The 144,179-nt window shown below is 41.3% G+C and overlaps 1 protein-coding gene and 1 pseudogene across 1 annotated transcript; both read left to right on the forward strand.

Annotated features, from left to right (window-relative positions):
• The first annotated feature begins 3,509 nt into the window (after positions 1 to 3,509).
• Positions 3,510 to 82,878, forward strand: SLC28A3 (solute carrier family 28 member 3). Its single transcript, XM_061612341.1, has 18 exons — positions 3,510 to 3,676; positions 16,768 to 16,860; positions 19,192 to 19,274; positions 22,021 to 22,112; positions 29,590 to 29,779; positions 32,661 to 32,805; positions 36,962 to 37,075; positions 40,260 to 40,337; positions 48,652 to 48,732; positions 57,760 to 57,840; positions 61,844 to 61,969; positions 65,491 to 65,621; positions 67,796 to 67,964; positions 69,789 to 69,986; positions 75,995 to 76,076; positions 78,107 to 78,205; positions 79,652 to 79,754; positions 80,838 to 82,878. The coding sequence occupies exons 1-18, from the start codon at positions 3,617 to 3,619 to the stop codon at positions 80,956 to 80,958; spliced, it is 2,046 nt and encodes a 681-aa protein (XP_061468325.1). The 5' UTR covers positions 3,510 to 3,616; the 3' UTR covers positions 80,959 to 82,878.
• A 45,560-nt stretch (positions 82,879 to 128,438) lies between these two features.
• Positions 128,439 to 128,588, forward strand: LOC133375949 (U1 spliceosomal RNA; annotated as a pseudogene).
• Positions 128,589 to 144,179: the final 15,591 nt, after the last annotated feature.

The following is a 144,179-nucleotide window of genomic DNA, read 5'->3' on the forward strand; positions in this document are numbered from 1 at the left end:
AGGTCCCAGGTACCCAGCCAGCTGTGACTAATTTCCATCACCTGTCCCTCTTTGGAGGGATACATAAGCCGGCTGGCTGAGGTGGCCTGGCAGACCCAGTGCCTGCAGGGAGAAGGAGAACATCGCCACCCAAGGAAGGAGAGCCTGCTGTTGTTGCTGCTGCTGTTGGAACACCACCTCCACCACCCTTCCCAGTGGAACTGCTGCCTGGCAGACGTGCCTCCTGCAGGACCAGGTCCCAGGTACCCAGCCAGCTGTGACTAATTTCCATCACCTGTCCCTCTTTGGAGGGATACATAAGCCGGCTGGCTGAGGTGGCCTGGGAGACCCAGTGCCTGCAGGAAGAAGGAGAACATCGCCACCCAGGGAAGGAGAGCCTGCTGTTGCTGCTGCTGCTGCTGTTGGAACACCACCTCCACCACCCTTCCCAGTGGGACTGCTGCCTGGCAGACATGCCTCCTGCAGGACCAGGTCCCAGGTACCCAGCCAGCTGTGACTAATTTCCATCACCTGTCCCTCTTTGGAGGGATACATAAGCCGGCTGGCTGAGGTGGCCTGGGAGACCCAGTGCCTGCAGGAAGAAGGAGAACATCGCCACCCAGGGAAGGAGAGCCTGCTGTTGCTGCTGCTGCTGTTGGAACACCACCTCCACCACCCTTCCCAGTGGGACTGCTGCCTGGCAGATGTGCCTCCTGCAGGACCAGGTCCCAGGTACCCAGCCAGCTGTGACTAATTTCCATCACCTGTCCCTCTTTGGAGGGATACATAAGCCGGCTGGCTGAGGTGGCCTGGGAGACCCAGTGCCTGCAGGAAGAAGGAGAACATCGCCACCCAGGGAAGGAGAGCCTGCTGTTGCTGCTGCTGCTGTTGGAACACCACCTCCACCACCCTTCCCAGTGGGACTGCTGCCTGGCAGATGTGCCTCCTGCAGGACCAGGTCCCAGGTACCCAGCCAGCTGTGACTAATTTCCATCACCTGTCCCTCTTTGGAGGGATACATAAGCCGGCTGGCTGAGGTGGCCTGGGTTTTTGTCTTTTGTTTTGTTTTTGTTTTCTTTTGGGTTTCATTGGTTTTAGCTATGGGTGGGTTCGGTTTTGTTTTATATTGTAGTTCTTGGGTTTTTATGTAGTTTGTATCTTGTATTTTACTTTATCTTGTACGCCGCCTAGAGTGGCCGCTTGTGCGGCCAGATAGGCGGCCTAGAAATAAAATTTATTATTTATTATTATTATATTATTACGAGTAATTGGGAGCACGCCTTGCACCAACAAAGGAACAGCTGAGAGCCCACTTTAAGCTCCCTGTAGTTCCTTGCAGCCCTTCCCTTACCTGCCCCACACTTGATGTCAGGTATGTGACATAACTTGATGTCAGGCTTGTGGTGGGTGTGCCAAAAATGTTTAAAAAAAACTCTCCCCAAAGTGTCCTCGCAGTTCCCCACCCCTTCTCCATGCAAAAGAATAAATGGGCACAAATCTGATGTCGGAAGTACCAATATTGAAAAAGCAGTGGGGAAACATTTCAACCTTCCAGGTCACTCTGTAACTGACCTTAAGGTGGCCATACTAGAACATAGGGACTTCAAAGGGAAGCTGCAATGAGGAACTGCTGAATTACAGTTTATTAAGAATTTTAATGTACTTACTTGTGGAGTGAATCAGCACAAGGGATTTTTATCACACTGCATCTGTTAATTGGCTTACCAATGCCAGGCTGTCTGTGGTTATTCTCACAGCTGTCTTTTGTGAATGGCCAATGTTAATAATTGTGTAAGAATATCACTGTCTGTACTTTTCTCCCTGACTTTTCCTTCTCTGTTTACAATCTTTTCCCCAACCCTGCTTATATATACAGTAGGGCCCCGCTTACCGGCGTTCCGTTTTCCGGCATTCTGCTGATGCAGCAGCTTTCAATGAGGGGAAATTCCCCGTTTTAAGGCCGTTTTTGCGCTTTTGCGACATTTTCACACGACGCACCCCATTATTTTCAATGGGTTTCGTTTTATGGCGATTTCCACTTTACGGCAGCAGTCCGGAATGGAACCTGCCGTATAAGTGGGGCCCGCCTGTACCTGTAACTCAGAATAACATTTCATGCATCTGATGAAGTGGACTGTAGTCCATGAAAGTTTATGCCATAATGAATTTGGTAGCGTTTAAAGTGCCACAAGATTCTTTGGTGTTAATAAAAATACTAAAGGATCCATATCACATTTGAGAGGTTTTAATGTGCTCTGTAATTTTATTTTCACAGTCTTTAGTATTGAGCAAGTTTCCTTGAAGTTTAGAGGATGCAAGATATATTGTAAATATTAAGCATTTTTAAATTCCAATGGAGGCAATCCTGTGCAAGTTTTCCCAGGAGTAAGTTCCATTGAACTCAATGGGACTGGCTCCTAATTGTGCTGGTTTATATAGGTTCACAATATATGGTGATGCAAGTGCACAATTAATTGCTTACATCCCATTTATTTCAATAGGACTAAAGTATGCTCCTTCCATCTCTGTTTTCAATGCAGTACCTGTGGTTCCACAATCTGTCGGTCTTCTACATGCACATGGAAGTGACAACTAAAGCCACACATGATACAAACTGCATTGTGTGCAGTGGGCAGACACTAACACTGAAATGAATGGGAAACCTCTATTTGTATGAAACTCCAAGAGGATGCATAATAGAGCCCCACATACACCTACAGACCTTCTTGGGTATTAAAATCAATGGGAGGGGGGCTGTTGGTAATTCCACCACCCTCAGAGTTTCCAGGGCTGGTGGCCTGGGAGAGAGCATTCTCTGTGTCATCCCCTAAGCTGCAGAACTCCCTCCCCACAGAGGTGTGTCTACTACCTTTCTTATGTAATTTTTGTTATATGCTTTACTCTGACCTTGAGATACACATTTTAGGACCCACCCTGTTATCTTCACAGTAATTTGTTTTAACTTGTTTTAACATTATATTTTTAAATAGTTGTAGCCTCCTCTGGTTCCTCATGGTGAAGGGCACATTAAAAATATTAATATTAATAGTACTAGTACTAGTACTACTACTACTAAATAATAATAATAAAAATTCACCCCAATCCAGTGACTCTAGTGCATATCTGCATTAACTGCTGTCATACACACATAAGTGACTCCGAAACAGAAATCCAGGTCTTTAATTTCTTTCGATATATAATCACGAATTCCCCTTTCATTTCAAGGGCAGCAACATGAAAATCTGAAAATACTCTCGACTCCCAAAGCTCTAGAATGGAAGGTTTCACAGGGATCTACATCCTTCACTGTAAGAGAGATGATCATTTAACAAACGTGAACACCTTCTGAATGGTTCAAAGCTCTGTGTTAATCATCCTCTCTTTAAAAAATTTCACAAGCTTGGATTTTTACATTAGTTTGTGTGAGAGAGTGACTCCTCAGAGTCACAGGAGGTGGAGCAATGAATTCAGCAAAAGAGCCTGGGAGTGGTTGCATTCAGGTAAACTTCACGCAGAAGGAAGAGCAACTGTACACACAATTTAACTTGATGTTGTTGCTGGCTGCATGGGGCCACAGCTTTGAAAAGAAGGGCTTCTAAAACACAAAACAAAACACTTGTTCTACCTAAAGAAACAGATGGCTGTACAGGAAGTAAACGGCACTTTTTCCAGTAGCTACAGGAACCCTGCATTTGAGGTAAGCTTAAAAGGCTTTTATTCTGTGGAAGGCTAAAATGCCGCAAAATTGTTCTATGGGAGACAGATTATCTGCTCTTAACAGGCAAAAGATTTTTCATTCGTTGATACACCTGCCAAAATATAGCCTGCCAATGGAAATAGCTCTTGCCCAGAAGACTGAACACAAGTGGGGTATTGTGAACAGAGGTTCCTGTTTATTATTTATTTATCTATTTTTAAAACTTATATACCGCCCAACTAACAATAGCTCTCTGGGCGGTGAACATGTTACTGTTTCCTTGGTCATTTACTGTGTCAAAATAGCAGAACAATTATTCGCATTCTTTTCTTTTTTAAAACTTTGGAGAACAATTAGTTGTGCTCACAGACTTTAGACTCTGTTATGCTTTTACCATTACCTTTTGTGGGCTGGAATTGTGCTTAGCAGATTATTTTGTCAGTGATTGTTGTTTTAGCTGTGTGGTCACTTTGGTAGTACAGTGCTAGACTAGGGACATGGGAGACAAGGGATCAAATCCCCACTCAGCCATGAACTATGAATGACTACAGATGGGCTGGTCACCATCTTTCAGCCTAACCTACCTCATAGGGTTCTTGTGAGGATAAAATGGGGACAGGGAGGAAAGAACCATGTGCTCCCTTCAGTCCCCTCTATCTCGCCCTCATAACTCTCCCAGTTTTGCACCTCTAATGTTTTTGCCTGGGTGAAATGTGTTCCTAAACTCTGATAGTGCTTTTTGCTTGTCTGGATGGAGGACAGAGAGGTGTGTGTGTTCACAAAGGTAAAATTCACATCAGTTGCTCTTCCCACTTTTGCCTCTGATCCCACCCATCACTGGATTGCTGCCCTTGGAAAATTGCCTAGAAGGGAATGCAGTGCTTCGACGGAAAAAGTTTCCCCACCCCTGTTGTGTTAGATTACAACCTGAAATGTCATTTCGGGGATAGGAAGACAGTGGTTTTCCTTCCCCTTTTCTCCTCCTAGAATCTACTCTGTCAGAGAATAAGCCAGGCTGGACTAGGAGAAAAGAGACGTTGGAAACTGCTAATGTGCTATGCTGATAAAAAGCATCTGGTGTTCTTTAAACAAGCAATCAGTATAATGGACAGACAGACAAAGTACAACAATTCATAACAGAGAGACAAAAATACAAATGGATGCATAGCATCTTGGAATTTATCATTCCCTAACACAAGAGATAGAATCCACTTTTAAATTAATCCACCAGTACTTACTTCCCATTGATTCCTCAAAAATAAGTTATATTTGACATAATATGACATTTAAAAAAATCTAAAATAGGGGAAGTATTCTCTTTTTTTCTGATAGACTGCAATACACATCTTGGCACAGTCTTCTTCCCCTCCATACCTACATGTGCCAGTGTGGTTTGGTTGTTAGAGTGCAAGACTAGAACCTGAGAGATCAGGGTTCATATCTACACTCAGCCATAAAGCTCACTGAGTGACCTTGAGCCAGTCACTGTGTCTCAGCCTAGCCTACCTCACAAGGTTGTTTTGAAGATAAAATGAGGTGCAAGAGAACCATGAGTTCTTTGGAAGAAAGGTAGGATATGAATGAAATAATAAAAAATACATAATAAATAATTGTGTTCACTGCAAGTCCTTCCCTGTTCTAAATCAGTCTCTAGCACTATATTCTTTAACGGTGCAATCCAACTCATATTTCCACTGAGTTGGAGGCATATTTATGCAGCGCTCCCCCCCCCCAGCTGAGCTGGAAGGCTCCTGCTGCCGCCGTGCTCCACTGCGCTCTGCCAACAGAAGTCCCCCATGCTGCCGGGGGTCCACTGGAGACAGACAACCCAGTGGACGGAGAGCTGTCGGAAGTTCTGGGGCAGTGGTAGGGGAGAAACTGCAGGGGGACTTATGTGACTTCCAAGTCCCCCTCAGAGTGCTCCCCTGGTCCCAATCTCATAATAATTCCATTGGTTAATAGGCCAGCACAGTAAAAAAAATATAATGGTGGCCTATGGGGACACCTTACTCCGCGGTAGGCCTGTTCGTGGCAGCTGGCTCTTCCTGTTCAGCTCCTGTGCACAGCTCCCGACAGAGAGGGCGCTCAGCCGGGCCAATATCTCCTGAGTGGTAAATGGATGCTTCGGAGCTTTCTATCAACTCCTCTTCCACCAGCACCCCCTCTGCTGGCTTCCCATCATTTGGATTGCTCTGCCCGTAACATAGTAAGATCACTTTAAGGTCAGTTAGTAAGGAATAGCCTGCGATTTCTCTGATTAGTTCAATAATTGCTCTCCAAAATTAGTTAATAAATGGGCATGTTCAGGAAATATGAAGAATATCTATATGGAAATTTTATTTATTTATTATTATTTATTATTTTATTTATACCCCGCCCTTCCTTCCAGCAGGAGAAAAATAAAAGAAAAAATATTTCAGAGCAGATGTTGTCAAGGATGTAAGATAATGGTAATTCCCCTGCCCCCTCAAAAAAAGAACACATCACTAAAACAAAATATAACTAGATGCAACTCTGAAAAATGAGATAATACTGACTTGAAGGACTAAATGAAACAGGTGTGCTTTAGAATTGCTTTTTTTAAAAAACAAGCAAGCGAACAAATAAATCAGCTATGAGGGGCTCTCACTTTGATTGGAGCAGTAGTGCTAGAGCAAGTGTGTTAAGTCTTCCTCCCAAACATTTTTCTTAAAGTTGACAATGAGGACATTGAACTTGTCAAGGATTATCAATACCTTGGCACAGTCACTAACCAAAATGGAGAGAATAGTCAAGAAATCAGAAGAAGGCTAGGACTGGGGAGGGCAGCTATGAGAGAACTAGAAAAGGTCCTCAAATGCAAAGATGTATCACTGAACACTAAAGTCAGGATCATTCAGACCATGGTATTCCCGATCTCTATATATGGATGTGAAAGTTGGACAGTGGAAAAAAGCGGGTAAGAGAAAAATCAACTCATTTGAAATGTGGTATTGGAGGAGAGCTTTGTGCATACCATGGACTGCGAAAAAGACAAATAATTGGGTGTTAGAACAAATTAAACCAGAACTGTCACTAGAAGCTAAAATGATGAAACTCAGGTTATCATACTTTGGACACATCATGAGAAGACATGATTCCCTAGAAAAGACAATAATGCTGGGAAAAACAGAAGGGAGTAGAACAAGAGGAAGGCCAAACAAGAGATGGATTGATTCCATAAAGGAAGCCACAGACCTGAACTTACAAGATCTTAACAGGGTAGTTCATGACAGATGCTCTTGGAGGTCACTGATTCATAAGGTCGCCATGAGTAGTGGGCAACTTGAAGGCATATAACAACAACAACAACAACAAAACATAACTATACCCAAGAGCTATCAGTCCTACCCAGCAGTGACTGGTGCCCATTGCAGCTGATTGGGTGGAAGGCAGGAAAACTAACAGTAATTTATTTATTTATTTAATTCATTCATTTATATCCTATCTTTTTCCCAGAACTGGGGCGCAAGGTGGCTTACAAAAATTAAAAGGAATACAGTTTAAAACATATAAATAAAACATAGAAGTTAATTAAAATATAATTTAACTACTTAAAGCCATTTAAAACATTGTAATTACAAAGTCACAGCATATAATTAAGCAAAAACAGCACCCTATTCCTTGCAGTCAGTTCCTAAAAGCCTGTTGACACAGAGAAATCTTCACCTGCCAACAGAAGGACAGCAGGCTCTTTGGAAGGCCTGATGGGCTTTTGGGAACTGACTGCAAGGGCTATTAAATAGGGTGCTGTTTTTGCTTAATTATATGCTTTTTTTTTAATTGCTATGTTTTAAATGGTTGTAATTGTATAGTTAATTATATTTTAATTAACCTCTGTGTTTTATTTAGGTAGGTAGAGCCAAAGCCAATGAGAGGCAGAGCCAACTAATTCTCATTTTGCCCCCATCGATCTCTCTGCTGAGTTCTACAAGGGCAAGACTGAGGCTAAGGAGGAGGAAGCTGACAGCCAGAGTCAAGTCACCCCCCCTGGACGGGTTGTAAATAAGAAGGCAGGGAGGTTGGGGCTAACTCAGGGCAGGCTGATGTTGGTGGGGAACTGCCCCATTGCCCTAATGGATCTGCCTCCAATGCACCCCCCTGAAATGGAATGAACACAGGATCCTATTGTACCTGTATTCTTTCCAATACAGGCTGTGTCAGGGGAGCGGGAAGAGATAGCAGACTGAGAAAATGGGAAGGGGGAAGGTTAAATATCCATCCTCCAGTGCCAGAGATCAGCGCTGGGGTTCCTTAAGCTACTTTAAAGTTTTAAAACATTGAAAGAGCCTATTGCAGACCTCCCATATCCTGACTGGTTTGGATCAAAGTTTCACACTTCAGTTCTCAGAGATGAACAAAGAGTTTAATTATTAAACTTAAACGAAGAGCATCAATCAGTGGTAAAGTAAATCCATTCTAGTTCATTGTCCTAGAAAGTAAATAAGAGAATTTTCAGCACATATCAAGAGCTCAGACATAGCTACCTGTTTCCTAATGGTCAAAAGGTCGTATGAGTAGCCCTTTCTAGGGCTTCATATGAACATGCATTAGGAGGAGTGGCCTTACAGTTGCAGTCTTCTCCCATTCCCTTTCTATATGTGTTCATTATAAGTCCTTACAATGCTTGGAAACATTTTTTCTGACACCATCCTTCCCTATATTTCCGATGTACAGGCTGTGACAGCCATAGTTTTTGTAGCCAAAACAGCACTGAACATGGACAAGAAGTGTCGGCAGACTGCACTTGAGAGATGGCAATACGGGGGGGGGGGGATACAGGAAAAAAATGTTTAGGAGGAATAAACCAAAGGGGAGGGTCAATGATGACTGGGCATGCTCAGTGGCCATGGAATGCTGACTAACAGTTGGGATCAGGGAATGGATGGAAAACACAGCATGAAAGGAACTGAATGCGGCATCGTATTGTGGAAGAGGGCATGGTTCACTGACTGGAACAATACACAGGAATGCTCCACATTAGGGATGGGGGAGAAATTGGACTCTGTGCACATTTAAAGACCAATTTATCAAATTCACCCTTTCTGAAACAATGTGCAAACCGAAACACAGCCATCCTTCTAAACTCACACTTATCCGAATTTTGTGATACAGTTCTCCAATGAAGCAATGTTTCAAATGTATATATTAAGGGAAACTGTGCACAAAATGAATACACTGGTGAAAGTAACATACAAAAATGCATTCTGTTAGGATAAATTGCTTGCAAAAATGTGTACATTAGTCAAAACCACCTACAAAAATGTGTTTATTAGGAGAAATTCGCACTAAAATGCTGAAGAATTTTCATGAGGATTTTTGTTAAAATATGTAACTTGCTGCAGAAATGTAGAGAGCTGAATTTAAGACTGGAAAAATGAGAAACAGAGAAAACCAAAATTGACAGATCCATCCCTACTCTACATTGCAGTGTTTTGCTGTAGATGGCATTTGTGTAAAAATATTAGACATTGTTCTCACATTGTTCCTTCAAATCTCCCTTGAAACAAATCCAGTTGCTTCATCCTCTCTGGATAAGCCCTCTAAACAGTTGTGCCTAGGCTCAAAGTTAACAGGCTTACCACATCTGTATCCCACAGGGTTGCCAACTTTTGAAGTGATCCTTGTAGCAGACTCTTTTTAACAGACGTTTGAGCGGCAACAATTAGCAAGTAGGAATGTTTTAGCTCCAAGCCATGAAAAGCTTCACCCACTCATTTCTGCACAGCAAACCTCTCTTAAAGGTACAAGTGCATGACAGGCTGTTTGTAGTCTTACACACACACACAAACACACACACAGCTATAGACCTAAACAGTAGTGGGCAGCTGATAGTAGGAGATGCTCAGGTTGCATCTGAGTTCTCCCTCTCTGCTCTGAAACTGTGGGAAGACCTACAGCAGTGGGGGTGAAAGGGGAAGGGAGGAGCCTGCAGCTAGGGAAAATGGGAACAACCATAATGCCCCAATAGAACTGGAGATTTGGGGGCAGGAGCATCCCACAGCAATAATATGTGCCAGATGGAAGCAGCCCCAGTTATTTTATGTATGTCACTTTGGAGATCTTTCTGGATCAAACGGCAGAGTAGAAATCAAATTAACAAGGGGGAGCTGCAACAAAATATTGCTATTCAGGGTTCCACCCAGCCTGCCTCACCCTTTTCCACCACACCATTTCCACACACACCCAGTTTTCCAAAAACAACCCTCAATAGACACAGCATTCTGTGGTCACTGAGAATGCTCAGTCCTCATTGGGCTGTTTGGGTCCACCACCACCTCTCAGGGTTTTTCCCCCTAACGTTTTCATGTACTTCTGAAAACCGTTCTGGTTATGTAAGGATCGACACTTGGAGAATAAGTTCACACTTACTATATACTGGTAATACATTTTTCCATGGTGTTACACACTTGATTCTCATGTCCTCTAAGTCATCTCTCACAAAACAGGTTTTGCAGGCTCTTGGAGCATTAGAGAAACCATGGTTAGGTGAGCTGACATGACCAGAAACAAAGCTCCATCATGCTATTTTCAGCACTCTGAAGACTGGCGCCTATCTGTCCAGCCATACCGTTGGACATGGAAGATGGTGACAGGCCTAGCAGAACTTTCCCTGATGGCTAAGCAGAGATTTGAATGTTCCGCTGGGCAGGGTCTCCTGCACAAGTTCTCCAATCATTTCAAGTGGGGCTTAGAAGGGAGAATGTCCCGGTAGATTTTGCTCTTGTGATATAATAATATTCATTGGGTTTTGTTTTTAAATAATTCTTTGCTATAAGCCCCCTCAACACACAGAATTGACACAGGAAGGTGGGAGATAAATATTTCGGAACATAGGAACACAGGAAGCTGCCCTAAACTGAGTCAGACCATTGGTCCATCTAGCTCAGTACTGTCTACACTGACTGGAAGCAACTCTCCAGGATTCCAGATGGGATTCGCTCCTAGCCCTACCTGGAGATGCCGGAGATTGAATCTGGGACCTTCTGCATGCAAGACTCTTCTACTGAGTTAACCCTGGTTGTTATTTTGTTAAAGAAACTAGCTTACCTAATACCATGCAGGAAGCTCATAGCTGATCTCAACAGGGTTTTTTTTAATGACCTCATGCTTAGTCACTGTGCTCTATTGTGAGGAACTGTGGCTTCTTTCACAACTGTGTCTTTCCCATCAGCATTTGTGCAATTCAAATCTCTTGAGGAAATACATGTTCATCAGGTTCAAACTCTGAATCCAAACCAGGACTGCCCATGTAACAAATCCCGAACAAACATCAACCTTCTGAATAGTAACACTTCACAACATCATAAGCAAATAGTGGTATCTGACTAAGTCAGGAATAGGGAAAATGTTTTACAGCCAGAGAGCTGCATTTCCTTCTGGACATTTGGGGGGGGGAGAGAAATGCCAGTGGTGGGTGGAGCCAGAGGCAAAAGTGGGCAAAGCAATTAAAGTGAATGTTACCTTTGTAGAGTAGACTACTTTCTATACACACTCATATACCCCTTTCTATCCAGGAAAGCAAGAAGTATTATCACAGTTCCAGGTTGTATTTTAGCCAGCAAAATCAGGGTGCAAAACAGAGCCGTTTCCCACCTCTCAAAGTGGCCTGTGGGGGATGTTGCTCCCAAACTTGATCTAGAGTCAGAAACTAGCAAACCTTCTGCCAATATTGTATCTTCAAGCACTGTACATTTAAACCAGGGCTTGGGAACCTGTGGCCCACAAAATGTTGTTAAGACTCCAACTCCCATCATCTGCCCCAGCCAGCATGGGGTTGTAATCCAGCAACATCTGGGGAGCCACAGGTTTCATTCCTCATTTAAACAGTACAGTCTAAGGAATGTAAATCATCACTGTGTCTCTTTCCCTATTTGCAAGCTTCCACAATAGCATTTAGCAAACATGTCTGTTTATTTTACCCTATGATTATTTAGACCATGGAACTTTACATTATCAAGCCATTTACCTCTGCATTCACTTTGTCTTTTCTCTTTGTGATTACATCACCTGTTGACATAGTCATTTACTTGGGGCAGTGAAGTTAAAACTAATACACTATTTCAGTAATGTTTGATTCCTGCCAGATCAAACTTGTTTAACAGCTTAGATAGAAGGAACAAATTGTCCTCACAATTCTAAACCACTAGACCACTCACTTGCAGCACAATCCTATCCCCACTTACTTGGGATTAAGCACCATTGAACAAACTTCTGAGTAAACATGCATAGTAGCAGAGCTTGGAAAAGTTACTTTTTTGAACTACAACTCCCATCAGCCCCAGCCAGCATGGCCACTGGATTAGGCTGATGGGAGTTGTAGTTCAAAAAAGTAACTTTTCCAAGCTCTGCATAGTAGTGCACTATTAAATTGACTTAATAGTAATTCCCTTCTCCTAGGCATTCTGAAAACTGTAATTCCCTTTTTCTAGGGGTCCCTGGGAACTGTAAGTCTGAGAGGTGGAGGGGGGAATCTTTAAGTGATAATAGTCAGCAACTTTACTAAACTACAATTCCCAACACTTCAGGGGGGACTATGATCATTAAACCAACATAAGTTTGTAAATTTGGCTTTTTAGTTTGCCTTCCATCAATACTGCACTGTTATGATGAATTCATTTCCTGATGTAGTATAACGGACAGTAACTCTGTAGGCTCAGCTAACTCCCTGAGCTTTTTACACATGTTGATTCAGGGTAAGAATGGGCATGCATCATGGTGACAAATTCCAATCTGATCCTATATAACTTCATTAGAATGTGTATAGAGCATCCACATACCCATGCAAATGTTCACACAGAGCGGTCTCTGGAGACTTTCTTTTTTTTTTTTTTTTTTTCAATAATTTTTATTCAGATTTTCATAAAACATACAAGACGAAATCATAAAACATTCAAAGACAAAAAACAAAATCAAAAATAGTTAAACAAAAAAAAAAAAAAGAAAAAAAAAATAAAAAATAAAGAGTAAAATATTGACTTCCCATTTGTCAAAGATCAAATCAGTTATAAGTCTATAATATATAACAATCCTGTCTCTTAAGTCATATTATAAAATCACTTTCCTCCAGTAGTTATCTTACTTAATCATCAAATCTCATAAACATTACTTTATTCTTTCCACAAAAAGTCAAAGAGAGGTTTCAATTCTTTAAGAAATATATCTATCAATTTTTTTTTTCCAGATAAGCATATCGATTAATCCATCTCATTACTAATTATGATAATCTTATTGTCATAACCATAGTCAAAATAAACATTTCAATTAATCCATCACATCAGAATCTGTTAGGTTCAGTAATTTCAGTAGCCATTGTTCTATTATCCCTATTAGTTCCATTTTCCATCTTCCATCTTCAGTAGTCTTGTTAAGTCCAGTAATTTCAGTATCCAATCTTCCATTATCAGTATTCCATAATAATCTTGCTGTCAAAGCCATAGTCATATAGTAAGAGTCTGATGGGAATTACCTCTATCCCAAATATTTTCTTGCCATCCATTCTGAATAGGTTGCTGAAATACTGCTGTAAAATCATATCTCTGTTCTTTTTTTCAAAATACACTGGGTCATCTCTTGAAAGTTTTTCCATTGTCACATGGCTGCAGTTAATTCCATAGATTTTCTCTATATTGGGCTCCATCACATCATTCCAGTCCAGAAGATTATCCATGCCATTGATAACTTTATCTCTAGAATCTTCATTAATTTCTTCAGAGATAACATTGAGTTCCAAACAATAGATTTTATTTCTAAAGTCCATAGACTCCAAATCTTGTTCCTGTTCCACGTTTGTTCCAATCTCCGGGATCTCCTCTCTCACAGGGACCCCTGTTCCAGTCTCCAGGGTCTCCTCTCTCACAGGGACCCCTGTTCCAGTCTCCAGGGTCTCCTCTCTCACAAGGACCCCTATGTCTTTAATCTCCTGTGTCTCCAAACAATAGATTTTGTTTCTAAAGTCCATAGACTCCAAATCTTTTTCCTGTTCCACGTTTGTTCCAATCTCCGGGGTCTCCTCTCTCACAGGGACCCCTTCCAGGGTCACCTCTCTCACAGGGACCCCTATATCTTTAATCTCCTGCTTCATTTTACTCAATTCAATTTTCAGCTCCTTACAACCCTGTCGCAGGTTTTGTTTCGTTATCTCAATCTCATCCATTATTTTCTGAAACATAGTTATTTCCAGATTCTCAGCCACTTTCTTAATTGCCATTTTAAAAGAAAAATATAGGAAAACCACTTCTTATTTCAGCAACAATTGGGTTAATACTCCAAACTTGGTGACATCACAGTATAAACAGAGCAGACAGCCTTATCTCTCCATGCTTAAGTAAACAAAATGCAGTTCCCAGGATCGAAACAATTAATGGCGGTCGTCAGGAAACAGATTCGTCAAAATAAAATAGACCAAAAAGAGAGTAGTCTCAGACAATATAATATTCTTCAAAATAAAAATCTGGAATAGAAATCCCTCTTCTGTGTATATCTTTAGAATGCAAATCCAGGACAGCTTTTTGCAACAAAAACAGAGATAAGCTATTAATTAGTGAGTAGCAGAGAGAAGTTATGGCTCCCCAGTGAGATGTCAAAAACCGATCAATCTGGCAAATCTCTTTTAAACAGCAACAATTTAAGTCAAGTAAAAGAAAAATATAGAAAGAAGGGTGCTTGCCTGTTAGTGCGTTCTCTCTTAGAAGATAAGATGAACGTTCGCTTTATCAGATAGAGCTTGATGTTGAAAATCCGTCCCACCTTCGTCGGCTGGACCTCGTCCCATAAATTAATGAGATCTGGTCGTCCCAACAAAAATAGGCTTTGAGGTTAATCTCTTCGTTTCTCCCTACCCGGGAGAAGTTTAATCAGTCAAAAAAAAAAAAAATCTGACTGATATATCTGAATAAGCTTCTTTTGAGGCAGGAGCCCGTCTCAAAAGCAGGCACAGGCTAAGTCACCCTTCCCGGAAGTCCTGGAGACTTTCTAGACATGTAGACAAAGACATGTAGGTCAGAGGTGGAGATGGTTGCCCCAGCGCAGCACCAATTGAATCTGAAGGAGCATCGCTAAAGGGCTTTGACTTGCTCCCTCCATCTTCTGTGTCCTGCCCGAGCAGGATGATAACAGCATGCGTTAGCACCAATTCAGGTACCACTCTAGGAAAACCAAGATCACAAAACATCCGATGTTCATACCTATGAACCTTGGGTGACCCCACCCCACTCCACCCTTTTCAGCATATCTGTCCACAGGACTGGTGATTTATAATTCTCTTACAACATGCATTTGACATAAGCAGTTTCTTTCATCTGGGTGGAGTCTGTCTACGTTAAGAGGCTTAATTGTTTTATTTTCATTTCCTGAATGCCTCTTCAGGACAGTAGATTATTCAGAAGTCATCCCTGCTCTGGGATGCAAATAAGGTATTAACTTGAATGAAAAGGGATTTACATCTAGCATAGCAGTGAAGCCATACTTAGAATAATGTTGTCAGCAATGGATGGGGACAAGAAAACAGTGCTTCTTCGATGGGCTTGGATCTGGAACAGAAACCTTAACAATGTCAGTCACAGAGGGATTCCAAAGAAGCACCAGAGAATCTAAACATTACCTGGCTATGTATCTCTTAAGGAACAGGATCCTTCATTGTGGAGTAGAGTGATCAAACACAAAAGAGGACAAGGCTCCTATACTTTGAATAATTGTGTAGCACTGAACATTTTGGCTGGCACAACTCATCATCCAGATAGAATGAATTGCACCATCTCCTGAAACTGTCTCTTTTATATGAGGAGCATTATCTAACTTTGCTTTTTTCTAGTCACCCAGTTGCAGCCTTCAGCAACCTGGTGCCCTCCAGATGTTTTGGACTATAATTCCCATCAGCCTCACAAAGCACCCAAACCATCTGTAGGGTGCCAGGTTGGCAAAGGCTGTCCTATTGCAAAAGAAGGCATCCTTCCAAATTTGCTGGTTCCCCAAAGGGGATTAGCAGGGATGGGGAACCTGCAGATCTCCAGGTGTTGTTGGACTACTGCTCCCATCATCCTTAACTATTGGCCATGCTGGCTGGGGCTCTTGGGGGTTGGAGGCAAACAACACATTTCCTATTCCTCCAATTAAAAAAGGGTGTTTAGATTAAATTAGTTTTTTGGGGGACAATTGGCATCCTAGAATCTAAACCCTGGTTATGGGACTACTAGGTATAGTGGTTAAGGTGCTGGACTAAGACCGGGGAGATCAGAGTTCAAATCCCCACACAGCCATGAAGCTCACTCAGTGACCTTGGGCCAGTCACTGCCTCTCAGCCTCAGAGGGAGGCAATGGTAAACCCCCTCTGAATACCATTTACCATGAAAACCCTATTCATAGGGTCGCCATAAGCTGGAATCGACTTGAAGGCAATCCATCTCTATTTTTCAATAAAACTTTGAGTTGGGTCATTTTGGTCATAGGGAATCTGAACCAGACTAGAATTGAATATTGTGAATTCACTACCTGAGTACTGTACTGTGAATCCATTCTGCAACACTCACTTTATCCATTAAGTGCCTCGCATGTTTCCTATAATGCTAACTGCTAACCTGAATTCACAATCACCCATTTCAGATGGTCAAGCTGTGTAAATGAAGGATGAGTAGCAGGGTGTGGACCATGTTCATGCCCTATGCCCTAGAAGAGTTCATTTGAAAGTTGGAATAACAGAGTATCCACCTGTAGACCTCCACATGAATGTTGACATTTGGAAACAAGCCAGGGCTCTCTGTTGCAAACTCACACCATCTCTCTCCATGCACAGTTAGTCAATACAGTTAGTCAATACAGTTAGTCAATACAGACTGAGGTTGCATATATACATGCTTACCTGGGAGTAGGCCCCACTGAACTCAGGTAGACAGGTATAGGATTTCACTGTAAGCTAATGTGTGAAAGTGGCTACTGTCTGTCTTTCATTCTGCTGCCTTCTTATTAAGGTATTGTAGTGTGGCTGCCACCACTGTTGTTGTCCACTGTGCTGAAAAAGGTGGATATTGACTTCTAATTTAAACTCATCCTCTGTTTTCAATTGCTGTGCCTTTTAGGATGATGTTGAAAGTGAGGTTCCAAACAAGAAAAATGATACAGCATTAAGAAACAGGAACTCAGAAAGAGACAATATCCTCCATCTTAACCAGGTAAGAGGTACTTTTCTCACTAGATAACTGCAAGCAGTTCTGAATCTGAGACAGTACCAAACTAAAAGCCAAAGTACACTTCCCCTAGCACCCTTCCCCAAGCTGGTTGTTGCACTCCAACTTCCATCAGTCTCAGCCAGCATGGCCAATTCTCAGGGATGATTGGAGTTTTAGTCTGGTAACATTTAGAGGACACCAGATTGGGGAAAGCTGCATTAAAAAAGCATCAGGGGGGAGAATGGGATCATGGGCAGAGTGAAGTGTAACCATTTCCCCATGCCCCACAGTTCTGACAAAGATCACACACACCTGCAGCTTCCCTCTTGAAATTAATGGAGGGGGGATTTTCATTGAGACTATGGTGCAGGGGAAGCCTCTTCCTGCGGTCCAGATTTTGATCGTCCTCTCTGCTCACTTTTAAAAATTATTATTATACAAAAAGAATACATTAAAGGTTATGATAATTTTAATATAAACTGCAGCTTGGCCCTAAAACTACAATCCTATGCAGTATTAAGATAGCTTAAGTCTATATATTTCAACAGAGGAAGGTGCATCGGGCTGGGCTGTGAGTAAAGATGGAAAAGAATGTCATTTGTCCCACATTTTTAAGCAATCAGACCTAATGTGCACCTCCCAGACTAATATGTAGACTCTTCCAATTTTGCATTTAGCCAAATTTTGTGATTCTGTTCTCAGCTAAAAAACAATAACAAAATGCATCAAAAGTGTATTTTAGGCTAAAACATGTTTAGAAATGCATACATTGAGATAAATGGTATTTAAATACTTTAACATGGATTTCAAAAAAATATTCAAACATTAATGCAGAAAAAGACTTATGAATACGTGCCAAATTGACATGGACTGAAAATAGACTGAGCCAAATATCCCTATCTCCAGGGTTGCAAACTTATTCACACTTTATTGCGAGTAAGTTGCTCTGCCTGCACTCAGCATGTTTCTGATCAGAACTTCCTATAGTGTGGAATAAAATTATGAATTGGCAGATCATGGATATAATACTTAATGGCAATGCCTAGGATTGTGGCAGCTATATTTATAGCCATGGAGAACATGAGAATTGCTGCTTAATAGAATTCTGATCTGCTGATTCACACATTACACTTCTGTGTGAGAGTGTGTAGCTAGGAAATGACTGACCTGCTGAATAAAAACTATACTTTATGAACAGGCCCAAAAAATTTAGGTACCTTCACTTGCCAAGTCTGAATTTCTTAAGCACCTCCATCTCACACAACCCGGGCTTCCAGTATGGCTACCATTAGGTTTGTTTTTTAACAGATTTTGTGCTGTTAACAAGCACAGATAACAAGTACAGCTTTCCCTGCATAAAGGTGCAGTTTGGAAGGGCTGCATGCAGCTATTAAAGGCACATGGTGCCCTCCAGATATATTTATATTTAGTTTTACATGTATATCCCACATTTCTCCAAGGAGCTCAAGGCGGCATACACACATAGTTCTCCCCTCCCAATTTTATTCCCACAACAACCCTATGAGGTAGATTAGGCTGAGATACATTGACTGGCCCAAGGTCACCCAGTGAGCTTCGTGGCTGAACAAGGATCTGAACCTTGGTCAACCATGTCCCCAACCATGTCCCAGTCCAACACTCCAAACTCTATACCACACTGGTTCTCACATAGCTGCTGTTGGACTCCCATCATCCCTAGCCAGCATGGTCAAAAGTCAGGGATGATGGATGCTGTAGTCCAACAATATCTGCAGGGTACATATTGGCTACCCCTGCTTTAGATGTTTTCCATCAGAGCCTATACTGACACATCACAAAGTCAGAGAGTGTTGTTTACATCTTTAATTCTAATATGCTAGATTTTAAAAAAATAATATAAGAATAGTTGGGAGAGGCAAACTGGATCAGGACTGAGGCACTGAAAGGACATTTAAGGCTTTGCCTCCACCATGATCCTAATCTGAATTGAGAAGGGGCCACGCTAGCTATTTATTAATTTTAATCAAGCATGCCCGGCCTAAAGACATGGATAATTTCACACCTAATCTGACCTTCTCTCTCTCTCTCTCTCTCTCTCTCTCTCTCTCTCTCTCTCTCTCTCTCTCTCACACACACACACACACACACACACACACACACACACACACCTTATTCAGATGGTCTGGGCAAAGTGAAATGACAATGCTCCCATTCTGGTTAGGAGCCTGTTGCAGATGAAAGCCTCATTCCCCCCTATATCTGGCCTTCGAAATGTGATGCAAGGAACAACAGATGACAATAACATTTTTCAAGATTTTTTTCTTTGTTTCTTTCTTTGCCACTCAATCCCTGCAGCACGATACAAACATCAGCATTGAGGGTGTTCAGCAAGTGGACAAACATGAATCTGGAGAACACAAGAGGCCTGGGTGTAAAGGGTAAACATTTTGTTTTGAATTCACCACCTACTGTTTTCCTCTTCAAGTGAAATGTTAGCATACAGCTGCATTCTGACTGTCAAACTGGTACTCCACACCATAATTTCAAAGCTTCATTGCTCTAACTGATGCGCAGAAGCCTATTCCAGAGCTCATCACTTGATTTTGAAGTATATCAATGTTATCTTTCCATTCCTCTAAAGTAATACAGAAGAGCGTGTACAGGATTGCCCCATTTTATTCTGACAAAACCTGGGGAGATTGTTCACTTTGAGAGACAATGACTTGCCCAAATCCACAGAATGAATTTCATGGCAGAACTTCCAACACTCCCGCCACTACATTATGCAGGATGTCATAGATCAGGGTTGGGGAACTTCAGGCCTGGGAGGCAAATATGGCCCTTCGGGCCTCTCTACCCAGCCCTTGGGACTCTTCCCAGGCCTTGCCACTCTCCAGATTACACCTTCTCTCTAGGCCACACCCACCCACCCAACCCTGCTCCGCACCCTCCTTGAGTTCTTTTGCCTGACTAGAATGTGACCTTGAATTGTGCTAATGCCTCTTGCCTGCCCGGATGGAGAGATCTGTGTGCATATACCTGACTTTTGCATGGCTAGAATGTAGCCAACTGTACAAAGGTAAGAATCACATCTCTTGCTCTACCCACTTTTGTCTCCGGCCACTCCCACTTTTACATGTGGCCCCACCTACCACTGGCATGTGGCTCCTGGAAGGTTAGTGAATGTGGCCCTTTGGCTGAAAGAGGTTCCACACCCACATTACAGATGAACATATCACAAACGTTGATAAAATTAAACACTAGATTGTCACTTGGTAAAAGTAAGCAGCAGATTATCACATTGTCTAAACTTGGTACTATGAAGATGATAAGAAAAGCCCTGTTGGTTGACACTTAAGGCCTGTCTAGTCCAGCATCCTGTTTCTGTATGGCCTGTAGTGGCCATACAAATGCCTATGGGAAACCCATAAGCAGAACATGATGTCTTTTAATCTTTTTTTAGTTTATTGCTGTTTTAATTGTTTTTGTTAAATGTTTTTAATGAAAGTAATTAATTTTAATGTCTCTTGTAAACTGCTTAGAGGTTTTCTTGCAATCAAGCAGTATATCAATTTTGTTAACTAAAATAAATAAATAAAAATGAGGACAATAGCCCTGTCCCACTCTTATTCTCTAGTGATGGGTATTCAGAGACATGGTGCCTTTGCTCCTGGATTTAACCATCATGACTAGGAGTCATTGATAGACGTATCCTCCATGAATGTGGCTAATCCCCTTTTAAAATCATACACGTTGGTGGGAATCCCTACATCCTGTGGCAGTGAATGCCATACTTTAACGATGTACCATGTGAAGAAATACTTCTTTTAGTCTGTCCTGACTCTCCAACCATTCAGCATCTTTGGATGACCCTAGGTTCTATGATGAGAGAGAGAAATGCATCTTTCTCTCCACCTTCTCCATATTGTATATAAGTTTGTACTCGTCCATCATGTTCCCCCCTTACTAATCTTTTTTTAAAAAATTAGCAGCACTGAACTAGAAAAAAAATATAGGTGGGGCAGGACAGGCACCAGCAGGGGGCCCTGTCAGGGCACAGGGGCTTAAAACTGAACCCAATACTAACTTTTGCCCATTTTTGCAATTAATGATTGTCCTTGGTGGTATATTTTCTTTTGTACATAGACAAGCATATAACTATAACTATAAAAAGTGCTGGCATTTTTTTAAATAAAAAGGTAATAGACTAAACTTATCATCAGTGCCCCCCCCTTTGACTTAAAGCAATATTAGTAATTATTCTAATTTTGGAGAGAGTGATTTCTCAAAGATAAAGATGACTAATATCTTTATCTGACTTCCAACATGCATCCTCTCTAAAGATCTGGAATAGTTCTACAGAATTAACTGGGACTACCCCAGAGAAGATGCTTTATAAATTCCATTTAAAGTTTATTAGCTAGCTGAATGCCTCATATGTTTCTGGAATTTCCCTGTGTGCTCTTCAATTAATTTATACATGGTGCAGATTGTTAAATCATCATAAAAGAGGTCTTGAACTTAAGACAAAATAATTGTTTTTCTATTTTAGTTTTACTGCCATGCACCATGAAGCAGACCAACAACATACAGGTCTTTTTTATTTATTTATTAGATTTATATCCCACCCTTCCTCCCAGTAGGAGCCCAGGGCGGCACAGTGTCTTTTGTGCTCTACATTTATTTCCCCCTGTTTTATAGCCTGATCCACAAACTAGCTGAAGGGAATGTCTAAGGGTTGCCCTCTTGTCAGAGGATGCTATGCTCATCTGCTATGCTCATCTGTGTTCAGGTGGGAATTTCTGCAATAGGGAGCCTCGGCAACGCAGAACCTTCATCTTCCCTGCTGTCCCTGAGTTTTGGGTGTGGGTGGGCTTCCCAGCGCTACCAGCAGCCATTTTCAAGGGTGCAGCTTTTATTATTCCTCTTTGACAGCTGTCCTGATACTCACTGGGGTTTTGACAGAAATGGGTCTCAAGTTCTGGGACCAGTCTGCTTGAGGGAAGACCCACTTCATTTTGGAGGAGAAGGTCTGACTACCTCAAAAGGAGCCTGCTTCTGTTTGGTATTTGGACTTTATCCAAAGCATGCCCTAATGCGAAGTATTGTTCTTTTAAAATTACTTGTCTGGTGGTATTCACTTTTGTTTGCATTCACCCACCCTCTTTGCTTTTGTCATTCTAGGTGTCTTGAAAAGAAATATGATGTGGTCTCTCAGTTTTGCAGGAAACATAAAACTAGAATTCGATATGTGATTTATGGAATACTAATAGCAGGTATTTATCAGATATTACAGAAAATGGATGCAGTTCGCCAACTAAACAATATTTACAAAAACGCATATATGAGGGGAAAGTGTACATAAAAATGAATATAAGAGTGAAAATAACATGCAAAAATGTAATAACAAGAAGTGGCTTGCAAAAAAATGTGTACCTTTGTTAAAACTGCTTACTAAAATGTGTTTATTAGGAGAAATTCTCACTAAAATGTTGGAGAATTTTCATGAGGATTTTTTTTAAAAAATGCAAATTGCTGCAGAAACGGAGAGAACTGAATTTAAGATTGGAAAAATGAAAAAACAGAGAATTGAAATTGACAGATCTTTCCATCCCTACTGAGAATTAAACATGCCCATTATGTGAAGAGGCTCCATGTATACAAAGTTGCAGCTGGGCCATACCTCTGGCCTTGCCCCAAAGCTGTGGGGCTCCTTGACATTGACCCCCTCCAATGCCCACATATACACACCTGCATAGGTCAAACATGTATATGTTGACCTCTACATGGGCCAAAGAGGAGACCTGTCAAGCCTGCGGGCTGAAGGTTCTGGACTGCTGCTCTACACGCATAGGCTTCACCTGTGCAGACATCTATACTCCATGCAGGAGGCAGGGCTGGGGAAGGCACATAACATCAGGGAGAATCTAGCCCCACTGCCCTTTTGCACATGTAGAGCTTAACATGATTCACTACATGAAGGGGGTGTGAGTTGTTACAGTCTGTGGAATTACTGAGAATCCAGCAGGAAATTCTATATTTTATTGGCTCTGAGATTCTAGTATGGTGCATTTCCTACAAGGGTAAGAGTCATTTGGAGTGTGTGGCTGCAAGAGTATCTCAGGCACCTAATAGATGATGAACCGTGACATCTGTATGACAAGTTCCGCAAATACCACAATCTGCATACTGTTACCTGCATTTTCTAATAATCCTCCTAGATAGATAGATAAATAGATAGATAGATAGATAGATAGATAGATAGATAGATAGATAGATAGATAGATAGATAGATAGATAGATAGATAGATAGATAGATAGATAGATAGATAGATAGTGTGGGGGTGTAGGTTAAAACCGGTCAAGTTGCTCTTGGGGCTCCAGACATCCCTTGTATTTCAGGGATAGGAACCTATGGCCCTCCAAATGCTGTTGGCCTCTGAGTCCCATCAGCTCAGGTTTGTACAGCCAATAGTCAGGGACAATCACTTTTGGAGGGCCACAGGATCCCTATTCCTGATGCATATGGCATGGTTTTCTCCTTCTACGGCTAATGCCTGGGGCAGAACTCCATGGCTATCTGTAAAAAAGGGCCCATGTCACAGTGGTTCATTCACTGACTTTTCTAGGGTTGCCTAGTACTGGGCTACATGGACCAATGGTTTGACTCAGAATAAGGCAGCTACCTAGGTTTCTATGCACCTCTCACCAGAAGCAGGTTCATGTTCATCTGATAATTCAGTTAAATGAATGAAAAAGGTAATATCAAATGAGAGGACTAATGAGAACCTGAGTTTTAAATGAAAATAACAGCCAACATTCAAAAACAACAATAAAATTTTAGCAAGTGTTTTTAAATTGCTTTTTGAAAAATGTGTTTTTAAATTTGCATATTTGTTTTTAATGTTTTTTAATTGTTGTAAACCGCCCAGAGAGCTTTGTCTATGGGGCGGTATACAAATGCAATAAATAAATAAATAAATAGGAAAAGCCACAGGAAAAATCAGACCAAAACCAGTCAGGTGACAACCCCTCAAATGTTAATTTTTTTTTCATATGGAAACTCCAGTTGTAGAAGCCACCAGCCATGGCATTTCTGCCTTTGGGGAAGGGTCATAGCTCAGTGGTAGAGCACCTTCTTTGCATGCAGAGATTCCAGTTACCACCAGTAAGGGCTGGGAATGTCTCCTGTCTGAAACTCTGGAGAGCCAATGTCAGTCTGAGTAGACAACACTGAGCTAGAAGGACCAATAGGCTTTACTCAGTATAAGAAAGTGTTCGTATGTTAAGGAACCAGCTAAGTTGACTGGAAGCACAGTTGGTTTGTATTATTTTAATCCAACATGGAACCAGAGTCAATTACATGATGGCTAAATGAAATTATAATCACTAATAGGCAAAAAAAACCTTTGCAGTTTAAGAACGTACCTATACCCAACAGATATTTCTATCAAACTTTTAAAAGGAGGGAAATTGGGCAGCTATAGTGAATGTACCAGGGGAGCAGGAGACCTGACCTCCTCTCTGAGATATTGTACTGCCCTACAAATTTGTAAAAATGCAAACACAATTTGGGTTGGTTTTTCACAGTCCAATCCACTTCTTCTGTAGCTTGGAAGCAGGCCCTCCCTTAGCATGTGCGGGGCCCGGGGTAAAAGCATAGTTGCCTCCCCACATTCTTTCTCTCTCTATATATATCCTTTCCTCCAGGCAGTGGCGGAGGCTTTGTATTTGGGCTGCTAGGAGCTTGCGGCTGCGGCTCCCTTTTTTGCAGCCTTTGTTGGAGGCGGAGGCGGCTTTGTATTTTTTGGCTGTGGCTCCCTTTTTTGCAGCCTTTGTTGTAGATTCTCTTAGCGTTTCTCACTGTGAGGTTTTATCCTTCCCGGCTCGCTACCGCAGCCGTCAGGAGACCGCTGCTGCACCTCTTCCTCCCGGCTTGTTTCTACGCTCCCCTCAGCTCGCTACTGCGGCCGTGAGGAGGACACGGCTGCTGCTTTTATATGCAGATGGCCAAGCACAGGGGGGGGCAAAGCGTGGGGCCCGGGGCAACTGCCCTGCTTCCCAGTGCCTAGGGGCGGCTCTGCTTGGAAGAATTTGGTAACATGTACCTCTGAGCATATAGTGAGTTGTGGCAACACCTGCAATCAGCCCAAGTAACAGAAACAAGACATTGATTACAGAAGCCAAAGTCAGTCCTTTCCAATGAAATAAAGGGGATGGGAAGGGGATAGGAACAGGCAGAGAGGGGCAAAGGAAGGGGGAGGGAAGGGGCAAAAGGGAGTGGATAGGAGGAAGGAGGAAGGAGGAGGAGGAGGGGAGGACAGGTTTGATATGCTTTTTGAGTTCAGTGGGATTTACTCCTGTACAATCATGCTTAGGATAGGTGAAACTGACTTGGGGAGAGGCAGGTAGGAGAGGGAGGGGAGGAGATTGGGTGGATGGGCACTGGGCTGAGGGAAAGCCCCTTTCCTTTCCAAAAAGAAAACATTGTGAGCAGTATCATTGTTTTTCAAAGTTTCCCCACCTTTTTATTCTACAGCAGGCACATGTAGCCTCCCACCCAAATTTAAACCAAAGCTGTTCCTGGCCACATCCACACAAAACCTTCATGTCACTTTAGACAGTCATGGCTTCTCCCAAAGAATCCTGGGAAGTGTGGTTAGTGAAGGGTACTGAGAGTTGCTAGGAGATGCTCTTTTCCCCTCACACAGCTTCAATCAGAGCGACTGACTGTTAAACCACTCTGGCCACTGGAGCTCGGTCAGGGGAACTCTCAGCACCCTTCACAAACTACACTTCCCAGGATTCTTTGGGGAAAGCCATGACTGTCTAAAGTGAAATAAAAGTCTGGTGTGGGTGTGGTCCCCTGATTAGCCAAGCCAAACAGCCGCGAGTCTGGCTTTTAGAACACTGACAGTTGGTTCTTACTGAGCATACCCAATTTTATAATAGACTTCAATGTTAAATTTCTTAAATTAATTAAAAATCAACCATGCATTTTTTTAACTTTTGAAGTGCATAAGATGAAGAAGAGTATGGGGCAAGGTGAGTAATAGGATTACAGATACATGGCAGATTTTTAATGAATTTCAAAAAATTATGAGCCCCCTGACAAAAAAGTCCAACAGGGGTCTGGAATTTTTTCCTCTTGCTTTACACTTTGAACTCTCGATTCTCTCTGACTGTTGTGTGTAATGCCATGAAAACTTACAGAGCTGTTAAGCAAGCGTTTCTGAGTTCAGGACTGTAGGTTTTGTATGGTTTTGTTCTGAAATGTGCTTATGGGAAGCAGCAGAATGCCATGGGGGTGTTTTCAATTTAACATTGCAGAAATCAAAAAATCCATGCTGGCTATAGTATACAGCCACTCTTGTGGCTGTATAATTTGAGACAATGAGCCAGCTTCTTTTGAACATTCCTTTTTGCAAAATATTTCCTGGAGGATGTATTTCAAAATACATATTAGTATTGCTACTTGTAAAAGGAAGTTGTTAAAGCTGTTTATTCTGTTCCTACCTTTTCATTTTGAATCACTGTGGCGGCTTCTCCTGCCTCAATCCTTAATGAAAACACAATGAAGACAGAATAGCAAAAACATGTAAGCACTTGATGTATTAATCTCACATTACCCTACATGTAGGCACTTGCTGTACAATGCAAAAGAAACCACACTTTATTTTTAGCAAAGAGCTAATATATAAAGATTTGGTTGCCCCAGACACATAATCAAGATTGGGCTGTATCAGGTTATTTGCACAAAGCAGGCTTTTGTGCATCGTCCATTACACATAGAAAAATATCTGAAAACGTCTCTCCCAAGAAATTGTTCCCTTTCATGATCACTTCTGTTGTGGTCTGGAGGACGTGGGCACTTGTGTTCAAGGAAAACACACAGACTTTAAGCCTATCAAATGGAAGCCAATTCTGTCTAGCATGATCACAAGCAGAATAAAAACTGTTTTTTGCTGTCATTATTTTTTTGTCATTTTCTTTCATTACACTCAACAATTGGTTTGTATCCAATGTTACTCCTACATAGAGTAGAACCATTGAAATTAATGGCATGACTAACATATCCATCCATCCATCCATCCATCCATCCATCCCAGGGCGGCAAACAGAAGCGCTAAAAACACTTTAAAACATCATAAAAACAGACCTTAAAATATATTAAAACAAAACAATGTTAAAATACTTTTTAAAAAAAGTTTTAAAAATATATTTTAAAAAAGGGTTAAAAACATTATTTAAAAAAATATTAACAAGCAATTCTAACACAGGCGCAGACTGGGATAGGTCTCAACTTAAAAGGCTTGTTGAAAGAGGAAAGTCTTCAAAAGGCGCTGAAAAGATAGCAGAGATGGTGCCTGCCTAATATTCAAAGGGAGGGAATTCCACAGGGTAGGTGCTGCCACACTAAAGGTCTGTTTCCTATGTTGTGCAGAATGGACCTCCTGATAAGATGGTATCTGCAGGAGGCCCTCACCTGCAGAGCGCAGTGATCGACTGGGTATATAAGGGGTAAGATAGTCCTTCAGGTATTCTGGTCCCAAGCTGTATAGGGCTTTGTATACCAAAACTAGAACCTTGAACTTGGCCCGGTAGCAAATGGGCAGCCAGTGCAATTCTTTCAGCAGCGGGGTGACATGTTGGCGATAACATGCCCCAGTGAGCAGTCTCGCCACCGCATTTTGCACCAGCTGCAGCTTCCAGACCAACCTCAAGAGCAGCCCCACATAGAGCACATTACAGTAATCCAGCCTGGAGGTTACCAGTGTGTAAACAGTGATCAGGCTATCCTGGTCCAGAAATGGCTGCAGCTGTCTCACCAGCTGAAGCTGGTAAAAAGCACTCCTAGCCACGGAGGTCACCTGGGCCTCTAGCAACAACAATGGATCCAGGAGCATCCCCAGACTATGGACCTGCTCTTTCAGAGGGAGTACGAGTCCATCCAAAGCAGGCAACTGACCAATTATCCGAACTCGGGAACCACCAGCCCACAGTGCCTCTGTTTTGCTAGGATTCAGACTCAGTTTATTGGCCCTCATCCAGCCCACCACTGAGTCCAGACAGTGGTCCAGGGCTTGAACGGCCTCTCCTGATTCAGATGTTACGGAGAAATAGAGCTGGGTATCATCAGCATACTGCTGACACCTCACCCCAAAGCTCCTGATGACGGCTCCCAAGGGCTTCATATAGATGTTAAACAGCATGGGGACAAGATGGTGTGGCACAGCTGCCAGGGGGCCAAAAGACAGTCACCCAATGCTATTCTTTGAGAGTGACCCTGAAGATAGGATTGGAACCACTGTAAAACAGTGCCTCCAATACCCATCTCACCAAGTCGGCCCAGAAGGATACCATGGTCAATTGTAGCAAAAGCCACTGAGAGATCAAGGAAGAATAACAGGATCGCACTCCCCCTGTCCTTCTCCAGATAAAGGTCATCCATCGGGGCAGCCAAGGCCAATTCAGTGAACTTAGGTTCATTAAGTCCAGTGGGTCTACTCTGAGTAGGACACCACCCTATCTTGAGCCATAATCCAGGTTATGGTCAACAGGTAGCTGGACCTAGACTGGCCAGGGATCATTGTAATGATTCCTGATAGTCTGCAGTGCTTGCATTTCCACCATAGCCATTATCTTCTCCTGCCAAGATTGTCCTCTACGCCCACCAAACCAGTCACATGTCTAGGGTGCTCATGTGTCTTGCTTTATGGAGGACAGTCCTCTGTTTTAAAAGGCTGTCCAGTCCGAGTCTGGGTTTAAAGATAAAGAACTATAAAAAGGGAAAATGGGGAATCTCAAAGTTGCCCATCAGCAGTTGGCACCTGGATAGCGGACTGAGCAAGCACACAGGGCAACTGGTCACAGTCTTCCTTACTATGGTGAGATGTGTTGTATGTTTATTTACATTACAGTAATTATTTCAAAATTTGCATTTATACATGTAAATCAGCATGTGCAATGTGTTATCTGTTGTCCTCTTTTTTGATGTATTTTTTCATGTATGTGGTGATGTGAAAAGGTGTGGTGATGTGGAGGACTCCCAGCTTCTCCTCTCTGATCAGCAACAGATAATTTTAAACACACACAAACAGACACACATATATAAATTAATACATGTAAAATGAGCGAGTCACTTTCTTTTGGGGGGAAATGTGACAATTCTCCCACTAGTATTCTGTACAACATATGAGTTTGGTCTAGTTAAACATTAGACATGATGGTGCCAGCAGTTCTACCTGCTTTACAAAGGGACTTTTCTGGTGTGAGGATGCCTCCCCCACCGTCCCTCCCCAAAAAGTCTAATCCTCTCTCTTTGCCTGCTTTCCAACATAGGAACACAGGAAGCTGCCTTATGCCAAGTCAGACCATTGCCATCTAGCTCAGTACTGTCTACTCTGACTGGTAGTGGCTTTCCAGGGTTTAAGACAGAAGAAGTATCCAGCCCTACCTGCAGATGCCAGGGATTGAACCTGGGATCTTTTGCATACGAAGCAGATGCTCTACTGCTGGGCTACTGCCTTTCTGCAAGTGGACGCTTGCTTAAGTTTCAATAGAAAGGAAGATCGTGTTGATAAGTGCACTAACTTATACAAGCCACACTATTTGATGTGCTGTTTTTCATATGGAAGCTTGGATAATTGTAGCAAAGATGTTTGAGGATTTTGTTGGGGGAGGAAACAAGGGAGACAGTTATTCTTTGCAGTGGACATATCTGATATATGACTATGCTTGTTTCCATGACAGCTTATCTGGCAATGGTAATTGCGGCCTGTACCTTGAATTTTCGCAGAGCTTTGGCCCTCTTTGTCCTCACCCTCCTGGGCATTTTTTTCATCTGCTGGGACTTTTTGATGGCCAGATATGAGAACAGAATTGCAACATCTCTTTCCCCTTGTGAAAGGTTTCTGAAAACCCAATGGTTTTGGCTGAAATGGTAAATACTGTGGTTTCCGTTCTTTGCAGATATTTTAGTTGTTCAAACTCCTCATTATCACAGAATGCTATGAACTTACTCATTGAAATCACATTCTGAAACCATGAATTATTGATTTTCAAACAGGCAGGAAATATAAGCACAGCTTTATGAGCACTGAGGATGGACCTTGATAAATTTTAGAAACTTCTTTGCCCTGCAAAAGTAAAATTGAGTATATATCCATAAAATGGGTGCCATAAAATAAAGCAAGAACTGGCAACTTTTGAAGCAGCCTCTGCAGCTGTCTTTTTAGCAGGGGTTTGACATATAGCAGTTAGCAGATGGCAACATTTAGCTCCTTGGCATTAAAAGGTTATCAGACCTCTCCTATAGAGGGAACCTCTTCTGTATGCTTCCTCAAGAAGTAGTGATAACTTGGGATGGCTTTAAAGGGAATCAGACAAATTCATGGAGGATAAGGCTATCAATAGCTACTAGCCACGATGGTGATGTTCTCCCTCCACTATTGAAGACTCTATGCTTTTCAATCCCAATTGCTAGAAACCATAGGCAGGAGAGTGCTGTTGTGTTCAGGTCCTGCTTGCAGGTTTCCCATGGGCATCTGGCTGGCCACTGTGAGAACAGGATGCTGGATGGGCCATTGGCCTGATCCAGCAGGCTCTTCTTGTGACACTGAACTTTATTAGTTTGAATTAAACAAATGTATTTTGCTTATTTGTTGTTTAAAGTAAAAAGTGCTGGGCCTGTTTGAAATTGTAGCACAGTAAACTGACAGTTAACTTGCTTGTGTGTTAATTTGCTGACAGCTAATTTACTTGTGTGTGTGTTAGGAGAAATGCTAATTTGCTGACTTGCATTATCATTGTTTGTTTAAAGCTGCGTTTGCAAAAATAAGGTCTCAGGCTTTTGTTGCAATGTCCAGCTGTGCTGTAGAAAAGTATCAAACTGTGTTGCAGATACAAGGTTAAAATGAACAAAACAAGTGTGAAAAACAAGTTCCAAATATGGATTTAGGAAGAGAGGGGACGTTACCAGAAGGAGATGGGCAGGGATTAAAGTGATGTAATTATGATCATAATGATGTATGCATAATTAGTAAAACTAAGTTGATAAAAGACTTGGCTGTGCCTAGCTGAGTCAGAACTAGCTTGCTACTTCTCCATGTGCACGTGTTAGCAATAAATGTACTCTCCTTCCATCTTGTTTCATCATTCTTGAGCTCTATTGGGTGAGTATCTGGGAGCGGACCCCAGCCACTAGGACCCCTAAAAGGAGCTAGGGTGTTTTGTTTATAACATTCTTATGTTCTTAACAGGAGTAGGCCAGACAAGTTTTTTCCTAGGTGTTTGGCAGCTGTAAATGTATGCCTTGTCTTGTTTATAGGTAAACAGATTTGTATGTGTGAGTTGATACAGATTTGTATGTGTGTGTTGATAATATATCCATTTATTTGGTTTAAGGTAATTTAAGATATTTTTAAAAAGTTTATGTGGAGCAAAACATAGCCTGAGAGGTCAGCATTCCACTCAATAGTCATGTACCATTGGAACGTGAGTGCCTATATTGAAGCAAACATGCAGATAGACTTAATAGGCTGATCTTATACATGTTTACTTGGAAGCAAGTCCTACTGAGTTCAGTAGGCCTTCCTCCCCAGGACATATTGTTATGCACACCCTAATCAATGAGCAGTAAAAGATTTCAGGGTCCCAGAGCACACCTTTGTTTTGGTTTTCTTATAAGGAACGTCACTGGAGGTTTGTGAGGTCTTTGTGATATGTGGTTTATTTTCCAACTATATACAGACTGAGCAAACCAGGCCTCTGTGTTTCCAGCACCAGGCTCAAGAACAGCTGTCCTTTTGTCCCCCTTCACAGACACACTCCTTGGTGACACCCAATCCAGCCAAGGGAGAGAGGGAGGCCTGACCAGCTAACCTTCCAGAAGATCTCTAGCTCTTTAGTGTCTGGGTGACACTGTGGCCCAAGTTTACATAACAAAGTCAATCTTAACAGACCTAGCTAGAGACATTAATTTAACAATTGGTTTGACCATTTGACCAGTACCTGTTCCTTTGCAGAAATTCCATCTGACAAATATAAAACCAAATATAAAACCACATGCTTGGAGGGGACCCCAAAACCTATTTAGTCAAACCTTATTACAATATCCATGGGGTTGCAGTCTTAAGCTGCATTGCTTTCAGTGAGAAGTAAGCAGCCTGAGCTATATATAAAAAGACATATTTGTACTTCTGGTTACATTTTATTGCTTTCTTAAACTTCCTGGAATTAACCTCAACTCAAACATTTATGAGTTAGGGAAGAACTAAGCTAACCCCATCCCATTCAAATAAGAAGCACAAAGCGTATATTTAGCAGGGCTAGCCTTTTCTGTAAGAGTTTATATGCCCTTAACACCCATGTGGCAGGCAGAAATTCTATAGGTGAATTTTCCCCATTACTGTACCTATTGAATTTCTATCTGTCATAAAACTTATACAACCTGTAGTGACCCAACAAACTGAACAAAGCTCAGCCAGCCATATGTTGTAACCTGCATGATAACTCATTTCCTCACTCCAAATCAAGTAGAAGAATCAGGAGATTTTTTGAGCCCATGGTGGGCAGCTATTCATGGAGAATGTTGATTGTGTCTGGCTTGGGGAATATGGTTTGTGAGGGAGGGTGATACCAGAATAGTGCTGCTGTCTTGTTGAAATTGATTTGTGGTTGTTTCAAATTTAGTTTTATTACATCCCACAGTGAAAGGCATGTTATAAATGTTTTTAAATAAATACATAAATAGTCTAAATTAGTATGAGAGTTAGGCCAAGATTATGGTCATTCATTGCATTATTTGAAATCCTTTTACCCAGGGTGGTATGGATAGCTCTAATAGCTGCCCTTGTGTGCTGGCTTGTCTTTGACACTGCCAGGCAAGGAACCAACCAGCTCATTTCCTTTGGTGGCCTTATAATGTATGTCCTCTTGATGCTGATCTTTTCCAAATACCCAACTAAAGTGAGTATTCACAATCCTTTATTTTTTACTGGTTTCATGTACTATTGCTATGCACTTGGACTCATGATAACACACCTTACTCACTCTTCATGGTACATGGTTAGTGGCAGGAGTTCATAAAGACATGCTTTTGGGGGTTTTGTTGGTTTTTGCTTAGTCCAGGGGTAGCCAACATGGCACTCTCCAGATGTTGGACTATGACTCCCATCAGCCCCAGCCAACATGGCCAATGGTCTGGGATTATGTCAGCTATAATTCAGCAACATCTGGAGGGCACCACATTGGCTATCCCTAGTTTGCCTTAACAAATAATTGTGAAAATGCCAACTTTGCAGATGAGTACATTCATTTGCCTCACTGCATAAAGAACCCTTATAAAGTTTCATGTTCATTTTTTGATACCTCTTTCAACAGTATCTGTTAGTGTGATCCTCAAAAGTGAAATGAGTTTTATGTAATTGTTGCCGAAAAATACACAGTTTTGGGTCAAACTAAAGCAGAAGCCTGATGTGAGTACTGTGAACAACATTTATAAAACCCTCTTCAGGCAGATGGTTTTACCTTTTATCTATGGGAATGGGCTGCCTTCAAGTCGATTCCAACTTATGGCGACCCTATGAATAGGGGTTTCATGATAAGCGGTATTCAGAGGTGGTTTACCATTGCCTTCCTCTGAGGCTGAGAGGCAGTGACTGGCCCAAGGTCACCCAGTGAGCTTTATGGCTGTGTGGGGATTCGAACCCTGGTCTCCCAGGTCGTAGTCCAACACTCTAACCACTACGCCACACTGGCTCTCACCTTTTATCTATACATTATATATTATATGATGTTATATCTAATATGGTCACAGTTGACCCAGGTCACCCAGAAGGATATGATTAGACTGCCCCAAAATCTTGAAGATGCATTTAAGAGGGCTGAAAATAACCTAAGCTTAGGAGTGCTCCAGAAATAAAGAGAAAGAAACAAGCCCAAATGAAGGAGGAAGGTTAACTAGCATATACAGAAATGCCAAACTGCATCTTTAATAATGCATCATTTTCCCTTCACCTTTTTTCCTGAATAGCCAAGCTTTTTTGGAGAGAGGTGTTGGTTTCTGTAAAAATACAGTTATCTGGTACAATCATCTCTATTACAATGGTATTAGAAGAAGATATTATTTTTTTCACCAAAATTACATTTATATCCTGCCCTCCTTCCTCCCCAAAGGAGTCCAGGGTGGCAATTAATCCACTGCCCTGGTTCACCATATGTCACTGAGCTGTTTCCTAAGACCTTCATGTCTCTTTATTTATTTATTTATTTATTTATTTATTATATTTCTATACCGCCCAAATATAGCAAGGGATTGCCTACAGATACAAATTCTGATAATTATCCGGTCACTTAACACTTTTCTAGAATAATGATAGGAATATGGATTAAAAATCGACTTCCGGGAAGGGTGACTTAGCCTGTGCCTGCTTTTGAGACGGGCTCCTGCCTCAAAAGAAGCTTATTCAGATATATCAGTCAGTTTTTTCTTTTTTTTTTGACTGATTAAACTTCTCCCGGGTAGGGAGAAACGAAGAGATTAACCTCAAAGCCTATTTTTGTTGGGACGACCAGATCTCATTAATTTATGGGACGAGGTCCAGCCGACGAAGGTGGGACGGATTTTCAACAGCAAGCTCTATCTGGAAAAGCGAACGTTCATCTTATCTTCTAAGAGAGAACGCACTAACAGGCAAGCACCCTTCTTTCTATATTTTTCTTTTACTTGACTTAAATTGTTGCTGTTTAAAAGAGATTTGCCAGATTGATCGGTTTTTGACATCTCACTGGGGAGCCGTAACTTCTCTCTGCTACGCACTAATTAATAGCTTATCTCTGTTTTTGTTGCAAAAAGCTGTCCTGGATTTGCATTCTAAAGATATACACAGAAGAGGGATTTCTATTCCAGATTTTTATTTTGAAAAATATTATACTGTTTTGAGACTACTCTCTTTTTGGTCTATTTTATTTTGACGAATCTGTTTCTTGACGATTGCCATTAATTGTTTCGATCCTGGGAACTGCATTTTGTTTACTTAACTATTGGAGAGATAAGGCTGTCTGCTCTGTTTATACTGTGATGTCACCAAGTTTGGAGTATTAACCCAATTGTTGCTGAAATAAGAAGTGGTTTTTCTATATTTTTCTTTTAAAATGGCAATTAAGAAAGTGGCTGAAAATCTGGAAATAACTATGTTTCAGAAAATAATGGATGAGATTGAGATAATGAAAATTGAATTGAGTAAAATGAAGCAGGAGATTAAAGATATAAGGGTCCCTGTGAGAGAGGTGACCCTGGAAGGGGTCCCTGTGAGAGAGGAGACCCCGGAGATTGGAACAGGGGTCCCTGTGAGAGAGGTGACCCTGGAGACTGGAATAGGGGTCCCTGTGAGAGAGGAGATCCCGGAGATTGGAACCAACGTGGAACAGGAACAAGATTTGGAGTCTATGGACTTTAGAAATAAAATCTATTGTTTGGAACTCAATGTTATCTCTGAAGAAATGAATGAAGATTCTAGAGATAAAGTTATCAATGGCATGGATAATCTTCTGGACTGGAATGATGTGATGGAGCCCAATATAGAGAAAATCTATGGAATTAACTGCAGCCATGTGACAATGGAAAAACTTTTAAGAGATGACCCAGTGTATTTTGAAAAAAAGAACAGAGATATGATTTTACAGCAGTATTTCAGCAACTTATTCAGAATGGATGGCAAGAAAATATTTGGGATAGAGGTAATCCCCATCAGACTCTTACTATATGACTATGGCTTTGACAGCAAGATTATTATGGAATACTGATAATGGAAGATTGGATATTGAAATTACTGGACTTAACAAGACTACTGAAGATGGAAGATGGAAAATGGAACTAATAGAGATAATAGAACAATGGCTACTGAAATTATTGAACCTAACAGATTCTGATGTGATGGATTAATTGAAATGTTTATTTTGACTATGGTTATGACAATAAGATTATCATAATTAGTAATGAGATGGATTAATCGATATGCTTATCTGGAAAAAAAAATTGATAGATATATTTCTTAAAGAATTGAAACCTCTCTTTGACTTTTTGTGGAAAGAATAAAGTAATGTTTATGAGATTTGATGATTAAGTAAGATAACTACTGGAGGAAAGTGATTTTATAATATGACTTAAGAGACAGGATTGTTATATATTATAGACTTATAACTGATTTGATCTTTGACAAATGGGAAGTCAATATTTTACTCTTTATTTTTTATTTTTGTTTTGTTTTTTTTCTTTTTTTTCTTTTTGTTTAACTATTTTTGATTTTGTTTTTTGTCTTTGAATGTTTTATGATTTTGTTTTGTATGTTTTATGAAAATCTGAATAAAAATTATTGAAAAAAAAAAAGGAATATGGATTAAAAATCAATCCAAACAGCAACAAAAGTGAGTGATAATTAGTCAGTCATCTCGTGTTCTCCCATGAGTTGCCCCTAACTGGCCAATTTTATTACATTAAGGTGGACACAAATCAAGAGAGCTTCATCCGACTCCATTATCTTAAAAATGGCCTTAGATTTATAAACAGGGAGATAAATATATTGTACAGGAAAGAACTGTACAAACTCAACTACTTTAGTTTCTAAAATAAGCATATTCTGGCAGTTCAGACTGCTGAATTCTTCTGTGTGAACACAACACACACTCACACCCAATTCATGGCCTGCGGCTGCTTGTATCCCTTTAACAACTTTTTCCCTTATGCAAGAAATTGTAAGTGGTAATAAATCAACTATAGACAATGAGGTGTAAGGAGCTCAACAAAGGCATCTCACTCTCCCCACCCCCACCAATTTTCCTTTGCCAATTGACAGTCAGCAAGGCTATTGAGCATGCTCAATCTCTGCTGCGCTGTTTTAGGGAGGGTTTTGTTTTTGAGTCCTTAGTTTTAAAACATTTTTTGTACTGCTACAAATCATGGCAGATATTGCCTTCCTGTTTGTCTGTGGCACTGTTTTAGCTAGAATCTAGTTGGCACTCACCACCTGAGTTTGCTATTAGAAGGAGTGCTGTAGTCAAATCCATGTTCTAAAACTAGTGATTGCCATTCTTTTTTGCTGTGTTTGTTTTAATGCACGTCTAGGTTGTATGGAGACCAGTAATTTGGGGCATAGGAATACAGTTTTTTCTTGGACTAATCACTCTGAGGACAAAAGCAGGATTTGATGCTTTCAATTGGCTTGGTGTGCAAGTGCAGGTAACCCAATTTTTTATATATCAGCAAGAAGAGTTGGGTTGGTGCCTACAGGAAGGGGGTTGCCCATGTGGATGGCTGTGTGAGGAGCTATCACAAAGTGGATATATCTGCCATGTCCCAGGGGCTAATGGGAAGCAGCAAAAGACTAGGTAGATCATCTGTTCCAGTGTTCCTTAACTTTGGGTTCCCAGATGTTGATAGACTACAACTCCCATCATCCCTGACCATTGTCCGTGCTGTTTGGGGAAGATGGGAGTTGTCCAACAACATCTGGGGACCTAAGATTGAAGAACAGTGATCTATTCAGTGGCTGCTTGGGATATGGCCTGATGCGTGTGTGTGACTCCTGGCAAACATAAGATTGACAACAATCCTTTTTTCCACCTGGGCTCTTGCATCTCCAGTTAAAGGGGCTCAGGTAACAGGAATGAAAAAATAGCCCTGCCTGAGATCTTGGAGAGCTCCTGCCAGGAGTCAGGACAAACAATACTAGGTTGGATACAACATTAGACTGACTTGAGTCAGACAGCTTATAGCTCTGGTCCAGTGATGGGGAACCTATGGCCCTCTAGATGCTGTTGGACTACACTCCTGACCATGGGCCATGCCAGCTAGAGCTGATAGGAGGTGGAGTCCAACAACATCTGGTGGGCCACTGCTTTATGTCAACAGTATAATTAAATCCCAAGTTCTGGTTTTAATTAGGCTTACTCCCAAGTAAGTTTAGGGCTGTTCAAGAAATCTTAGCCTACAATCCATTGCACACTCACGTGTGATTAAGCTTCGTAGAACACAGTGGGTAAACATGCATACTGCTGTTGTGCAACATGATTTAATTAATGAGTTTTAGTTGATAAATTTATTAAATTTGCATATGGGTAAAAAACAGTTCTGAAGCAAGAAGCATACTATCTTTGTTTTTAGATAATGCACTCATATGTCATCGTGGCATCACCTTAGAAAAGGCATTCCTTCTGACATGGGGGAAAAGAGTGAATGCCTATTTTAATATACTGCTTGTTAGGATTAACCCATTGAACATTGCAGGATTAGTGCATAGGCCTATACTAGGAGTGGGGAATCTGTGGCCCTCCAATTTTGTTGGACTACAATTCGCATCATCTCTGATCATTGGCCTTCCTGCCCAGTCTGCATGGCTAATGGTCAGGGCCGATGGGAGCTGAGGTCTAACAACTCCATAGGTTCTCCAGCTCTGATGTACACCTTAACCATTTGGATAAATTAAACATTCAGAAATATTTTCTCTCATTTTTACAAAATGTCAGATTAAGAAATAAGTGGAGGATATTCAGCATAAATTATTTTCAAGAGGAGAGGCAAGAAAATGTACAGGACAAGTCCTTTAAGATACAGCAAATTAAGGAGATGTTTACAGTGACTAAAGTTTATTTCAAACTACTAGACGTACAACAATGCTGCACTAAAAGTTTTGAATGTTTTCCATTTCCTGATCAGAACAAGTACATTCTGTCACATCTCTAACAGTAGTCAGCTAGTCACAATGACATTTAACTGATGGCCTCACAACAATACCTCCGTGAGTTTAAAACCATCAGACCTCTTCTTTTATCCTGACAGCTCTTTTTCTGGGAAGGGAGCAGAAACTATTGGAAACACACCTGAATTTATTGTAAAACACAGAAGATCTAGGTCCAGACACTGAGGTTAGTGCAAACAAAATGACAGAACACTGGGCTGGATCCAGACATAGTCATACTTAGAACAGACTCAATGAAATCAATATGATTTAGGTTAGTCATGCTAACCTAAGTTTCATTGAGTACAGTGTGTATATACTAAGCCTAAGTCTGGAAAGTACGTACATATCTCAATTTGTTTTATGGCCTAGCTCACTCCTGTGTTTTGAAATAATGATCCAGCAACTAACTACTGTGGCCAAGGCAGTATTAAATATTTATTAAATCCATGCACTGCAAAATCTCAGTAAAACCTTATGGCATGAAGCATTCTGCTATAAAACACTGCTGATGAAAAATGCAGTAAGACACAATAGTATTGTCTCTCTCATGCAAATAAATCTAGCATTCAGAAAAAATCAACTACAGATTTGTTCAGATACCCCCCCCCCATCCCACAATCTGATTAAAAGCATCTTCAAGTTCTGGGTGGATGACAGCTAAACTTGAAAAGTCATAAGACCATAAGAAGAGCCCTGCTGGATCAGACCAAAAGCCCATCTAATCCAACATCCTACTCTCAAAAGGGCCTAAGCACTCTCCCCACTTAGGATTCCCAGCAACTGGTGGTATGCAGAGGCATACTGCCTCTGACAAAAACAAATACTCAAACGTTATGGACAAGTGAGCACTCAGGTTACTTCTAGTTCTTGCATGGGACAACAACGGGATGAGAAGATCCTTGTGGCAATTTCCTTATACTTGTGTCCTTTTTTAAAAAAAAATCTTGGCAATGCTTTTCTTCACTCTCACTCCTTTAGCTTGGGACTTACAAACGCATTACTGCAAGGTTTTTTGTTCTTGGAAGTAAAATAGAACTGAAGTCTAACTTCTTTAGTTTTCATTCGTGAACCTCTTCACAAAAGGTTGGTATCCTCTGAAAGTATAAAGTCTGACGCCTGCCTTCTGGAGGTGGATGCTCTAGAGCTGCAGGCAGCATCCTGCTCCTGCCCTACTTCCCTACGGATGCACACCACAGGTTGAAAATGGTGCTTGAGTCTCTCTTACACCATTCCCCATCCTATTAAGCACGTGTCTCAGCCCAAAATGATAACATGGGCCTCAGTCACATCACAATACAAAGAGATGTGGGCCATGGTCCTCTTATTTTGTGCTAGGTTGGCCTGAACAGTTCCTGATTCAAGCAACCGTGCAATTCTGTATGCCTACTCAGAAGTAAGCCTCACTGAGTTCAATAGGATTTGTTCCCAGATAAGCGAGTATAGGTTTGCATCCTTATGCAGTCATCAGTTCTGTTCATCCACATACTTTATGTAATCTCTTGCTCTACCAGTTAGTCTCACTGTGTTGTTCTCAATAGACCCACCTAATGAGGCAAACCAATTAGGACACATGTCTAGAAAGTTCAAGGGGACTGGGTCAATAACCTCTAGCATGCTCCTGTCTAGGAAGGATTTATTGCTGGTGTTTTGTTTTTAAAGAGTTTTTCTTCTTTTTCTTTTCAGACTTTCTTGGAATACACAGATGCTGGTGCTGAGTTTGTGTTCGGTAAAAAATACACAGATCATTTCTTTGCCTTCAAGGTAAATAGCCATTTAGGCAGGTAAACTTAGAAAATGCACAAGTGGGACCTGCAACAAAATGTTGCAGGGCATCCCTCCTAAAACAAGTAGTGCTGTTCAGGGCTCAGCCAATCATTCTCTGCTGGGAGGTGGAATGGTGGCAATCCTATTCCCCTCAAATAGTGTGATACACTGGCCTGAGTGTTGGGTCTGGAAGTAGGAGATCCAGGTTCAAACAAGATATACGTGCTTAGAAGAACAAACCTTGTTAAGGATCTACAACAGCATAGCCTTCAGCATAGTGCTGGACGTTTTGCTTATACAGCCCTTGCAATGCTATCACACATCCTTTTGGTTTCTTTAATTAATTATATTATTTTTGTGATGATAAGTTTCAAAAGAAGATTCTGAAATTATTGGATGATCCTCTGGAGGCTGCTTTCAAAAAAATAACCTTCACCCTAAGTGTGCCCTTTAATTCACCAAAGGAATCAATAAAATCTCTCTCCAAGCTCTTTTCTCCTGTCTCTTTTGGATTGAGGAAAGAGCTCAACAGTACTTGACCTCTTTGGAAGGGCATGTTGCCCAGCAACCAATCCTTTCAATTTCTTCAGTACTTGAGCAAAGGAGAGTAGGCAACAAGATCTCCCTCTCTCTCTCAACTCTTTCCCCGTTGGACTGAGGAGAAATGAACAAACTTCTATGCATCTCATATGTGTTTTATTTTCCAATCCTTCATGCTGAACATTACAAGTAACAGAAAACCTTGCAAGAATATGCCTCTCTAGCCATTTTACCAGAAATTGACAAGGCAGAATTAGTCAAACTTGTCAATACCTTGGAAAAGAAAGATCTTGTATTACCTGCAAGAAGCAATGCACATGAAAGAACATATGAAATAGTCCAGAGTTTGTGTTACATGATTCTGCAACAAGGATAGTGTAAAGAAGCTACTATTGTTCCCAGCAAAATAAAAAAGAATGCTGAGTTGTGTATCTAGGAAGCTTGCTAGCTAAATGGTGTACAATGCCATGGCACAAGTTTGCATAAAATGTGCATATGCTAATTTATTTTTATAGCTTACTCTGAGAAATTAAAATGGTGGCTGGCTGACATTTCCCCAGCACTGCTCTTTACAGTATGCCCCATTGCTAGGACTGGAGATACAGGGGCGTGATCCCCCTCAGCCACCCTCTAAAAATGCCATTGTCTGTACCTTAGTGCTAGAGAGGGTTTATTTCTGCACAATTTTCTTCACAAGGCCTGGACATACTTGACAAGGATCCTTGTATGCTTCATTGGGAGCAGATCCATTTCAAGTGCTTGATTCACCTCCCATCCAGCAGATGTGCTCCACAGGAAAGCCTATAGTCAGTGTCAGCCCAAGATTGCTTGCAACCCCAAGAAGCTCGCTTGCTTCCTCGCTTGCTCACTCACTCACTCACTCACACAAACAAACAAACAAACAAACAAACAAACAAACAAACAAACAAACAAACAAACAAACAAACAAACAAACAAACAAAACACACTTTGTCTTACTGCACTATTCAGCCACCAATTCTTACCGTCATCTATTCCCCCCTCCCATGATGCCATCTGAAGTAGATTGCTTCACCCTGTTTCATGAGAGGACCAGCCCTGGCTTCAGTTGTCATGTCAAGCAACATACTAAAGCCTTCACTGCTGCCAAATATTTACTAACTAGAAGGGATCCCAACCTACAGCTTCAAGCATCAGACTACTGAGTAATAATTCTCATGCTTCTGTTTGTGAGCAAGTACATGGACTGTACATGTGCAAACATCAGCAAATAACCCAGGAATAGATGGAGCAAGGAAAGATATCTTGCTGTTCTTTCTCTGAGAATGAAATCAGTCCTAAACTTTCTTTTTAATGAAGATGTCACATGAATCTGCATAATGCATGTTTAAATGTTAGCTTGGCATTTCACCCTCTTCATGCTACAGGGAGAGGTACCACACCCTTTTACTATCATGGCAAAAAGTGGTAATAGCATCACTGTGATCACAGAAATAGGAAAATACACAATCAGATTTTGATTCTGAATTAAAATAGTGTCATTAAAATATTTCTTATGTTGCACATATTTACAAATTTAATGAGGGCAAACTTGCATTAGAGCCCAATATATATCCTCACTATCATTACTGGCAACTTGACACATTCTGAAAGCTGTTCCTACAAATATTTCAGCCTGAACCATCCATTTGAAACATTCCATTCTGTAGCTGTCAGAGCAACACCCACAGGTGGACACCAGCAGGAAAGGAACACATGGTTCCTTTGAGGCTGATAAAAGGCTCACTAGCCTCCTCTCCATGCCATGTGAGATGAAAAAGATTGCTCCTTAACGTTCCTCACAACATGCTCTTCCTTCTGTAAATCTTCTGGCTTCTGTCAGCAACACGACTGCTCCAGAGTGCCCCTGCCGTCACTATAGAGAACATAGGTCACCTTGGTAACCAGTGATCTGCATATGATGAAACAGGAGGATCAGCTGCTGGAGCGCAGGTGGTGTTAATATTGGTCCAAACTTGGCCAAATGCAAGTAAAACTGCACCATGTTGCCTACCATGTGGCAGCGGTGGTGGCAAAGAAAGCTTACTGTCACCACTGTGTCTACAAGTAGCTTTGCAGCAGAGCTTTTCTGAGTGGTGCATGGACTTTTGCTATCTGGCCAAAAAAGTGTTGCTCTGACACCCTTGGAGATCCGCTATAACAATTGTGCAAGGCAAAGCTCAGGAACAAAAGCTCAGATTTGGACAGTTTGATGCCATGGTTAGACAAAGTCCAATGGAGGCATCCAGAGCATTGTCTGTTCCATCTGTACTATATCAGTTTCAATTATTGTGGCCTGAGGATGTGGACAAGCTGCTTGAAGAAGTTCAGCTGACCACCTGCCCCCTTGACTTTTGCTTATCTTGGCTTCAAAGAGCTAGCCATAGGGGATTGACTAGGTGGGTCCAGGGAGTGCTTAATGCTTCACTTCAGGAGGGGGAGGTCCCAACTGCCTTGAAGGAGGCAGTGGTGTGTCCCTTCCTTAAGAGGACCTCCTCAGACCCAGAAGAATCAAATAACTATCACCTAGTGACAAATATCCTCCTTTGGGGCAAGGTGCTTGAGAAAGTGGTAATGGTCCAGCTTCAAGCATGCTTGGAGGAAACTGATTACTTGGAGACATTTCAGTCTGTGTTCAGGCCTGGCCATGGCACTGAAGCCACTTTGGTTGCTCTGGTTGATGACATGTGTCAGGAGACCCTGCTTGTTCTCCTTAATTTCTCAGCTGCTTTCAATACTGTTGACCACAGTAACCTTCTGGAGTGTCTCAAGGAGGTGGGAGTTGGAGGCACTGTGCTTCAGTGGTTCTATTCATTCCTCCAAGACCATTTCCAAAAAGTAGTTATGGGAGGCTATTGTTCGGCACCATGGGAACTGTCCTGGGGCATTCTGCAGGCTTCTATCTTGTCCCCCATCTATATGAAGCCACTGGCAGCTGCCATCAGGAGATTTGGAGTGAGGTGCCATCAATATGCAGATGACACCCAGCTGTACCTCTCTATTCCATCTGATTCAGAACAGAAGGTTGAGGTGTTGAACTGGTGTGTGAAGGTGGTGATGGGCTAGATGTGAGCCAATAAACTGAGGCTGAATCATGAAAAGACAAAGGTGTTATGTATCCACAGTTCTCATGTCTGGGAGGTGAGGATATGGCCTGTTCTGGATGTGGTTGCTCACCCTTGGAAGGAACAGGTCCACAGCCTGGGGGTACTCCTTGATCCATCATTTTCATTGGAGGCTCAGATGGTTAGGAGTGCCTTTTTCTAGCTCTGGCTAGTTCTCCAGCTTTGGCCCCTTTTGGACAGAGGTGACTTGGCCACAGTACTCCATGCCCTGGTAACGTGGGGCTGCCCTTGAAGATGACTTGGAAACGTCAACTGGTCCAAAATGAAGCAGCCAGATTACTGACTAGGGTTCCCTTTTGGACTCATATAACCCCAAATTTTAAACAGCTGCATTGGTTGCCAGTTTGTTTCTGCACCCAATTGAGGGTGCTCATGTTAGTGTTTAAAGCCCTAAATGACTTAGGTCCCAAATATCTGAAAGACTGCCTCCTTCCCTACAGACCCTCTCAAGTGTAGAGATCAGCAGTGGGGGCCTTTTTGGTGATTCTGCCACCCTCAGAAGCTCAGGGGATGGTGACCCAGGAGAGGGACATTCTCTTTGGCAGCCCCAAAATTGTGGAACTCCCTCCCTACAGAGATGCATCTGGCAACTTCACTTTATAGTTTTCAGTGAATGCTGAAGACGTACCTCTTTACCCTGGCCTTTGACACCTGAGATGTATATTTTTAGGACCCACCCTATTTTTTGTGATGTGCTTTTAGGTTGTTTTTAACTGTTTTAATTATGTATTTTAAAACTATTGTGACCTGCCCTAGGACCTTTCGGGGGTGGTGGTGGTGATGATGATGATAATGTAAATAACCATAGAGCATATTCTTTATAATTCAGTCTGCAGTGATGATGATGATTTTGTTTAGAAAAGAGAAAATACTAAGTACAAACATGGACATGTATAAAACTAATGGTAAGGCCAAGGGAAATGCTAATTTCTGCATATGTGTTACAAGACTGTACAATGTACCAAAAAGTGAGGAGATCAGGGGAAGGCAATGGGAAGTGTCCCAGGTACCTTGGGCACCCAATACAATGTTCACTATATTCAAAGCATTCTCTAGTCACATCCACATTATACATTTAAGGAACTTTTAAAGCACATGCCTTTCTCCCCAAAATTCTGAGAACTGTAGTTTGTTAAGGGTGCTGGGAGTTGTAGCTATGTGGGGGGTAAACTAAAATTCCTCGGATTCTTTGGGAGAAGCCATGTATTTGAAATGTCTTTAAAATGTATGGTGCAAATCTGAAGAACGTTTTATAATATAATAAATGGCAAACAGCAGGTTGATTGAGACACACAACTTCATGCTCAGTTGATGGTGTGAATTCTAGACCCAGATGAAACTAAATCTAATTTTCTTTGTCTAAATTTGCCCATAGTTTTTGAAAAAGTGGTGCTGTCTCAACGGTCACACTGTAAAAATGTAATCAGCAATCTACTACCCTCCTTTCCATCTCTCACTCACTCTCTCCAGGAACTGTGTTCTCTCTCTCTCCCGCTCTCCCGCTCTCTCCTGCTCTCTCTCTCTCTCGCTCTCACTCTCTCGCACTCGCTCTCGCTCTCTCTCGTGCTCTCTCTCGCTCGCGCTCTCACTCTCTCTCTCTCTCTCTCTCTCTCTCACACACACACACACACACACACAGAGAGAGAGAGAGAGAGAGAGAGAGAGAGAGAGAGAGACCTTTTAACCTTAGCCCCTCTCTCCTCCTGCCCCAGGACCTCTTAACCTCTTCTCCTTATCCACATGCTCGTATTAATTTATATCTCACAACTGGTTCTCTCTACCCTTCAGAAGTGGCACTCCCTAAGAAGTGACCCCAGTTCAGGTGTTGTGCCTCATGTAATTATAATTGTATGAGGAAGAGAGCGGGCCTGCACTTGCTTGTTCTGCCTCCACCAGTGTGCTCCCTGCCTGCCAGCCCGCCCTGAGTCCATACATTGAGGATCCTGCTGTATACCCACAGGCTCTGTCCACAATTTAGAACCCTGATTGTTCAGGGGTCTGAAATCACATGGGGAGCCTGAATGTTGTAGAGCAGGCTACAGGTTCCTGCTTTTCCACCTCAACTGTGTGAGACATAATCCCTGATCAAGGTGCAGGCCAGCCATCAAATGCACCAAACAACCAGGCAGTCAACACTAGTGCCATGGCTGTCTGACAAAGAGATGTCAAATACCTCTGCTTTATTTTCTTCTCCTAATATGGTTATATATTACTGAATCATACAAAGCACATGCTGATAGAGAAACGAATGTTTTGCCTGGAGTTGTACATCCCTGTGCTTAAGTTTTGTATCTCTTGTGCTGCTACCACAACCTGACAATATTGCTTACCTGAGAGATTAACCCCTTCCAAAGTTTGAGAAATCAGTTGAACCACTTCAAGGCTAGAGTTTCCTGTAGCTTTTAAGAGTAAAACAAATTGAGCTAAATGAGATTCAGCATGTTGAAATCTTTCCTATCATCGATTTTCCCTTGATCCACATAGCAAACCTCTTTAGTTGCGGATTTTCCTATGTCAATCAGAAGAATCAGATTTTGGTATGAGCAAATGTGATATTTTGACAGACCTGACAGAGTATTAATAATCTTGTTCCAGTCTGGCCTAGTTCTTGCTGAGGCAGTAAACTTATCTTTGGATTGTACCACTTCAGATTTCAGGTAGATGCTCAGATTCATGCATGTCCCTCCTTACAATTTCTTTTTAATCCTACACATAAATAACTGGATGTCAAAGAGAAATGTTCTGCCTTATTCTTCTTCCTGACATGCTGGTTTTCTGTGGACAAGCAGTGTTTTATATAGAGGATCATTTAGCAATCTGAGCTTCCACTTGCAATCTAAGGTAGTACAGTGCAGACGCAGGTTTACTGCTTTATAACACAATCCTAATGTCTACTCAGAGGTCAGTCCTAATAAATTCAATGAGCTTACTTCCAAATAAGTGGGATTAGGATTGCAGCCTTAATCATAATGAGGTCATAGTAATTACCACCTGGTTGGGTATATAGAGGATATTAATCAGTATCAGCTTCAGGACCATCTTTTCTCAGAGTTAGTTTATCTGAAAAAATTGTAAGAGTTAAGCATTCACAGTCCTTCTTCCCCCACCAATTCTTGTTTTCCTGATTGTTGTTTCTATCTATGAAGACTGCCTCTTTCCATTGGCCTGCAAATGTTTTTAAATCTGCTGTTTTTGAGAGGTATTCATTTAAATGTTACTCATTTTCCAAGTTTACCAGCCAGGATACCTGCCAGGATTCAATCTAAAGAGGAGAGTTGAATTCCTCTGCTTTTCCAATGTCCAGGAATTCCATATGTGATTGAAGGGGGAGGAGGGAGAGAGGCACATCTCATTACTTTCTATTCTGATGGTCACAGACATGTTGCTCCACCTTGTTTTCAACTAAGGTGGTTTTGATTCTGCCCCGCTAATAAGCATGGAATGTATTAGGCAGATTTTTATTTCCAAAGCACTCTGTGTTCCTGCTCACTCTTGCACAGCCCAAGAATAAATTGCTTTGATGCAATAATCAAAGGCATTCTCAAGGAGAACAGCTGGCCCTGAATGACAAAGGAACTAAGCACTGTTAATGTGGCTTATTAATAGGCAAAAATATTGGCTGGAGAGATGCTACCCAAATGCCCTTGATTTGATTATTGTCAACAAGGCCAGATGGGCAAAACTCTACAATCCCAGGTAGCAAGCATTCCCTGCAGTTGTATTTCAAATCTCACCCATTTATATATATAGCAACTATGTGCCAGGGAGAGTCTGAAGTGCAGTTTGATAACAAAACCATCATATTGGATGCATCTGCCATTCTATGGCCTTTAGATGCTCCTTTCAGTATTAATTTCCTCGCCCCTTTGCCAGTATGTAGGTATATCTATAGCCTAACATGCCTTTCGTCAGTTTCCCTTGGTGCACCAGCTGTGGCCCTCTCTTCCTTTTAAAAAAACCTGATCCTGTTGCCATAATCATCCATACTTTGGCAACTTCCAATTAGGCTGCTACAATGTGTTGCATATGTGTCTGGCCATGGAAAGCACACAGAAATTTCAAATGATACAATATGATACCTGGATGTTGTCTGGTTCCAGGAGAACTGATTATATCTTGCCTGTGCTAAAGAGTTTCATCAACTGCCAACTATCAATTTATCACTGAATGCAATTCGAGGTACTAATTTTGACTGTAAATCCAAAATGGTTGGGGATCAGGTTATGTCCACATGTTCCTACATGAACTTGCCTGTGCTTTAAGATAATCTGTAAAAGTCTAGCTCCAAGTGCCTTCACCTTCAGAAATAAGGTGAATAAATGCCAAGTACAGAGCTTTCTCTGTTGTGGTACCCAGCCTATGAAATGCCATCTCCAGCCAGGCATATTTTTCTACTGTTGACATTTCTGTGCCAATTTCTTCCACCCAGGCTTTTGAACTTTTGCAGCCTGCAAATCTCTTCTTGTCAGTATTTATGTTTTTCTTTGTGTAGTTCTACGGTTTTCAGCTTGTTTGAAAGTTGTAGCATAGATATATTCTCAGGTTTCAGAAGTGTCTATCTATTATTTCTGCATAGGAGTTTGGAAAAAAATATTGACAATGAACATTTTGTTTTGTCTCCAAATTAGGTACTGCCTATAGTCATTTTCTTCAGCACAGTGATGTCTATGCTTTACCACATTGGATTCATGCAGTGGCTTATTAAAAAGGTAACAATGCCCCAAGTACTTTTCCTAATACTATTGGTGCATTATAAAATATCATAAGTTCCAAAGATTGTTGTATCAGGTTTTTATTGTTCATATAAAATATTAATCCACCCACACAGTTCCCTCACCAAGTGCTATATTTACCTCCTTGTTAAGCGGTAGACCTCTATGTGGCTGCACAATGTGTATGCATTCATAAGGCTTGTATGCACACTACACCAGTGATCTTTTACTTTTGTCTTTGAAACCCCTATTTCACAATATTCTATCTGAAGACACTTCCAGCCTTGCTGCTTAACTACTTATGAATACTCCATGACAACATGACAGCTCACCCAGTGAGGGCTTCTACTAGGAGGAAGGGCAGGATATAAATCTAATAAATAAATAAAGATGACAAACAGCAAACAATAAGACTGTAATATATGTGATAGGTATGACAGTCTATTTGTCACAGGGTCCTTGACACCCAAGTCTAGGTGAGATCTACTGTTCCTCAAACTGTAATGTGAAAACTTCATTTGCCTTATTCTGGGTATCATATTTTTGGTCACCCAGCTGTTAGCTGTCTCCTTTGCTTGAGGAACTATAGTAGTGCTGTCACCAGGTGCTCAGCTGGGGAGGTAAAAAGGCTGAAGGGCTCCTTAGCAGCTTGATTTGAAGGGGGGTGTCCTGATAGCTGAAGGGGTATGGCCTGATAACTGTTGAGTGCAACTATCAGCAGCTGTGTGTGCTGGGAGTTTCATTCTGTTTCCTGAGTCCTAACTGAGCAGAGCAAGTTGCCTCAGCTGATCCACAAGTGATACAAGTTAGTTAGCTCTCAGAGAGTGAGCGAACAGAGACAGCTAATAGGAGTTTGGCAGTGGAGTTCATCAGGAGAGATCAATAGGGAGGTCCCTAACAAAAGAAAAATCTTGTAGAATGCATCATATACCAGTGGGACTCTCCTGTTAACCTTCAAGGAGAACAGGACAAAGCACAGACCACAGCAGCAGATGGCCACTCTCAAGGGTAGAAGAGAAGACGAAGAGTTCTTAGACAGAACACTGGAACAACAGCGACAAAGAGAAGTACAAGAGGTGGAAGGACAACAAGTTGAAACAGAAGAAGACAGTGTTGAGGAGAGAAAAAATGGAGGAAACTCTGGAAAAGGGTGACAGGAGCAGAAGAACTAGAAGATACGCTCACTGGTGGAACGATGGAACTGGTTTCAGGTACTTGAGGATAAGACTAAAGGCCAACCTATAGAGGAAAAATTATAGGCAACCCTATGGGTCAGTGAGCAAGAGGCTGAAGCTCAGGAAAGCAGAGGCAATGAGACCACAACCAACAACAAGAAGAAAGAAGAGTAGCAGTAGTGGGAGACTTCCTACTGCATGGGATTGAAACCCAAGTATGCCAAGAAGATCCATGGACCCACCAGGTATGCTGTCTCCCTGGAGAATGGATTAGAGATGTGTCTGAAGGGTTGCCAACACTCATAAAGCCCAACATTCATAAAGCCCACTTTCTTCTCATCCACGTAGGAACAAATGATACTGCCGAGTAGGGCTACAAAGAAATCATGTCAGACTTTGAAGCTCTAGGAAGCAAACTCAAGGACTTTGGGACCCAAATAGTCTCTCCTGCCAGTACTTAGAAGGGGAGTAGAAAGGGAAAGAAAAATACTCCAGGTGAATAACTGCCTACAAAGGTGGTGTTGATGCAAGATATTTGGATTCTGGGACCACGGGCTACACTTCCTACAAGATGGACTGCTGGCAAGTGATGGGTTGCACCTCACAAGGACTGGAAAGAATGTGTTTGGCCAAAGCATGGAGAACTTCATCAGGAGGGCTTTAAACTGAATCCTAAGGGGGAGAGAGATGTAAACTTGAAGGTAATGATTGACAAAGGCTTATGCACAGAAACAGGAACAGAGAGAACTGCTCTAATGGGGCCCAATAATAGTCTTCATAAAAAATGTAGAAAGGAAGCCAAACTATAAATCACATAGCCTTCAATGTCTATATATAATGCCCAGAGTATGGGAAACAAAGAGCTTGAACTTGAACTCTTAATACAGTTGGGTAAATATGACTTGATAGGTATAACTTGGTAGGATGACTCCCATGACAGGAATACTGCAACTGAATAACATGTTCAAAAAGAGCAGAAGGAATAGAAAGAGGTGGAATCACACTATATATTACAAATATATATCTATGCACAGCAACACAGGAGGATGAGCTTGGTAGCTCCACCAAGAGTGTCTGGATTAAAATAAATGGGGCAAGGAATAAAAGGAACATGGTGGTTGGACTCTACTACTGACCACCCAATCAAGGACAAGATGAAGATGAAGTTTTTGAAAAGCAAATTGCCAGTGTTTCAAGGAGGCATGATATAGTAGTAATGGGGTACTTCAATTACCCCAGTAGCTATTGGGAGACGAATTCTGCCAAACACGGCATCTCCAAGAAATTCCTGACTTTCATTATTGGTACTTTTCTCCTACAGAAAGTGGAGGAAAGAACTAGAGGATATAAGCTATCATTGACTTGATTCTAACCAATAGAGATGTCTTAGTGCATGAAGTGGCAGTTACAGGAACTCTGGGGTAAAGTGACTATTTCTTGATTTTAAAGGAAGCAAAAGCAAAGTGTAGCCATATGGGTACCCTGTACTTCAGAAAAGCCAATTTTAATATACTCAGACCAATGATAAGTAAGGTCACATGGCAAGTAACCCTAATGAGAAAAGGAGTCCAAGATGGGTGGGAGTTTAAAAAAAAGGAAATTATAAAGGCACAATGGCAAACAATTCCATCAAAGAAAAAAGATGGAAGACAGCGGAAGAATACAATATGGCTTGACAAAAAGAGATGACTTGAAAACAAAAAAGGACACATATAGGAAGTGGAAGGAAGGCCATGCCACAAAGGAAGAGTACAGACAGGTAGCACAGAATTGCAGGGATGACCTCAGGAAGGGTAAAGCTGAGAATGAGCTGAAAGTGAGGGATGCTTACAACAACAAAAAACTTTCTTCAGGTACATGCATGGTAAAAAGACAGAAAAGAAATGGTGGTTCGGCTACTCAGTGAGGATGGTAAAATGATAACAGCTGACAAAGAAAAGGCAGAAGTGCTCAGTTCCTACGTTGGCTCAGTCTTCTCTCAAAAGAGGATCTATGACTCTCCTGGCAAAAGTGAAGTACAAGTTGAAGGGGTTGGATTGCATCTTGAGATTGATAGATAAATGGTCAAGGAATACCTAATTATTTTGAATGAGTTCAAATCTCTAGGGCCCGAAGAACTGCATCCTAGAGTAATGAAGGAACTGGCTGAAGAACTCTCGGAACCACTATCTATTATATTTGCAAAATCATGAAGGATGGGTGAAGTGTCAGATGACTGGAGGAAGGCTAATGTTGTCCCTATCTTCAAAAAGGGCAAAAAGGAGGAACCTAGGAACGCCAGTCACCGATCCCTGGGAAAAGTCTGGAGCAGATTATAAACGGGTGAATCTGTGAGCACCTTGAAAATAATGCAGTGATAATTAGAGGCCAACATGAATTTGTCAAGAATGAATCCTGCCAGACTAATCATATCTTACTTTTTGATTAAGTAACCTCCCTTAGAAATACTGTGGACATAATATATCTTGACTACAGCAAAGCTTTTGACAGACTGCCCCATGATATTCTGATTAGCAAGCTAACTAAATGTGGGCTGGATGGAACAACTGTTGGGTGGATCCACAGCTGGCTACAGAATTGTACTCAAAGAGTGCTTATCAAGGGCTCCTTCTCAAACTGGGGGGAGGTAACTAGTAGGGTACTGCAGGGCTTGATCCTGAGCTCAGTGCTCTTCAACATTTTTATTAATGACTTAGATGAGGAAGTGCAGGGAATGCTTGTCAAATCTACAGATGTTACAAAATTGGGAGGGATAGCTAATACCCTAGAAGACAGAAACAAAACTCAAAATGTTCTTGATAGGCTGGAGCACTGGGCTGAAAACAACAGAGTGAAATTTAACAGGGATAAAGTTCTACACCAAGGGGAAAAAAACTAAATGCAGTTATAAGATGGGGGATACTTGGCTCAGCATTACTACATGCGAAAAGGATCTTGGGATTGTTGTTCATCACAAGCGGAATATGAGCCAACACAAATGATGTGTCTGCAAAAAAGACAAATGCTCTTTTAGGCTGCATTAACAGAAGTATAGTTTCCAAATCACATGAAGTACTAGTTCCCCTCTATTCAGCACTGGTTAGGCCTCATCCTGAGTACTGCATCCAGTTCTGGACACCACACCTTAAGAAGGATGCAGACAAACTAGAACAGGTTCAGAGGGCAACAAGGATGATCAGGAGAGAGACTGAAAGAACTGGGCATGTCTAGCCTTGAGAAGAGAAGGCTGACAGGAAATATGAGAGCACTCTTCAGGTACTTGAAAATTTGTCACACAGAGGAAGGCCAGGATCTCTTCTTGATCATCCCAGAGTGCAGGACATGGAATAATGGGCTCGAGTTGCAGGAAGCCACATTTCAACTGAACATCAGGAGAAACTTCCTAACTGATAGAGCAGTACGACAATGGAACCAATTACCTAGGGAGGTGGTGGGCTCTCCAACACTGGAGGCATTCAAGAGGCAGCTGGATAGCCACCTGTTGGGTATGCTTTAAGTTGGATTCCTGTGTCAAGCAGGGAGTTGAACTCGATGGCCTTATAGGCCCCTTCCAACTCTACGATTCTATGATTCTCTAGAACACTTCAGAAATAGGCATTTAAATGTTTAGATTGTTTCAAATGTATGATGGCCACTCTGAGAGATATCTTTCAGAAGAGTAGCTAACAAATATTCTGAAATATATAAATAAATTAGCCACTTCCTCCTGTAGGGAGTGCGATTTCTACCCTCCCCCCCTAAAAAAAGTTGACCATCCAACCTCAGTAACCTTTCAATTTCTATTTTTATCTATTCTGTGTTTTGCCCATCCACCTGTTGGCTCCCCATTCAAATCTTTGTCTTTTTTTCTCTGAAATTCCATCAACTAAAATTGTCCAACTTTTACTCTGTAATGGTAAACAACTATCTGGGCCCATTCACCAGATATGGGAAGACGATGGCAACTAGATGTCACAATGCACTAACTTCTTGCACACCTTGAGAAAGGTGTCTGGCATGACAGAGATAGGTTAACCTAACACTGTAACACTGGGGTTGGATTCCTAGCCTCTTGTTTCTGAGGAGATTGGTGGATGCATGTTCACTAGAGACCCTCATGCTATAATATATTTAGAAGATATAAGCCATATTATCCAAGGCTTATTATCTAAATTCAGTAATGTGCTCTGTGACATTACGTAGATTTACCCTGCAATCCTATGGTCTCTTGGAGAAGATTCCAGGAGCCATAGGAAGCATCATATCTCCATCTCCAAGAGCAGAGAGCAGACTCTAACCTTCGAAAGGAGGTTCCTGCTAGCAGGTGCCCAGCAAGGTGTTGGATGAGTAGGGTTGCCATATTGCCCGGTTAGCCGGGTTTTACCCGGATTCTTTGCATGCCACCTGGTGCCCATTTTGCCCCTTAGGTGGCCCGGATTCTCAGCTTTAATTTTTTTAAAAAATTAAGTTTCTAGGTGGTCCGGTTCTCAAGATATACATAAAACCTCAGCCACCTCCCGACTGTTAAATCTTTTTTTAAACTACTGTATAGCACTTTGTAGCTTTAACCCAGCCCATTCAGGATTGCAGCCAATCAGTGAAGTGTTTGGTTGACCTGTGGCAGTGTCTAGAAATCTCATTGCAATGCCAGAAAATTGTGGGTCCCCCCCCCCGTTTATCTGAAAATCTCATAAATTGGGTAAGTATATACATTTCAGTTTTTTCCCCTCTTGTGTGCAGGAGTCAGATCCTGGGCAGTGTTTTGAAAACCTTCCCAATACTTGCTTTTGTGGGGGTAAAAGCATTGCTAATCCCCTATGCCCAGAGTAAATCCCATTGAATTCAATAGGACTTACTTTTGAGTAGACATGGTTATGAATGTGCTGAAAATCAGTGGGACTTTGGAGTGAATGTAAAAAAGAATTGTGTTTGTGTTCTCTTTCTGTCCCCTCTCTAGTCCTATCTTAAAGCAAGTAGGCAGGGCTTACTTAGGTATTACAGTTCTTATTCTGTAGGAAACTAATACTGATTTTTTAAAAAACTAATACTGATTTTTCTGCAATGACCAACTGGTTTGACAATAAACTATTATATGGGCTGTATGTATTTATACATCTGCAGTGTGTGTGTGTGTGTAGTCTTTCCAACAACCCTGTGAGGTAGGGTTGGAAACCAAGGCAGCTCACAACAAGAAATAAAGCCATTTAAAATCCAATAACCATAAAACAAGTATAAACAGTTTCAAAACAGCATAAAGTGGCATGATTCGGAATTTTGGGTTGTGTGAATGAAGTTGTTTATCACTTGAGGTTGCAGTTCTGTCCCTGTATGAGTAAGCCTCACTGAATACACTGGGACTTGCTTCTGAATAAATAAACCTAGGATTGCACTATAAATATCTTTACAGTTTGTGTAAATAATAAATATATTTGATAGTCATGCTTATATAAATATTTCTTCATTTATCATATTTTTGGTTTTTGGTTAAGAATCCTGACTGGTTGTGAGATGCTTAGTTTTCTGCCTTACTCCTAGGAATCTTGTTGTGGTTGGTATGGTATTGCATTTAAGAAATCATGGTACGAAATGGCCTGAATCAGTATAAGGCAGATTCCTTGGTTCCTAAAAGTGGGAAGAGACTCAAGGGCCACAGTGACTCCAACATTTATTTATGTATTTTTATTTACAACATTTATATACCGCTTTATAGTAAAAAATCTCAAAACGGTTTACAGAAAGAATTAAAACAATAAAATTATTGGCAAAAGTGTTAAGGACAGATACTTAAAAACATGCAAAATAATAAAACCAACAATGAGTTAAAAACAGATTTAAAAACACAATAGCTTCTATATGCCTGGAAAGGCTTGCCTCAAGAAAACTGATTTTAGCAGGTGCTGAAAAGAGGCATCTGCCTAATGTCAATAGGCAAGGAGTTCCAAAGCGTAGGTGCTGCCACTTTACAGGACCAATTTCTTACAAGAGCAGAACAAGTACTATGTGGCACCTATAATATGGAAAGCACAGCTTGAACTTGGCCTGGTAGCAAATCAGCAACCAATGCAGATTTCAGAGCAGAGGTATTATGTGCTGATAGGATCTCCCTCATGTCAGCAATTGTGCTGCAGCATTCTGCATTAACTGCAGTCCCCAGGTCAGGTTGTGCCGCATGGGGATTTCTGTGACCTCGGCTGACTGGCTGCTAGGATTTTTTTAGTTTGGGTTTTTGGTTATGAATCCTGACTGGTTGTGGGATGCTGTTTTCTGCCTTACTCATAGGAATCTTGTGGTTGATATGGTATTGCAATTAGGAAAGTGTTACTGCCTTTTGTGTTGTTGTTTTCCTAATTGCATTTCACATCTTTGACCTCACTCTGTTACAGCCATAGAAGCAACAGCAGCATATGCAAGATAATTAACTCCCATTAGTGATAAGAGCAAGAATTTATAATTATTATTTTAATTAAAACAAGAGGCTTGTGAGTACTTTGAAGAGGACCAGATACTTTTTTTCTTTCTGAGCCCAGGACTGGGTCTTTCATGATGCCCGAGGGGGGGGAGCAGGAGAGTAGTCGATAAGACAGACATCCTGGCATTGGTAATCTAATTAGCAAGGTATGTATGGGGTTGTTGCACACTTCCAGGCCCAGTTTCATTTTGAGTAGGGAGGTGGAACCTGTGTAGATGTGGTTGATCAAAGGGAGAAGAAATTTTGAGTTAAGCAAAGCTCTGCTTTTATAAAACCTAAGAAACTTACGGATACTTTGAATGTCTGAGTGCCTGCACCAGTGGAATACTGGAGGAACTTGTAAAACTTGCTGCAACAGTATTTAGAACTGAGCATGTGGTGTGAAAGACTCCTTTTCCTAACATTTTGGCTTCTTGTTTTTCTCCACCCACCACATCTCTGAAATATATCGTATATGTAATGGTTAACCATACTGTTGCCCTGACTTACTTTATGTTTGTTGCTATTTTGTGTTTTTATTATGTTTTTATATTGATTGTGTATTTTTATTGTTTTTATTATATTTGTAAGCTGTGCTGAGCTCTGTTTTTAACAGCAGAAATCAATAAATATTCCTCTTAATCAATCCTCTTAATCAATAAATATTCTATAGTGTTGGAAACTAGAGTCTAGGCATTTAAGGCTGAAAATGTTGCTTTTAAAAAAAAGATTTCCCCCATCTTTCCCCAGTTTTTGGTGGTAATTCCTAGGCACAAAAACAAAACAACTAGACAATCCAAATATTAATATGCAAATAAGTTGCATAATATGCAAATTAGCCTACCCGGATTTGTGGAACTGGAATATGGCAAACCTATGGATGAGGCAGATGAACCTTCTTCGGTTTCCCACCTCACCCATCCTTAGGACTTCAGCCTTTTTAGTGGAATTGTTATAACAGTACAAGACAATGTGACTGTTTCCAGAGTACAGTTTAGATGACTTTGGCTAGAACTCCCTGGCAACTGTCTATTTGTCTCCAAGGAGGCCTGCACCACACATTGTGAATTCTTGCATGGTAATTTTTTGTTGTTGTTATGTGCCTTCAAGTCGATTACGACTTATGGTGACCCTATGAATCGGTGACCTCCAAGAGCATCTGTCATGAACCACCCTGTTCAGATCTTGTAAGTTCAGGTCTGTGGCTTCCTTATGGAATCAATCCATCTCTTAAAATGACACATGTGGAATGACAAAAATATCTCTTCTTGTTTAACCTAAAAGACTGAAAATAGTTAACATGGGAAAGAAGTATAACCATCCTCTAGAAGTGGAAATGCATTTTTAGCTTTTTTTTCAAATGTGGATTAGCTTGATAACACCAGGAAATTAATTTTCTGCATTTTATATTTCTTTTCTTAGGTTGGATGGGTAATGCAAATTACCCTGGGGACAAGTCCAGTTGAATCTCTAGTTGCTGCTGGCAACATATTTGTGGGACAGGTAAGCTGTGAAATAGAAACAATAAGCTAATAGCCTTAGGACAGACATATTATAAAATTAAAAATGGGCCAAAAGATGTGGTTCATCATTGCACAAAGTCATTCCCTTTCCCCAAAAAAGGTGAAGGAGTAAAAAGAGATATGCTCCACTTGGAAATATGAAAACCCAGTAGTAAAGCATTTTAAGTAATAAGGAAAAAACCTGAGGATCTTATGCAGCAATCCTATACACACTTTTCTGGGAGTAAGTCCCATTGGATTCAATGGGGTTTACCTCTGAGTAGACATGTATAGGATTGCACCTGTATATCGATTGCCACCAGAAAAACCTTGAAACAGTCTGGATCCTTTGATTTTATCACCTTCAGTTCTGGATTTCCCCATGTGCTATGCCGCATACCCATCCAAATTGCTTTGCCTTCTCTCCTCTGGAATTTCACTAGTCTAAGGGACAAACTACATGTTATGCTACATCTTAGCTTTTTTTTTTATTAATCACACGTGCAGGAATCTGGATTATAACTGGGACCACAGTATGGGAAGGTTTGTCCATTTCCTCCCCAGCCACAATCCAGTCAAAAATTCCCCATGCATACTACAGTCTGTGTATGTGTTGAAATTGCTTTTTAATATGTTTTTAAACCTTCTTTTTTTAAAAAAAAATACTTTTAAAGCTTTAAAAAAGTTTTTAAAGCTTTTTTTAGAAATGTTTTTTGAAAGATGCTTGGTTTTAATATATTTTAAAGTCTGTTTTAAAGTGTTTTTAGTGCTTTTGTTTGCTGCCCTGGGCTCCTACTGTGAGGAAGGGAGGGATATAAATCAAATAATAAAATAAATAAATAAATAAATAATTTTAGGAAGAGATTCCCATTGGCACAAACAATATTTTCTTTTCTAACCCTCATAGTCCTTTTTGGGGGGGGGGATTATTTGGATTGCAGCTGGAGAAAGAAGGAATAAATCTCTCTTCACTATATACTTTGGTCCCAATCATAATCATGACCATCTGCATCTGCAATTAAAGAAAATCTGAATAGCACAAAAGACTATCTTAAATGAGCAATCATTTATTTTAAGGGTCTCAGGCTATGACAAATACACCTTATTTTGCAAAGTTCCACCTGGTTTATTCTGGTTGAATGGTAGCAGGTATGCAAAGCACTGAAAGAAAGCAGAAAAACTTTAGCAAATGAAGCCAATTTGAGATGTTCTTCTGAATGATGGCATCGGTGTTATGCAGGTTGAGAAAGGGAAGGTTGAAAAGGAAGCACCAAATGAGATCAGGAAGCTGAAGCCAGGAAATGAAGGGGTGGGGCACTGCATATTGATGTTAGTATTAGAATTATTCATTTCTATGCTGCCTTTTGGCCAAAAAGGCCCCAGACACACCTCACAAAGGTTCACACACAAGTAAAGGTTAAAGTAAAAAAAAAAAATTAAGAGCAAAATCCCAACTTAAAAAAAAAAAGATTAAAAGGCAAATGCATCCATGTTCCTGCCAAGTACAATCCCCACAAAAATGTCAGAGATAGCACGAGTAAACCCTTAGAGAGCAGTTCCTCCTTATAAGGGTCCTGGGCAGGGGTGGTGGCAGGGCAAAGTAGATGGAAAACGTGGCCCCTTGATGGTCCAGCACAGTCTCTCTCCTGCTTCAGTGTATAACAGCATCTTTGTTTTTAATGATTCCGATTAAGACCTGTTGGAATTAAACAGATTGGACTTTGGAAGAGAATAGAAGTGGAAAAACCAGCTTCCATTATTCCCAAGGACTCTGGACACTGGGGGCAGATTTTAGTCTCCATTTCATGGGTGCTTTTGAATGCAGACTTCTTCGTTTCCATTCAGTAGTTAAGCAATTTTGTATGATGCCAGTTTACACCAGTTTGGAAAATGTGTGGATGCAGGAAAGTATCTTATTGATTGCAACAAAAGAGATCACAGAAAGGTGAAGGGAAAGACTGAAGAAAGGTGAAGATGATGTTCTCACCCAATCATCTTCTAGGGGTTGTATCCATTTAAGATGCTAACTTCAGGCTCCATTGAATGTTCAGCAGGATGGATTGCACAACTAGGTAATCAGGCCAAGTATTTCCATTGGAACTAACCTCCACAAAATTTGCTTAAAAGATTTGTTAAAAGGGGCCCTGATAGGATTAAGAATCTTACAGTTTATCACTTCCAAAGGACAGTGGATGGGCTATAAAGTCAAGGAAGAAATTATTTCCATGGATGGTTGCTTTGCAGTTAGCAAACACCTCACCAGGAGCTTTCTATATCAAAGGCTTTTTGGGCTATTACTAGGAAATACACACATATGTAGTTCTAACTACCTGCCTTTATGAATGATAATGCTATCAATGACTACTAGTCATGATGGCCATGCTCTGCCTCCGAGGCAGTAAGCTTTTGAATACCAGTTGCTGGAAACTGCAGGAGGGGAGAATGCTCTTGTGCTTAGGTCTCTTGTGCTTGTGGGCTTCCTATAAGCATCTGGTTGGCCACTGTGAGAACAGGATGTTCGGCTAGATGGACCATTGGACTGATCCAGCAGGCTCTTATATTCTTATGAAGACATATCATAGAAGACTTGCACTATCAATACAAAAATGCAGGACTGGCTCAAGGAATGAGGAAGCTCTTGGGCACCAGAACCCTCCTATGCAGCCAGTGCAGGCTTAACTAGGCCCAGCTGCCCTGCTCCTGCAACGTTATGTCAGTACACTGCATGAGCACACCTTTGCATACATTGATGTGGCAACATGGGAGGCAGGGCAGCCAGGTCTATTTAAGCCCATGCCAGCTGCATCGAGGGGATGTTGTCTAGGAGGGTGGAGCTCCTGCTCCAAATCCGTGCCAGCACTGGGTCATGGAGATGTGATTTGTGGTGAACATTAACCCCTTATCCCAGGCTGCAAATCACACCCTGTGACCTGATGCTGGTGCAGATCAAGGAGCTCCGTCCTCCCAGCCCCAGCCTATAGATTTAGGCAGGGACCCTCAGGCCCATACCCAACCTGGTCACCTGCTGATGGGGGGGTCTGAAAAAATGGGTCATGAGAAATCTGTAGCACAAAGGGAAAGGAGAGGTTGGGTGTATAAAAAAGGCAAGGGGTCAATTTTGTAAAAGCACAATAATTGCATAAAGAGATACAGGCAAGCTACTGCAAGAGAAGCCAATAACAAGCATTTTAGAGACAAGGACTACATTGGGGAACCAAGCAATAGAACACATAGTTCTTCTGAAAAGGTCCTGCATTTACACAAAAACTTCAGAGTCTTGTGGCCCTTTGAAAACAAACTAATGTTATTTTATTTTTATTTTATTTATTATTACTTTCCCCCTTTACTCAAAGGAGCTCAAAGTGATGTACATGGTTCTTTGCTCTCCACTTTATCCTCACAACAATCTTATGAAGTAGGTTAAGCTGAAAGGCTGTGAATGGTCCAAGATCACCTGGTAAACTTCATGGGTGAGTGGGGATTTGAACCCTGGTCTCCCAGTCTATAGTCCAACGTTCTAGCCTTCACACTGCCCTGCATCTATATGGCATAAACATTCCTTGCAATGGAATGCAAAAACGCAGACAGTGATAATTCACTGTCTGCGTTTTAGAATGTAAACAAAATAATAATCTGCATACATTTAAGCTCTAATTGAATTGTTACAGATTGTACCTTTGCGTTCCATTGCCACTTAATTCCACCCATTACACTTCCCCCCCCTTACTCCCATGTGGATCATGTCCCATGCATTTGATGAAGTGGGCTGTAGTCCTTGAAGCTTATCGCGTAATGCAATATGTTAGTCTCTTAAGGTGCCCAAAGACTATTGTTTTTGTTGCAGCAGAACGACATGGTTGCCTCCCTGGAAATTGTACACATGACTGTATGTTCAGCTTAGAAGTGAAAATTGCTGAAGTGGAATTTCATTCCATGGATAAAATACAACAATAATATTAGGAGATACTTAGAATTCATTGACTTGCCTTCCTTTTTTGTTCCAGACAGAATCTCCTCTATTGGTGAAGCCTTATTTGCCCTACATCACCAAGTCTGAACTACATGCTGTCATGACGGCAGGATTCGCTACCATTGCTGGAAGCGTCTTAGGAGCATATATTTCATTTGGAGTAAGTATAGAAAAATGCTAGCTCTTAATTACTATTTTCCAAGTCATTTCTAATTGTTGTTGCCTTTCCTCCACCCACCCATGCTAATAAGAAAGAACATTAAATTAAACTGGAGTTTCTCCCTAACCATGCAGTTTTCTAGAAGACAAATATTTCTTTAACAGCACTTACCTGGGAGTAGGATGCGCAAGAATTTCAATTCAGTTAGCATTTCAAGCAGAATCTATCAAATTTGCACTTTCTGAATCAATATGAGAACCAAAATACAGCCATCCTTAGAAAATTCACTATTATTAGAATTTGTGATGCAGTTTCTCAACTAAACAGTATTTACAAAAATGCATATGTGAGGGGACAGAGTGCATAAAAATGAATATATGAGTGAAAATAACATACAAAACTGCATTGGATGATGAGAAATGGCTTGCAAAAAATGTGTACCTTTGTCAAAACTGCCTACAAAAAATGTGTTTATTTTGAGAAATCCACACTAAAATGCTGGAGAATTTTCATGAGGATTTTTTTTAATGCAAATTGCTGCAGAAATGGAGAGAACTGAATTTAAGATTGGAAAAATGAAAAACTGCGAGAACCGAAATTGACCAATCTTTCCATTCCTACCTGGGAAAAGGTTTCACTGAACACAATAGGCCTTGCTTCTGAGTAGACTTGCATAGCATTCTGCTGAAAACCTATTTGTTTGTCCTGATTATATTTAAATCAGTTACTGTCTTAAACTACGCATGCGTATATTTTGATTCAGGCAAGATGGGTCAACTGATTCTCTTTTCTGAAGCTATCACTCCTGTTATGATGGGGTGATGTTGATTTCAGTGCTAAATAGACACTTCAGAGGCAGTATGCCTCTGCATGCCAGTTGCTGGGAATCACGTGGGGGGGGTACTATTGTGCTTGGTTCCTGCTGGAAGGCTTCCCATAGGCACTTGGCTGGCCACTGTGAGAACAGGATGCTGGACTAGATGGCCTTTTGATCTGATCCAGCAGGGATTTTCTTGGGTTCTTAACAGTTTTCTTCCCCTTGATCCACCCCCCCCCATTTTTAAAAAAATCACAAAAACTGAATAGAGGTAAGTAGATACTGAAGAGAAAAATGGAAGAAAGGAATGCTCTGCCCCAACTGGACATTTTGTTGTTTGTTATATCAGCCCCTAGTCTCTACTTACATTTTTCCTAACATAGTCTTAGTATCTATTAAATCTAGACCAGGTTTATTCAGAAGAAGGAAAGCCTCCCTCTGGCCTTGTTTTCTGCCACTCTGCTTTCTAAGGCTGTGGGCACACTAGTGCTTCAAAAGCAGCCAGGATGTTTTTTCTGGCTGCATTTTGAGGCACTCTGCCCTTGGATGGGCACACCTCCCTTCCCCACTGCTGACTTCAGGCCTTTCAGAACCACCCACAGCAAAGCGTTGGGCCAGTCACTGTTTCTGCCTGAGCCTACAGCAAAACGTTTCCATTGGCCACACCTGGAAGGGAAACAGGTTGATCTATCAATCAGTTGCAAAATCTGTCTGAAGCTGAATTTTAAAAAAACGCACTGGAGCTGATCTGACCAGGTTTTAGAATAAAAAGGGGCAGAGTCTGACTGCATCATGTGCCTGTTTTCAGAAAACAGGTGGAGAGATGCATTGGCACAAAGGTAAGTGTGTCTCTACCTTAAGTTGCAGCCTGGAGAGACTAGCCTTGCATTGTCTCTTCTCATCCTCACCATTTATTTTATCTCAGTCAGATTCAACATCCATTAATCTACCACAGCCAAGTATTTGATCATCTGCATTTACAAGGTGTGCACTGTTCCAGTTACATTCAAGCTGTGGCTCAGGAGGCAGGACATTGGAGTTGAAGACTGATTTACATGAAACTGGATTGAATTTAATCTTAGATTACTAAATAGACACATAGCCAGATGTGTGTTGAGGCCAGAGCAAGGGAAGTAGAGGAGGGAGGCATTTTCTAATATGAGAAAAGCAGCGTTGTCACTATGGGCTAGTCAGGAATGGCCAAGACAAAGAAGGGACAATTTAATTGTCCATGGCTGCCCTCTAACATACATAGATCAAGCCTCAGAAATTATTAAAGATTTCCCATTCTGAATGATTAATGTAGCTTATAGAGTTTTATGTTTCTTGGTTTCGAATCCCAAAAATGAGAAAGGTGATAATTCCGATGAAGAGTGTTAGATTGTAGGGAGTGTTGGCTGTAGTCAGTTGGGAATTATGGGCTTTTCCCTTATTGATTTGTATATCATTTTGACATGTTCCCTTGGGACAGCAGATCTCAAGTCCCCGCTCCCCCCATGGAGCACTTGAAAATGGCTGGCCATCTTGGCAGGCCACCTACACAGACTATCTGATATGAAAACCACCCATGTACAGTTCACAAAATGCAACTAATTAAAACTATGTCTGTAATGTTGTGGGGTAATACCAATTTAAGGGAAAACCCACATGCTTCTGGAATATACGTGAAGAAAAACAGCATTTTTTTTCCTGCAATGTTGGCATCATCATCAAAACCAGTGTCATATTATGAAAATAACAGAACTTAGACTTGGGCCTTGTTAGCCTCTTTTCAGACAGCTTGAAAAGGGACAGTATAACTGTTACATTTTTAGGAGAAAATTAGTTGACTTCAACAGCATGGTAATTTGAAAATCCTGGGCAGTAGTCCAGGGTCTTGTTAGCCTGCTAATCTGGCCCTGGTCAAAATGGCCTTGATGTCAGTCATCAGAAAGAAATTAATCAAGTGCAGGGCTGCACACAAATATTTGGGCTGCTGCTGCTGGACTGCCTTCAAGTCGATTCCGACTTATGGCGATAGGGTTGTCACGGTAAGCGGTATTCAGAGGTGGTTTACCCTTGCCTTCCTCTGAGGCTGAGAGGCAGTGAGCTTCATGGCTGTGTGGGGATTCGAACCCTGGTCTCCCAGGTCGTAGTCCAACACCTTAACCACTATACCACACTGGCATATAAATATTCATGATTGTTCTACAATCTTTCCAGGGACCACATTAATGGAACTTGCAGACTAAAATGTGAGAACATTTAAAGGCCTTGGGATAGGCAGGCACTAGCTTTTGTTTAGTTTTACTTTCCATTCTGATTGTTAGCAGTTGTTAGTTATATCCAGGCAGAAACAAAGAGTAGTCCTGCTGCTTTGATTCAAGTAACATCTTCAACTTTTGAACTGGGTATTGTGGAATGATTATAAAGGTAAGACCTCCTTTGTTGATTCTAGATCATAAGGTTCATTCTCTCCTCTGGTTTTGAAGTGACCTCCTAGAACTCTTTCTGCATTTAGGGTCTCCCTTTTCCACTCACAAACTCTTGTTCTAGCTCCAAATGGTTACATTTTTCTACTCTGAGCAGTATTGGGAAGAGTTGCCAGATTAGAGTAGAGGCTCATACTTCTCAGCCTATGTATTTCAGTAGGATTACTATGGGAGTGATCCCCAACATCTTGTGCTCAATTAAATGTTATCTTTTTTGCCCTTTGGCATTTCAGATTCCAGCTTCCCACTTGTTAACTGCTTCTGTGATGTCAGCACCAGCAGCTTTGGCTATTGCCAAACTGTTTTGGCCAGAGACTGAATGTCCCCAGATAACTGTACAGCAGGGTACTAAAGTGGAGAAAGGGTAAGAAGATTTACACTTGCATTACAATAAGGCTTAGCCAGAATTGGGGAAAGTACACTTATTCAGTGCTAAAAAAGATGAAGCAGATTTCATAAAATTTGTATGTGCTGATTTAGAGAGATGCAAATTTCAGAGTTGTTATTATAAACAGGAATGCAATATATCTCACCATAACATCTCACTAACATGGAGAAGACTGTGATCAGATGACCAGTGTGGCTGCTCAGACTGCTGTCTACGTGCTAACTGTGGAAGACCAACAAAGGCCCCTATTCTATGTTTCTTATGGTTCTTTATATTTAATCTGCACTTGAACTGGACAACCTGTAGAGGACTCCTTCAACTACAGGGCTGGCCTTTGCAAAGTAGGACACTCTAGGGAAAAGCCATATAAATAGATGCTACACTGGCCAGCATTAAAGAAATGCCTGCATCCTCAGATTTAAGGAACAAACCTCATCCTTGTTTCTGATTTTAGATTTACAAGAACTGTAGTAAAATTACAAAGTTGAGCAGTGTCATAAACAATGGTCATTGAAACAACTACTCATGTAAACCTTTCCAACTGTGTCCATCATTTTCTCCTTAGTGTAGAATTAGTCAACAAGGTGCCCTGTGGATTTTAGGCATTTTTTTTTATTAGCCCAATCAAAATGTCACTAGGAAACCACTCTGTCTTGGAGCTGGCTATGAACGCCTGCACCTGGTGTCGGGCCTAGTAAACTAGGATTGTTGCTGGTGTACTTTTCCCCCTGCTGCCCAGCAGTTTCTCTGACTGAGCTGGCGGAGGCCACCTTGGCTGTGGTATTGGAGGAGCCCAAAAAGATAGTCCTGGGTGATTTCATTGTCCATGCTGAGGCTGCATCGAGTGTTCCAGCTCGAGACTTCATGGCCTCCATGACAACCATAGGGCTATCTCAAGTTGTCACCAGTCTGTGGCATAAGACAGGGCACACCCTTGATTTGGTTTTTGTTCCACATGTAGGAAAGGGTGGTCTAGAGATAGAGGGGTGGATGTCACACCATTGTCATGGTCAGACCACTTCCTGGTGAAGTTTAGACTTATGGCTCTGATTCTCCCCTGCAGGGATGGTGGACAGATTAAGGTGGTCTGCCCCTGGACACTAATGGAATCCACTGTATTCCTGAATGTCCTTGGGGAGTCTCCAGTAGATAGAGCAGGTGACCCTTGTCATATTATGAAACAATGAGACGCATCAGGCTCTTAACACAGTTGCCCCTGAGTGGCCTCACCAGTGAACTAGGGGCAATGAAACAGGCTGGATGAAGGCTACAGTGCAAGTGGTGAAAGACGTGCTGTGAGGCTCATCGGGCATGAGTAAAACATCATAACCCACACCCACTGTGTGGTGGTGGGAGCAGCGAAGAAGGCCCACTTCTCTGCCTTCACTGTATCCTCAAGTTTTAGTTATTTATTTTTATTAGAATTTATTACCTGGCTTTCACTCAAAAGTCCCAGTGCAAGTTACAACAGTTTTAAAACACATAATTAAAAATAGTTAAAAACAACCTAAACAACATCACAGAAAATAGGGTGGGTCCTAAAAATATACATCTCAGCTATTGAAGGCCAGGGTAAAGAAGTTGGTCTTCAACATTCGCTGAAAGTTGTGCAGTGAAGTTGCCAGATGCACCTTGTTGGTTGCACCGAGTAGCCATCCCCTGGAGCCCTTTGTATTGTCAGAGGTCTTTTGACATCAACTCCAGAAAATGGAGTTTTCGATCCTTTGGAGGTGCTAAGACCTTCCCCCTACTTGGCATTAAAAAAATACAAATACAATAAATTAAATAACAAGCAATTTCCTGCCCTTTCATGACACCCTAAATCATTCCTGAGACAGCTATCTTACTTTGCCTAATGGTAGGGCTGGCTGTGACTCGGGACATTCGGTCACAGATCTCCTGCATTTTATAGTGTTTGGCCCTGAGACAGTATATACATGAAGTGCTTCTAACGCGCCAGACAGCTATAAAAATGCTAAATATTATTAACAATATTAAGTACTGGCTCTGATATATTTTTCTGGTTGGTGGCCTTCCTGAGATTTTTGGAAAGGGTGGTTTCTGTTATGGGGGGAAGAGGAGGATTCCTAAACTTGCTGTTTTAAACATCACATCAACATGCACATTTTGTTCTTGTTTTCTCGGTGAAGAGACTCAAAAAACTTGTTGGAAGCAGCCAGTCAAGGGGCGTCTGCCTCCATCTCCCTGGTGGCAAACATTGCTGCAAATCTGATTGCCTTCCTTGCATTGCTTTCTTTCTTTAATGCAGTCCTGTCCTGGCTGGGGAACATGTTTGACTACCCACAGTTGAGCTTTGAGGTATGATGTCTGATAAGCTTTGATATTATTGTCATCATCATCATGATCACCACCACCTTCACCATTATTCAGTACATCCACAGAATAAGAAAAAGATAAAAAGATTATAAAAAGTTATTTGCTTGTACATAATATAAAAAACAAGAAACTATAATTCTGAGTTTTTTTCATGTCCTATATGCTTTTCTCTAAGGCATGATTACATGTAAACATGCACATATACTCCTTAACTTAAAATAAAGAGAAAGAAAAAAGTGAAACATTTCAAAATGGCTCAAACACCTCTAAAAGAAAAGGGCTGAGAATTTATTCTATACATATTCAGCTAACTATTTTGCATATCATTTGGCTATGTATGAATCTAATGTAGAAGCTTCTCCAAAGCAGAGCTTGGTATTGGCATGACCACTTAATATAGCATGTTATGGAAAGGACAAATCGATGGGAAAACATTGTGCATGCTTTAAAATAGAGCAACAGACAAGGAAAATAAGTGCTTCAAGTCATATTGAGAGTACAAAGCAAGTTTCTTTTAAGCACAGAAGAAAATACTTCAGGAATGGCAGCCTTGATGCAGATCAGAGGAAATATTCTTGAATTCTTTAACAAGCTACTGATGCCTCACCTATGCAGATAAGGGATAACTTATAGAAAGCACTTGATGAGGAAGCTGTTAATGGACTAAACAATGGGGCAAATAGCTGGTCCCATGAAAATCCTATCTGCTCTTTCTAATGGACCTTAAAGTCTCCATTTAATGTGCAGTATTCTGTGTAGTGAGTGGCCAAATTGCCTGTCCCTCATAGACATTCCATTTAGTAAAGACATAGATCCTTTATCTTCCTTATTACTTAGTACAATGTTTGGAAGGTAACTGCCAGCAGAAAGACTGGATTAAATTTTCCCAACAGCATGCACAGTTGGATTCCTGCATATAGCAGGGGCTTGGACTCGATGGCCTTATATGCCCCTTCCAATTCTACTATTCTGTAATTCTGTGACCCTAAAATCAGTTCAGTTTTGGTTTAAAAGACAAGATGGAAGTAAATATACTGTGCAGTGACCTTAAATGTGAAGTTCCTGATACACCTAGCTGCATTCTCAAGGTTGATTGCTTGTTTTGATTATCAGGCTGCTTGTTTACATTAGCCAAGTGAGAACATTCATAAGCCAGTTAGCTCATCATCCCTTCAAAGTCTGAGAAAACCATAAACAATCCCACCTGACAGAGCAGAAGCGTGGGACAAGCTGTATTGTTTTGATTATTGAACAAAACATCTCAGACTCCGTGTTGTTTTGAACATAGGCATAGGGAAACTTCCCGAATGCTGCAACTGTGTCAGGGAGTCTACATCTTGAACTCTCCAGATTCCAATGCTAAGCAATAACAGTGTGCAGAAGCAATCAGTACCCCCATGCAGAGCTTGGAAAAGTTACTTTTTTGAACTACAGCTCCCATCAGCCTAATCCAGTGGCCATGTTGCCTAGGGCTGATGGGAGTTGTAGTTCAAAAAAGTAACTTTTCCAAGCTCTGCCCCCATGGATACATGGATTTGGGGCAATAATTAGGAGACAGAGGCCAGGTACATGCCACTCTTAAGCTCTTTGTACATCTAGATTCTTCCAGTCATGTGGCAATACATTAGATTCATGGATGTGAACCTTCCTTTGATGATTGGCCAAAACACATCATTTGGTGCAGCAGGAGACATCCTGGCACATCTTGGCTCCTGTACATTGCTCAAAGGCACTGTTCTAAGAAATGCCAAGGTGTAGTCAATGTGTTTTAGCTCTTACATCAGTCTCACCTTCTTCTTTTTTTAGATCATTTGTGCTTATGTCTTTATGCCATTTTCGTTCATGATGGGGGTCGACTGGGAAGACAGTTTTATGGTTGGTGAACTTCTAGGTTATAAGACTTTTTTCAATGAATTTGTGGCTTACGAACATCTTTCAAAATGGATCCACCGGAGGAAGGCAGGAGGGGAAAAATACATCAGTGGTGTGAACCAATATTTGAGTGTGAGTATTCTTTTACAGTTCTTTGCTTCTGCACCTTCATAGGTTCCAGTAGTCATACCAATTAAAATTGATCTGGGCATTAGAAACCACTTTGGTTAAAGACATTTTGTTATATTATTTATATTTATTTATTTATTAAATTTATATACCGCCCGACTAGCAATAGCTCTCCGGGCGGTGAACATAAAACAGCATAAAAATACAATAAATAACAAAACAATACTAAAATACAAGCAACAATCCAACACAATAAACATTTTTTAAATTAAATCAGTGTAACTTAAAATGCTTCAGAGAATAGGAAGGTTTTGACCTGGCGCCGGAAGGAGAGCAGAGTCGGCGCCAGGCGTACTTCCTCAGGGAGACTGTTCCATAGTTCGGGGGCCACCACTGAGAAGGCCCTAGATCTTGTCATCACCCTCCGGGCCTCCCTGTGAGTTGGAACCCGGAGGAGGGCCTTCGTAGCAGAACGTAGTGCACGGGCCGGTTCATATCGGAAGAGGCGTTCCGCAAGGTATCATGGTCCCGCACCATATAAGGCTTTATAGGTTAATACCAACACTTTGAATCTAGCCCGGAAACATATTGGCAACCAGTGCAAGCTGGCCAGAACAGGTGTTATATGCTTGGACCGCTTGGTCATTGTCAGCAATCTGGCCGCCGCATTTTGCACTAGTTGTAGCTTCTGAACTGTCTTCAAAGGTAGCCCTACGTAAAGCACATTACAGTAATCCAAACGTGAGGTTACCAGAGCATGTACCACTGATGTAAGGTCCTCTTTACTCAAATAGGGACGTAGCTGGGCTACCAACCGAAGTTGGTAAAACGCATTCCTAACCACCGAGGCTACTTGAGCCTCAAGTGAGAGGGAAGAGTCTAAAAAGACTCCCAGACTACAAACCCGGTCCTTTAGGGGGAGTGTAACCCCGTCCAGGACAGGGTATATATCCACCATCCGATCAGAGAACCCGTCCACCAACAGCATCTCAGTCTTGTCTGGATTGAGCTTCAGTTTGTTAACTCTCATCCAGTCCATTGTCGAGGCCAGGCAACGGTTCAGCAAATCAACAGCCTCACCTGAAGAAGATGAAAAGGAGAAGTAGAGCTGCGTGTCATCAGCATACTGATGACAACGCACTCCAAAACTCCTGATGACCTCTCCCAACGGCTTCATGTAGATATTAAAAAGCAGGGGGGACAAAACTGACCCCTGTGGGACCCCATATTGGAGAGCCCGCGGTGTCGAGCAATGTTCCCCAAGCACTACCTTCTGGAGACGACCCGCCAAGTAGGAGCGGAACCACTGCCAAGCAGTACCTCCAACTCCCAACTCCGCGAGCCTCTCCAGAAGGATACCATGGTCGATGGTATCAAAAGCCGCTGAGAGATCAAGGAGAATCAACAGAGTTACACTCCCTCTGTCTCTTTCCCGACATAGGTCATCGTACAGGGCGACCAAGGCTGTCTCAGTGCCAAAACCGGGCCTAAAACCTGATTGAAATGGATCTAGATAATCAGTTTCATCCAATAGCGCCTGGAGCTGGCCAGCAACCACCCGTTCCAAGACCTTGCCCAGGAATGGAGCATTCGCCACTGGCCTGTAGCTGTTAAAATTGTCTGGGTCCAAGGAAGGCTTTTTCAGGAGTGGTCTCACCACTGCCTCTTTCAGACAGCCCGGGACCACTCCCTCTCGTAAAGAGGCATTTATCACTTCCTTGGCCCAGCTACCTGTTCCATTCCTACTAGTTTTTATCAGCCAGGAGGGGCAAGGATCCAGTACCGAAGTGGTTGCACGTACCTGTCCAAGCACCTTGTCCACGTCCTCGAGTTGAACCAACTGAAGCTCATCCAACAAAACAGGACAAGACTGTGCTCCGGACATCTCACTAGGATCTACTGCTATAACTTGAGAGTCTAGGTCCCGGCGGATACATGAGATCTTATTCTGGAAGTGATTGGCAAACTGATTACAGCGGGCCTCCGATGATTCCACCGTGTCCGGAGGGTTTGAATGGAGAAGCCCCCGGACAACTCGAAAGAGCTCCGCTGGGCGGCAAAGAGATGATTTAATAGTGGCAGCAAAATGATGTTTTTTAGCTGCCTTCACTGCTCCTACATAGAGCTTAGTCGAAGCACTAACCAGCGCATAATTGTATCCGTCGGGAGTTCGTCTCCATTTCCGCTCAAGCCTCCTCCTATCTTGCTTCATCGCTCTCAGCTCCGGAGTATACCATGGAGCTGTATGAGCTCTACACAGGAGAGGGCGTGCAGGAGCGATCGTGTTTACAGCCCGGGTCATCTCCGTATTCCACAGAGCGACCAGGGCTTCAGCAGGAGCGCCAGTCCTATCAGCCGGAAAATCCCCCAGAGCCCTTTGAAAACCTTCAGGATCCATTAGTCTCCGGGGGCGGACCATTTTAATAAGTCCCCCACCCTTGCAGAGGGAAGAGGTTACTGAAAGTCTAAACTTCAGCAAGCAGTGGTCTGTCCATGACAAAGGGAGTGTTGTAAAACTCCCCACATCCAGATCACTTTCCCCATGCTCAGTAGCAAAAACAAGGTCTAGAGTGTGCCCCGATACATGTGTTGGACCACTAACATATTGAGACAGCCCCATGGCTGTCATGGAAGCCATGAAGTCCTGAGCCGCGCCAGACAAAGTGGTCTCGGCATGAATGTTGAAATCCCCCAGTACTATTAGTCTGGGGGACCTCAACAATATATCCGAGACCACTTCCGCCAGCTCAGTTAGGGAAGCCATTGGGCAGCAAGGTGGGCGGTACACCAAAAGGATTCCCAGCCTGTCCCTCTGGCCCAACACAAGGTGTAAACACTCCAGGCCAGTAACTGAATGAACATGGTGCTTGGTGAGTGAGATGGAACTCTTATAGACGACAGCAACCCCACCTCCCCGACCCTCAGATCTACCATGATGCTGAACCAAGTACCCCGGTGGGCAGAGCTGAGAGAGACCAACTCCTCCCTGCTCACCCACCCAGGTCTCGGTTATACATGCCAGATCGGCTGCCTCATCCACAATCAAATCGTGGACGAGGGAGGTTTTATTATATACCGATCTGGCATTTAATAACAGCAACTGGAGATCTGAGAGTTGGCTGATAGGACTACCAGTGGTAGTCCTCAATAACTATAAATGAATATTTTTTCTAATACCCCTCTAATCCTGTTACCTCACAGTACCCAGTCTGAGCTATGCGGCATAATCTTCCATTCAGTAAGAGCAAAAGGGAGCAGGATAGAAAGGAAGGAGACATTTTTTTTAAAAAAAGATGAATATATTAGTTCTTATTGCTGTCCCACTCTTCAGGAACCATTTTAGTAAGGAATGGGACAGAAGAAAATTCCCTTGGGCCTTATTTCCCATAGCCATTCAAAAGGATGAAAGCATGCATTGTCACTGCAATGAAGCACTTTCATTTATTTATTTAACTTGTGTACTGCTTCATATTTCAACAGACGTTTCTTAGTAGTTTTACATACCCCCCCAAATCAATATAAAAAAAGAAAATACAAATTCAACATTTAATACTACAACTACTGCTGCTACCACTACTATTACTACTGCAGTAATAATTCCACATTTTAAGTAACATAATTAAGCAATAATAAGTATAACAAAAATGTACACAAGTACCTAAGTAAAATAAATATACATCAGTAAATTAATGAGAATAACAAAAGCAATTCATACATAAAATATTGATTTAGCATCAAAACACAACATAATTACAATATATATGAATATAACATCACATAAATCTCACTTGGACATCATGACAAGGAACAAAAACCAGCAACCTGAATATTTTCAGCCTACTTTTTGGCATGTAAACTCAGAAAAGGTTGGGGCAAAATTAGCAGAATCCTTCTGTTTCCCTGTAATAGTTGTCGTTAGGCTTGAACCTGTGTCTCCTGGTGCTTCCTAACTTTGCATAATAAACTGTTTTCTGATTTGGTTATTTCAGAACTATTCAAAACTGTTTTCTGATTTGGTAATTCCAGAACTATTCAGCATGAATGCCATTAGTGAGGAAAGAGGAAGAAAGATTCACTTTTAATTTAATTTTTCCTTGGAACCTTCTAATAAAAATAGGTACAGGTATATATCTCAATGAGAGAGAACTCTGCTATGTGTTTATCCCCACAACCTCCAACAATGAGGCTTCCTAGCTTTCAAACATTTCCAGGGGGAAAATGGCCAAATGAGGCCTTGAAATGCGTTCTTCTATGTATGCTTGGAAAGGCAAGAAATATCTACAAATTGCTCCTTAAAAACATGAGGACACAAATGAGCGTATAACCAACTGAAGCACTAAAATGATTTCATTGCAAGCAGGGAACAGCAGGCAGGAGAACTGAAGATATGCTCATAGTGGTATCTTGTGCCTTGAACTAAGAAAATCTCTCTTAATACCAGATGGAGTCACTTGGATAAAGGCAGCATTTCCCACTGGCACTGTAAAGTACACAGCAGAGAAAGCAGCATAAATGTGTGTACATTATGGGAAACAACCTTTATCTCAAACCACTTTGATTTCTTTATAAAAATACTGATTATTATGGCAATGTATATACCACTTAATTACAGTTGTCTATCAGTAGTGTACAGGAGACTCAATACAATGAAACTAAAAATGAGTTAGAACTATAAAACCATAATTCAGTTAAAAATCCTGCTGAAAAAACAACAACTTCAGTAAGTGCCGGAAGTTCAACAGAAAGGGGGCCTGTCCGACTTCAGGTAGAAGGGAGCTCCACAAAATTAGGCCCACAGTATTGTACAGAATGCTCCTGGTGGACACGCAACATGAATCTGAGCCAAAGGGGACGACTAACAGTGACTTCCTCAAAGACCTCAGTGATCAGGCAGGGATATAAGGGATCAGGTAGTCCTTGAAGGATCCTGGACCCAATTTGTTAAGGGCCTTGTAAATTAATACAAGAACCTTGAACCTGGCCTGGTAGCATATGGGCAGCCAGTGTAAGCTTTTGAACACCAGTTATGTGCTGGTGATAGCCTGTCCTCATCAACAGTCTAGCCATAGTGTTTTGCACCAGCTGGACCAGGCCCAAGGGTAGCCCCATACAGAGCATGTTGCAAACATCTAGTCTTGTGGATACCAGTGCATGCATCACCATGGCCAGACTAAATGGTCTCTGGGATGTCTAAGTGCCATTTCAGACATCACAAAGGCCTACAAGCACAAGCTGTCAATCTTGTGAAACCTATGTATAGATTATAATCCGTATAAACTGGGGAGGGGGGTCTCAGGCCTGGAGGTTGAATGTGGCGTTCCAGCATTCCCTTGGAATTCTTCCTGGATCCATACCCCTTCCCAGTCCACACCCTCTATTCCCAGGCTACCTGCCTCCACAGCCTTTTCCTGGCTGGAACATGTCCTCTTTGCTTGCCTGGATGGAAAGAGATGTAGGTGTGTGTGGGGGTGGCTGTATATAGAAACCACTGATTTGACTATACAAAGGTAAGAGTCACACCTGTTGCTCCATCCACTTCTGCCTCTGGCCTGCCCACTACTGCCACGTGGTCCCAGGAAGGTTGCCTATAAAGGAATATGGCCCTTGGCCTACCAAAGTTTCCTCACTCCTTGTATACACAAAGAGACAGAAATATGTGTGTGTAATCAGATGTGACAATTGACACATAGATTTCGTGCTATATTCTACCCAGAAATGTTTTTTATATAGGGCCTCTATTACATCTGAAATGTCACTTAATCCTCAAGACTTACAGATTTCTGCTACTGAATCTAGATAGAGCATTTTGAGAAATCCTAGCCACAACACAGAAATCAACTTTTCAAGGCCACACATGAAGTAAGATGTGGGGATGAGATGTGACTTCCTGATTGTCAGTTCTCTGTTTCATTTCCATATGCTTAGAAATTCCATAATTCCATATGATGAGCACATTTCAAATGGTAAGGTAATGTAACTGAGTGAAATGTTTTCATTTGCTTGAATTTTAGATCCGATCAGAAACCATTGCCACTTATGCTCTCTGTGGATTTGCGAACTTTGGTTCTTTGGGATTGGTAATCGGAGGACTGAGTAAGAACACGTTTAGTTCTTGTTTAGAGTGCTGTATTGGCTGAAAATAAACCAAGTCAAAACAATCCTACTGCAATATATGTGTAGCAATGGATGGTGTGTTGGGGCTGCATCACATACCTGACCATCCAGCTGAGTTGTTGCAGTGTACCAGGACGGAGAGGGGGAGGGGCATGGGGGAGCAAAGTCAGTATGGTGTAAACATGCCAGCAAGAGTACTGGATTGCCAGCGCATTTGCACCACACCAACCTTGCCGCTGGCATATACTTCCCCTCTCCATCCCAGTATGCTGCAGCGACTCACCCCAACAAAGGTTAGGTGAGTGGTGCAGCCCCATAATGCCATCTGCTGCTGAATACATGACAAGCAGTCACTCTACTTCCAAGTGTGGAACTGGTGGGATGGAAAGCAATTACCTCTGACCTTGTGCTGTGCTACAGAAATCTTCCATGTATCTCTCTAACTCAGAGTGCTGTCAGAGACAAGACGTACCCTTCTCCTGAGTTGGGAAAAGGCTTAGGGTCATAAAGATCACCAAGTTTGACTAGCTATAAAAGCAGCTAGAATTTATGGACGCCTGACAGTACATGAGAGTGCATCAAATGCCTAAGGTAGCCATTGTCATACCATAAAGGCTCTAACTAGCCACTGGAAGATGCTCATGTGCTGCCTAAGGAAGGCCCTGCTGGTCAGAAATAGTGGATGGTAATCTCAGCCTTGAAAAACACACAGAGTTTAAAGAGAAAGTGAGAAAGAGCATTGCTGTTTCAACTTCGTCCTTTCAGCTCCATGTAAGTTTCATTCTTGCCATCCCATGATAAAGGGGGCAGTGAGTGAGGAGGGGCTCAGGGGGTTTGTAAGCACCAGAAAAAACCCTCAAGGATACTGCTGTGGTCATGGGAGCCATTTTGGTGATCCCAGAATTACAGCACAGTAAGAGCACCTCTTGTAAGCAAATCTGAGACTGAGAGGAATTAAAATAATTCTGGAGTAACTACATATTCACAGCAGGCTGTAAGAAACAAGAGTGCTTTAAATGAAGTGGATACATAATGTCTGTGTGAGCTTAAATAGGCTAATGTGATTGGAAGTTTTTTTGGGGGTAGGGGAGGTAAGATGTGCTACAAGAGCCCTTAAGTAAATGTTATCCAGAGACTCTAGATGAAAAGGCAGAGAAGTGGGCTAAGCAGAGTATGGTTTTATTAAATCCATTTTAGACAAGTAGGCCATACTATACATTGTGCTAAATACATACTGTGCAGCTACATTCTTGGCTTTCTCAATCTAACTGCAGGCGTTGGGGTGGTGGTGTGTGCCTTCCATCCCCAGCCACAATCCAGACAAAAATAGTACCACCATTCCTGGCATGGCTTACAAGGCTTAGAAAAAAAATTCCCATTTGTGCCAATGAGATCTGTTTTCTAAGCCTTGCAACCATGCTGGCAGTGTGTGTGTGTGTGGGGGGGTCAGATTGGGCTGGGATGCAGCAGCAGACAGCATGGCAGGGCTCCATCTGGCCGAGTCACTGAAGCATACAGAGATGGAGAGCGGCAGTGAGGTTGGTGCTGAGCAAACATGCTAGCAGGAGTACCAGATTGGGTCCACTGGCATGTTTGCACCACACTGAGCTCGTTGCTGCCGTGCCCCTCTCCATCCTGGTATGCTGCAGTGACTTAACCAGATGGATGTCAGATGATCAGCACAGTCCCACCACACTGTCTGCTGCTGTGGGGAGGGGATAAACATTCTCACACATTGCAGTCCCAATCAGAATGAGGACCCTCTACATGAATAGTTAAATAAGGAAAAAACAAAGACATAGCTGCATGGTATGAATTTAGCGTGATGTGTAGTTTGGCCCAGAGGCTACCCAATTTTTTTCTGGCTAGCTTGTGTAGAGAGAGCCTGAGTCTTAAGGAAAACCTTGGCTGGAACTGCTTCAGATCCTAGAATACTAGAACTGTGTGTGGACGTCTAAACACATGACAACCTTGCTTTCATCATCATTTTCCTCAAATGTTTTCTGCAGCATCCATGGCTCCCTCCAGGAAGAGAGATATTGCGGCGGGAGCTTTCAGAGCCATGATTGCCGGCACTGTGGCCTGCTTCATGACAGCTTGCATTGCAGGTACTATATTTTTAGATACCACAAGATGGCAGTGTTTTAGTATGTCAACTTGTTTTTCTTCAGCAGCCAGTACTGTATGATTGATGACATTTCGGAGTGCGCTAAACTTCATGGCAAGGATGCAATCAAGAATTATTTTCTTCATCTCCTTTTAAAAAAACAACAGTGTTCCCTTTATCTCTTATCGGTAGTTTTAAAGATCTGTGTTTAGCTAACATACAAATTGATGACAGAGCATTCTTTGGGGAGGAAGGGTGGGATATAAATTTAATAAATAATAATAAATAGAAAGATGTAAAAGGGCTACATGAAAGGGTAAAGTATATTTCTGTCATTGCACTTCCATAATAGTCTCAAATCAGAGAGAAGAGAAACGTTTTACACAAATGAAGGGCAAAAAACAAAGAAAGTCAAGCTCTTTTTTGTTGCATACATAGGTGGCTTGCTCTCCCACTGAAATTGAACTTGAGCTTTTGAAACTGAACTTTTAAAAATGCTTAACTTTGAGACTCGATCATGCTCTAACACTGGCAAGCTGATTTGGTTCTGACCAGGGGTAAAACTGGAATCACTGTTTAACTCAGGATATGTAGACAAATATAATAGTTCTAGATCATGGGGCTGCTTGGAAACATTACGATATTTAAACACGAATATACTTTTAATTGCCAGGATCAAGCTCTGAAAAAGGTGTGTGTAGAATGGACATGGAAGTTCACAATGTTTCTGGATCATTAGCTATATAACACCAAGACATCTTGTTTCAATTGTTGGAGCAATTTTGCAAAAATATTTTTGTTTTTTAAATAAGTTTAAGGATGAACATATAAATGAGTAAAATTTACATGTGGCACTTTTTTAATGCATGAGGGGAGATGCAAAACTGATGCAGAATTTGTCATGCAAATTGTAAAACCTGAAAAAAACTGGGTTAACACTGTAGATGAACTTCTCATATGTTTGTCTTCACCCTTAATATAGCTTCCAATACTGTAATAGTCAGAAACATTACATACTTTTGATGGGAGAACTTTAAAATCTAGATTGAGTTTGAATAGTTCAAAAATGCAATTGAGGAAAATATTCATGTAGAATGAGTTCCCAAAAGCACTTTGTAGACATATTGTCTGTGTACACACCATATATTTAAAGCACATTTCCCACACTCACCTCAAAGAATCCTGAGAATGGTAGTTTAACCTTCGCAGAACTACAATTCCCAGTACCCTTAATAAACTACAGTTCCCAGGATTCTTGGGACAGGATATGTATGGTATATATGCAGCCACCATCTCCAGCTACTATTGCTTTGCTCACGTTGAAGTTGATCAAGTGATGCTGTGGAAAAAGCTGAGATAAAGTTGTACAAGTCATTTTCAATAGGTGTGGAACTGCTCCCAAGAAATACTGTTATTAATAAAGATGGCCTTTCTGTTTTATTTCCAGGAATATTATCTGTTGCAGAAGATCCATGCACTACTTTACTAGAAAACAACTTCAACATGAATAGCACAGAAATAGTTAGCTGCTGCTTAAACCTCTTTAACAGGTACAGTAATTAATACAAGGGCCGAGTTTCAATTCAGAGAATCACATATGAAGTCCAATTATTGCTATTACAGAAATAGTATATGTGATATCAAGAGAAGATAACAAATTTGGAAACAATAGGTCAGAGGTTAATACTTCAGACTTCATGAAGATTGCTGATCTATTTTTTTTACTATTATCTCTAGAATTTGAGGTTTGTTTCAACCCATCTCCTCCAGCACCACCAGCTACGCACACAGAGGCCACTTTATGCTGTCATAAAGTATGGGTTAGTAAGCCATACTGTGCTCAAGCTGCATGCTCAGTCCAAGGAGTTCTACTTAGCTCCTCCCTTTGCACAAGTGGGTAATCAAACCACAGCAGCACTAGCTTAGCATGATATCTAAACCCAGGATTGTAGTTTGTTTTGCCCTAACAAATCATGATTTAGCTTTTTGACTGTCACAAGGGCCAACCAATCACCATGTTGCATAGCCAGCTTCTGCTGGAAACAAAAAAGACCACTTGGCCCTGAGCGTGACCAAAAAGAGACAAGAGTGTATCCACATTGGGCTCACTATTCAAGATTGGTGCATAGCCTAAGCAAATTAAGAGACTGTATTGGTAATTTATTTTAAGTTACCTGTTGGTCTTTGGCTTCAGATTTTTAGTTTTTAAGTTTTTGTTACCTACTCTCATTGTTACAAACAATCCCAGAGCAGAGTATATAGCAATTTTAAATACAACACTTAACTAAATAAAAAATAACACAAAAATCTATATTCTTCATAATCTCAACAACTAAATCACAATAGGTTCCAGAATAAAGTGAATTTTAATTCTAGTGATGAATAAGTACCCTGAAGTTTGAAGAATGAAATGGGAATAATAAACAGCAATAGCTCATGGGGAAAAGATGGAATGACTCTTTTAGAACAGTTTTATAAATTATTGTCTCCAAACCTGGGGAACATGGTGTTGTGGCTCATGTTGGGAAACCCACAGAATTTATGCAAAAGCACTCAAATTGGTATTTCAATTTCAAATTTTTTGAAATATATATTAAATATATAATTAAAACTTCTTTCCCCTTTTCTAACAGTGCAAACAGTTCCACAGAGATCTTTTTAAAAGCAAATGACAGCCTGAGGTCCTTGGCTGGATGTTGTAAACGTCTGAATCCATCTACATTTAACTGCAGCTGGACTACTCCATCATTTTAAACTGGGCACTTTATGTAAAAGATAAACATAAAAATAAACTTCACTGGACTGGTAGGGGTTGTTTTGTGGCAGACAGGACAAATCTTGTTTTCCAGCTTAAACTAGATTGGCAGCTACGTAAATCCTCTAGCTTTATTAGAGTTGTTGGGTAAGTAACCATACTCGCTATCTCTGATGAGCTCTTGAATCCTAACATAACTTACCTGATCATGGTGAAGGACATATTTATACTTTTAAAACTGTTTCAAATATTTATTTAAAATAGTTCCAAAGACCATGTTTGCCTACACCTTCCAATTTTCATTACACATTAAGAAGAGACAGACTTTTCAGTCAAAGATTTTTGTCCTATGGAACATAGGAAGCTGCCTTATACTAAGTCGGATCATTGGTCAATGTTATCATTCTAGCTCAATATTGTCTACATTGACTGGCAGTGGCTCTCCAGTGTTTCAGATGTGGGACATTTCCAGCTGGGGGATTGAACCTAGGACCTTCTGCATGCAAAGCAGATGTTCTACCACCAAGCTTCTAAGCTACAGCCCTTTCCTTAATCTTGCTATATTGAGACAAAATTATCTCAATGTGATCCTAAGCATGTCTTTCAATGGGACTTTCTCCAAGTAAATACTGTATGTTAATGTTTGGAGCCTTATGTGTTCTGTTTTTAAGTAATGTAATTGTGGTTTTGTCGTTATAGGGATTAAGTGATCTATTTTGGAATTTGTATTTACTGTGTATTAAAATCTCCCTAGTATCTATACAAACCAGATCTCACATGGTTTGGGGTAGCCAGCATGGTGCTCTCCAGCCCTAGCAAACATGGGTGATGGCCAGGGATCATAGGAATTGTAGTCCAAAAACATCTGGAGGGCATCACCTTGGCTACACCTAAACTTGAAAGCACAACACAGTGACAAAACACTATGTGGGATCTGTTGAAAAACTAGCCGTGGTTTTCTTTTAAAGTTGAACATTCCTAGAATGTTGTGTGACTTTGGATTCAGTTGGCAAACCAGGAAAGGAATGCAGCACAAGCAAAAACAGTTGTTCTTGAACTTCTGCCAAGGGAGCAAGATTTTGTGAACTCTAGAGCAGATTAAATTGGAAATGCAAATAAATGGTTAGAAATTAATGGAAGGCCACACATGCATGCAACCAGTTTTGGTACTGGTGTTATCAGTCACTGTCAAATGGCAGGAGCCTTTTCTGAACCATGTACAAGAGCTGCTGCTGGCTATGCAAACCCATGCTGTTGTATTATTATGTATACAAGAAAATCTTCGTAACACAGAACCACACAACTACCGGAAAGGGTCTCAATGCAATAGTTTTGCATGACCAATAAAGATCAATAAAAATACTCTGGTGGCATTTACTCCACCAGAGGTTACTTAACTCTATATTGGTATTGCTGCTGGTGGAGCTGGAAAATGCAGCACTCCACTGGTACCTATTTAACAATACTAAAAATGTTAAGGCTGCAATCTGACAGCCGGCATTTGGCTGGTTGAGGGGGCTGTAGGAAGCTGTGTAAGAGCTGCTCCGCTAGTGAAGAGGGAGGTCTACTTTCTAGAGGGAGCCCCAGGATGTCCACATAACATTCTGCTACCCTGGGCTCCTTCTGGGAGGAAGGGATATAAATGTAATTTATTGTTATTATTAATAATAATAACAACAATAACAATAATAGAGTGGTGGAGGCTGAAATGGGGTGTTCTGGATATATTTTGTACTCTCTGGAGATTGTTTCAGAGTAGATATGCATAGGATTGCACTGTGTACAGTACTTCCTTAAGACTTTTTGTCAGTTTCATCTCGCATCTCTGGAGTTTTTACCTCCAGAACCACACAACCTTCAAACAACTTTATGGTTTACAAAAATCTTAATCTTACATAGCATGGAAAGTGTTAATAAAATTTAAGAGCCAATTGTCTCTTTATTGTCAAGAGCCAATAAAACTACAGTATTTCTTTTCTTGCATTGTAGAACTCTGTCCTTGAATTGAAAAAAATATTCTAAATTCCCTGTTACAAGAATATTGAAATGGTCTTTTTATGCTAAGAAATGTTTTCTCAGGACATATTTCACACCTTTCTTCCATCAAGAGAAACATATTAATGGCACAGGTAATTTTGACTTGCATGTACGTAGTAATAAAAAGCACCTTTGTCTGCACACTTACTGTTCTTTCTCCAGCTGCGCATTCAGCTTTGTTGGTCACGTCCTTGGTAGAGACATGCCTGCAGAAGCAATGTGTGAGTTTTGCAGGATTAGGGAGTGCAAGGCTAATCTGTGCCTCTAATAAAGGGAAAAATCACACAACAATACAAGGGATCTGAACCTAAATGTTTCAGCAAAGGTTAAAATTCCAATTATTTTCTTTTAATAATTGAGGAAAAAACATTAACATAAATAATTACACTTTTGCAAAATAACTGCACATTACCAATTTCTATAGATTTAGGACCATTTAAAGGAGAGGAAAGTGGGTGGGGGGAGGGGAGAGTGTGTGCAAAGATCATAATAATCAGAAGCTGCCTCTGGATGTAAACTGTTAAATCAGGGGTAGGCAGCCTGAAGTCTGGGGGCCAAATGCAGCTCTCCAGGTCTCTCTGTCTGGCCCTCAGAACTCTGCCCAAGAGACCCCCCCTCCCTAGGCCACACCACTTCCGGGCCCTGCTCCGCACCCTCCTCTAGTGATTTTACCTAGCTGGAAAAGTGCCCTTGAATTGTGATTAGGACTCTTCCTTGCCTAGATTGACTGTGTATCTGGCCCCACCCACCCTTGGCATGAGGCTCCCCCAAGCTTGCCCATGAGGGAATGCAGCCCTTAAGCTGAAAACAATTCTCCATTCCCGTGATAAATAAACAATGCTAGAGATAAAATTAGCAGGTTTCACCTAATGCAGGCATACGCCGCTTTAACGTTCGCAATGGGACCGGAGTGTATACTTTAAGCGAAAATAAACTTTAAGTGAAGCAATTGTCTTCACTTGTACTGCATGCAATCACCACAAGATGGCAGCGGCATCATGCCAATAACGTGTACGTTATTGCTAAGTGTGCGAACATTAAGCAGGATATGGGGACGTATGGAGCATGTATGTTATAGCGAGGTGACATTAAGTGAAGCAATGTTAAGCGGGGTATGCCTGTACTGCATTAAAGGCATACAGAATCTTGTACTTCCATTTTCCAGTACGCAATAAAAACATACAGTTTCACAACCATCTACTTATCTACCTGCTCTTGATTCTTATTAAAGTCATTAGTTTTAAAATAGATATAATATCCCAGACCCGAAATACCCAATCCAATATTAAGAGGATGTTTTATGTTTTTTCTAATTACAGCTGAAAGAGATTCTTGCATTTCCTGCTCAAGGCTGCAATCCTGTACTCACATACTTAAAAATAAGTCCCACTGAACTTGGTGAGACTTACATCAAAGTAGAAATGCATAGGATGGGATGTTTCTCAACCAACAACTCTGTGGAAATATTGTGTGGAAATATTGAAACAGATCTGACCAAAGATGCTAAGTGTATAGCACAGTTGCACAGTTGGATGACTGGAGATTAACAAATGATGGGTCTATGTGTCTGTGGGTTGGTTCACACAGAGCATTAGTGATGGTCTGGTGCTACTCATGGCCCCTTTTAATTTGCATGGATCACACGACGTTGCACGCAATAAGCAGCTAGATCGTTTTCCCCTTTAAATCCATAGTATATCAGTGCTCTTTTAATCCGAAAAGGGAAGGTAAAAATGACTTCAATTCATATCTCTGAGTGCTTGTAGACACTTTACTCCAATGCTTTAGGTGGGTGTGTCAGTCGTTCCCCTCTCCACACCCCCTCCTCCCTTCATTTCATTTCCTGTTTGGCTGCTGGCTCCATTCTGCAAGCCTGCTGCAAACTGTGTTTTATTTTTATTTTTCCCCTAATTTGTGCACAAAAACACAACACTGTTCAAGCAAATATCTGTTGATGGTGGCGGTTGTTGCGTGAACAGCATACGTTACTTTGGAGTTAAGTTGAGCAAGAAACTTCTCAGATGCATTAGATCAGCTTAAGAGTCTTTATTAAGACATTATGGCCCAAAGGCTTCAAAGTAGATTACATGTTAAAGTTCTCCCCCCTTCAAGGAGAGAAGCTCTCAGTTCAGAGACATGACACAGAAGACAGCACGCAGGAGAAGAGAAAGCAACTAACAGACAGCAGGCAGCTATAACTTTCCCAGCTGTTATCTCCCATTACCATAGCAACCTGTCTGACCTTGGTTGTCTGCTCTCAAGCCAGCAAAGCAGATAAGGCCTTTCCTTTCCCAAACTTCTCCAGACTTGTAGTCTTCATGGAAAACAACTAGAGGTAGTAATGCCTATAGGTCAACAGCCCAACAATATCTGCATTCCAGGCTGAAGCTGAACCCCGACAAAACCGAGGTGTTGCTGGTGGGGGATAAGAGAAGGTTGGGAAATTTAGACCTGGTGCTTAATGGGGTGAGATTGCCCCTGAAGGATCAGGTCCGCAGTCTCGGGGTCATTTTGGACTCCCAGCTGTCTATGGAGGCACAGATTTCTGCAGTGAGCCGGGCAGCCTGGTACCAACTTCATCTGGTACAGAGGCTGCGACCCTATCTTCCTATACATCTGCTCCCACGAGTAATACATGCCCTGGTCTCCTCTCGATTAGACTACTGTAATGCGCTCTACGTGGGGTTACCCTTGAAGACGGTCCGGAAACTCCAGCTGGTACAAAATGTGGCGGCACGCTTAATAAAGCAGACCCGTTGCCGGGACCATATTACCCCAGTGCTGATTGAGTTGCACTGGTTGCCAGTTGTATACCGGGCCCAATTCAAGGTGTTGGTATTAACCTTTAAAAACCCTATACGGTTCCGGCCCAGTTTATCTGAAGGAACGCCTCCAGTATCACCAAATATGCCACAAAACGAGATCAGCCTCACAAGACCTTCTCTCGGTCCCACCAGTGAAAACAGCTAGGCTGGTGCGGACCAGGGAGAGGGCTTTTTCGATCATGGCCCTCACCCTCTGGAACTTGCTTCCCTTTGACCTTCGGCATGCCCCCTCCCTGATGACCTTTAGCCGTGCCTTAAAAACCTGGCTTTTCAGGCAGGCCTATAGGATCTCTGGGGTGGGTTAGGTTTTATACTGTATCAGTGTAGGATGGTTTTTTAGATGATATGATATTAATACTGTGATTGTTATGAATATGTTGATATTGTATTTCATATTGTGTACGTCGCCCAGAGTGTCCATTAAGTCAGACAGATGGGCGACTAATAAATAAAATTTTATTATTATTTTGTTATTATTATTATTATTATTACTGTAGCAATGAAAATACAAATAATCGCACTTTATGAAACTCTGGAACTGAGCATGCTCAGTTGGCAAGATAACCAGAGGAAGTGAAAATTTGATCTTAAGAGGGCATGGTCATTAGGAAGCTGCGTGATTAATCCTTTCCCTTCAGTGTGAATGCAAAGCACCGGGTTTGCAGCTGGCTTTGAGCCCCCTATGTGGACTGTGCAAACAGAAAACAGAGGTAAAAGCAGCTTCTTTAATACGATGTTTTGCTCCCATGTGGATAAGCCCTGTGTGTGAAGTAAGAGAATGAGCTAGTTTTAAATTTAAGTTAGCCCTTCTTTCATCCAGATAAGCAGTGGAGAAGTAGGGATACATCATGCCTTGGCATTTCACATTGCCTTTGGAAAAACATTAATAAAACCCAAACGTCTCAGCATTTTCATTTTCATTTTTTCATACTGCAGGAGATGGAAATTCACTATAGCAACCGAGAAACATTGGTCACTACTAGCTACATGTTGCCATAGTAAATACAAACCTAGGGATATTTATCCTACACTAGACGTTGTGGGACTCCAACTCCCATCTAGCTCATCCACTGTAGCCAACAGTCAGGGATGATGGGAGTTGTAGTCCAGCAACATCTGGGAGGTCATAAATTCCCCATTCTGGCTCCATACTGATTTTACTAACAGCCAAGCTACGCATGATATAGGAGATCCAGGATTGGATCTCCTAACAATTTTTTATTCTTATTTTGTATTATTACTTAGAGCAGTCACAGTTTAATCAGGAAAGCAGTGGCAGAGGAAGGGGGTACGTTGAGAGGGAATATTGGAAGGGGGATTGTGGTAAGAAGCCTCCACACAGTTGAACCGTACATTGTCAGGGTTCTCGATCATATGTAGGCTTCTACGTGAATCCCTCCTACTTAGGAGCCCCCTTCAGACCTTCCTGCTCATTGTGGGAATGCTAAGGTGGTGCTTGCAGGTCACTCATAGCTATATAAATAGCTATGTGAAATAAAAACTGAATTACATATTTTTATTTTGTTATGTATTGACACAAGTATAGTTGATGTTTTCAAACTGTAGAATTTGATTTTTCAGCTTCATTAATTACCTTGGGAAAAGCAAAATACATAAGGGTCAAAACTGACATATTAGTCAAAACAATTTGCTTTACTGAAGTTTGAAATAAAGTTGGAAGTTTTCCGAAAAGGTCTTCTGATGGGAACAGAGTCAAAATGCCAAAGTGTGGGTATCTAAATATGATTTTCCCATTCACAAAAGAGTACTCCATCCTGTTGTAATCCAACTAAAAAGAGCCTTGTACCAACGTTGTCATACATATGATGTTCCCAAGCACTAAGTTGATGAAAACGTGTTGATAACAAACTGCAGTCTTAAACACACTTACATGGGAGTACGTATCATTAAACTCAGTGGGATTTACTTCTGAGCAGATATGCATAGGATTGCATTATAATACATTCTGTTACTGCTTGGTGGTTTTTACATTTTCTCTTGAAGCACTGGAACTACGGATACCACAATGTTTCTTCTCTGTGTCTTAGAAAAGAAACACTAGGTGGCAGAATTTCATCAGGGAAATTCCTTTTGTAACCCCCATTCCTGCAATAAGTGCAGCTTGCTGATTTTGTCCCAGATAATTTGATTAGTGTGTTGCTGAATCTATGATAATACTTATTGACTATCCAAAACAAAATGCTCCGCACTATTCAACTGCAAAAGAAATAGCGTGTCCATGACCAAGCACCATCAGAATACTCCTCAACATCCCCAATGGAATTTGTTACCAAACCATTGTCTCTAGAACAGTCATGTTGTGGAGGGCTTCTAGGATGACATTTATTTATTTATTTATTTATTTATTTACTTACATACATACATTTATATCCCACCTTTCCTACAAGGAGCTCAAGGTGTCATATCTGCTCCTTCCCACTCTCCATGTCATATTCACAAAAACCGTGAGGTGGGTTAGGCTGAGATAGCAACAAGGCTGCCCAGTGGGCTTCATACCGGAGCTACAATTTTCCAGGTGGTTTAACAGTCAATCCCTCTTCCCAGGGAACTCTGTGAATTGTAGCTCTATGAGGAGAATAAGTGTCTTCTAACACCTCTCAGCACCCTTAACAAACTACAGTTGCCAGGATTCTTGGATGGAAGCCATGAGTGTTTAAAGTGGAATAATACTGCTGTAAATGTATAGTGAAGATGGGGCCCCTGAGTGGAGATTTGAACCCTGGTCTCCCAAGTCCTAGTCCAACACCCAAAACACTCTTATGTCTTTCAGTAATGATCAGCAAGGCTTGTTGTTTCTCTAGAAATCAAGCCAGCAAAGCACTGAAGGCAGGGGGTGGGTTGATAACATTTCTCTCTCTTTGGAAGGCTAATTCAGTTTCTATAAGCCTTAACTGTGCTGATATCTGCTGTCTATGTGGCAAACCTGGGAACTGTGGAGTGGGGGGATGACACAATTCACAATAAGAAAGATTGAACAAAACCCCTAATAACACAGTACGTCTTTTGTCCCAACAGTGGTTCACAATCTTTGTGTTTAATACTGAAAAATGAAGGTGGTGAGAAAGGAATTGGGACATCCCCATTGAGAAGGGAGAATATCAGAAAATTGTAGGCATGATATAAATAATTGGCTCTTAGGGTAGTGGGACAAGGAAGAAACAGCTGGTGGGTTTGTTTGTTTCCATGGTCCAGATCACTAGATTTTGGAAAGGACTTCTATCGCTCCATGAAAATAAGCTTAGGAAAGGCCATACTATTAAAAACCACAAAAACATGTGGAGGTTGGGGGAGAAAACTAGAAGTGAGCCAGACTTTCTTAGAAAATGATTTTCAATAAATATTTGATTTTGAGGTCCCCTCCAAATTTGGAAAATTTCAGGTGGGTGAGGAATAGTTGGTGAAATGACACACCCACACCCACTCTTCTCTATTTGTGAATAAAGTGAAAATTGTCTGGAACAGCTGTGAGTCTAGTTTTTTAAATATTATTTTAATATTGCTGGAGGAAGCAATGGGCTTGGCCGTATCTCCTTCGTTTTTCTCTCAGCCTATTGTTTCCTTTGCCCACCAGTTATATGAACCAATTAGTATTAACTAAGCTGAAATTTATCAGATAATTTTCTGGGAATTTTCTTTTTCAGCCAGCCCCAAACTGCTAGAACATTCTTGTTCCCTTTGAGAAAATCTTTCAGTGAATTCCCTCCCCCCGATACACACTTTGCCTACCCCAAATAAGTAGAATTGTTGGGAGGCCATTTTTTTTAAATGACAAACATGGTAGAATCATCTTTCAAGTGAATGTAACTGTCATGTGTCTTTTATTTACACATTGTGTGCACAACAGTAAATAAAAGCCTTACCCTCTGTAGATGTTGACAGTCCTATTCATGGGCTTATCTATTTTATTAGGACTAAATTCACTAATAGACAACAAACCTTGAGGTTTAAGAATGTACCTAAAGCCAACAAATATTTCTATCAAACTTTAAAAAGCAAGGAAATTGGGCAGTTATAGTGAATGCACCAGGGGAGCAAGGGACCTGACCTCCTCTCTGAGATACTGTAGTGCCCTACAAATTTCTAAAAATGCAAACACAATTTGGGTTGGTCTTTCACAGTCCAATCCACTTCCTGTGTAGCTTGGAAGAATTTGGTAATGTGCCTCTGAGCATATGGTGAGTGGTGGCAACACATGCCATCTCCAAAGACAGAAAATTACATTTTTGTATGTTTGTTGGTATTCTTACTTTTCTTCTTTTCTGTGTTACTAATGTTTCTACAGAGCATCTAACTTAGAAAATTATATTTCTCTCATTATTCAGCCTAGAAATCTGTGTCAAATTTATTTTTATTAATTTCAAAGCCTTTTTATTGGCCAATGTCATATGATGGTGAAGATAAGCTTTTGTGTTTCAGACAGGAGGTTATGCTCTGTTTCTATTTTGAATAGTTGAATCTGAAATCTGTTTGATGTAAAATCAGACTGATTACAATATGTTGCTACTTAAGCAATGAATCTAGCTGTCTGAAAAAACAAACTCGGCCTGCCCAAGATGCATGTTTTTAGCCTGCTGTGCGTAAACTGCTCCACTTAAGGAAAGGTGTGCATGGTCAATCAAAAACATAGAGCACACCTAGAATTTTGCTAGAATATATTTCACCTCCCACTGTTTTATCTTGTGCAAACTGAGATACTTCTCATGTCCATTGGAAACTATTCTGCAGAACAGTTAAAGCCATAGTTCCACAATTGTTTTTGCAGCTTTTTTTTTAATGTTGCAAAGTGTTGTTGTACTTCACATATTCACAGAAACAGAAACAAAAGAAAATGATTTACTATAGGAAACCACTAAAATTGGCACTTCCGGGAAGGGTGACTTAGCCTGTGCCTGCTTTTGAGACGGGCTCCTGCCTCAAAAGAAGCTTATTCAGATATATCAGTCAGTTTTTTCTTTTTTTTTGACTGATTAAACTTCTCCCGGGTAGGGAGAAACGAAGAGATTAACCTCAAAGCCTATTTTTGTTGGGACGACCAGATCTCATTAATTTATGGGACGAGGTCCAGCCGACGAAGGTGGGACGGATTTTCAACAGCAAGCTCTATCTGATAAAGCGAACGTTCACCTTATCTTCTAAGAGAGAACGCACTAACAGGCAAGCACCCTTCTTTCTATATTTTTCTTTTACTTGACTTAAATTGTTGCTGTTTAAAAGAGATTTGCCAGATTGATCGGTTTTTGACATCTCACTGGGGAGCCATAACTTCTCTCTGCTACGCACTAATTAATAGCTTATCTCTGTTTTTGTTGCAAAAAGCTGTCCTGGATTTGCATTCTAAAGATATACACAGAAGAGGGATTTCTATTCCAGATTTTTATTTTGAAGAATATTATATTGTCTGAGACTACTCTCTTTTTGGTCTATTTTATTTTGACGAATCTGTTTTCTGACGACTGCCATTAATTGTTTCGATCCTGGGAACTGCATTTTGTTTACTTAACTATGGAGAGATAAGGCTGTCTGCTCTGTTTATACTGTGATGTCACCAAGTTTGGAGTATTAACCCAATTGTTGCTGAAATAAGAAGTGGTTTTCCTATATTTTTCTTTTAAAATGGCAATTAAGAAAGTGGCTGAGAATCTGGAAATAACTATGTTTCAGAAAATAATGGATGAGATTGAGATAACGAAACAAAATCTGCGACAGGGTTGTAAGGAGCTGAAAATTGAATTGAGTAAAATGACGCAGGAGATTAAAGATATAGGGGTCCCTGTGAGAGAGGTGACCCTGGAAGGGGTCCCTGTGAGAGAGGAGACCCCGGAGATTGGAACAAACGTGGAACAGGAAAAAGATTTGGAGTCTATGGACTTTAGAAATAAAATCTATTGTTTGGAGACACAGGAGATTAAAGACATAGGGGTCCTTGTGAGAGAGGAGACCCTGGAGACTGGAACAGGGGTCCCTGTGAGAGAGGAGACCCTGGAGACTGGAACAGGGGTCCCTGTGAGAGAGGAGACCCCGGAGATTGGAACAAACGTGGAACAGGAAAAAGATTTGGAGTCTATGGACTTTAGAAATAAAATCTATTGTTTGGAACTCAATGTTATCTCTGAAGAAATTAATGAAGATTCTAGAGATAAAGTTATCAATGGCATGGATAATCTTCTGGACTGGAATGATGTGATGGAGCCCAATATAGAGGAAATCTATGGAATTAACTGCAGCCATGTGACAATGGAAAAACTTTCAAGAGATGACCCAGTGTATTTTGAAAAAAAGAACAGAGATATGATTTTACAGCAGTATTTCAGCAACCTATTCAGAATGGATGGCAAGAAAATATTTGGGATAGAGGTAATTCCCATCAGACTCTTACTATATGACTATGGCTTTGACAGCAAGATTATTATGGAATACTGATAATGGAAGATTGGATACTGAAATTACTGGACTTAACAAGACTACTGAAGATGGAAGATGGAAAATGGAACTAATAGGGATAATAGAACAATGGCTACTTAAATTACTGAACCTAACAGATTCTGATGTGATGGATTAATTGAAATGTTTATTTTGACTATGGTTATGACAATAAGATTATCATAATTAGTAATGAGATGGGTTAATCGATATGCTTATCTGGAAAAAAAAAAATTGATAGATATATTTCTTAAAGAATTGAAACCTCTCTTTGACTTTTTGTGGAAAGAATAAAGTAATGTTTATGAGATTTGATGATTAAGTAAGATAACTATTGGAGGAAAGTGATTTTATAATATGACTTAAGAGACAGGATTGTTATATATTATAGACTTATAACTGATCTGATCTTTGACAAATGGGAAGTCAATATTTTACTCTTTATTTTTTTTTTTTTTATTATTTTTTTTTGTTTAACTATTTTTGATTTTGTTTTTTGTCTTTGAATGTTTTATGATTTTGTCTTGTATGTTTTATGAAAATTTGAATAAAAATTATTGAAAAAAAAAAAAAAGGAAACCACTAAAATTGGAAAATAAATCAATCATATTTAAAGTGACTATCTGAACTGTATCAACTGTTTTAATATTGCTGCTTCCTCCCTGCTAAAACAAGATCAGCACAGCACATGTCTTCCTTCTGTTATTTGGGCTGATTGCAGGTGTTGCCACCACTCACCATATGCAAATTCTTCCAAGCTACACCGGAAGTGGATTGGACTGTGAAAGAATCTATGCTGACTATTGTATATAGCCACTCTCATGGCTGTATAATGTAGCACTTTAACCCACTCCCTGGTTTTAGTAGCCTATATGATAGGATTCAGAGCCAGTCCTGCAGAGGGAGGGAGGGAGGGAGGGAGAGAGGGAGGGAGAGGGAGAGGAGATGATACTTCTAGCCTACACCTTCTCGGGGCTCATCTACATGGGAGCATTTCTTCCTAGGAAATACACTGCATTTACCTTCGTAATAGATTTCACTGTCTGCAGTTCCTGCTCAATGTTAGCTGCCAATTGGTTTTTCCCATCCACACAAGCAAGCATTTCTTTGGGAAGGATTAGTCTCAGTGCTTCCTTGTGGCCCCATCGTCTAATTATACATTTCCACTCCCTCTAGTTGCTAAGGTGACTGAACATGCTCAATCTGTTCTACCAGCTGCAGTAGGTTCCTTTAAAAAAACCTGAAGTGCAAATATCTCTGTGTTCTGTGCATATGGTTGGTAGTATATAGCTGAAATACAAATCTTTGTTTGAGCAATGTAATGCTTTGTGCACAAGTCAGGGGGGAACAAAATAAAGGCACCATTTGCAGCAGCATAAAGAAGGCCAGCAGAATGGAGGAGAGCAGCCAGAAATTGCTCGTCAGCCTACAGGAAACAAAATGAAAGTAGAGAGGAGGAGACAGTGGGCATGGAGAGGGAATGATTGGCACATCCACCTAAAAGCATTGGAGCAAAGCGATTGCAAGCACTAGAGAAACAGAGTGGAGACTTTTTTCTCCACTTTTATTATTATCAGTGGATTGGATTAGTATGGATTTACAGGGGGGAAACTGCATGATAGCTTCTGTTTGCAGGTAATGTCATGTGAATGCAAATTTAAAGGAGATGTGAGAAGCACCAAACACATGGTAAACCACCATGTAGATGAGCCCTTAGTCACACAACTTGGCATATACTTTCATTGCAGAAGAGCATTGCTTTGTGGTTGAGTATGCTTTCATGGATATAACAATATTATAGTCCCCCCCAAACCACACCAGACATCCCCCAAATAACTTGAGAGAGAGTTCTTAAAATAGACTTGCTACTGGATAAAAGTAGAAGAACAAAGCTATTTAAAAAACTGAAAAGAAAACTCTTTAATGGCATAGAACTCTTGGAGGCTGCTTCAAACATTGACCGTTTTCTCCCTCTGTGGAGATTATGTCCCATATGGGCACTGTCTTATATAAAGTCCAGGGCAAGGGTTTAATATGCAGTGAATACACATGTAGGTAAATCAGTCTCATACCCTTTTTTTCTTAAATAGCAATAATCTCCTAAGGGCTCAAATGCACTGTTACTGTCCTCTCTGTTAATGAAACAGCCCTATCTTTGTGTTCCTTATCTGATGTTTCCTTATCTGATTGTTTGGCACTTATAACTACTCAGAAAAAGTGGGGAAGCCTACTATATGGAACATTATCCATGTGTTATCTTTAGGAAAGGGAGAAATTCAGTTCAGTTTACATTTAACCCACCTAATTCAATTTCCCAAAATAATGAACATGAACAAAAATGCAGCTATTATTCAAACTTTGCACTTTCCAAATTTTGCGATGCAGTTCTCCAACCAAAACGTGTACAAAAATGCATATATTAGTGAAAATTACCCCCCAAAATGCCGTATATTAGGTAATTGTGCATACAAGCATGCACATTAGGAGAAACATGCCATAGACTCCTCACAAATTTTAATTTTAAAACAAACAACACAAACTGATACAGAAATGTGGTTAACTAAGCTTAAAATTGGAAAAATTAGACAAACCAAAATTGACCGAGTTGTCTGTCTCTTGTTATCTTTCATATTACATACCAGAGGTTTGACCAAATGCTTCTAATCTCAATAGCCACATACAAAGATATTCTTCTAATCTGATGCCTCCTTGTCTAACAGTCCCCACAATCTCTACTTCTTGTCACCTGTGACAACATTCCTTTTCCAACCATTGTATTGTTTTGGGAGACTGCTGTTTTTTCCCTCCATTGCTCCAACCTAGACCTCAATCCCAGTGACTTTACACACAAGCAGGCACCCACAGACTAGTGGTCCCACCAGGCTATATTGCTGCTGCTTCCTGCTCATGCTGGGCCCCCTCAGTTGTAGCATATAACAGAAAGAGAGGATGCAACAAATATCTGTGGTGTCCCTACCTAGCAAGCTGTCACACTAAGGATTTAAAAAACCTTTAAAAAATGATATGTGTTGTTTTCTACAAATTTTCAATTCAGTATAATTACAATAATTCAATGCAGTTACAACAATGTCATATATAAATACAATTTTGATAAATGATAAATAATTACACCATTAATTACATACATACATACTATTTAATATATAATAATCACATAATCATATTGTCAATCACATCTTTAATCAACCATTAACTAGAGCGAATTAATACTGCAATCCTAGGAGAAAATAAGTCAACAATAATTCTTCCCCAGCTCATTTAGTCTTCTGATCTCTCTGCCTTTAGCTCTTAAACTTCGCCCAAAAGAATATGGATTTACTGAATCTTGCACCTTGTCATTCCAATATGAAATATACAAACTCAATTTTTCTACAGAAGTATTCTCTTGTTGTCTGCCCTCTCTTACTTTGACTAGGTATGTGAGTTTGACCATGCATGCCATGTCCCAGATTTTAGCTAAGTGTCTATAGAAGGAATTATGGTATTCTTCCACTACTGACATATTATAATTCTATCTGCTGTTATGAGATAAATTGTCATTTCTATATCTTCTATTACATTATCCTTAAGATACCCCGACCACCATTGGATCTCTTGGGAGGTCACAGCCCAAAATATTTTTTTATTTCTAACAGCACCAGATACCAAAATATCTTGGTCTTTGTGCATGACTAGCAATGATCTGTAGTCGCTGGATATATTTTGTGCTTAGTCTGACTGGTATCATAACACAGAAATGAGTTAATAATTTATATAATAAATTAAGATTCATACATAAAGTGAAACGAGAGGTGTTTCTCCAAATCCATTTCCATTTATATACTGAAATCATTAACATGTCTTGTTCCCACTTAATTGATGTTTATGTCCAGATGGTTCTAAATCAGTTAAGGTTTTATATATTTTAGTTAAGACCCCCTTTGATTGGCTTTCAGGTTTAATCAATATCTCAAACTTTGTTGGATCTCTTAATGACCCATGAATCCATAATCATTTAACTATATTTCTAACTTGAAGTTATTGAAGAAAGGGTAGTTGAACATATTCTAGAATTTATTTAACTTGATTAAATGTTTACACACTCCTCCTATCAACATATTGTTAAATTCAGTTAATCCATGTTCCTTTCAACAGGTCATATTCCCCAGTAGAACTTTTTTTATTACATTTACTATTATAATCAATTGCAGTAAATTGTGATAGATCCGGGGTCAGTTTGCTTTGAAACTTTCTTCATACTGAGAAAAAAACTTTAGTAATTACATTTCCATTTATTATTGAAATATCTTCCCTATCACAGTACCAGAGAATATTTTTTATGTGGTGGACAAACCATCTTCTCAATTTTTAACATCTTTTTATTAAAATGATCTTTCTATTAACTTTCTTGAAGTGCCCCGGCCAGCCCTAGGTCAGCATCCTTTTTATTTGACTTAACCATATTGTGAACTTTTCGTTCTTCTGCCTCAGTTCCCAAGACAGGTTCATTGCTATGGTAACTCAGAACCAAGCTTCCTTAATTTTGCTTGCACAAAGTCTACCCATTCAAGAAGGCTGTTTTACAAGCAAATCTCCCATGGAAACAATTTCATATTAGCTTGGAAGTGAATAGCAACACCATTTACTTAAATCAGTGCAAACCACATACTCCAAGGTGGCTTTTGAGGAGTGCAGTTCAGAGTTGTAGATTTATAATAGAAAAAGCTTCCAAATGATTTTTTTTCAGTGCTGTATAAGATAAGAGAGGGGAGGGGTAGCACTTCAGTTCAGTACAAAGCTGTATTTCTTTTTTTATTATTGCTGTTTATTGAAAAGTTTTTGAGATCTTTACTTTAGTTATCTATCTATCTATCTATCTATCTATCTATCTATCTATCTATCTATCTATCTATCTATCTATCTATCTATCTATCTATCTATCTATCTATCTATCTATCTATCTATCTATTTATTGTATTTATATACTGCCTCATAGCCGAAGCTCTCTAGGCGGTTTACAGCAATTAAGGACATTAAAAACAAATATACAAATGTAAACCATACCAAATTAAAACCCATAAAAACTGATAGGCAAGTTAAAACAGATACTATGGAATATTCTTCCTGATGAGATACGCCTGGCACCAACATTATTATCCTTTCGGCGTCAGATAAAAACCTTCCTCTTCTCCCAGGCATTTTCAGCATTTTAGTAGTATTTAATATGCATTTTAGTGTGTGTTTAATTATGTTTTAATTCTTGATATTTTTAACTTATTTTTAAACTGCTTAATATGAGGTTTTAATTGTATGTCAGATGTTTTTTACCTGTTGTAAACCGCCCAGAGACCTTCGGCTATGGGGCGGTATATAAATTGAATTAATAATAATAATAATAATAATATTCAACACAATAGAAGAATTCCCCATATCCCCTCCCCTACTTCCCATCTATTCCATTCGTGAAACAGGGCATTTATCAATAACCCTCTTTCCCCCATGTGTCCGAGACACCCTTCTTCTCTTCTCTCAGGTCACTGACTTGGCTTAGGTTCTGTGTCTCATAAAATGAACAGCTACAGTTTACTTGGCATATATAATCTGCTGTAATATAATCTTTCTGGAAAAAATTAATAAGAGCTGAGGTGATCTTAAACATATCTCGATGCTAATCAATTTCTCCAGCCTATTTTAGGCTACAAACCTTTCAAATGAGCCATGTCTGAGAGCCTAGTTGTCACAAGGTTGTTGTGAGGATAAAATGGAGAGATAAGAGAACCATGTACGCCACCTTGAGCTCCTTGGAGAAAAGGTGGGATATGAATGGAATAATAAATAATAAATAGTTCTGTGGTACCACTCCCATAACGAAACATATCGTACTGCAAAACCAGGCCTCCAGACGTGGCCGAATAGGTTTGGCGGGCTCACATCTGCTATTTACAGTGAGGAAGGAAGCTCCATTAAAGCAAATGGGAATTATTTTTCTCATGCAAATAGCAAGTGCAAAGGGGGACAATGTGAATCAAGACCACAGGGGGCAAAGGGCTAAAGCTCCCCTACCCTCCACATGAGGGTCTTAATCCAGATCCCCCCTGTTGACTATTAGTGAAAGAAAAACCAGACACTCAAGGGCAAATTGCATGATTAACAAAACATGGAGTTTAACCCTTACCACTCCTAGCTCATGAACAAATAGTTTACATGAAAAGAGGGAGGAAGATAAATAACTTGGCAGAATTATGCAGATTGAGGAGTACAATATGGATTCCATCTCCTTGTGCTATCCACCTCACTGCACCATCAACTCTACGTAACACGTAAATAGTGACTAATGCCATCACAGTCCATTCTTACATGGTACAACTGTATTTTTTCTTATCTTTGCACCAGTGGAGCATTTGAGAACCTCTGGTTGTGCAATGTAGCAACTGAGCTTGGGCACAATTCTATCCTCGTTAGAGGATAAGAGGATCTGCCTGCAGGATGTTTTGGAGGAGCAGTATCCCAGGTAGAGTCAGTGCTTAGAGATCCACTTCCAGGTTTTAGTCCTGGGAAACACATAATCCATTGCAGAAGCACCCTTTCTCCTGCAATATTCCTTACAATATCAGTGTCCAGATATCAGAGGAGCAACATATCACTTCCACTAACTTTGCCACTTTAAATGGTGGGCTAGGGTATATAAGAATGTCTGCTCATGGGCAGATACTAGGGATGGAATGTTCTCTCAGATTCTCAGTTTTCTAATCTTAAATTTGGTTCTCCAAATTTCTGCAGTAATTTGCAGGTTTTTAAAAAATCCTCATGAAAATTCTTCAGCATTTTAATGTGAATGTCTTCTAATAACTACGTTTTGTATGCAGTTTTGACTAATGTAGAGATTTTATCCAAGCAATTTATCCTAATATAATACATTTTTGGATGTTATATTCACCAATATACTCATTTTGTGCACACTTTCCCTAATATATGCATTTTTGTAAACATTGCTTGGTTGGAGAACTGCACTGCAAAATTCAGATACATGTGAATTTCAAAGGATGTCTGTGTTTTGGCACTCATATTGTTTTGGAAAATGCAAATTTGATAAATTTGGCTTTAAATGCAAATTGAATCAAATTTTGTCCCCATCCCTAGTAGATATCCTAATTTGCTATTTGAAGCAATAAACCAGATAGAGTCTGAGGGTGATGAAACTGGAAAACAGATATAATCATAAGTGGGAAACCAAAGGAGGAATGATTTTTAGGACGTATTTGTTCATTTTACATTGCAGAGAAACAGATACTGAATCTAGTGTCTCTTTGTTATACTGAATTTGTGTTCTACGACTCCTACAGCATCTCTTATGGGATCCTGTATACCTTATTTATGAGCTAGACCACAGGAGCTTGCCATTGATATAAATAAGCCATTCTCTAAAACTGATGTGGTTTCTACAGTTTGGTTATTAGTTTTATAAAGGAGCCTAAAGGTAGAATCCTACACATACCGGTAATTGCTTGGCAGTAAGCCTTTCTGAACTTTGTGGGATTTACTTCTAAGTAAACATGCATAGGATTGTGCTCCATGTCTCACGCTTTTTAAAAAAGATCAAAGGAATTGTGTCTTTTCTTGCACAACTTTCATTCACTTCAATGCAGCTACCAAACAGCATGTGCTGAAAGGGCTTTAACTGAACAGTTTCTTCATTGAGCAGTTTCTTCATTGAAAATTCTTCCTCATAATAAATATAGAACGGCCGAATGGACTGACAATTATGTCTCTTTCATGTATCTCAAACTTTACCTCAACAATAGCTGTTCAGTCATCTAGGGGGACATCACAATATTGCTCAGATTTCTCAGAGATGAGTGTAAAAAAAGGAACATCTTGTTCTCACAAGTTTCTTTCCAGGGTCAATAAATGAGAACATATCTTAAAGCAATTGCATTACTCCTGCACACATTCAGATTTTTCCAACCTTTGCTAACTCATTGCTCTGCTCCTTTTCATCCCTTCCCACCCGATTTGTGCTGTTAGTAATCCTATTCACAACAAAGTGGTTGTGAACCTTTCAAGGGGAAAGGGCCTCGTTTTCATACCCTTGGAAGTTTCCAGAAATCACAGCCCATTAGGGGTTAAAAAGAATCATGGTAATTAAATATTCTTCCCAGGGACACTGAAGACCCTCATCAAGATCCTCATCATGACCCCACTGGATCATTTTTTGCAGGGGAAGGAATCAGGTTTCCTCCAGTCCAACAGTATTTTGCAGGAGTGATTCAAGCACCTATTGGGAAATGTAGGTTTGCACAATTAAAGTGGATTAAAGCACTCTGTATTTATGTAACTTTACAGCTGACAATGAGGACATTGAACTTGTCAATGTATCAAGGTATCAGTACCTTGGCACAGTCATTAACCAAAATAGAGTCAAGAAATCAGAAGGAGGCTAGGACTGGGGAGGGCAGCTATGAGAGAACTAGAAAAGGTCCTCAAATGCAAAGATGTATCATTAAACACTAAAGTCAGGATCATTCAGACCATGGTATTTCTGATATCTATGTATGGATGTGAAAGTTGGACAGTGAAAAAAGAGGATAAGAGAAAAATCAACTAATTTGAAATGTGGTGTTGGAGGATTGCTTTGCAGATACCATGGACTGCAAAAAACACAGATAATTGGGTGTTAGAACAAGTTAAACCAGAACATGATTCACTAGAAAAGATAATAATGCTGGGAAAAACAGAAGGGAGTAGAAAAAGAGGAAGGCCAAACAAGAGATGGATTGATTCCATAAATGAAGCCACAGACCTGAACTTACAAGATCTGAACAGGGAGGTTCATGACAGATGCTCTTGAAGGTCACTGATTCATAGGGTTGCCATAAGTCATAGTTGACTTGGAGGCACATAACAACAACAACAACAACAACAACAACGCACTCTGTTGCCCTAGCACAAGAAGTCCACTTTAAAAAATAAACAGACTTTTTTCAGTTAGGAAAGCAACAGGGAAATGCATTGAAAAGTGTGGAAGGAATGAAGGATTAACAGGAAGACATATAAACACCTCACATGCAAATCAGAATGAACGTAGGATGAATGCTCATTGTTGTATAAACTCTCCATAAAAAAATCAGCACAAATGATCAATAAAGACTGGATATAATCTTCCATGTAAGCTTGTGAAAGCAAATCAGGATGAATGCTCAATTAATAGGTTATCTGGAGGAGCCCTTAAAACTCATAGGAAGGAGCACAGATACTGCTGTACATCAGATCAGCCACTTGGCCCATCCAGTTCAGGATTTCAGACAGGAATCTTATCTTGAAATGCTAGGGATCAAACCTGTAACCTTTTGTATGCAACAGATGCTCTGCCACTGAGCTGCAGCCTTTTTAAATCATCTGTCCTTGGTTGCTTTTAATGCATTGTCAAATGTATTTTAAATAGTTACTGATACACTTTATTGTTTTATAACTTAAGGCATTTTGAGGGTCCTGGCTAGGTAGAACTAATTTTAGGAACTACACCCACCTGCGGCACATAATAAGAAATCTAACTTAGGCCCTCAATTTAAGAGTTTTCAATTGTATTATTTATACCTTACCAGATGGTGCCTGTAAAGGTAGAAATCCACAGTGACCATAGACATAAATATTTATGTTGCACATAAATATGAGCAACAATATTGTTTTACACACAAGCGGTGAAAAGAGTCTTTTTCCTTTAAAGGAGAGTGTACACTGGAGACTGTAGTCTTAATTAATCACTTACATTAATTAATTAATTAATTAATTGTCTGCCCCATTCTTCCTCCCAGAAGGGCGGCAAACAGACAATACACTAAAAACATCTTAAAACATCTCAAAAACAAAACATCTTAAAAACATTTTTAAAATAAAATCTCTAAAAATGTACTTTAAAAAATCTTTAAAAACATCATAAAAAGCAATTCCAAAACAGACACAAATTGGGATAAGGTCTCTACTTAAAAGGCCTGTTGAAAGAGGAAGGTCTTCAGTAGCTGCTCAAAAGATAAGAGACAGCACTTGGCTAATATCTAAGGGGAATTCCAAAGTGTCAGTGCAACAATACTAAAGATCCACTTCCTGTGTTGTGTGGAACAGACCTCCTGATGAGATGGTATCTGTAGAAGGCCCTCACCTGTAGAGTGTAGTGATCAACTGGGTATATACTGTAAGTGGTAAGATGATCTTTCAGGTATCCTGGTCCCAAGCTGTAGAGAGCTTTGTACATCAAAGCCAACACTTTGAACTTGGCCCAGCAGCTAATGGGCAGTGAATGTAATTTGTTTTAAACTCTTTTCAATGTATTTTATATTGTTGTGTGACCTGCCCTGGGACCTACTGGTGAACTGCGGGCAACAACAACATCATCAATTTACAAAGATACAGGTCAGGTAGGTAATGTAATGTGAATATAAGAACATAAGAAGAGCCTGCTCGATCAGACCAATGATCCATCTACTCCAGCATTCTGTTCTCACAGTGTCCAACCAGATGCCTAAGTGGGAAGCCCACCAGCAGGACCTGAGTGCAAGAGCAACCTCCCTTCCTGTGGTTTCCAGCAACTGGTATTCAGAAGCATTCTGTCTCTGACTGTGGAGGCAGAGCACAGCCATCATGGCTAGTAGCCACTAATAGCCTTATCCTCCATGAATTTGTCTAATTCTCTTTTAAAGCCATCCAAGTTGGTGGCTATCACTACCTTGTGCAGCAGCAAATTCCACAGCTGTGTGAAGTGTATCACAACAGTGAGTTGTACCATTGCAAACAATAGCCTTCAACCTGTTTGGCACTACAAATGCACACATTTTATTTATTTACTTACTTATTTAAACATGTTTACCCTGCATTTATTTATTTATATTATATTTTATTTACTATATTTATATGCTACTTAATCATTCAATTTCTAAGTGCTTACATAAAAACAAGCTATATCGAAAATGAAAGACTAAACAATTAAATCATCATAAAACCAAACACTACCTGCTGGAACACAAAGTCTTAGTTGCATACCTGAACATCAACAAGGAGGGTGCATGTCTAATCTCAGTTGGGAGTGAGTTCCACAGGTTTGGGCCCACTATGCTGAATGCATGTCTTTTTACCCACAAGAATGTATGTAAGGCCACAAAGTAGTTTACATATGATAAATATGCCAGTAACACTTAAAACCAGGTTTTTTTTAAAATGGCTCTTTTAAAAAATGGTAATTCTTACAGTTGGTTTCATCTTCCTCTCCTGGTGACAAAGTACTTGGTTGTAGTGGCCTCTGTAAGGAGAAGAGGGGCCCAGTACATTCATACAACCAATGTAAATAAAGAGTTGTTGGTTTTTTAATCCACCTTGTCAGAAGCATTCAGTACTAGATTTTAAAATTCTTCCATACTTAAAGAGCTGGACTTTTACCTAGGCAACTACCAAAAGCAGATATGGATATTCTGGAGAGTTGGGTTGAGTGTCAAGTGCTGTGTTTGACTTCTGCCCAACATGAGAATTGCAGGACCAGCCCTACTGTTAGGCAGAGTGAGATAACCACCTCTATCATTCATGGCCCCCTTTTACTGCCTTTTTGCATAAACTAATAGCCACCAATTTCTTCCAGGCCCTTTATCTCCATGAAGATAATTACACCAATTATTTTACTTGGTTTTTTCTATGTCTTCTTCACCTGTACGATATCATTTCTTTGATGGAGTGACCAGAACAACACACTGTATTCCAAGACTAGGTGCCTTATAGAGTTTTAGAGAAGTGTCACGACTCACAATACTTGCTGCTTTATTTTAAGCCCATTGAATTTGCCTTTTGTAAAGGTGCAATACACAGAGTGGATAGTGTCATCATCACTTTATACATTCCTGTGTGATTGCAACCACTTTAAACCACATTCTTATGTATGTGGTTAGGATTTGTTTGCTGAATTTCCTCTTCCATTTTGTTCTTTATTCAGGAGCAGGGCCAGTGCCAGAGGGCAGCCAGGTTGGGCCCTGGCTGTGGGCCCCTGTGGCCCAGAGGGGCCCCTTAAGTTTCCCTCCTTAGGGTGGGAGTGTAGTGTTCCTGTTCCTCAATCTGCAGCAGTGTTGGCTTCTGACCCTGCCACGGATCGCAGAGAGGGAGCTTCCAGGCATCCCCCCAATACAGACAGTGCAAACTTCAATAAGACCACACACATGCCCCAACTACCTCTCCCATCCCTGTGAATGCCATGCACACTGTGCTCACATGCCTGCCCTCAACCAAAATTATAGCGGGGGCTTCTGTAACGGACAGACACCCCCACTGCCATCTTAGCTGATGGCAGGAATGTGCGCTATGCACACACATCATTCATGTGAGATGACGTGAGAGGTAGGTGGGATGTACAGGTGGGTACCATGGGCCTAGGGCAAGCTGGTGGCCAAGGACCTAGTCATGCCTGGCACTGGCCCTGTTCGGGAGATATCCTTTTGGAGCATATCATATTCTGTTTGAGGGTGCTTCCAGATGTTGCTGGTTTTGGGTGGGATTCAATCACATTTCGGTAAATTTATGGTGCACAGTTAAAGTTGATTTGGAGCTCTTGGGCAACAAAGCCTTCCCCCCAACATATTGGACTTTTTGTGATAAGGAAAGTGATTGGAGAATGCACTGGAAGGTGTGGGATAACATTGGCTTTGATGCGGTGTCATCTAACCTCTCTGCAAACAAATCAGAATGAATGTTCTTTACATAGCCAATGTCGTCTGATCTCCCTGCGAACAAATCAGGATGAATGGTCAGTAAACAGGTCATGTAAAAAGAACCTAAAATTTTACCAAATTGCACTGTGAATAATTTGAGGCCAGCTGCAAATTGAGCTTCTTCACTATTTACTGTTGATCAGCTCTTGTAAATTGCATAGCCCTGTTCCTACCCAGATGACTGGTCCTGATTAATATTATTTCCATTTCATAGCTGGAGAGACGAGACTGAGTAATTTTTCAAGGCAAACTGAGTGAGATTATAGCTAAAATGGAACAAATCCAGGATCAATATCATAGTCTTTAAAACATATCTGCTGCCAATGTAGTACTATCTTTAGCGAGCTAACTTTGAACATTAAACAAGCCAACAGTGCTGCAGATTGAGGAACAGGAACACTACACTCCCACCCTAAGGAGGGAAACTTAAGAGGTAACTGAATGGAGTTTTCTGCAAAAGGGCATGGCTGGCTGGCTGGTGGCATCCTGAAAAGCAGCTTATCACACGGCAACATTTTGTTGCAGGTCCCACGTCTACTTTTTACACCTTTTTGAAGCAAGGCTTAGGAAACTGATGGTATTAAAGGGGGAAACAGCTAAATGGAGATATAATAAAAGCTTTGGTCTAATCCAGCATGACAGTTCTTGTGCTCTTAAATCGCTCTCGCTGGGTGTGTCCACTGTCCATTAAGTGCAATGGGAAGTAGCATCCTTAAACAAAATGATGAGCATGTTTTGGCTTGCTGGTCACAAGTACTGTACTAAATAAAAAGATTACTTTCTAAGGGGAAGTGTTTTTTGTTTTTTACTTCTTGCCATACCCAGATATTAATGTTTATTAAATTAATATTATTTTATAGGCCTTTATTTCAGACATTTGTATACTGCGTCTCATTTTTAAAAAGTGATCACAAAGCTATTTTGGAGTATCATGTTGTTGACAATAGACAGAACAAGCAATAGGCACTCAGTATAGAAGGCAATTTCGGCCTGTTGAAAAGGTCTCTCATCTAGATTTTTGTACTTTGCATCATATCCCCTTGCAGGGTAATAGAGGGTTGAAACTTGTTTGCTGAGCTTACAGAAAAAAGTAGGCTGGAAAAAAGTTTGTTCTAGATTTCAGGGCACTGGACTGGTGGTACTATAGTACAGACTGAGCACTGTCTGTCTGGGTTGTTGCATGTGCACTCATCTCTCATATCTTAACAGTCTGTATGCTTGTACCTATTTTTATATCGTTTGCTATGCATTTGGAATATCTCAGATAATAACAATGTTTTTAAAAAACAGCCAGTATGTTTGTACATAAGAACATAAGAGGAGCCTGCTGGGTCAGGCCAGTGGCCCATCTAATCCAGCATCCTGTTCCCCACCCGGTTAAAGGGAGGCTGGCAACACCTGTGGCCCCCAGCATTTACCCTTCCATGCCAGATGCTGGCACTAGGGCTGATATAAAGTGAATGGAAAACTACCCATTATTTGTGGTTCTCTGTGCCTGCAACCTGTCTTATCTACCATGTCTAACGAGAAAGCAAGAATGATCAGATCTCTGTATATGCATGTGCTGTGCATGCATATGGAAGTTCATCTTTAAGATCACTACAGTCTATTTACTGCCAAACTGTCTTTTAATCACAGCTGAACAGGTTTTCAGCTGAATATGTGCCGGGGGAGGGGGAGAATTAATCCAGTCTTTTGGCAATTTACATGCAATAATATAATAAGCTCAAGGAAGTATGCTTCATGAATTAAAATGTCCCCAGAATGACTTAGGCAATTGGCCTCTGTAAAAAAACCCGACTCTGAATACAGGGCATAAAACGGGGGCTTCACTGTCTTTAAAGAGCTCATAGAATTTTCCTTGGGAGATGGGAAGCCATCCAGGCCAGCTGTTTATTATTTCATCTATTAATGGCCTCTTCATCTAGTGCTTTTTCTAAATTATCCCTTTGTGGATCTGGACATGTGGGGCATTGGTGGCTTGTCAACAAATACATTTTTATATGTATTAAGGCTGCCACTTACAAAGTACAGCTCTGCATGGACTAGCTTACGGGCTTTATTGCTGTAAAGTTACTTCCTTTCTACTTTAAGTGTGAATGGAAGCTATTCTGCTGCTGTTGCTCTGCCTTTAGATACACATAACATTTTCCCTATCGATGTACTCGCTGCAGACAGCAGGAGGATCTCTTTTCATTGTATAGGCCAGCAGGGAAGCCTCATCCAGAAGCTGTTACAGGTATCAAGGGATATCAACTGACCCATTCCGGCCATGCTCTGTGGGGCAGAGCCAGCACAAAATGTTTTGCTGCTTGAGGCGAAGGACAGGATTGCACCCTTGCCCCATTCCAGGTAGAGATACTAACTTGAATCTTGGCAGTTAAATCTTGAATCTTACTTCAAAGGTTTAACCCTGGTGATAGGATAGCATCTTCTACTGCACCAGAGGCAACAGGATAGTTGGGGGGCCAGGACAGGCAATGTAGCATACACAGTTTGCCCTCTAAGAGAAAAGAATGGGGGGGGGAGGTTAAGAGAAATGACCAGGGCTCTGCTGCTTCCCCCCAGCATCTGCTGATTGAGACAGTAGCCTCACTTTGCCTAATGATAAGGCCGGCCCGGTATGCTGGTCTGGCTAGTCTCCCTGCAGTTCCCCACTTTAGCAGGGTGGTAAACCAGCCTGAAGCTTACGAATGGACTGGGAAATATGGTTGGCAGGTACCAGGGCCTTTTGGGTGGTTGTGTGTTTACAATACTCTCTCTCACTCTCTCTTGGGACATCCAATTAGGGTTGCCAGGTCTCTGGTTTTTGTCTGGAGACTCCAGTTTTGGGGGGTCCTCTCCAGGTCTCCAGGTGAGTTACCTTAATCTCCAGACTCTTCACTTTAATTTTTTTTTTAAATTAAGTTTCTAGGTGGTCTGGTTCGAAAGATATAAACCAAAATGTCAGCTGCCTCCTGCAACTTCTGTTAGTAAGGGCTGCTCTAATCCCTGCCCTTTCAGGTTTTTAGCCAAAAAGTGAAGTCACGGTTGTGATTGACAAGGTTTGTTGATCCCCAGGCAATAGCTAAACCCACCGTTTCATTTTCCTACTTGTCTCACATCAGGAATTCAGTAAATATATAGTTTTCAACAGCATAAAGAGTACTTTCTCTGTACAGGATTGGGACTTGCTTCTGAGTAAACATGCATAGGATTGCACTACAACAGAAGATCAAAGCAGGATCATGGTAGGCATAAAAGTGTACATGCAGGGTTGTTTTAATTACTTGCAAAAATGGCATATATACATTTTTCTTTTAAATAATTTTTGAACAGACATTTAAAAAATGTAAATGCTGTAGTTTTATACTGTTCTAATTAAGGAGCCAAATAAATTTAAATTTTACTGGACTGTTGAAGAGGGCAGTTTATTTGTCTTATTCATTACCTGTTTTGAAAACCTTCCCAATATGAATTTTTTTCTGGGAGTAAAGCTGCAATGCTAATTCCACATATCTAGCTAACTCCAGCTAGACATGGTTAGGATTGTGCTGAAAATCAATGGGACTTTTGAGTGAACATAGAAAATAATTGTGTTGTAAATCTTTCTCTTCTCCTCTGCTCTTTAATTTTTTTAGCAGTTAGGCAGGGCTTACTTAGGTGTCACTGCTTTTATTTGGCAGGAAACTAATACTTTAAAAAATGTTCTGCGATAGCCAACTGGTTTTGACAATAAACTATTATATGGGGTGTATGTATTTTTACATCTCCAGTGTGTGTATATATGGAACATTTCCAACAATCCTGTGAGGTGGGGTTGGAAATCAAGGCGACTCACAACAAGAAATAAAGCCATTTAAAATCCAATAACCATAAAACAAGTATAAAACAGTTGCAAAACAGCTTAACGTGGCATGATTCTGAATTTTGGATTGGGTGAGTGAAGTTCTGAATTGCAGGCCTGTGCATGCTTCCCTGCCTGAGTAAGCCTCATTGCATACATTGGAACTTGCTTCTGACTAAACTTGCATAGGATTGCACTATAAATATCTTTACAGGTTGTGTATATAAACATCTTTGACATTTATGCTTATATAAATATTTCTTCATACTATGTCTTGATATGTATCTGATTTCATACTATGGTTGTAAATTATTATTTACAAATTATTATTTCCTCTACATTTTAAGTGTGCCCTTCTTCTTTGGGGTGGTCATGGTCCTCCTCTACTGTTTTTATCCCAAGGGGCAGATTAGGCAGAGATATGGTGTGTACTCCATGGTCATCTAGTAAACTTTTATTCTTATTTTTATTTTAAAATTTAATTAATATGATTTATATGCAGGCAAAGTTTATGAAGTAATGAAGATCCACATAATACATTTAAAGCACATCCAATTTGGATTTAAAGTGCATGACTTTCCCCAAAGAATTCTGAGAAGTGTAGTTCCCCCCTCACAGTTATAGTTCCCATCACCCTTAACAAACGACAGGTCCCAGGATTCTGAAGTGGGATTCATGTGCTTCAAATGTATATTGAATGTGCTTTAAATGTATGGTGTGGATCTGCCCTAGTATGCCATGCATTCATTAGTGAATTGAAAAGAACTGTTTTAAAACATACTTTTTAAAACAGGGCTGTAGCTGAATGGTAGGGCACATGCTTTGCATGCCAAGGTCCAAAATTGAATTTCTGGAAGAGACTGTTGCCTGGAATCCTGGAAAGCCAATGTTAGTCCATGTCATCAGTATTGAGCTAGATGGTACCAAATGGCCTGACGGTATAAAAGAGGAAAGAGACCCAAGGGCCACTGCTTTATTAGCAAAAACAGTTAAAGACAGGTATTTTAAACATTCAAAATAATAAAACCAACAATGAGCTTAAACGGATAAAAAGCATAACAGCTTCTACATGCCTGGGTAGGCTTGCCTAAACAAAAATGTTTTTAGCAGGTGCCAAAATGTGTATAATGAAGGTGCCTGCCTAATGTAAATACAGTAGGGCCCCGCTTATACGGCGGGTTCCGTTCCGGACTCCCGCCGTAAAGCAGAAAACGCCGTAAAGTGGAACCCCATTGACTTTAATGGGCCGCGTTGCACGAAAATGATGTGAAAATGGCGCAAAAGGGGAAAAAAACCCTTTAAAATTGAAAATGAAAGGCGCCGCATCAGCGGAATGCCTTAAAGCGGAACGCCGTAAAGCGGGGCCCTACTGTAGGCAGGGAGTTCCAAAGCATAGGTACTGCCTCACTAAAGGATCAATTTCTTACAAGAGCAGAACAAGTACTAGGTAGAGCCTGTAACATGGAAAGCACCCCTTGAACTTGGCCTTGCAGCAAATTGGCAACCAATGCAGATTTCAGAGTAGATGTATTATGTGCTGGTAGGGTCTCACTCATGTTAGTAATCATGCCGCAGCATTCTGCACTAACTGCAGCCCCCACATCAGTTTATGCTGCGTTGGGATTTCTGTGACCTTGGCTGACTGGCTGCCAGGATTGTTTTAGTTTTGGTTAGAACCCTGACTGGTTGTGGGATGCTGAGTTTTCTGTCTTAATCATAGGAATCTTGTTGGGCTTGGTATGGTATTCCATTTAGGACAGTGGTTCTCAACCTTTTCTGCTCCATGCTCCCCTTTCACCATTGTTCAGAATATAATTCCCCCCTTCCCAAGAATCAATTTTAATCTGTGACATTCAATAAACTTTATTGAATGTCGCAGATTAAATTAAAAACAAACTACAATTTCACAGATGGTACATAATCTACAGGACATCACACTTTGCTGAGTAGTGATCCCAATTCCCCCCCGGAACCCTAAAATTCCCCCCTGGGGGGGAATTCCCCCCTTGTTGAGAACCCATGATTTAGGAAATCATCGTCTTTTTCTTTTTCTATTTGCATTTCATTTACCTCTGACCATACTCCCTTACATCCATAGAAGCAACAACAGTGGTTCCATGTGGTCAGCTCAACCCACTTAAACCCACGGATGATGCATGTTGTTATTTGCATGATGGTTTGTTTCTTGCCCAATAGCGGTCAAAGAGAATTCACATATTCCACATACTGTGGCTTCAATTGCTATTGTTTCAAATCTACTGTCTGTAAAGGTAGACCAAACCATGTATGTTTTCTCTCTGTCAATTATTACTCACTGGAATTGGGTTGGCTGTCAAAGTGAATTTATCGCAGCCCACAGAATAGGCAGGAAAGAGTAGAGAATCTTCTTAACTCTTACTCATTTCTCAGACCTCTCTCTGCAGTGAAGGGTTAAGTCTGTCAAGAAGTTTGGAGCAGCCACATTAAAAGGCAGGCAGGGCATTCCAGGCAGGGGGTTGCCAACCCTGCTTGGATATGGATATCGTTGCAGAGGATCCCTAGTCAAGCTTTACCGACAGCAGAATCCTAACAATATCTGCTTAGAAGTAAGTCCTGTTGAGTTCTATGGGGCTTAGTCTCTTAGCAAGTGTGTTTAGAAATGCAGCCTTCAGGGGCATCCATCTTTATTCCTGAGTGCTCCCATCTACATCTCCACAACACTAGGCTTTCTTCCTACAGTGGCCTTCTGGTGACTGGCCTGGCCTTAGAGCACTTACACCCTTCTTGCCAGAAGCAAGTAGGCTAGATTAAATGTTCCTTACCTAGGCTCACTAAGCAGGTGAGAAGGAATGATCCCATCATTTCAGCTGGGCCTGGAAACACCCTCATTTAGCTAATTTCTATCTGAATTTCCAATCAGAGAATTTTTTTTGTTTGAGTGGTATGCTCTAAGCAACTGTGGTTGATGCTTAATGTATCATACTTAATGACATCACTAGGACCCGCCCTTGAAATCTCAGGTTTGGGATGCTTCTGACCTGGCAACCTTACATCCAATAGACTTCCACTCTAGGCATTGTAGTATTTGCAATTTCATAAAAAATACATAGAGACTAGATTAAAAGGAATAAGCTTTACTTAGTAGTGTGTGCCTGCAAAAACTATATACAAAACTGAAACTAGTCAGATATCCCTTAACTTTCTTTCCTTGCTGGTCTTATCTGGAACTTATTCCCCCTCCCCCTCCCCACCACAACCATTTCTAGACCACTTTAGCTCCTATTCACATCACAGGCAAGCTGTGAAAACTTTTTTTATCAGACAGTCATTTGATAGGCAATTGTTCTCTGCTATGTTTAATTGCTTTGTGCTGCTTTGATATTTATCCTATTGTAGCTCAGAGTGATTTTTTTAAATCATAGAGTTGTGGAGACTCTTGTTGGTAAGAAGTCATTGTTTTCCATTCCACCCTGTATGCATCACATGCAGCACTGTTTCTATTCTGCTGCATTTTGTTTTCTGCCAAAAACAACACTGAGGTGAGGTGAAATTATATAACTTATGTACCTTACATAATTAATTACATAAATTACATTGTCACTATGTTATTCTACCCCATTCATTTCAACGCAAAGGAAGCACAATGCAAATAAGGGGGAGTAATCAATTATGTATCATTTGTAGACTGAAAGCAGCAACAACAGCGAATACCGATTGCATTCAATGCATTGATTTCTGTTCCAGACATGGGACAAATAAGCAAACATCAGCAATTTCCATTCCCATTTTCACTGGAATTCTCCAGCATCCCTATGTGTAGGCCACCTAGTCCAATCACCTTCTCGGTGCCTGCAATCCAAAGCTACAGCATCCCCAAAAGATGACATCTAATGTTTGCTAGAATATTTTGTATGCCACACTGAGTGCATTTTATGTAGAAAAGTGGGGTAAAATGAATTGAAATAAATAAATAAAATCCTCACCTGCCAGCCCACAGGTCACCTATTAAAGAGCTGCTCTGACCATGCTTCCTTGCATTTCATTGTATTATAAATAGCAGTGGTATTGGACTCTTAGGGTTAGACAAGAATGTTTTGAAGGAATAGAAGTTCCCAACATATTGTGATCAGAACTCTTTTCTCAAAGGATACTAGCAAATAACAATCATTAGAAGAAGAAGGACTTGCTTGGACATGCCCATTTCTGCCTCGACAAACTGAGTATTACTCTCTTGTTGCTGGGTGTGGTCAAATAAAATCACACTTTGGGAGAGCTGCCTGTCAAAATATATACCCAGCTCGATGATCTTCAAAGAGGCTGTTGGGTATTATTCATGCCCGTTTTCATCTGCTGTACCCACTGCTGCTTTAGCACTAGCATGTACCGATGGCTTCCCTCACTGGAGAACCACCATCAGTGACTGATTCTGCAAGATTTAGCCCCAGTGGTAACACAAGGTCACCAATTGTGCTCTCATGATGATGATGTAGCCGTTTGTGCTGCTGACTGTAACATATAAATAAATTCTGAAGTTAAGTTCCAAGAGAAATTCAGGAGGATCAGCCCAAATATTACCAGGGAAGGAAACCAATGAAAGGAAACAATTTTGTCCACTGTTAAATGCATAAGACAGCCTTCCAGGAAGGAAGGAAGGAAGGATCTAACTCCCCCATCTATTTCAGAGCTGGTGATACTCCAAAGCACACAGATGAAAGTTGGCAAGCTGCCTAACAGAACGGCCCAGTCTTAAACTTGCTGTGATCACAAGGAACAGCTCAGTATTCTAAATATTGTTGAACTCAGGACCATATTAGCATTTGAAACTACATACATGTTGCTGAGCTGGTAGCCTTATTCACTCTGTGCATAGAGAAAGAGGCAGAGGGGCCATGCTGCAGGCCCCACCCCCAACTTCATATGTGACAGTAGCCCCCTTCCTTTGACATCCACACATCTACATCAATATCATACAGGGATATCAAGATCACATGAAAGCCTATGCGCGAACAGCTGCTCACAAGTAGGCTTCTCAATGTAAACAGCTCACAGTAATGCTTGGATGACTGGGGCAGAGTCCAGCAGCATGCCTGCCACTGGAGGCAGGCCAGCAATACAGCCCTATTCCTGATGATCGTAATGCCTCTTTTATACAACTCATGCATGATGGGGATGTGTGTGTGTTATATACATTCCCCCAACCTACCTCCCCTAGGAACCTTAGGGCTAAACTACACGTTACATGCAAAAGCTCAACAGTTGCTTTTCCTAAGGACTATAGAAGCTAGAGAGTATGCTTAAATGGACTTAGTGGTGGAGATCAGGAACCTCGTAATTTGGAGCAGTGAAGTAATGGGAGGGGAAAGGTTGCTGAATCTCTTCTGTCTTCTATTCCAAATTAGCTCCACCCCCATTACTCCAGCTGTGAGCTTTGAAATGTGAGATTTCCACAAGTTACAATTAGACATGCCATCCTATTTCGACACTTCACCAAGAAAAGGTATACTGCTGTCAAATAGACTGGCATAAATATTTAGGATTAGGATGCACAACCAGAGCCTGAAGTGCAAAGGAACTGGGATGTTCCCAAACTTTGATTCAGTTCACATTTAAAATTGAATCTATCACATTTGCGCTATCTGGAACAATATAACTAAAATACAGCCATCCTTCAAAATGTGCACATATCCAAATCTTGCTATGCAGTTTTCCAACCAACCAATGTATACAAAAGTGCCTATGTTAGGGGAAGGGTGCATAAAAATGAATATATTAGTGAAATAATATATTAAAGTGCATTATATTATGAGAAATTGCTTGCATAAATGTGTAAATTAGCCAAAACTGCATACAAAAATGTGTCTATTAGTAGAAATTCACACTAAAGTGCTGACAAATTTCCATGAAGATTTAAAAAACAAAATCACACATTGATGCAGAAATGCAAAGAACTAAATTGAAAATTGAAAAAATGAACAAATGAACAAACCAACATTTACAGATCCTTCCATCCCTAGTAATCACCAAGAGGAAGATGGAGGATCTAGGGAGCCAATCAGAAAGAGGCACCCCAAGTTGGAAGGAGATAGGGGGGAAAGTCCTAAAATAGTAAATTTAGGATGGAGGAAAAGTAACCCAACCCAAGGAAGCTGCAGTTGCTCACAGTTCCACGTTTTCCATATTGGGATACATTTAAATGCTTGGAATATGGTTGCCTTTGGGATAAACCCTGAGTACGGGAGTGACTGATAGGGGAAAAGGCAATTAACAGGAGATGGGGAAAAAGAACTCTGAAACGGGAATGAGATCAGCTCGTTATCCTAGATCAACGTACAGCTGGCTAGCAATAAAAGGCCCAGAAGAAGGGGAACATGAGTAGGCAAAGCTGTAGAAGAGACACAAATAAGTATTGTAGTGTAGACAGTTATATCAGCCATTTGTTCTCCATCTATGCATCTTTCCAAGAGCTAAGCAAATGGAGCCTTTCTTGTAATATTATCAGGAGTGTGCTGCAGATTCAGCCACACATAAGAGCATTTTTAAACCCAATTGCTTCCAAGTCATTTTGATTTTACAGCACAAAACAGACATGCATTTCTTAAAATGGGCACTGATCCCTGCAGTGAGAGCCCATAAGAACATAAGAACATAAGAAGAGCCTGCTGGATCAGGCCAGTGGCCCATCTAGTCCAGCATCCTGTTCTCACAGTGGCCAACCAGGTGCCTGGGGGAAGCCCGCAAGCAGGACCCGAGTGCAAGAACACTCTCCCCTCCTGAAGCTTCCGGCAACTGGTTTTCAGAAGCATGCTGCCTCTGACTAGGGTGACACAGCACAGCCATCACGGCTAGTAGCCATTGATAGCCCTGTCCTCCATGAATTTGTCTAATCTTCTTTTAAAGCCGTCCAAGCTGGTGGCCATTACTGCATCTTGTGGGAGCAAATTCCATAGTTTAACTATGCGCTGAGTAAAGAAGTACTTCCTTTTGTCTGTCCTGAATCTTCCAACATTCAGCTTCTTTGAATGTCCACGAGTTCTAGTATTATGAGAGAGGGAGAAGAACTTTTCTCTATCCACTTTCTCAATGCCATGCATAATTTTATACACTTCTATCATGTCTCCTCTGACCCGCCTTTTCTCTAAAGTAAAAAGCCCCAAATGCTGCAACCTTTCCTCGTAAGGGAGTCGCTCCATCCCCTTGATCATTCTGGTTGCCCTCTTCTGAACCTTTTCCAACTCTATAATATCCTTTTTGAGATGAGGCGACCAGAACTGTACACAGTATTCCAAATGCGGCCGCACCATAGATTTATACAACGGCATTATGATATCGGCTGTTTTATTTTCAATACCTTTCCTAATTATCGCTAGCATGGAATTTGCCTTTTTCACAGCTGCCGCACACTGGGTCGACATTTTCATCGTGCTGTCCACTACAACCCCGAGGTCTCTCTCCTGGTCGGTCACTGCCAGTTCAGACCCCATGAGCGTATATGTGAAATTCAGATTTTTTGCTCCAATATGCATAATTTTACACTTGTTTATATTGAATTGCATTTGCCATTTTTCCGCCCATTCACTCAGTTTGGAGAGATCTTTTTGGAGCTCTTCACAATCCCTTTTTGTTTTAACAACCCTGAACAATTTAGTGTCGTCAGCAAACTTGGCCACTTCACTGCTCACTCCTAATTCTAGGTCATTAATGAACAAGTTGAAAAGTACAGGTCCCAATACCGATCCTTGAGGGACTCCACTTTCTACAGCCCTCCACTGGGAGAACTGTCTGTTTATTCCTACTCTCTGCTTTCTGCTTCTTAACCAATTCCTTATCCACAAGAGGACCTCTCCTCTTATTCCATGACTGCTAAGCTTCCTCAGAAGTCTTTGGTGAGGTACCTTGTCAAACGCTTTTTGAAAGTCTAAGTACACTATGTCCACTGGATCACCTCTATCTATATGCTTGTTGACACTCTCAAAGAATTCTAATAGGTTACTGAGACAGGACTTTCCCTTGCAGAAGCCATGCTGGCTCTGCTTCTGCAAGGCTTGTTCTTCTATGTGCTTAGTTAATCTAGCTTTAATAATACTTTCTACCAGTTTTCCAGGGACAGAAGTTAAGCTAACTGGCCTGTAATTTCCGGGATCCCCTCTGGATCCCTTTTTGAAGATTGGCGTTACATTTGCCACTTTCCAGTCCTCAGGCACGGAGGAGGACCCGAGGGACAAGTTACATATTTTAGTTAGCAGATCAGCAATTTCACATTTGAGTTCTTTGAGAACTCTCGGGTGGATGCCATCCGGGCCCGGTGATTTGTCAGTTTTTATATTGTCCATTAAGCCTAGAACTTCCTCTCTCGTTACCACTATTTGTCTTAGTTCCTCAGAATCCCTTCCTGCAAATGTTAGTTCAGGTTCAGGGATCTGCCCTATATCTTCCACTGTGAAGACAGATGCAAAGAATTCATTTAGCTTCTCTGCAATCTCCTGATCGTTCTTTAGTACACCTTTGACTCCCTTATCATCCAAGGGTCCAATCGCCTCCCTAGATGGTCTCCTGCTTTGAATGTATTGATAGAATTTTTTGTTGTTGGTTTTTATGTTCTTAGCAATGTGCTCCTCAAATTCTTTTTTAGCATCCCTTATTGTCTTCTTGCATTTCTTTTGCCAGAGTTTGTGTTCTTTTTTATTTTCTTCATTCGGACAAGACTTCCATTTTCTGAAGGAAGACTTTTTGCCTCTAAGAGCTTCCTTGGCTTTGCTCATTAACCATACTGGCATCTTCTTGGCCCTGGCGGTACCTTTTCTGATCTGCGGTATGCACTCCAGTTGAGCTTCTAATATAGTGTTTTTAAACAACTTCCAAGCATTTTCGAGTGATGTGACCCTCTGGACTTTGTTTTTCAGTTTTCTTTTTACCAATCCCCTCATTTTTGTGAAGTTTCCTCTTTTGAAGTCAAATGTGACCGTGTTGGATTTTCTTGGCAATTGGCCATTTACATGTATGTTTAATTTAATAGCACTGTGGTCACTGCTCCCAATCGGTTCAACAACACTTACATCTCGCACCAGGTCCCGGTCCCCACTGAGGATTAAGTCCAGGGTTGCCGTCCCTCTGGTCGGTTCCATGACCAACTGGTCTAGGGAATAGTCATTTAGAATATCTAGAAAATTTGCTTCTTTGTCATGACTGGAACACATATGCGGCCAGTCTATGTCCGGGTAGTTGAAGTCACCCATTACTACCACATTTCCTAGTTTGGATGCTTCCTCAATTTCATATCTCATCTCCAGGTCTCCCTGAGCATTTTGATCAGGGGGACGATAGATCGTTCCCAGTATTAAGTCCCTCCTGGGGCATGGTATCACCACCCACAACGATTCTGTGGAGGAGTCTGCCTCTTTTGGGGTTTCGAGCTTGCTGGATTCAATGCCTTCTTTCACGTATAGAGCGACTCCGCCACCAATACGTCCTTCCCTGTCCTTCCGATATAGTTTATATCCAGGGATAACCGTATCCCACTGGTTTTCTCCATTCCACCAGGTCTCCGTTATGCTCACTATATCAATGCTCTCCTCTAAGACCAAGCACTCCAGTTCTCCCATCTTGGTTCGGAGGCTCCTAGCATTAGCGTACAGGCACTTGTAAGCAGTGTCTCTCTTCAAGTGTCTTTGGCACTTGTGGTTTGGACTGTGGTAATTTTGCTCTTCTGAATTTATATCCTGTGCCCCTGCTCTCACAATGCCTACTTCTAGGCCTACCCCTTTTAAAATTTCATCATTTCTTTGGTTTTTATCCCAGGGGGGAGGTTTATTCCGAACCGGACCTTTCTCAGCTCCTGTCAGGTTTCCCCCCTCAGTCAGTTTAAAAGCTGCTCTGCTACCTTTTTACATATACTTCACTACCATGTACATACGCTCAAAGATAAGTCCTGCTGTGTTCAATGGGGCTTCTTCCCAGCTAAGTATACTTGGTATTGTATCCCTAGTTCTTCTTCTTCTTGGACTTTGTGTGTGGAATCAGTACAACTGTTTGACTGATAAGGCTAAACAATATACTTCAATGGACGTAATGGTGGAGACTAGAATCTCACAATCCCAGAAGAACACACTTTGAGTGATTTGTTTCAACCAGCAGTAGGAACCTTTTTAAGACCAAGGGCTGCATTTCCTTATGGACAGCTTTCCAGAGGTTGCATGCCAGAGGCAAAAGTGGGTAGAGCAACTGATGTGACTCTTACTGCTGTACGATGAGGCGACATTTCTCCCACTCCACCCTGCAAAAGTCAGGTTTTTCCCCCTAAGGTTCTCATTTTTCCAGTCTTAAGTTCAGTTCTCCACATTTCCACATCAGCCTGTGTTTTTTGGTTTTTTAAAGTCCTCATGAAAATTCATCCATTGTAGTGCCAATGTTTCCTAATAAACACATTTTTATATGTAATTTTGCCTAATGTACACGTTTTTTGCAAAGCAACTTCCACTAATGTAATTCAGTTTTGAATGTTATTTCATTAATATATGCAGTTATGTTATATATGTGTGTGTACACTTTACTCTGGGCTCCTACTGCAAGGAAGGGTGGGATATAAATTTAATAAACTAAATAAATATGCATTTTTGTACACATTACTTGGTTGGAGAACTGCATTGCCAAATTCAGAAAAGCGTGACGTATAAGGTTGGATGTGTTTTGATTTTTACATTGATTCAGAAAGTGCAAATTAGGTACGTTCACCTTTAAATGCAAACTGAATCAAATGTCTCCCCCATCTCTTCTATGCGTACATACATATCTCTCCATCCTCTATTCAGGTAAACAAGAGGTATTATCACAGTACAAGGACACAATCCAGACAGGCAAAAACACTCAAGGAAGAGGCAGAACCAGTGAGGACGTATGGCCTGGGGAAAGTGGGTGTGGTCTTGGGAGAGTCCCAAGGGTCAGATAAAGAGGTCTTGAGGACCCCTTGGTCTGAGGTTGCCCATCTATGGCTTAAACATTTTATTATGAACTAATAAAAAAAGTCAATAACTGCTGGCAAAATCAAGGGTCCTTAATACATCTTCCTTTCATATTAGAGTAATATGATTAATATGAGAGGTAATATCTGTGATGGGCAGAGTTTACTGTTCCAAAGGGAAAGACAATGATTGATGAATGACCCAAGGAACTCCACAAAAAGATATGGCTAGAGCATTCTGGAATTTCATTTTTGTGTCAACCAGCCTTCATCAATTTGGTGCCCTTCAGATATTTTGGATTACAGCTCCCATCAACTCCAGCCAGCACCAACCTGAGAGCACCAGCTACCTCATAAGAATGCTGGGATAACAACCTTCAAGCCTGAATGTTGATTGTGTACATCAGGCAGATGTAGCATATTTATTTAAGTTCTCCGATTTGGGGACAAAACATTTTTTTCTTTGCAACATGATCAGCAGTAGGAGCTGGGCTATTTAGGTTTTAGCTATGGAGCAAGAAAGACCCATTTGGTATCTCAGTGGAGAGGAATGCTTAACTTTGGATATAGGCTCTGATATTATATTTCCCTCTCTCCTAAAAGGCATGCATGAGTTGTAAGCTGGGGGAAGAGATTGGTAGTGGGGTTTTACCTCCTTCCATCCAAGTCGACGTCTCCCTACTCAAGTTTTGTAAGGAAGAGTTCTGAACTGAAAAGCATACTTAACAAGACACCTTGCAGTTGGAAAGAGGGGGAAGAGTCTCTTGTCTGGAGCCTCCCCAAAACCTGAAGCCAGCTCTGCTTTCCAGTTTTCATCAATTTATAATATAAAGTATTACTTGTGACCCTCAAAATACACTTTTCCAGAGGGAAAATGGGAGAATCCGCTAGCTGTTTTTGTCAGTTTTGCAATGGTCTATTTGCACCACTTGCCTTTCTGTCTCATTAAGATGCTTAATAATATCAGCAAGGAAAGGCATTTGAGCCTGACCTTGTGCTCAGTTGCGATGTGTTTCCCTAGTTGCCTTTTCTTGTTTTATGTTAATAAGAAAAACGCTAATTATTATTATTAGGGGGGGAAATATTATGTTCCTCCGTGCTTCAGATTAAAGACTGCTGCTTCAGACTTCTGACCAAGATCCTCATGCCTGAGAATGTGAGTACATGCTGTTTAGTTGAGAAATAGGGGTACTGGCGGTGGGGAAAGGGGGGAGGGAGCAAGGGAGGAGATGCTGCAGCCAAACAACTGACAGACACAGAAATGGTTTATAAACTCTGTTTAGGCCAAATTATCAATGTGGACAACAATACAGCTCTCTGTGTTTTCTTCTCCAACGCGTATATTAACAGCTATACATGGGAAACAAATGCTGCTTTGTGGCAAATGAATTATGTAAATGCAATTTATAGCATTAATTTGGACTTGTAAATTTAATCCACTCAAACATAAAAAGGGGTTTCGTGCAATGAATATTTCTGAGGCAGTTTAATACATTTAAAATAAATATTGAGCAGCTGACGGGGGCAAGGGAAGCACCATGCTCTCCACATCACAAAAGCTGCTTTAAAACAATTATTTAAGTGCCTGATGAATATTTACTACCTTGGGATCTTAACTCCTAAGTAAATGTGGCTTTTAAAATACACATTGTGCAGCCTATACAGGTGGTAAATATTGATGGCTACACATCACAAGCGTGCACGCTAGAAACATATTAGGGAAATAAGTCTGACCATATTAAAAAGGTACCTTTTAATAAAGCACTATTAAATACAAAGCAACAAAACACTGGAAATGTTTCAGTAGCAACAGCATAGACAATGGATGTTCAGTCAACAATAAATCTTAAAACACAATGGGGGTTTTATGTTTAAGATGTCAGCTCTATAATAAATTTTCTAGCTTAGCTTCACACACACACACACCATTCCCACTGGTGGTTATAATCTGATGTTGCATACCCTACTCTAGTCTAAACTCGAGAATCTGGGTGCAAACTGACTGCTTGGGAAGAGCTTAGTGCCGAGCAGGAGGGGTCCCAAGATGTCTAGGCTTCTCTCTTAAGGAAGGTCTTCACAAGAATGTTAGGAAATTTATGAATTCTGTAGCTTGGTGGTGACATTTATTTATTTATTCATAAGCATTTATAAACCACTTAATATTTCAAATATCTCTAATATTTTAAAAAATCATATACACCATTTTTGTCATCAAATTGTAAAACATTTATTTTAATTAAAATGGGCAAAGGCAAGCTATTTTACCTGTTATCAGAATGACCACCACATGTTCCTTTTCCACCTTTGATCTAGCATCTTCTACTCAGCATTCTCTCTTGCACTCCATCTCTGACGTGGAGACTTCGCTATACTCTCAGAGGAAATGTTTGTATGAAGAAGCCATTCTTTTGGTTTAACTTGCCAATCTCTAACAAAATCTGATATTTTAAGCAGGTGTTACAACTGGTGGCAGCAGCTTCTGGATGGCACAAGCCTTACTGCCTGAGAAGAAATGTATTGGTCACTCAGATGAGGCTGGAATTAGTGAGTACTTGGCTAATTTTCAGTTTTTGGTCTTAGTGAATGAATGGACTGATGAGAAAACAGCACAGTATCTCACAGTCTTTCTAGAGAGTAATGCCAATACATTTTACATTCAGTTTCTCAGTAAGCAAGTATCACAATACCAGGCTTTGCAACAGAATATGTCCTAAATACCACAGAACTATAGCTATTGTCCTGGCTTAGTTTGGCGTGAGACTCTCAGGGAGACTGGGTGAAGGCAGTGGCACTTGCTGGAAGGGCAGGGTCTCATCCAGAAGACCATGTCACATCCAATAGGACAAGTGTGGGGAATCTTTGGCCCTCCAGTTGTTGCTGAACTACAATTTCCATTATCCCTGGCTATTGACCATGTTTGCAGGGGCTGATGAGAGTTGTTGTTCAGCAACATCTGGAGGTCCAAAGGTTCCCCACACCTGTGATAAGGTAAAGTCAAGTCCATACAGCGGAGTCAAGATAGGGTGTGCAGGATCACAGCAAGCAAAACAAAGCATGGTCTGTCAGAACCCTGGACAGAATACTGTGGCAGATGCTGGATGGAACTCACCAAGGAGAGCTGTTGTTTCAGCAGCATGTTGAAGGCTTGCTTGCCTGGACCTGCCACTAACCGCCACTAACCACCACTAACCGCCCCACCCCACCCCATGAGCTCTCTATTTCCTAGATGGTCATTTCCTGATTCTTCAGCTACTTGCTCCTAAGGCACGGGGGTGGTAAGGACTGCATCCACCTATAGAGCCTTCAGCGTGTTTGCACCAGCTTTGTGGGACTCTGTTTTATTGACAATTGAGACAGGTGCCTTCTATTTCTTGTTTCACATGCCTACTAAAGACTTTCCTGTTTAATCAGGATTTTGTCAACTGAACTGTAATTAGTTTTGCCTGTGGCAGACACTGTTATATGAAGGAATTTTTCATGTTGTTTAGTATTGCTTTTATGATGGTTTTGATGTACTTGCTATGTATTTCTATACTTTGTTCAACGGTTGGCTATATTTACAAACAAATGGTATATAGTTTCCACATAAAAGTAAATAAAAATAATGTCATAGGCAATAGTGTCATATCATAGATCCATGGCATAAAATCACATGCCATTCAGCAGTCCTCACAACAACCGCAATGGACATTCTGCAGGGGAGAGAATAACAATTTCTGTGAAACAAAATATTATCATTAGAATACTGGAACAAATGCTAATTCACAGCAACAAAAGTGTTCCCTTGATCTAGGCAACAACTGTATAATTAGTGCATATCCACAAAATGTCTGAAATGGCCCATGGCATTCTCCATTAAAAGAAATCAATCAAAGTTGTAACATAAAACAACAACAACAATGGTATAGCAGTTATAATGAATGCAAAGTGTTGTGGCTAACTCATCTTCTACAATTAAAACATGTGTGGCCTTTTTATCATATCTACAGCATAATTTGTGATAGCAACATAATAAGAATTCCACTTTCCTGGGAGAAATGCATAATCCAAATTCAAAATAAGCCAGTCTCTCTCTTAAATTACCAAAATGTGTGTTATTGCTGAGAGATGTAGAAAGGTAAAATGCAGCACAATACTGTTCTTCTTGGACAAGCCATAATTAGAAATGAATTAGATGGAAACACTCTATTTACAGCTGATAGTGGGGTAGGCTATTCATTCATCTTCAAAGTTGAATGCAGGAGACCATTTATCAACTTCAACCTCTTGAAATGCAGAACAAAAATATCAGATTTTCCCCTCTTCTTTTAAATGTAACTTTGCAGAGTGTTTATAGACTTATAGTATTTTGAAAGGCTCCCACATATATTGTTTCTGAATTTTAAGGATAACTGTTTTGTTTATCTAAGTACACTCGGGCATAAAGAAGTAATGACTGTCATTACAGATCTCTCTTTTCTTGATAGCCACAAGTAATTTTCACATTACTCTTCAAACTTGTCAGTGAAAATATTTGAAACACAAAAACCACTAATCCTGGCAACACACAAACCCTTCCATTTGCATCAAGGCTGTGTGATGGGTCTGTTAAGCATGCACTGGAGGTTACATCCAGATTCACATACACCAAATCCATTCCCAACTTACAATGACCATATTTTTTTAAAAAAACTTAGTCATGCAATCCAATGACACATGTGTACATGGAAGTGGTCCTAGGGCAGGAATTGGGTGAAACAAATCCTGTCCTTGGCCATGTGTATGATCAGAATATCTAATATTTCATTGCAGTCCATCATAGCACCGCTCCAGAGAATGTACTCATCCTGCTCTTTGTACATAACTCTTTTAAAGCCTACAGCAAAAATGGTTCCTTTAAATAACAGGAAACCGAGCAACAGTTATACTCATAGAATTATAAGAGCCTGGCAAACTGGAGCAGCTAATTATTAAAATATTTCCTGGGTAGCGCAGAGAGTAGTCGATAAGAGTAAACAATCTATTGTGGGTCTTGTTTTGAGTGTAAGTGCTGGGAAAGAGCCCCTTTCACATGTAAGTCATATGAAGGGGGTATCACTTCTGGCCCTGGCCATCCCAACGTTGGTGTGGATGTTTACACTAAGGATGCCTGTGGGTGAGCAGCTGTTTGGGCATAGGCTTCCATGCAATCAAGGTCCTCACAGAACTGGGTGTATCAATTGTGTGGAAGCCTATGCACAAGCAGCTGCTCATGTGTAGGTTTCTTCAGTGCAGATACCCATACCAACACATGGACATCCAGGGGTGAGGGCCAGCAGTGTGCCCAACACATGGGGCATGTTTGTTTAGTGATAGGGATGGTTTTGTGATCTGTGAATGAATGAACCTGAAGCTATAAACCAGTTGGGAGGTAAATAAGTAAGTGTTCACTCCACATTTCTGCAGCTGCAGCATGAGGGGACTGAGGCAGACCTTCCCTGGGAGTGAGTATCTGGCATCTGGGTGCTTGCTACTAGCTCCTTTGGGCTGCTGTCTGTCCAGACAGCTGAAGTCCCTGGTAAGTGCTGCAAGGACTGGGACCCCCTGCCTGGCCCTTGCTCCAGAGAGAGGCTGCAGTTAATCTCGCAGCCCCTTGCAACAGCTGCTGGCTGTGCCAGGAGGCATAAAAGCCCAGCTGCCCTTGGGGAGCCCCTTAGGGAGTCCTGAGGGCAAGGGCCCTGCCCCCCTTCTATTACTTGTTCTTGTTTTTTTAATTTGTTTTCTGTTAAACCAGTCTAGAGGAGATTAGTGGTGGGGAGGGCGTGTGGCGCATGTGTAGTTCCTGCACAGGGCGGGAGCCTATGCAGTGAACTGAATGAGAGGACAAAGTCCCCAGATGCCTTCAGAGTGAGAGTCTGTAACTGGCAGAAGGCTGGCCGTCCCTGGGTGTGAGACAGGAGGGGGAGTAGATGGGCCCTGTGTGAAAAAGTTTGAATGGGTATGATTGTTCCCAATCCTCACAGAGGCCTACTGGGATAATTCACTCTGGCAGGCTTTGTTGGTGGGCTTGTGTTGGGCCCATATTAGGGGTTTAGGATGAGTCTTAGTACGGAGGAACATGGGTAATGCCACCCCAATTTCAGTGATTATGGGCACAGGGAAATATAGCCATGGGGAGGTGGTGAATTACCCGAGAAGGCGAAGGCAAGGCTATCTGCGCCTTGTTCCTTGCTGCCACTCCTCTCATGGTTTGGTTCCTCATTGCTCATCTACTGTGCCCACTGGCCAGTGTGTGTTGTTGTTTAATGCCAGATCAGTACATAATAAGACCACTCTCATCCATGACTTGATTGTGGATGAAGGTGCTGATTTGGATATTACCAAGACCTGGGTGGGTGAGCTTGGAGGGGTTAATCTGACCCAGCTTTGCCATCCTGGATACTTGCTGCAGCACCAGCACAGGCTGCAGGGACAGGGGGAAGGAGTTGCTGTGGTCTACAGAACTTCCATCTCTGTCACCAGGAAATCACTCTGTCTTGGAGCTGGCTGTGAGGGCTTGCACTTGGTGTTGGGCCGAGGAGACAGTAAACTAGGGTTGCTGCTGGTGTACTGTCCACCCTGCTGCCCGCAGTTTCTCTGACCGAGCTGGTGAAGGTCATCTCGGCTGTGGCGTTGGAGGAGCCCAGAACGATAGTGCTGGGTGATTTCAATGTCCATGCTGAGGATGCCTCTAGTGTTCCGGCTCAGGACTTCATGGCCTCCATGATGACCATGGGGCTGTCTTAACTTGTTACTGGCCCAACACATAGGGCAGGGCACACCCTCAACTTGGTATTTGCTCCAGATGGAGGAAGAGGTGGTTTGGAGATAGCGGGGGTGCACAGTCGCCCCAAGGCACCGGGAAGCGGGGCAGTTGCCCCCAGCCCCGTGCTTTGGGGGGGTCCGCGCTTGGCCTCAGCTGTAGTTGTAGCCACTGTGCCTCCAGGAAGGTGAGGAGCGCTGGGCTTCCCAGGGCCAAGAGAGGTTTCCAATCATGGATGCTGAGCTGTCCAGCCCGCCAGAGGGAGGAGAGCGGCGCCTCCAGCAATCCGCAATTGCATCACCCTTGCAGCCCATCCTGCAAGCCGCGCGGAGGCTGCCGTGTAAGTTTCTACCCTTGTCTTGTCAGTTTCCTCCGCCTTCCACGTCTCTCTTCATTGCCTCCTGTCCCCTGCTGCCCTAACTTGGTCAGTAACTCGTGGGGACTGGTTTCTCTTCCCCTTGTGCCTACATGCAAACTGCTGCCTTTGCGTTGTTGTTGTTGTCGTTGTTAGATCCTGTTGAATGTATTGTCATTGTCCCTTTTTTGTCATCGTCCCTGGAGGAAAATTCTCCCCTTCCCCATTTACTTGAAAGATCTGAAAGTTTTCTGGCATGAGCTCCTTCGACTTCGTTTCTATAGCACATAAGCCCTAAGGAAATATCTAGGGCTCAGAGGTAGGAGAGCAAAGGCATAGAACAGACTTTTTTGCTCAGTCCATTTTGGAGTATATCTTGCAATCTTGTGACTTTTGCATGCAAGCCAATTGGCTCCATTTGGGAGGAAGGGTGGGATATAAATGTAATTAAGTAAGTAAGTAAGTAAGTGAGTAGGTAATAATTAATAATAATAATAATAATAATAACAATAATAAATTGAATATAGGCAGAGTTAGCCTCTCTTTAATATATAGTTAAGCACATACTTAACTTACACCCCATCCCGCTCTTGCCGTTGAAGTCAATGAGATTTAAAGGTACTTAAACGTTATGGGGGTCATGCACTATTCTTCAGAAAGTAGATTAATATATTTTCTTTATTGCTGATTTATTACGTTATTATCATTTGCAGCACTCTCTGATATGCATAGTTTGTTCCATGCTTCGCCAAAAGAGAGTGTGAGAGTGAGGAAAGGGTATCTGGGGTTTGCCAAATGCTTATGACAGAGTATGCATGCAGAAGGTCTGCTCTGTCTGTGCAATGGTAAAAGGAGAATCTCCTTAATTACTGCTAAAATTTAAGCAGAACCCACAACGAAGGCAGCTTGCTTGTTCCAATTGAACAATTGAAACAATGCCACAAATTCATCTGCCTGCAGGAGATAGAAGGCTTGTGTGCTTATGACCCAATCATGTAAATCCTCTCATATTTCTTGTCAACAGGTCCAAGGCACCAGTTAAAAGCAAAAGCGATAGACCCATTACAAGCGGCAGACTTTCCAGCTTATTTCTAACAGCTAATAGAGGCCAGCTCAAGGCATAATTTGACTAAGGGAAACAAACAGGCATGGTCTGTCCTATTTTCACAACTTCCAAAAAACTTTTCCTTCCAGGATTATATCTAGTCTAAACTCCTCCCTCCTGTTTTGTTAGACTTCATCTCACTTATAGCATAATGAACAAGGTTACTGGTTTCAGTGGACTTAAGCACACTAACAGTGCAATCCTATACATGTCTACTCAGATGTAAGCTCCAATGAGTTCAGTGGGACTTCAATCCCTGGGAAATATGTATAGGGCTGCAGCCATAACACTGTGCTAGATTGCAGCCAAAGGCTGGAATCCTGTGCACGGTAAAGCAGCTTAAATTCCAATGATGTCAATGAGATTTAGGCAGCCAAACTGTGGGTAATTCCAGCCACATATAGGAACATATGAAGCTGCCTTATATCGAGTCAGACCATTGGTCTAACTGGCAGCAGCTCTTACCTGGCAGGGGAGATACCATGATCATGAAGGTGGTTTTCCTACGGTGAGGCTCATTCATTGCACTCCGGGTGCGCTGACCCCAGCGATTTCCCCAAATGCGGGAAACTCAGCTGCAGCAGCTCTCCAGGATTTCAGACCTGGGGTCTCTCTCAGCCCTACCTGTTGCCAGAGATTGAACCTGGGACCTTCTGCATTGAAAGCAGATCCTCTACCACTGAACCACAGCGCATTATTACAACACTATTCTGATTAAAAAGGGTTTTTTTCCCCCATTCTGTGTGATCTTAGGTTCCCCTGTACCTTCCTCTGGGGACCATCAAGGATCCTGTAACTAAATATGGGATGTAGGGCTAACCTGCGCTCTAAAACATTTTTCATCTAGAAAGCCCCATGGATATGCTCACTTTGAATGCTCTCAGGCCTGGGGATATTATTAATATCAAATTTGAGGTGAGGAAGGGTTTTGGAGGATTGGGTGTCTTCCCCTATGACCTGTAGCTCAGCCTTCATCAACCTGGTGCCCTCGACATGTTTTGAACTGTAACTCCCATCAGCTCCAGCCAGCACAAGCATGCTGGGCCTGATAGGAATGGTAGTCCAAAACATCTTGGTGGTTCCAGGCTGACAAAGGCTGCCATGGCTTGTCCCACCTACTTGGGTTACCAACACTTGTTTGTTCCAAAGGCATTTTGTTTCTCTGCATGACTGTGGTCTGCAAAAGTTGGTTTGTGATGGTAGAAACGGAGGGTTGCTGGGCGAACAGTCCTACCATGCAGGCTACATTTGGACTTAATGGCAATGGTTTGATTCCTTATAGCCTGCCTGCTCAATCTCAGTGTAAACCTAACACAAATGCATCAGCAGATTGATACCTAGTCTGTATCCTTAAGAAAGTAAATATACAACATCTCAGAGTGCATTAACAAAGAGCTGATTCTTCCATGAATCTAGTAGCATGGTTGATGTTTCAGCATGGTCAGGTTTCTACCATGCTGCACTGGACAGACCTGGGACTACATGGGAGCGTCAGAGTACATAACAACTCCACATTTCAGATATTACAGTGCAGTGTGAAACTTGACTATGCAGAAGTAGCAGACAAGCCACAAAAGTGAGAACCAGCCATAAGTCATTGTGATGCTATTCTGAATCCTGAGTAATACATCAGGATTCAAGCATATGCTCTGGTATAAATATATATATATAAAGAGAGAGAAAGAATGTGGGGGGCCCCCAAATATGCTTTTGCCCCGGGCCCCGCACATGCTAAGGGCGGGCCTGAGGGGGTGGATGTCACCCCATTGTCATGGTCAGATCACTTCCTGGTGAAGTTTAGACTTATGGAGCCGATCCTTCCCTGCAGGGGTGGTGGACAGATTAAGATGGTCTGCCCCTGGAGACTAATGGAATCCACCGGATTCCTGAATGCCCTGGGGGAGTTCCCAGTAGATAGAGCAGGTGACCCTGTTGATGCCCTTGTCACGCTGTGGAACAGCGAGGCGTGTCGGGCTCTCGACACGGTTGCCCCTGAGTGCCCTCTCTGGCACTGTGGAGCCTGGCTTGCACCTTGGTACACCAGTGAGCTAAGGGCTATGAAACAGGCTGGACAAGTAGCGCAAGTAGTGAAAGACGTGCTAAGAGGCTGATCGGGCACAAGTAAAACATCATAACAGTGCCTACTGTGTGGCGGTGAGGGCGGCGAAGAAGGCCCACTTCTCTGCCTCCATCGCATCCTCAAGTAGCCTTCCAGTGGAGCTTTACCATATTGTCAGGGGTCTGTTGACATCAACTCCAGGAAATGGAGTCTTAGACCCTTCGGAGGCCCACTGTAAATTGTTTGCAAGGCACTTTGAGGGTAAAGGTGCTCACCTCCGTAGCAGTCTTGATGCCCCATCTACATCTACTGTAGTCCCCAATGAGGTGTCCAGTGCAACATCTGCTGCAACTTCTTGGGAACGGTTTCAGTTGATGCGTCCTGATGATGTGGACAAGGTGCTTGTGATGATGCAGCCAGCAATGTGTCCTCTCGACCCTTGGCTTATTAAAGCTTGCCGAGGGTGTCTGACCGAGTGGATCCAGGGAGTGGTCAATGCATAATTGCGAGAGGGAGTGGTTCCAGCCCCCTTGAAAGAGGCAGTGATTCGACCACTCCTGAAAAAGCCCACCCTGGTTTGTGACAACTACCGAGCGGTTGCAAATACCCCCTTCTTAGGGAAGGTGATTGTGAGGGTTGTGGCGCAGCAACTGCAAGTACTCTTGGATGAAACAGATTATCTTGACCCATTCCAGTCTGGGGTCAGGCCTGGTTATGGGACTGAATCGGCCTTGGTCGCCCTGATGGATGACCTTTATCAGGAGAAGGACGGGGGAGTGCGACCCTGTTGTTCTTACTTGATCTCTCAGCAGCTTTTGATACCATTGACCATGCTATCCTTCTGGGCCGACTTGGTGAGATGGGTATTGGAGGCACTGTTTTACAGTGGTTCCGATCCTATCTCCAGGGTCGTTCTCAGAGAATAGCATTGGGTGCCTGTCTTTTGCCCCCCTAGCAGCTGTGCTGTGGGGTACCTCAGGGTACCATCTTGTCCCCCATGCTGTTTAACATCTATATGAAGCCCTTGGGAGCAGTCATCAGGAGCTTTGGGGCGAGCTGTCAGCAGTATGCTGATGATACCCAGCTCTATTTCTCCGTAACATCTGAATCGGGAGAGGCCGTGCAAGCCCTGGACCGCTGCCTGGACTCAGTGGTGGGCTGGATGAGAGCCGATAAACTGAGTCTGAATCCTAGCAAGACAGAGGCGCTGTGGGTTGGTGGTTCCCGAGTTTGGATAATTGGTCAGTTGCCTGCTTTGGATGGGGTCGTACTCCCTTTGAAAGAGCAGATCCGTAGCCTGGGGATGCTCCTGGATCCATCTTTGTCGCTAGAGGCCAAGGGGATCTCAGTGGCTAGGAGTGCCTTTTACCAGCTTCGGCTGGTGAGACAGCTGCCGCCGTTTCTGGACTGGGATACCCTAACCACTCTTGTCCATGCACTAGTAACCTCTAGATTGGATTACTGTAATGTGCTCTATGTGGGGCTGCCCTTGAGATTGGTCCGGAAGCTGCAGCTGGTGCAAAATGTGGCAGCAAGACTGCTCACTGGAGCAGGGTATCACCAACATGTCACCCCGCTGCTGAAAGAATTGCACTGGCTGCCCATTTGCTACTGGGCCAAGTTCAAGGTTCTAGTTTTGGCGTACAAAGCCCTATACAGCTCAGGACCAGGATACCTGAAAGACCGTCTTACCCCTTATATGCCCAGTCGATCACTGCGCTCTGCACATGAGGGCCTCCTGCAGATACCATCTTATCAGGAGGTTCGTTCTGTACAATATAGGAAACAGACCTTTAGTGTGGCGGCACCTACCCTGTGGAATTCCCTCCCTTTGAATATTAGGCAGGCGCCATCTCTGCTATCTTTTCAGCGCCTTTTGAAGACTTTCCTCTTTCAACAAGCCTTTTAAGTTGAGACCTATCCCAGTCTGCATCTGTGTTAGAATTGTTTAATATGTTTTTTAATAATGTTTTTAACCCTTTTTTAAGGTTGTTTTTTAAAATGTTTTTAATGCTGTTTTGTTTTAATGTAGTTTAAGATTTGTTTTTATGATGTTTTAAAGTGTTTCAGTGCTTTGTTTGCCGCCCTGGGCTCCCACTGGGAGGAAGGGTGGGATACAAATTAAATAAATAAATAAATAAATAAATTTATGTAAGTGTAGCTACCTAATTGCCTGTTCCATCTTTAGACTCTCTCTCTCTCACACACACACACATACACACAAAGTTGTTGAGCTGATCCGTGACTGTACAGAACAGAAAAGCTTTGTTTTTCATATATGATCAGGTCAACCCACACAAGCCACTGCCATGCACAGAAGTGGCTGGTGTCCACTGGTATTGCTGGGCAGAAGGCAGAGGGACCAACAGTGGGTGGAGCCAGAGCCAATGACAACCAACTAAATCCAGTTTTGTCTCCATCCTCATCTCTCTTTTCCTGGAGCATGATGCCTCTAGACTATGACAAAAATAGCCCAACAATGCCTCATGCATTTATTCTATCCCACCATCAGATTTCTCCTGTAACATAGATTTTCTAAGTAAATATAAATAAGATTTTTTGCAGGTCAACAAATATCAGTTTTATTTTCTTCTGTTCACAGATATAGGCATTTTGCAAAACTATTCTAAACTGCCTTTCAACAAAAGGGTATACAAAACAAATATAAAAATATACAGTAACCAATTAAACAAAGTATTAAAATAGATTGAAACAAATCTTAACACTGATTTCAGCTAATCTAAAGGCCTGGCAGAATAAGTATCCCTTAGCCACTTTCCAAAAGAACATGAGTGAGCCACTCAAGGAAGTGCATTGCTTTGCTCCAGAGCCATCATAGAAAAGGTCCTGCTCCTGCTGTGGTACAGTGGTTAGAGTGTTGGACTGCTATTAAGGAGATTTGGGTTCAAATTCCCATTTAGTCATGGAGCTCACTGGGTGTCTTTGTGCAGGTCCTATCTCTCAGCCTAATCTTCTCACTGTACCACTGCATTGATGATGATCGGTAAGTTCCTATCACATAGTTGTAGTAAAAGCTGGTACTTGGGGTCATACAATTCAGGTCTGGGGATACCTGCAAGCTCCACACCTGCTCCTTAAGGGGAGAGGGTGATTCCCATCAAGAACATACATTTTATCAGCTAACCAGCCAGCTGGGTCCCATACTATCAACATCAAACTTTCACTTGTGTACTGCTGAAGAATTTAATCCAACACTGGATAAATTATAATTTGACCAAAGAATTTAGAGAAGAACACAAGTAAGTAACAAACTGCTCTGTACAGGCTGGTCTGTCTTTTGTTGTCTTTATTTATTTTGAATGGTGTGTTTTATTTTTCTGCATGTGGTTATTTTATTTATGTTCTGTACCTTGTCCCGATATCTGTATAAATGAAGAGTGGCTGTAAATATTTTAATTAATAAATTACAAACACAAACAACAACTGACTGAGATCCAAAGAATACTGCAACTGGTTCATAAGCAGATAAGAAGAGCCCTGCTGGATTAGACGAAGGCCCATCTAGTCCATCATCCTGTTCTCACAGTGGCCATCCAGATGTCTACAGGAAGCCCTTAAATGTGACAGATGAATACCATAGAACTCTCACCACTTGTGCTCCTCAGCAACTGGGATTCAGAGGCATGCTGAATCTGACACTGGAAATGTCAGCCATCAAGCCTAGTAGCCATTGACAGACTTGTTCTCCATGAATTTGTTTCAACCCCTTTTAAAGCCATCCAAGTTGGTGTACATCACTACATCCAGTGGTAGTGAATTCAAGAGTGCACTGTGTGAAGTCTGACCTGAATGTGCCAACATTCAGCTTCATTGGATGACCCCCATTTTTAGCATTATGTGAGTGGGAGAAAAACTTCTCTCTCTCCTTTCTCTGCATCATGCATAATTTTATACAGCCAGACTCATGTTCACCCATATATTTTTCCCCTCTATAAAGCCCCAAATGTTGCAACCTTTCCTCACAGAGAAAGTTCAACATGCCCATAGGCCAACTGGACATGCTTAAAGTACCAGTTTGGATCCTCGTCCTTTGGACCTTTAAATTATATTTTCTCTAAGTAGTTAAAGAAGAACATTATTTCAGCAGTAGGAGAGTGGCAGAGAGACTGTGGCTTGCCTATGGCTAACCAGCAAGTTCATGGCCAGGCCAAGATGTGAACTAAAACAGTCAGCTCATAGCCATATAAAGCTGTCAATAAATTGCTCTCGTCTTGCTCCACACCCACTCTTCATTCTCTGTAGGAAATGATCTATTCATGGGAAGATGCAGAAACCAAATAAGGTGTACAGCTAGACTGTCTATGAAGTTGTCTCCAGACAGGTGCACAAACACACCTAGCATTGTTGATGTCACTTGCACCTTACATTTTAAATGCTGCTTTCAGAACACATCACATTATTTATTAAATGTGAAATTTGCTCAAAGGTTAAAAAAACTATTTCTAATATTCTACTATGGATATTAGTGTCTGAGAAATGTAAAGGGTAATACAAGAGTCTGAAAGTTCAGATTATAATCAGGCCATTATGATTCCCACAGTGCTCATTAAAATGGCAACACATTGTTTCTTGGAAGGGACAAGATGCTGACTAGGGTGCTAACAATACAATAATCCATTATCTCACTCTTGTCTCTCTCTCAATTTTTTTTCCTTTCCTTTCAAAAGGTTATGGATTTATGGGAAACAGGGTAGCTTTGGTCACCTTTAAATCAATCGCACCTCATATCCTTTCATAAGTGTGAAATGATTTTTGAGTGATACTGATTATAGCAATTGTAACCTGGCCCCTGGTTAAACCTAATTACAATTTCATGCAGTATTGCACTCCATTATTGTTTCCAGGTAATGTGGCCTCTCTGTCTTCCCCCCTTTCCTTCCCCCCCCCCCGGCAACAGCCTTTACAGACAGCTCCTTGTTAATGAATAGAAATATTTGGGGGGGGGGAGTAATACAGTCTCAAATGACCTCTTTTGCATTGTAAAAAGATATGTGGATTGATAAATACACTAGGATGTGCTATTATCCATTATTCAGTTCTACAATTAGCGAACACCTGGCATCAGGAAAGTGAGATGGCTGTTTGCTTCCCTTTTGAATTAATGCTGATTGCCCAACAGACCCCACAGAGCATACCAATTTCCCCTTGTTAGTAGGGGTGGGGTGTGGGGAATAGGAAAACAAACAACAACAACAAAGCAGCTTAATATTTAGAGACTGGGAAATTGAAAGTTAACTTAGTAAAGCACATGGACTACAGGCGACTGATCACATTTTACAAGGATCCTTCCTTGGATACATTAACTGATTTTAAAAAAAAGATTGATACTAGATGTTGAATGTGGGTGCATTTCCTGATGAAAAACATACAGTTATAAATGTCTCTGTGGCATATTAATACTGAGAATTCCAAAGATCAAAGGATTTGCTTTTATTTTATATTACGCATTGGACACAGGGCCAGCACCCGGTATGACCGGGCCCTTGGGCACCAGACTGCCCCAGGCCAGGGTCATTGTGCTGCTCTACACACACTCAGTGCAGGTGGCACAGGCTTAAATAGGCCTGTTCAGCCCACCTACCTGTCACGTCACTGGGTCAGCATGCTAGTGCACTGTGCAAGCATGCCTGCCATCACTCAAGATGGTGGTAGGGGCACCAACCACTTAGGAAAACCCCTACCGCCATCCTGGGTTATAGCAGGCATGGGCATGCAGTGTGCTGATGCAGGAAGTAGATGGAAGGGTGCACCTATTTAAGCCCACCCCACCTGCATCAAGGAGGGTTGCCAAGAGGGTGACGCTCCCATTCTGTGATCCACGGCAGCCCCTAAGGAGGGGCTGTTCTGGCTGCAGAGGCCCTCAATGAGTGCCTTATTTATTTATGTATTTATTTATTTCATTGCATTTATATACCACCCACAGCAAGTAGCTCTCAGGGCGGTAAACAACATAGAATAAAATACATACATCGCAATAATAAAATCACAAAACATACATGACATAAAGAAAAAAACAAAATACAATTAAACAAATATAAGAAGATAAAACCGGCCCGTCCTTTAAGATCTCCTTTAGACCCTGGTCTTAATATTCCCTCCTTTTCCCAGATTCACCAGACGGGCATTAGGAATAAACTGTTCTCAGTGGGGGCACCAACTCTTTGGAATGCTCTTCCCCAGGAAATTCGTTCTTCCCCTTCTCTGTTTAGTTTCCGTCGCCAAGTTAAGACCTTTTTATTTCGGTTAGCTTTTGAATTGTAATGTGTGATATACTGTATATTTCTTATAATGTTTTATAACTTGTTTGGTATGTTATACTGTACTATGTTGTTTTATTATGCTATTGTTTGCCACTTAGAATTCCTTGGAACTGAAGCGGGATATAAACTTTTTAAATAAATTAAATAAATAAATAAATAAATAAATAATAAAATAAATAAATAAATAAATAAAAGGATTAGTATACAAGATTAAAAAGCTAAAAAGATTAGAATGATTAATGATTAAAATGCCTTACCTGGCTGCCCACTGACACCAGGCCTGTTTGGACAAAAGATGCCTTTAGGGATGGACACATCTGTCAGTTTTGGTTTCTTTCTGTTTCTCATTTGTCCAGTCTTCAGTTCTCCACATTTCCACATCAGTTTGCTTTTAAAAAAAAAGTCATGACAATTCATCAGCATTTTAGTGTGAATTTCTCCTAACATGGTCACTTCCGTATGTATTTTTGCTTAATACACATACTTTTGTAAAGGTATTTCCCCTAATATAATGCATTTTGTATATAATTTTCACTAATATATGCATTTTATGAACACTCTACTTAAGTAGGTGCATATTTGTACACATAACTTGGTCAGACAACTGTATCATAAAATTTGGAGACATGTAAATTTCAAAGGATGACTGTGTTTCCATTTGGATATTGTTTTGGAAAGTGCAAATTATGTGGATTCGCCTTTCAGTATAGACCTAATCCACTAGTGGCTGGTGGCTCCATGTCAGTGGAGCAGTGGAATCCACTCCAGGTTTAAACCAAACTTTCAAGGAGCTGTCCAAGGTTTTATGGAAACGTGGTTCCCATTTTTTATACATAATTAGGGGATCTCTGGATCCTGTCCTATAGTTCAGTTTCATTTGGCTAGTAATCTTAAGAGTACAGATATGATAATCCAAAGAGTACATCTTTTTATATGACTCGCAGAAAAGAACCATTATCAAGCTCAGCCCTTTAAAAATAAACATGCCTTTTCCACAATGGTGGCTGGTGGGCCCTGGGACTTGGTAGGGTGGAAAGTAAGGAGAGGTGGGGCGGAGCCAAATAATTCTAGTTTTGCCTCCTCCTCCTCCTCCCTGATGAGTTCTAGAAGGGCGACACTGAAACCGAGGAGGAAGCTGACAGGAAGCGCCACGCCCTGGACTGATTGTATGTAAGAAGGCAGGCAGATGGGGGCTAGCTGAGGGAAGACTGAGGCTCATGGGGCAGTGCCCCATTTGTCCTTATGGACTAAACTCTACTGCTTTTAAAAACGGCAAGCATTAAAGTCTGTTCAAATTGTCCACTAAGCAGAGCTTGGAAAAGTTACTTTTTTAAACTACAACTCCCATCAGCCCTAGCCAGCATGGCCACTGGATTGGGCTGATGGGAGCTGTAGTTCAAAAAAGTAACTTTTCCAAGCTCTGCACTAAAGAATACAACTGTTAACTCTTACCAGATGGAAGCTGTCATGCTCCTGTCACAACACTAGGCAGCATATCTGTCCTGCCAAGAGTTTTTTTCCTAGCTTGCACTTTTTTGTGTGACAACTGTTTGGTATGTCACCTTATGCCAGTAACCAAGCCGGGGAAGAGAGAGCAAGGCAGAGAGGCTGAAGAGTGCTTTTAGGGAAGAAAAACTTTGGTGCGCCCATGAGTCCTATCTTGTCTGTTCCAGGTCTTTTTTTACTTATAAAGTTGTTGTTGAGGATCAGGGCCGATTCTAAAGGGCGGCCAGGTGGGGCACTGGCCCGAGGGGCCCTGGAGCTACAGAGGCCCCTGAGGGGCCCCTCTGCTCCCCTTCCGCGATCTGCGGCAGGAGCCGCTGATCGCAGGACAGGAGGAGCTTCCAAGCCACCCACCATCCCCTTGCTTCACCTACCTTTCTCTCTGCTTTTTTTGCAGTGCGTGCAGGGTTGCCATCAATCAAGATGGCGGCTGAGGTTTCCGTAAGGGGCTGAAGCCTCTGCCTCCATCTTGGTTGATGGCAGCAATGCACACACGTGCATGCCATCAACCAAGATGGCGGCAGAGGCTTCAGCCCCTTACAGAAACCTCGGCCTCCATCTTAATTGATGGCAACCCTGGCGTGCAGTGCGCGCAGCCGCAAAAAAAGTAGAGAAAGGTAGGTGAAGCGGGGGGATAGCGGAGGCATGGTGGGCGGCTCGGAAGCACCTGTCCTGTGATCTGCGCTCCTGCCGCGGATCGCAGAAGGGGAGCTGAGGGGCCCGGGGCAGGCTGGTGCCCAAGGGCCCTGGCATGTCTGGAGCCAGCCCTGTTGAGGATTTTGCAAATAGAGAGCCAATTAATTCAAAAATCAAGACTGATGTATGTAAGTAGAGGAAAGAGTAGGATTATTTATAACCCACTTTTTTCATTATGGAACTGAAACAATGTGCCCAGGTGGTCTGCCATCCAAGCACTGACCAAACCCAAACCTGCTTCATCCAGTGGCTACGGCCCTGTTTGCACATTACATTCAATGAGTGGACAGTCTGGGTACACAAGTAGTTGAGCTGTACAATCGTACAGTTATTCACAGGTAACATTCAATGAGTGACCAGTCTCCATTATATACACTTTTGCTGCCAGGAAAAGAAAATGGCTTCAATTACATTAATTGCACCATTGAAGCAATTCCCTTTTACTGGCAATAAGCAAGGCATGCTGGGTCTGTTATACTTCCTGAAACTTACTTTATTCTTTTCATTTTTCCTGCAGATTCTTAAGTTTTTTAAATTAAAACACCAACTTTTAAAAAGAGAATACCAATTTCTGCAGCTATAACAATTATAGCTATTAAAATATTGCATTTTCATTGCCTGTTATTCTTAAAGTATGTATGATTTTCTTTGATGCAGGCATTCATGGAACAATCCTATACATGTCTATTGAGATGTCCTATAGAGTTCAATAGCACTTACTCATAGGTAAATCTCTGTAAGACCTAAATATATTGAATGTTTATATATGAAAATATTTTGAGGAGGGGGCTGCAACAAAAACAAGCTGCTTAAAAAAAGTTTGAATGGAACTAATTCATCCAATATGGTACACCTGTTTCTTTCTGTAGGATATCATGTGTTTTAATACACAGAACTTCACTCAAAATATAAATGTGGGGAATATTTTTTTAACAATTGGGCTTTCCAGGCTGTTGCTTCCACTGTCTCTAGTGTCTCTAATGGTGGCAGTCATTATCATATGTTTGACCATCAGTTGTGTCTAATTTTGATGCATGACACTTGACACAGAAGGTGAGAGCTGCACAGAGATGAGCAAATCCACAATTTTTTCTTCTCTGTTTCTGGGTACACAGTAGAAAGGTGACATTACTCCTTTGAGAATGCCTTCTTCGGCAATGTTCTGAAGAGTCTTATCTCTGCCATTGTAGTTTCATTCTTACAAGCACTCCTTTGAACCATGCTACAACAACCCTGTAAGGTAGGCCAGTGTGCATACAAATGATTTAGTGCAGGGGTGGCCAGAAGGTAGACTGTAATCTGTTGGTAGATCCCTGGGAGATTTGTAGTCAATTGTCAAGAGCTTCTGGCTTCCATTTGCTTAACGATTGCAGAGCTTGGAAATAGTTAGTTACAAAAAACAAATTACTGGTAATCTATTACTTTTTTGAGGAATGAGTAGGTAATTTCTTTACATTTTGATTGTAATAGAACAAGGAGTAATTTTATTGCTTTTGAGGAGTAACTGTAATGTTTCCAGCATTACATTTGGGCATTGATGGGTGGGGGGATCAGGGGAAGTTTTCTTCCCTGATTCATGGATGAACATCATTTGCCTCAAACTGGGCTTTTGCACAGTGTCGCTCTTCCCTCATGCTCTGTGGGTATTTAGGAGGCAGTGAGGGAGCAAGTGGAGAGTGAGACGGGATGGAGTGGAGAGAAAAAATTGTTTAAAAAATGTATAGTGGTGGAAAAGAATGGAATGGAGGGAGAAAGGAGCTGGAGAACAAGATGTGGATGAAGGAGGAAAAGGAGGTAACAGCAGAATGGAAATAAAGAACTGGGGAGGTGAGAGACAATGATGTCTGTGTGTGGGCTCATTCACACAGTGACTTACTGTGAGATTGGTGCTATTTGCATCCCCTTTTAATTTGCATGGTTCACATGACATTGCAGGCAAGCAGAAGCTTGTTGTTGTTATGTGCCTTCAAGTCGACTCCGGCTTATGGCGACCCTATGAATCAGCGACCTCCAACAGTATCTGTCATGAACCACCCTGTTCAGATCTTGTAAGTTCAGGTCTGTTGCTTCTTTTATGGAATCAATCCATCTCTTCTTTGGCCTTCCTCCTTTTCTACTCCTCTTTTTCCCAGCATTATTGTCTTTTCTAGTGAATCATGTCTTCTCATGATATGTCCAAAGTATGATAACCTCAGTTTCATCATTTTAGCTTCTAGTGACAGTTCTGGTTTAATTTGTTCTGACACCCAATTATTTGTCTTTTTGCGCAAAGCTCTCTTCCAACACCACATTTCAAATGAGTTGATTTTTCCCCTATCCACTTTTTTCACTGTCCAACTTTCACATCCATACATAGAGATCAGGAATACCATGGTCTGAATGATCCTGACTTTAGTGTTCAGTGATACATCTTTGCATTTGAGGACCTTTTCTAGTTCTCTCATAGCTGCCCTCCCCAGACCTAGCCTTCTTCTGATTCTTGACTTTTGTCTCCAGTTTGGTTAATGACTGTGCCAAAGTATTGTCAGAAACTAGAATGCAGTTTTCCCCTTTAAATCCATATCAAACCAATCCAATTATAACGTGAAAAGGAAACACCATCTCAGCTTCGCTGTGCTCCTCACTGTAGGCACTTTGCTTCGATTTTTTTTTAGTGGGTGGGCTCTCTTATGCCCTATCACCGGCTACCTTCCTCTCTGTTGCCTGCAAAAGCTGCCGCAGCCGCTGCCTACTTTGCCTTTCACTCTCTCCCCCCTCTAATCAGTTTCATATAGATTCATTTCAACTGCACCCCAACAACTCTTCAGATGGGAGAGGCATGCAATTGATATGAAACAATGAAACTGACCAAAAAAACCCGTCTTCTTCTCCATTAGCAATATCGATACTCTGGAGGGAGTAACCATGTAATATTGGGGGTGGGGCCAAAAGGAATCAGCAATACTAAACCTTTCCAGAGGAACACTGACTAGTGAGAATGGAAAACAGCAGATTGGAAGGTAGGAAGTGTGAACCTTGCAAATCTATCGCGATGGCAAAAGCTGCATCTTTGATATGAACTGTAGCTCTCATGTGAATGAGCCCTGTGTGTGTATGAATATTGTATTTGCACTTGGTGCGTGAAGTAGCCGCCGCCCTCTGTGGCTACTTTGCTGCATTTGCAGTGTTTCAACTTTTTTGCACCCCAGGAAAAAATGTTTGCTTGGGTGGGTGTGCCTTAGTTGGCAGGGCAGGGTCCGGGAAGTGGTTGAGTGACAGAGATAACGTTTGCTGGCTGAGTGTGTGTGTGTGTGTGGTTGTACTTGGTTTGATGTGCAAAGATCTGAGCAATGGCCTCTCCCTCCCTCCTAGCCTCCCTTACCAACAGAGAGACCACCACTGCTATCTTATGGATAAAAAGAATTATTCTATCTCTTTGTCTGTGTGTGTTTATTTTTAATGTTGTATTAGGCTACTTAGGTGTGCAACAGCCAAGGCCAGCACGTTGTAGGCACTCTAGACTTTTTTAAAAAAAAGTAACAAGTGTAATTGTAGTGATTACTTTTGAGTAACAGTAAGCTAATCAATTCCTTTCATAACAATTGTAATTGTAATGGTAATTTATTCCTTTTGGGGACCATGTAACAGTAACTGTAATTTATTACTTTTTAAAAGTAATTTTCCAAGCTCTGAACAATGGCAACGAAAGGACACACACCCATTTGGAAATTTGACAACTGAAATTCAGAGTGCTAGAATACTCTAGTAGGCATAGCAACTTGTCAGAGACACCATGTTCTTTCATACTAGATGTATGCCTTTTGCATGTAGTTGGTGGCTGTAGTTGGTGGCTCTTGGGGTACTAGTAAAACACAGGGTAGATCCCAGACTCTGCAGCAGCAGTGCTCTCCCAGTGATGGCAGCAGTGTCACTCTCTGAATGGGGATGGGGCAAGGTACCTGCAAGTTCAGGGTTGGTGGCACCACCATCCTGCAGCAGGTGGGCTCAACCTGCAGGCTGTTGCTGCCTTCTGCCAAAGTACCCTCAACATTGCTGTCTCAGTGCCACTGTCATTACCCCCCCTTGCATCACTGCTGACATATGCCATCAAATTATGGGAAGAGTCCTGGCTATATTTCTCCTTCTTGACCTTTAGGAGGAAATGTAAAGCACACAACAGAATTTACATTACCATTGATTTCAACAGGTTTTAAAAGACCACTCTAAGTCTGTCTGTCTGTCTATCATTATGTATACAATATACACACACTCATTTAAGAATGAACTCCTATTATGTAATAATTAACCACACCTATTTTGGAATTTAAGAAAAACTTCATATTATAAATGTTTTTTGTTATGTGCCTTCACGTAGATTACGACTTATGGCGACCCTATGAGTCAGCGACCTCCAATAGCATCTCTTGTGAACCACCCTGTTCAGATCTTGTAAGTTCAATGTACCAGGCAATAAATGAATAATAAACTGATTCTGAGAATCTACCATTGGAGGGATCATAGTTATAATGGAGATTAGATGAGGAGGATTATTCTTGCCCTGCAGAGGCACATCTCAGGCCTTCAATCTCAATATGAGCAAGGCCCTTCCATAGGACAAATCACCATTTTACCATCCTGCAGGTGCCCTTTGCTTAGCCTTACTCTTCTGAAATCCCCTTGTTTAGCATACAGTAAAAAAAAAACAGTTAAGAAAGCCTAATTAACATATTTCATATAATTGTAAAGCCAGGCCCATCAGGTGGGGGCACAGTTGATTCTTTGTCTTGCAGGTAATGCCATGATTCATCTATGCACCATTCATTCTTGTTTGTTACACAGTTGTCATGGAAACAGTTTTCTTTCAAGTAGCAAGTAAATTGCTGAGAAGTACATCTCATTTTGATTATACAAATAGCACTCTCTTACATAGGTAAATACTCTGTTATCATGGGCATAATTTCATTTATTGTACCTAGTCTCTTCACAATGGGTTCCTCAACAAAGACCTATTATTTGTATTTTGCATTTGGTTTTGTGATTTTCATTAAACTTTTTTTTAGTATTTCTCTGTTTTCCCTATTTAACCCAAAGTTGATCTCATATGTGCACGAATACCTGTTGTCATGGATGGTTTAGAGAACGTACCAGTCAGGAAGCTAGATAAGAACATTATTATATCTCTCAAGCATCAGGTAGAACAAACACCTGACTCTACCAGATACAATTAAATTCAGTGCCACCTAGTGACTAAACTGTATATTGACACTATCCACACATTTACCCATTTGTTTAAAGGGACAACAATTAAATAGATCAACACAGCTAAAATGTTGCTGGTTCAGGTATTTAGTCACTCATCTCTATATCCCAAAGGCTTCTGAACAACTTAGCCTGAGTGAGTAACAATCTGAGTATTAGCAATGCTGTCTTACCAGCTAGCTCTGATAAAGCTTCAGCAGATGTACTTGGGCTTTCAGGTACTACTTGTGCATTTGCCAATTGTATCATATTAGCAAGATGTCAGTTTCTGTTGAGTATTCCATGTTCAGTCTCAACAAAATATACTCTAGTCTAGGTGTTCCATTTTTCTTGTACAGTAGCTTGAGTCTGTCATGTGTTTTCTCCGTCATTTGATATAAACTCCTGGTTCTAAATGTTGTTGTTCTTGTGTTGAATCGCA

The sequence above is a fragment of the Rhineura floridana genome, chromosome 1 (assembly GCF_030035675.1).
Source record: "Rhineura floridana isolate rRhiFlo1 chromosome 1, rRhiFlo1.hap2, whole genome shotgun sequence".
Lineage (NCBI taxonomy): Eukaryota > Metazoa > Chordata > Lepidosauria > Squamata > Rhineuridae > Rhineura > Rhineura floridana.

Bases quoted from the DNA above. Each gene is read 5' to 3' on its own strand.
- SLC28A3 (XM_061612341.1), top strand. From the start codon at position 3,617: ATGGCTGTACAGGAAGTAAACGGCACTTTTTCCAGTAGCTACAGGAAC. The intron at 65,622-67,795 runs GTAAGAAGATTT...TTCTCGGTGAAG, and splicing joins GGTACTAAAGTGGAGAAAGG to AGACTCAAAAAACTTGTTGG. The intron at 69,987-75,994 runs GTGAGTATTCTT...CTTGAATTTTAG, and splicing joins GTGTGAACCAATATTTGAGT to ATCCGATCAGAAACCATTGC.